Consider the following 139,860-nt stretch of genomic DNA (forward strand, 5'->3'; position numbering starts at 1 on the left):
GGTGTGGGGAACCTCTCCTCCTCCTTTGGAGTCAGAAACACTGTTGAAAGTAAAGTGGCTCAGGACTGATCACACACACACCTGGGGCAAAAAGCGGGTTCCTTGTCAGGAGCCTGACACCCCCCCCCCCCCCGTTACCTTTTATGGGCTAGAATCATGGCCTCAGTAGAGGCGGGTTTAATCTTGGGGACTGGCATAGCAAGCGTCCCCTGATCTTGTGGAAGGCAAGATTGTTTCTTGGGAACAGAGACAGGCGGTTTCCCTATCTCTCAAGGAGGGAACAGGGAAACCGGCAGGTCCCCATCTCAGGGGCTGGTAAGCTGTCCCTTGTCTCAATGAGAGAACAGGCAGAGGCCAGCATGCCCCCAGGCTGGTAGGCTTTATCTGGGGCCAGTTTCCATTTCTTGGGGATAACAACAGTATTCATAAGGTGGGGTGGGGAAAGGAAGGTGGCTGTCATTAGGCCAACAATTGTGAGTGTAGGGCTGTTGATACGCTGGTTATTCTCAAATGAAGGAATCTAGAGAGCAGAAGATTCTGGAAGGATTCTGGAAAAGTCTTCCTTCTGATACCTCCCTTTCTGTTTAAAATCTGGACCCCAAAGAAGACAACATGGCCTCTCCCCTCAGCTTTCATTAACTAAAGTCACACCACAGGAAGAAGGATGAAGGTCTGTCAGCACACCTGTGCAGACTCTTGTCACTCACCTTTGTCCTCTGCTTCAGGCCTGTTATGGTTTGGATGTGAGGAGGCCCCCAGAGGCTCCAGTGTGAGATGATGAAGAAGGTTCAGAGGAGGAATGACTGGGTTGTGAATGGATCCCCGGATGGGATCAGCCGAGTGGTGGCTGAGTGGTGGGGGCGGGAATTGGGGGGCATGGCTTTGGGGAGGCCTCTCTCTCTGCTTGCTGATCACCATGTGAGCTCTTCCCTCTGCCGTACTCTTCTACCATGATGGAGCTGGCTGTGTAGGAACTGAGGTATCGGAAACTGAGAGCCCTTAAATAAACTTTCCCTCTCTACAGTTGTTCTGGTGGGTCCTTAAGTCACCGCAGTGGGACAGCTGACCAAAACAAGGCCCCGTGGTTTAAAGCATTGTCCACTCCGGGTGCCAGCAGACTGTGCCCCTGGCCTCTGTTTTCCAAGCCCACTAACATCTCCTTAAAGTCATTCCCTGTTCCCCCACATTCCCCATTCCCTCCCCTCCCTACAGGCAGCGGGTATATGAGCTTCTGAATAATTTGGGGCTAGTAAATAACCTCCCCGTGCTGCGACTTCCGTCCTGTAATACATTCTATGCCTTTTCTCCCACTTAATCTTTGTCAGTTTATTCCGGGAAACACTCAGAGGGCAGCAGGGTGAGCAGGGGGTGGGATTTCTCTTAGCTCTTACAGGAAAAGCGGCTCAGAAATCCAGTGTAATGTGCCTGGTTAGAAGGAGAGACACAAAGGATACTTAGGGTGGTGATGAAGTGCTTAAAAAATAGTCCTGATTGAAAAAGGTCATGGAAAAGCAGAGTACTGACCCAATCCTAACTGAAAAATCAGATTACAAGTTGGCTGTGGCCTACGAATGGAGGGGTGGTGGGGTGGGGAGGGGGCCTGTAGGGTGTGGCATGGTACGAGGAGGGACTTGAGGGCTCTGGTGGCAAGGCCCTGCAGACGAGGCCACAGCATTCTGTGCCGAGCTTGTTTTGAGTAATAAAGTCACATTAGACCTTGGAGGCATGGCAGAGGGGAGATACCACCACACGAGTGAGAAAAGAGTCGGTGGTAAACCTGACCTTCGTATTTATAGTTGGTGGATTTTCAGCAAGGATTTCAAGACAGTCATGTTGGAAGAATAGTGTTTTTAGTCAAGTAAGTTAGTGAGCCATGGACAGAAAGGTCAATGAAGGACAGACGTCAGGCCTGTGCACTGAGAACAACTCAGGAGTCCCCAAACTGAAACCTGGGAACCTACCAAAACAGGCAAGCCCCTGGGGAGCCCGAAGTGGAGAGGCCGACCTTCCCCTGGTCGTAGGCCATTGTTATCCTTTAAGGGAACCGTCACTTAGACTCATGGGGACCCTAACTGGAGCAGACAGACTTCAGAGAAGTGGGGTCGGGTGGGTCAAGACCTCGCCAGCTCCTGTTAATTATAACCCCTCATCTGTTTCCAGTGAAACAGTTGTCATCGTCTCCTGCGACCAAGTCACCAGATCCCTCCCTTATCACGAAACTGTGACCACCCAATCACTCTGGCCACCAGAACATCAGGACTGTCAAGAAGAGTTTGCTGGGGGCTATCCAAGGGGTAGTCGAGCAAATAAGTGGGTAGGAAAATTGAGGCGAGAACAGGGAACTCAATTTCCTCAGTAACTGCAGCTCTGGGAGCACCACGGCGCCCTCTCTTGGAGGTGGGTGGTCCATGCCAATGCTGTGCTGTGCCTCCTTCTCACTCTCTCTGTTAAAGATGGCCACTCTGTGCTGTGCTCAAATTCTTTCTGGAGGAATCACAAGAACTGGCACCTAAGGGCCTCTGTGGTTGCCCTGGTTGTGCAAGGGACCCTTGACCAGTAACATTCTCAACACAGGGTACTGGGACAAGCCAATAGTCACATGGAAAAGAAGAAGTTGGCCCCTTCCTTCCATCATATACAAAAATTAACTCAAAATGGGCCACACACCTAAATATAAGACCTGAAATCATAAAGCCCTTAGAAGAAAATATAGAAGTAAATCTGTAAGACGGAGGTCTTGAATATATTTTCTTAAGTTACAGAAGCTTTATTACTTTACCTTTTTACATTCGGACCCTGCAATTTACTTGGGATCAATTTACGTCTGCTCGCTGAGGTCCCGTTTCATTTCTGTTTCTGTGAATTAATCTCCACATGATCCAGTGAAAAGTAGGCAGTGCCATTTATTTCATAGAATAAATATAGCAGATGCTCATGTCTTTTTCTCGGCTTCCCACTAAGTTCCATGGGTCTCTGTGACCAGGTACTAGTCCCTCAGTACTCCAGTCACTGTAGCTGTTATCAGAGATCTCAGCACCCTACTGTCCACCCTCCGGTCTCTGGGTTTTCAAGACCGTCCTGGCTATCCCTGACTTTCGCATTCCCATATACTTTTAAAATTTGGCTTGTAAATTTCTACAAAGATCCCAGCTAGGATTTGGGGTTTGGAACAGCACTGAATCTGTGAGTACTTTGGGGAGAATTTGCTGTTCTACATTATTAGTGCCTTCTGGCCCACAAAATGGCATCTCTCTTATTGGAAATCCTTTAGTGACTTCCCATCCCCCAAATTTGATTCCAGATTTGCGGAGGGCTCCGGCCTCACCTCCTGACTCTCTGCTCCGTGTCCTCCCAGCCCTTCTCTCCTGATCTTTTGAGCACACAGGAGCGGCTCCAGCTGTGGCCTTCCCATGGGGAACCCCTCATGGTCCAGAGGCAACACAGAGTAGTGGTTAGGAACAGGGGCCTCTGCGTACACTAGCTGTGTCACTGAGCACGTTGCTTTACTTAGGAAACAAGTTGCCGTGCTGGTTCCTTGTCAGCAGCTGTTGGTTGGGAAGATGAAATGAGTGGGCAGATGTAGAGGCCACGACTGCGCTCGGCAGGCTGAGGGGGTAGCTCAGTGGTAGAGCGCTTGCCTGGTCTGTGTGGGGCCCTGGGCTCAATCCCCAGCACCAGACATGAAAAAAGAATCAAAAAGACAGCGGCAACAACAAAACAGTGCTCGGCACAGGAGAAGAACTCAGGGCTTTGCTGTGTCCTCCTTCCCCAGGAGCCTCCCGGAGTCTGTTATTCCAAACATTTCCCTTGAGGATTCTAAAGCAGCCAGTAGCCATCTGCCTTCTTCAAGCCTGATGCATCCCCCACCCAGTTAGATACTTTTTTTTTGGGTGGGAGGTACTGGGGATTGAACTCGGGGGCACTCGACCACTGAGCCACATCCCCAGCCCTATTGTGTATTTTATTTAGAGACAGGGTCTCACTGAGTTGCTTAGAGCCTCACTTTTGCTGAGGCTGGCTCTGAACTCCAGATCCTCCTGGCTCAGCCTCCCAAACCTCTGGGATTAAGGTGTGCACCACTGCGTCTGGCCAGTTTAGATACTGAGTAGGATGTCAGTTTGCTCTAACTCTACGTATAAACTAAGTCTATAAAATTACACTGATGAGATTTGGTAAAAATCCCAGATAAGCCTCAGTATGTCACAGTAGAACTTGACTCATCATCCTGGGTACAAAGATGACCCTGTTTTTTTAGTTTCCAAGGTAACTGCTTGGTCTCTTCCACCCTACACTACCCTCTTAGCCAAACTCTTATTATCTTCTTGAGGTCTTTACCTGTCCTGGAGTTGTCTGAAACCCTGGGGGCTTCATGACCATCTGGGGTGGACCTCTTTTCTCCAGCTAACCAGAAAGCCTGTCTCCTTTGCTGCAGGGGCTTCTGGACACCACCAAGTGCTGCTTCCAGTGACCGGCCTCCGTGATCAGAGAGATGGAAGACTGGGAGGCTCGTGTGTCACAAACTTACCCTGGCCTCAGGGTGGGTGTGGGGGGAGTTGGGGTGAGTATTAGGGAGGCACCAAGCTTGTGGCTGTTTGCCAAGCACACTCCCTTGGAGTGTCTGGATGTCTCACTCCACCTCCGACAGTGGACTTCTGGGAGGCGGAATGTCATTCAAATATCTTCTGACCCTCTTCTCCCCAGCACTCAGCCCAGGTACAACGAGAACCCTATGACATGGCAAAATTCTGCAGAAATATCAGTATGAAGCCAGAGTTGATATTAAAATATATCAACTAAAGGCTACCCAAGGGTCTCACCAATAATGGATCAATAAGACCTTTTGACACATGCCAATGATTATTATATGGCCATTGAAATTCAGGCTAGCCTTGGTTAAGCGAGTGAGAAGATGTCTAGAACACAACATGAAGGGGGTAGTTACAGCAGGGCTGTGAAGGAATTGTCCCTGTGTACTGGCATGCCACGTAGGGCAGGTGGAACTGTTGGTGAGACTGTACATAGTACAACTACTATGGTAATCAGCATGGAGGCTCTTCAAAAGACTAGGCGTGGAACCACCATGTGACCCAGGTCTACCACTCCTCAGTATTTATACAAAAGAATTAAAGTCATCATAATGTAGTGGGTCCATGCACACCCATGTTTATAGCAGCACAACTCACAATAGCCAAACCAGCCTAGGTGTCTGTCAGCAAGTGAGTAGATAAAGAAAATGTGGGGGGGCTGGGGATGTGGCTCAAGCGGTAGCGCACTCACCTGGCATGTGTGCGGCCCAGGTTCGATCCTCAGCACCACATACAAAGATGTTGTGTCTGCATTATTAAAAAAAATTAAAATTAAAAAAAAAAGAAAATGTGGGGTACACATACCATGGAGTTTTACTGAGCCATAAAAAAGAAGTTGTGTCATTTGCAGGAAAACGGATGGACCTTGATAACCTTACATTAAGTGACATAAGGCTGACTCCACAGGGTCATATGTTTCCTCTCCCATGTGTAAGGTAGAGAGACAAAGCGGGGACAGCCAGGGGGACCAGCAGAGGGAGGAAGGGAATGAGGGGAGGGAGAAGGGGAAGGAACTAGTGATGAAACTGACCAAATTTTGTTCATGTACGAATATGTCTCAATGAAGCCCACTACTGTATACAATTATAACACCAATAAGAAGAGGATGATCTATTGTTGTTGTTGTTGTTCAGTAAATGTTGGGCAGGGTGTTTATTTATACACGGTGCTGAGGATGGAACCCAGTGCCTCACACATGCCAGGCAAGCACTCTGCCACTGAGCCCCAGCCCCAGCCCCAGCCCCAGCCCCAGCCCCAGCCCCAAAAGAGGATTAAAAAAAAATCAGGCAGGAGGGGTAAGAGGAGTAGGGTCTGACTCCCTAGAAAGCCATGGGTTAAAAATGGGATTTGTTTTGCGAGACCAGTTATTATCCAGCAATTGTCCAAGGATGAGTCACACTGGTCTCCTAAAGCTGTTAATTACCTGACTGCCAGGTTTTAATTTTATTTTTGTTTCTTGATTGTACATACTTCAGTGGTGAATGTTTTCCTTGATTATTGCTTTCAAAACCTGGTTAATGAAGTGCTTGGGATAAATTCCCAGGGAAAGGAGGGCTGAGTTGAAGGTATTCAATAAAAAATTCTCTGGGCCTCTAGTTAGGTATGGCCAAATTGTTTTACTTTTTTAGAAATCTGAGTCACATTTTTAGTTCAGAAATTACAAAAGTGTAAGCCAGATATGCTGTCATATGCCTGGGATCTCAGCTACTTGAGAGGTTGAGGTAGGAAGATCACAAGTTTGAGATCTTGACTCAAATTTAAAAAAAAAGAAAAAGGAAAAAGAAAGGGCTGGGGATATCTCTCTGTGGCAGAGCACCTCTGGGTTCAATTTCTAGCAAGGGGAGAGAGAGAGAGAGAGAATGAACCACTTGTTTGTTGAGGAAATTGTTATAGGTCAAAGTGGAAAAGGTATTGGCTTAAGTATTGGCCTATAATCATGATGATTCTGGTGCTAGGGACGAACCCCAGACCTGGCGCATGCACCTCCAGCCTTGGTGGTCTCCCAGCCTTCAGGATGCCCGGGGGAACAGCCCCTGGTTCAGCTGCTTATACTTTGGCGCCCTCTTCTGGGGGATTCACGCATCAGCCTGTGTGGGCCTCCCAGGGAGCTGTGTTTGGGGTTGGGGGTAGGTGGAGGGGGGGCGCTGAGAGAAGGCTTGGGCTCGGGTGAGATGGGGAGGGGAGCTCACCTGTCACTCAAAGGCCCCGGTGGCATCTGGGTGGAGGCCAAGCCTCTGGGCCTTGCCCCACTCAGAGTAGAGCCACTTCCACATTGCAGTCGGTTATCTCCTCAGGGACAAAGCTGGTCCACCCACCCACCACTCATCACCCACCACCCACAACTCATTAAACCCCTCTCTTCATAAAGAAAAATGAGATTATGGCATTTGCTGATAAATGGATGGAACCGGAGTCTATCATGCTAGTGAAATGGGCCAATCTCAATAAACCAAAGGCGGAATGTTCTCTGTAAGGCACAATAAGGGGGAGGGGAGGGAAGAATGGAAGTGCTTTGGATTAGACCAAGGGGAAGGCAGGGAAGGGAGGGGGGATGGGAATAGGAAAGACAGTAGGAAGAACTGGACATGAGTTTCTGTGTTCACCTATGAATAAGCGACCAGTGCACCTCCACATCATGTTCACCCACCGGAACGGGAAGTCACACTCGTCATGTGTAATATGTCACAATACCGTCCACTGTCGTTTGTACCTGGAGAGAACAAATGAAGGAAAAGCCCTCTTAGCCTCTCTCCACGCACAGCTCAGAGTTGCAGCTCTCTCTCGGAGTCTAGGGCCCTTCGCCTCTGGTTCATGTGCTGCTCCAGCCTCGTGTATTCTTACTGCTTGTGGGTGCCCGGCTCTGTCCCCTGAGCAGGCCTGGCTCTTTCAGACCTCCAAGCCTTAGCCCACACTGGTTTCTCTGCAGGAAGCCCCTGGGCCTCCACTTCTCATTGCAACCCACCACTTCTTCTCAAGTCCCGACTCAAATACCACCTCTCTAAGGAAGTCTTTCAACTCCGCAGGCAGAAGGCGCGCCTTGCCAGGCGGCTGGGTCTCCCTGCTCATGTCACTGAGTGCATCGTGACAGTGCATGATTGTCCCTTCACTCATCACCACCCTGTGGGCTGACCCGTGTCTGATTTATAATGCCTAGCAGAGGGACTGGCACACTGTAGGTACTCTGAAATATGTGTTGAATGAATGAATAAATGAGTGTGCCCTGGCTGTGGAGTTTGGAGGTCACTAATTGCAGGAGGACATCTGACAACAGTGTGTCTAAGTGTGTGCCCGACCCCACCTAAGCCCTGGCACCGGGAGGATGAGCTCTGAGGCAGGAGATAGATAATGAGACCTTGGTGATTCTTAGATACCACAGATCCTGCTTCAGGGGCAGGTGGGTCCCTGAAACTGGATGAGTTCATCTTAGCAATAAGGGTTGTGACGTCACGTCAGGAATGCTGCTGAGGCTCCATCCTGCTGTTGAGGACCGGGGAGAAGCACACACTGGCATAATAGGAGGCACCAGGGATGCGCGGGATGTGGGGCCTGGTGGGGGGTCCCCTGCTCACACAACTGCCTCCTGCCTGAGCTCGGGAATCTCCGGGATCAACACAGGCTGTTCTGGGAATCCAACGGCAACAGGTCAGCATCTCTTCCAAGAGAACCCCAGGGGCAGGCTGGGCTGGGCTGGTGTGAGCAGGTTCTGAGAGCACAGGAGGGCGGCCCACCTGTTTTGGAGAATATGCACGGTGTAGATGGGTGTCCTAACAGCATAACTGTGGGGCCCTAAGCCAAAAGCAGGTGTTTGGGCTTGTTCCCAAGGACATGGGTTTGAATCCGACTCCAGGTGGATCCGTTGTGTGATCTTGAGAAACTTCTTGACCTCTTTGGGTTTCATCTCCCTACCCCCGCCAGGAAAATAGGGGTCATGGTACCTACCTTCTAAGGTCACTGTGAGGATTAAATGGGGTAATGTGTAGACGGTGCTTTGTCGCCTGGCCGGCCCCATAAGGGTAGAAGCAGCGCCCGAGACAAGGTATAGGAATGTGGTCACGATTCCCACCTGCACAGGATTCAGGGAGGACAGCTGGCTCCCCCAAACTGGATCTCATCTCCATCTCTGTAGAAAGTGGGGTGCAGCAGGTGACAGCCTCAAAGTGCCAGGTGGGCACTGCACAGAGGTGGTGGGGGGCCATGGGATTGGAGAGCTGCTGGCATGGCAGGTCCTGGAGAGGTCCACACGGCAAGGGGATGGCAGGCAAAGGTGTCGGTTCCCGTGCTGTCTGTACACTTAAGTGAGAAAGAAAACAGCAGGAACAGGCTGGGTCCCCGAGCATCTGGGTATTCGAATTTTCTGCTTGTGGAACATAATTATTCTTGGCAGGGACACGGATACTGCCTTTTCAAGGATTTTAAATTTCCATCGTAAACAACATAAACGCTGTTTTGTTTCAGAGGGTCTTCAGTTCCCCCTCCTCCTTTGACGGCAGGTAACTCTTAAACCCAGGTGGTCTGGAGGGGAGGAGGACACAGTTCCTGCACCCAGGACGCCTGTCCTCCTCCGTCCAAGTGAAGGGACACAGTTATATCCTGAGACTTTGCTGGAAAGCTTCTTGCAGGTTAGTGACTTTGAGTCGGTTTGCGAGGGGCCAGGGGGACTGCAGGGAGGACACCTGAGACCAGGTGCTGGAACGTGGGCAGGAGGAGGAAGGCAGAAGGTTCTGGAAGAAGCATGCGTCCTGCTGTGGACTGCCCCAGACCAGATTCTCCGCTGTGCCCAGCTGCTCTCCCCTGCAGCCCCAGATCTGCCCCCTGTCCCAGGTTGGAGCCCAGCAGTCATGCCGGACACACCAGTGGAGGAATCCCTTTTCCAAATCATCCACTGCTACCACCAGTATGCAGCCCGCGAAGGGGACGTGGAGACCCTGACCCTGGAGGAGCTGAGGGCCCTGCTCACGGACAACGTGCCCCGCTTCATGGAGACCTTGGTGTGTGGGGTCTGGGATAAGGTGGGGATGAGGAGGGGATGGATATGGGGTTGGCTCTGGGGTTGGAGGGGAGTGTTGGAAGTGAGTGGTGAGGGCGTTGGGAAGGAGCTGACTTCCAGGAGAATCTCCAACTTGCGGAGGGAAGTGAAGGAGAGCAGGGTCTGCCCAGATTCACTTCCCACCCTTCCCTCCCCTGCCTGCCTCACTCCAGTCCAAGGCCCTCAGACCTCACCCCCAGACTGTTTGTCCCTCTGTCCATCTTGTCTGCTGAGCACAGGTCCTCAATTCTTCCCTCTGTTGGCAGGCCCATCTGTCAGCGACTGCCCCCAGCCCTGGACCCCTTCTCCAGCCCTTTGAGCTCAGCTCTTTCCCCTGCCACTCTGTCCCCTGGGCCTGGGGGAGCAGAGATCAGGCTGTGGGGGCCACCCTAGGACAGGCAGGGGTAGGAGAATTAACTTTCCCTCCCACCTCCTGCCCCCTGAGTGTCGCAGATGTGGACGAGCCCCGCCCACCCCAGGGGAACCTTGGGGACTGTAAGGCCCACAAGGATTTTTGTGGGTGCTACCCTCCGCCCTCTGCCCTATCCCCTAGGGTTTCTGAACAGTCATCTCCAGAGATGTGAGATTGAACCACTGACTCAAGGTCACTGTCATGTCCCATCCCTGCTCCTAACTGGGAAAGAGCAGAGGAGACAGTCTTGCCCTCTGTCACCTGGAGTGTACCCCTGAGCATGGGTAGGGGAGCTGGGGTGACTAGTCTTATTTCTAGGACACCTTTTCCTTTCCAGGGAAAACTCTTTGGGGCTGTGCCTGGACCCCCCAGGCCCTCCATGCATGGGGCTCACAGTCCCACTTAGGTACAGGGCCCTAGAGGACAGACACCTGTGGCACAGGTGAGGGAAGCGGGGAGAGCCTGCTCAGGGCAGGAAGCCTCCAGCCGTTCTCTGGCGCCCAGCTTAGTGGTGGTGATGGGGTTATAGGAGCGGAAGATGGTGGTGGGAGAGAGGCCATGGATCTGCCTGCAGGGATGAAGGCCTGCCCACAGCCCCACGGCTGCCCACAGGCCACAGCCCCCTCCCCTGAGTGCTTCCCAAACGCCCCCCAGGGTGTGGGGGTGCCACGCCCACCGGCCAAATCTTACTGAAATCTGCTTCCCCTGCCACTACCCACTGCCTCGCCGCGCCCACCCGGCCTGACCCGTCTCCTTGCTGGGCTGAGGCCACTGACTTTCCTCCCGTTGTCCCCTCCTCTATCAAACCTCAGTCCTCAGGTCAGGGATGCAGCATGCGATGTCCTAGTCAGCGTTTCCTGCAAGGCCCTTGTGGGCAGGGCGCTCTGCTGTTACCCTGCAGGTGGCTGAGGCCTGGTGAGAGGGCTGCATGCTTGGAGGGTGGTTGACCCTCTTGCCCCTCTTCAGGGTCGGAAGGAGCCGCGCTACATCGCGGAGTTGTTCCGGGCAGCAGACAAGAACAAGGACAACCAGGTCTGCTTTGAAGAGTTCCTGTACATCCTGGGCCAGCTGGCGAAGGATTACCACCTGCGGTACCACCGGCAGCTGTGTGCCCGCCACTGTGCCCAGCAGAGCCTCTACTAGGGCCGCTGGAGCCTGCTTCCAGGAGGAGCGTGACCTGGCTACGGGGCCCGGCAGAGAACTCTGCTGTGTGTGCAGCTCACTCTTGTGCAGCCTCACACTCATTTGGGGTATTAGTCTCTTCTTGGTTCTGGGTACCATTCATGGATGGGAGATTCAACTTCTGCCTTCAAGAGGCCCCTGTCTGATGGAGGAGGCACAGCCCCGGAGCCCACGTGTTCTTGTTTAAGTGGGGACACACCCGGCCCTCGGCTCTCAGACTGTGAGAAGGAGGCTCTTCCTTTGGGCAGTTGACCCTCTAATAGGAAGCCGTGCCTCCCCAGTCATGTTCCTGATGACTGTCTCCCTGGACAGAGGGGCAGAAGGAGAGCCACGTGGGCAGAAGTACACTGGACATTGTTTTTGAAGGTGTCCCTGCTCAGAATGAGAGCTTCAATGACCCTGTATATAAAGGGCTTGGGGAGGGACCAGGGTGGGGAGAGGAGCACATTTTAAGGGGAACGGCAGCGGAGACACCTGTGGTTGCCCAGGACAACAGAAAGTGGGCCTGGGAATGAATCTCCAAGGGGAATAAACCCAGTTGTGTTTGAATAGGTGGGTCTGAGAAGCCTCTCTCTCTCTCTCTCTCTCTCTCTCTCTCTCTCTCTCTCTCTCTCGTACTGGGGGACTGAATGCAGGGCCTGGCTGTGTGTGCTAGGCGAGAGTTCTGCGCTGAGCTGCACCCCAGGTCCAGCACAAGACCCCAGCAGTCCTGGAAGGCCCGTTTCTGGGGTGGGACTGTACCTGGGTAATGGACCCCCGAGGGGCTGTTTAAGGTGGAGGTGATCAACACTCCCCCAGAGGCTACCTGGGGACCCCGGGGGATAGGTCAGACAGGGGAGAGGCTGGGGAGCCATCGGGAGGCTCCTGCACAGCCTGGGCCCAGGCCAATGAGGAGGAGGTCAGTGGCTGTAGGCAGGGAAACAAGGGAGGGCGTAGACACAGGGGAAGTGGGGACATCGAAGCCTCACACCTGGGTGACAAACTGAGGAAGGGGGGTCCAGAACGAGGCTGATGTTTCAGGCGTGGGTGACAGAGGGGAACTCGTGCTGGAAGTGGCGCTGGCATTTGGTGTCGGGGTGGGGAGCCGTTGTTCCAGGGAGGATTGTGCCTTAGGCTTTGTTCCTGCTGAGTCAGAGGTGGAGACGGGTTAAAGAGGACAGTCAAGTCCGGCAGAAGGCAGACTCCTGTCATAGGAAGGGCAATGCGTGGACCTGAGACTGTCAAGCAGAGAAGACTTCCTGGAGGAGGAAAGGTCAGGTCTGGTTTTTACCAATATAACCTGATGACGGATGTGGTGTCCTGTCTCTGAGTTACTCGTGACTCGATGGTCCAAGCCCTCTTGTGGTCCCTGACCCCTCCCAACTGAGACCTGCCCCTGCCCCATCTGGGTTGTTTCTGTCTCGCTCTCCCCTGGAGCCCGGGAATTGGAGGCAGAATTCCTCGGGGAGGGTCTCATCTGCCTTCAGGCCCCGTCGGAGACCACCTTGGTGGGCTTCCTTTTCTGAGGATGGGTCTGGGAACTCATGGCCTGAGCTTATTGTGATCAAAAGGATGGATTTAGAAAGAATGACGGGCCACCATCGCATGCTCACCTCTGGGAAGCCTTTTGTACCCCATTTCCCTCTGGGTCTCTCCCTATCCAGGGGCACTTTTTCGGTACTGAGGATTGAGCTAGGGACAATCTACCTCGGAACCTCACCCCCAGCCCTTTTTATTTTGAGACCGGGTCTTGCTAAGTTGCCCAGGCTGGCTTTGAACTTGTGACCCTCCTGCTCAAGGGGCATGCTCTGTTCACTGTAGTTGTGTTTCACTCTCTGTATCCCCAGACCTGACCATGAACTTGACCCTGAGTCAGCGCAGGGCTGGCTCAGCATGTGTCAACAGGGAGGGGTCTGCTGGCTGGGGACCCACGATTCCCCCTCCCGCAGGCAGGCCCCTTGGTCAAGTCCTGGTCCTGTTATGGAGACAGAGTATTCAGACCCTCAACGTCCAGGGCAGAGGACGTTGCTGCCCGTCTCACCTGAGCTCTGTGGGGGCTCTCGGGGCTCTGAGGACTTAACAAGGGCACCGGGTTGGGTCCTTTGGGCCTCCCTTCACCCCCTTTCTGGGGATTTCTCCACCACTTCTGCCTGCTCTGTCCTCACTTCCTCAGCCTGGGGATGGGCTGAGTCAGTCTGTTGGGACACATACTGGGGACTGGGCCTTTCCTGTAAACATGGCCAGGTTCCGCTCCGCTAGGTTACCCCATGTCCCTCAGGCTGATTGCAGGTTCTGCCTTTCCCCCAACACGTTTGCCCAATTCTTGGCACCCATCTCCTGCCAGCTCAGCTCAGCCTCCTCCTCTCTCTGCAGCCCCCACGTCTACCTATCAGAGGGCTCTGTGGGTGACCGTTCATGGTGTCCCGGGCCAGCCTGCACAGGATGCCATAAGGCAGCCCCCACTCATGACTGCCTTTAGTCTCCTGAGCCAGACCTGGAGGAGGACCTCAAGCCACACCCCATGCCTCAGTTTCTCCATCTGTCACACAGGGATAATGATACCAGTGACACCCACTTTATAAGGTTGCTGGGGACATCAAGTGAGTCAGTGGATGTAAACACATTTTGAAAATATGTGACACTTTGGGATAAGGTAGTGTATGGCAGGTCATATAGGATTGTCCCTGACGAATACTATATACAATTTAAGGGCTGACCACTGGTTGAAAACTTGTCCTGGTATATGGCAGAAGGGGCACTGTAGTCTGACCTAGAGGCTGATTCACCTCTTGTCAGAAAGTCAGAGTGCATTTGGCTGATGGATTCATACGCTCTGCCTTCTTCCCCAAATGGCTAAGTGTAACGAAGGGAATTTTTGCATTGGGTAAAGAAAACACTAAAATTCAATTTTGTATTCATTTATTACCTAGAGGTGTGGAAATAAGTGTAGGTTCTCTTCTAGAGGGTTTCCCAGTGCCAAAGAAAAGGGAGACCACAAACAGGTGAATCCTAGAAAGTCAGGGCTGATGTCGTGACGGGGAGGGGCTTGGGCGGCACAGAGGAGAGAAGAACTAACCTGCGTATATGGGGGCTGTGCGCGGATCAGGTGGCCTCAGAGCTGGGCTGGGAAGGATGAGAAGGATGTCACGAGGATGAAGAAGACTTCCAGGCAGTGTCACATCGTATCCTGAATCTCATTGTTCTCTCCGTGGACCTCGGTTTCCTTGTGTGTACAATAGAAATTGCAAAGTATGTAACTCATAGGATTATTGTGAGAGTTAGATGAACTGATGCAAATGAAGCACTTATGATGATTCCCGACATAGGACACAGACTCAGCAAATGTCAGCTGTGATTTTGCGATTATTTGTTTGGGTGTGCTAGGCATTGTGCTGGGTCCTGGGGTCAAGGGCAAAGATGCACAGTCTGGCTCTGGAGGGCTCACAGCACCAAACATAGTGTGTGTGTGTGTGTGTGTGTGTGTGTGTGTGTTAAACCTTTTATTAAAATATGATGCATAGTAATAAGTCCCAAATTTTCAACTCTGCAAATATTTCAGGGAAATTGACACAGGTGCATTAAAAATAGGTTGTACACCATGAACTAGAGCTTATACATCTTTTATGATCATTAAGAACAAAAGTCTGGCCAGGCACAGTGGCACATGCCTGTAATCCCAGCGGCTCGGGAGGCTGAGGCAGAATTGCAGGTTCAAAGCCAGCCTTAGCAACTTAGTGAGATCCTAAGCAACTCAGTGAGACCCCGTTTCTAAATAAAATATAAAAAAGGGCTGGTGATGTGGCTCAGTGGCAAAGCCTCCTTGGGTTCAATCCCTGGTGCCACCCTCCTCCAAAAACAAAAACAAAAAAATCTGTCCGTGTATGGTGGCACATGTTTATAATCCCAGTGACACTGGAGGCTAAGGCAAGAGGATCACAAGTTTGAGGCCAGCTTGGGCAACTTAGTGAGACCTGTCTCAAAATAAAAAGGGCTGGGGATGTGGCTCAGTGGCTCAGAGCATCCATTACCAAATAAAGGGAGGAGGAGGAGGAGGAGGAGGAGGAGGAGGAGGAGGAGGAGGAGGAAATGAAAATATAGATTGGTTTATAAATCTATAAAAGGGACATTGGGACAACATAGTAATATACATATATATGTGGCCTTATAAATAGAAGATTGGGCAAATATGACATGTGGGATGATGGGTCAAAATGTGCCAAGAAAAGTGTATAAGTCATAAGTTTTTTGGATCTATTATTAATTCTCACAAGGTATAATTCTTTTTGTAGATGGAAGCATTTTAAAACAATTTAAAAAATTATTGTGGCACAATATATATAACATTACATTTATCATCTCCACCGTTTTTAAGTGTACCTTTCAGTGGTATTAAAAGTACACTCACATTGTTGAACAATGTATCTCCAAACTCTTTTCATCTTGCAAAATTGAAACTCTGGACCCATCGAGCAGCAACCCTCTATTTGCCCTCCTCCCAGTCTCTAGCATTGGCCCTTGTACTTTCTGTCTCTATGGATCCGACTCCTCTAATGATGTCATATAAGCGGAGTCATACGGCATTCGTCTTTTTGTGATAGGCTTATTTCACTTAGCATAATATCCTCAAGGTTCATCCATATGGTATCAAATGTCAAGATTTCTTTCCTTTTTAAAGTCTGAATAATATTCCATTGTATATATGTATTTGTTTATCCATTTACCTGTTAACGTCCTCTTGTGTTTCTCCCCTCTTGGCTCTTGTGAATTATGTTGTATGAGCGTGGGTGTACAAATACCTTTTCAAGACCTTACTTTTATTTTTTCTGGTATGTACCTGGAAGTGGAATTGCAGGATCATGTGATAATTATGTTTATTTATTTATTTTTTTTTTGAGAAGCCACCATACCATTTTCTTCAGAGCCGCCAAACCATTTTACATCCTCATCCACAGCACACAAGTCTTCCGATCTCTCTAGGTCTTTGCCAACCGTTGTTACTTTTTTTTTTTCTTTTCCTTTTTCTTTTGGTGGTACTGAGAATTGAACCCACTGAAATATACTTCCAAGTCCTTTTTATTTTTTATTTTTGAGACAGGATCTCTCTCACTAAGTTGCCCAGGCTGGTTTTGAACCTGTGATCCTCCTGCCACAAACCTTCTGAGTAGCTTGGAGTCATGGGCCACCTTCTCAGATGTTTTTTTCATGATAGTAGCCCTCTTAACAGGTATGAGGTAGTATCTCGTTCTGTTATTTTATTTTTTTAAGATGGACACAATATCTTTAATATTATTTTATTTATTTTTATGTGGTGCTGAGAATCAAACCCAGTGCCTCACGTGTGTGAGGCGAGCTCTCCTACCGCTGAGCTGTAACCCCAGCTCCTCCTTCTGTTCTGGTTTTGATTTGCATTTTCCTACTGATGAGTGATTCTGAGCATACTGTTCATGTGCTTGTCGGCCATGTGAACACTTTTTGTAGAAATATCTATTTAAACCCTTAGCCCATTTTTTTTTTTTTAAATGGGGTTGTTTTTTTCTGTTGTTGCTGAGTTGTCAAGAGTTTTATTATCTTCTGGATATTAACCTTTTACTGGATACATGTTTTACAAATATTTTCTCTCCTTCTGTGGGTGGAAGGCTTACTCCATTTTGCATCTCTATTCATGAATCGCTTTAACTGAGGCACAGAGCAGGTAAGTAAGCGGTCCAAGGTCACACTGTTACACAACAAGTGGCCTAATAAAGCCCAGAGGGCTGTGGAGATCCCAAGGAGAGACTAATACCGTCTCCCTCCCCTAGGTGGCGCTGACGGCCCGGGGCCCGGGGAAGCCTGGTCAATATTTGATGATTAAAGGAGGTGAGGAAAGAGGAATTTTCCCTGTCAGTCATGGTCCCATCAGAACAAGTTCTAGAACTGGATCCTCCGGGGTTCGGTGCGGAATTTGTCACACCTGTCCTGGGAAACTCAGGGAAAACCCCTTCACCTTTCTAAAGGTCCTCCTCTTCCTCACCTGTCCATCTTCCTAGTAGGCATGCTCTGAAGTTTTTAAAAATCTTCTTCTTTTTTTTAATCTATGGGTTTTCCTTAGTAATGCATGACAGTAGCATCCGTTTTGACATAATCACTCAAGCAGGGAATACACCTTATTCTGATTCTGACCCAGTACCTCTCCTCTCCCTTCCCTTTCCCCACACCTGCCCCCTTCCCTCTGTTGATCCATTTACCCGTGGTTGTTTTGTTTTTTTTAACTAATTTCTTGTGGATGGACATGATGGTGACATTCCCTGGGGGTGTTCCTATGTGTTCCTAGGAAAGTCACGTCAGGTTCATTCCACGGCCTCCTTTTCTCCGAGGTTCTTATGAGGCAAAATGGATGTGGCTTGCACTGTGACAGGAGAATCACGCCACAGATCCTCAGCCTTGGAAGCAGGGAATGGGACTGGCATTGTGGTAGTGGTGGGGAGGGGTTGACCCTCCTGAAATCCTGGACAATTGGCCACCTCCTCTTCTCCTCTTCAGCCTGGGGCGCACCCTGCTCCTCCAAAGAGGCGTCCCTCTCTCCAGCCCAGAGCTGCCTTCCTTCCTCTGGCCCAGAAAAATCACCCCAGAGAGGGAGGAAGGCCCTGCTGGGTTCAGGCCCTGGCTCAGCGCCTTGAGGTCCCAGTGCAGAGGACCCCAAGCCACCTCAGCCCCCGGGGCAAGGCACCTCAGCCCCCAGAGCAGGATGGTCACGAGGGGTGCCAGCAACAGGAGAGGAACTGACCCGGCTGATGACACCACATGTCCCCAGAGTCCCACCACCCACCCCAAACACAGCACCATAGAAATACCCCACCCTTCATTCCTGAAAACCAGCAGCAAGGCCCTAGGTTTTGCCTTTCTGGGGTCTTTGGGCCCTTTTGAGAGTCTGATGGAGCCACAGAGGAATGTCCTCCTGCACACACCCTCCAAGGCCCTTCCAGAGATGCGCAGACTGGCTGACAGGCGGCATCAGCAACAGCAGCAGTGGCGAGGGCTTAGGAGTGAGGCTGTGGCTGCAGCAAGGCAGGGGGCTCCTGGGACCCAGGAAAGGACCTTGCTATGGCCTCCCCCTGGTTTCTCACCCTGGGCCTGCTGCCCTGCAAGCCTTCCCTCCCCGCTTCCCCCACCTCCCCACCCCTCAGAAATTCTGGCTGTGCCCAGTGATTGCCACACCCACCTGGTTGGGAAACCGGAGGCTGGAGCAACTCTGCAGGAGAGCTGCCTCTCTGAATGGCCCAGCCTCCCCGCTATAAAAGGGAGTGGATACTCATCGCTGGAGATCCTTTGTCAAGCCAGCTTCAGGGACGTCTGGTGAGTGGTGCTGCCTGGGGTGGCCTGCACTGGAGGCCTCCCTTGAGGAAGGAGCTTTCTGTGAGACAGGAGGGGGAAGCTCAGGGAGATCTCAGCAAAGACCTGGTGCTCTTGGAGAAGAGCGCCAAGGATAAGTGGAGTCTGCTGCTCTGCCAGCGGGCGAGGGCACGTTCATTTCCTGAGCAAGGACTTCTTTGACAGAGGGTGGTGCCATAGGGAGGAAGGGAAGGGGGGGGGAGAGAGAGAGAGAGAGAGAGAGAGAGAGAATGAGTGTCCCTCCCATACCCACATCCCACCCTTTCCCATCAAAGCCACGGTCATCTCCTGGTTTAATAATTTGGATGGTGGAGACCAGGTCAAGCCATTACTTGGGGATGGAGCCCTTTGAGTGTCCCTCTGGTCTTCACTCTTCCATGGGCAAGTGCCCCATCTCCAGGTCAGGATTCCCCATGTGGCTCCTTCCTTCAGGTGAGCAGTTCCTTGGACATCATGCCAACTGATCTGGAGAAGGCCTTGGACTCCTTAATTGATGTCTTCCACAAGTACTCCCTGGAGAAGGGGAATTACCATGCCATCTACAGGGACGACCTGAGAAAACTGCTAACTAAAGAGTGTCCTCATTACACGAAGGTGAGGAGGGGCTGCATATGGTTGGGGGTCTCTGCCTGGCTCTGAGGAAGCCCCCGGGGGTCACTGGTCTTCCTCGCTGCCCTCTGTAGACAGCCATGCTTTAGCTTTCTCTGAGAAATTTATACTCTGGCTTCTCCCCCTTTGATCCTCACAGAATAAGGATGCAGATACCTGGTTCAAGGAGTTGGACGTCAATGCAGATAATGCTGTTAACTTTGAGGAGTATCTCGTATTGGTGATCAAGGTGGGCTTGGCAGCCCATAAAGAGTCACACAAGGAGTAGCAGAGCTGTCCCGCCCTGGGGATGAGCCCTTGTGTATGTACCTGCAGGATAATAAAGTCACCGTACCTCAGTCCTCTCTTGGTCTCTCGCTTTTCTCTCGTGGGATGAACTTCCTGGGGGTGAAGGAAGAAGACACCTGGTTGTTGCTACCCTCACCCCTCAAAGCCTCCAGTGCTCCCCTCTCCTCGGCTTCCTCCCTCTCTCTCCCCAAGTTACTCTAAGTCTCTTCTAGCTCCGTGGTCCCAAGTCATTGGTCCTGGGACTTAAGGATTTAAAAAGTCCATAACACAATAGATGATGATTTTATTAGTTCCCCTCAAATGAGTGATTGGGGAACAGGGTGGAGTTAGGAAAACTAATACTGTTCTCCCAGTTACGTTTTAGTTTCCAGCTAAATGTCTTAGATGTGGCTCTAGGGAAACCAGCGAGATAGCTGTGTAAGTGTGTGTGTGTGTGTGTGTGTGTGTGTGTGTGTGAGAGAGAGAGAGAGAGAGAGAGAGAGAGAGAGAGAGAGAGAGGCTGATTCTATGACCGCTGGTGGATACTGTTCAGATTCTTGCCTTAACAGCACGAGGAGAGACTCCTGGTCCCACATCTGTAGTTTGACTTTAGGGATTTTGGGAAGATTTTCCTCCCTTTTCACTTCCAACCTCCCAACTCAATTAAATGATACAGGAATGGGCAGATAGACTACTCCATTAATAAAATCCAACTCAAGAAATAGGTTATTCAAATGCTGCTCTGTGGGATTTTACTCTCTGGTGATCTGTGAATTATCTAAAATAATTTCCCAATCATTCATCTGTGATTTTTTCCAAGGTGGGTTAAAAGGGAAGGCCAGAGAGGAACGGGTACCTTTGAGCAGAGCTTAACTCTTGAGCTGGATTTCCAAGTTGTGGCTTGGGAAACTTGCTGAAGTCCCCACCTGGGGGCTGGGGCACTGACGTCAGTGATGGGGAAGAGGGTGGGGAGCTGTCACCCTATCACTAAACCAGGGTCCTTAACTTAGCCAGTCTGCGCATCTCTGGAAGGGCCTTGGAGGGTGTGTGCAGGAGGACATTCCTCTGTGGCTCCATCAGACTCTCAAAAGGACCCAAAGACCCCAGAAAGGCAAAACCTAGGGCCTTGCTGCTGGTTTTCAGGAATGAAGGGTGGGGTATTTCTATGGTGCTCTGTTTGGGGTGGGTGGTGGGACTCTGGGGACATGTGGTGTCATCAGCCGGGTCAGTTCCTCTCCTGTTGCTGGCACCCCTCGTGACCATCCTGCTCTGGGGGCTGAGGTGCCTTGCCCCGGGGGCTGAGGTGGCTTGGGGTCCTCTGCACTGGGACCTCAAGGCGCTGAGCCAGGGCCTGAACCCAGCAGGGCCTTCCTCCCTCTGGGGTGATTTTTCTGGGCCAGAGGAAGGAAGGCAGCTCTGGGCTGGAGAGAGGGAGGGCTCTTGGAGGAGCAGGGTGCGCCCCAGGCTGAAGAGGAGAAGAGGAGGTGGCCAATTGTCCAGGATTTCAGGAGGGTCAACCCCTCCCCACCACTACCACAATGCCAGTCCCATTCCCTGCTTCCAAGGCTGAGGATCTGTGGCGTGATTCTCCTGTCACAGTGCAAGCCACATCCATTTTGCCTCATAAGAACCTCGGAGAAAAGGAGGCGGTGGAATGAACCTGACGTGACTTTCCTAGGAACACATAGGAACACCCCCAGGGAATGTCACCATCATGTCCATCCACAAGAAATTAGTTAAAAAAAATAACTACGGGTAAATGAATCAATAGAGACAAGAGCGCAGGTGTCGGGAAAGGGAAGGGAGAGGAGGGATACTGGGTTAGAATCAGAATAAGGTGTATTCCCTGCTTGAGTAATTCTGTCAAAATGGATGCTACTGTCATGCATTACTAAGAAGAACCCATAAATTAAAAAAATAAATTTTAAAAAGTAACTTCAGAGCATGCCTACTGGGAAGATGGGAGTGGAACTGCCCCTGGACAGGTGAGGAAGCAGAGGCCCAGAAGGTGAAGAGATTTGCCCCGAGTTTCCCAGGGCAGGTGTGACAAATTCCGGACCGAACCCCAGAGGATCCAACTAGATGATTTAGGAACTTTGGCTTTTTGTTTGTAGTAAACTCAGTCATATTAAAATGCAGATGAGAGGGAAAGGTAGCAGGTTAACTCTATTCACTAAGACTTTCATTACCAGCCCATTTTATGATCCGTGGCATATTAGTGACAAGGGTTGGAAGGCAGCTGAGGTGAAGAAGGAGACCAGAGCTGGGTGGGAATCCAATCACAGAACGTGAAGATGGCTCCTGCCAGGTGAGTGGGAGCCCAGGGGATAAACGATTTTCTTCTTGGTTTTGTGGAAGAATATCTTTGCTCACTCTCAAGCTAGTGCTTCTACCTGTGCCAGGAGACTGGAACGCACTCGCAAGGTGGAAACACGGATTCTGCTGCTCTGAGAGGCACCACGGGGATCTTGCTATAATTTTCTCCAACTTGTAGTGCAAACGCGAGCAGCTGGCCCAAATGTGGCCCAGGCCAAGAAAGATGAGAAGGGTCCCAGGGTCACCAAACCACATCCCAGGCGTTGCTGGACACTGAGGGGGTGTAGTGGGTGGAGAGAGAATTCGGGAATACAGCAGGGGAGAGTACACCGATTCTGCCTCTTAGTTACCTACGCTGATGGCGGTGGTGATGGGCTGTGTGTGTGTCAGGGTTGAAGTGGGGGGTAACATCCTAGTGCCTTTGATTGCTCTTAAAAATGCACAGTTGGACTTGCCGTTAACCCATTTTGTCCCATTGTCCCAGATGTGGAACATCAAAACTACCTTAAATACAGTACATAAAATATTGTATAATTATATCATAATATCAACCAGGGGCTGGGGCTGTAGCTCAGTGGTAGAGTGCTTGCCTCGCATGCATGAGGCACTGGGTTTGATCCTCAGCACCACATAAAAATAAACAAATAAAATAAAGGCATTCTGTCCGTCTACAACTACAAAAAAATTTTTTTAAAATAATATCAATAAGAATATTATTACACTATAATATGGTGATATTAATACAGTAATATGTATATACTCTAGATTATTATTTCCAATTATTTTAATGCACCTGAGTAAATTTTATTGAAATATTCACAGAATTGAAGACGTGGGACTTAATGGTTTCACGGAGTCTTCGTTAGAATTTATATTATCGATAATGTTTGCCCTTGGTTGGAATGCCTGTGCGTCTGCTTTTTCTGAGCCCATCCAGGGGAACCATGGGGAGGTGGCCCAGTGCTCTGTGGAGTTTTACCCTAAGTGATGGGGCTCTGGTTGTAAAGAACACCAATCTACCAATAGTTGTTTCCTGAGCTTATGGTTGGGCAGAGAAGGTGGCCCAAGTGGCTCTGGGAGCTTGGAGAAAGAGGAGGTAAAGGGGGCAGTTTTTAGAAGCTTCATGGAGGAGGCAGGTTTGGAGATTATCACTGACAAACAAGATGGTGCCTATTACAGGAACCACTGGGCAGAGTCAGACAGGGTTTGTGGCCCAGAGCAAGGTGATTTGGTTTCCCATTCCCCCAGCTGACAAAGAAGAACAAGGCAGTGGGAAGTTGAGAAATAGTAGTTTGGCAGGAAACCTCGTGCAACGTTTGAGCCCACAAAAGAGACCTTGGCTCACCAATTGAGGCAGATCCGGCCATGGAGATTTCCGAAGATTTGAAAGGATGACATTGTCTGAAATCTTGCTTCTCCATCCGGGTTCTCCACCTAAGGCTCTAGTGTGTTTGTGCGCGCGCGTGTGCCAAGGATTGAACTCAGGGGCACTCAACCACCAAACCACGTCCCCAGGCCTATTTTGTATTTTATTTAGAGACAGGGTCTCACTGAGTTGCTTAGCACCTTGCTTTCTGCTGAGGCTGGCTTTGAACTCACGATTCTCCTGCCTCAGCCTCCTGGGCATGGAGAGGATCTGGGACTGGGCAGTTGGTCTCCAGTAGTGGAGCAAAAGAGCTTACCCCAATGGAAAAGAGTTCCCCATACATTCTCTACTTGGGGACCGAACCATTTTGGTTGGGGCCAGGTCCCAGCCCACTTTCTGGTGTCCTGACTTAGGGATTTCCGTTTAAATTGAAACAGGCTGAAGAGGGGAGAGGAAGCTCCCAATGCCGATCGGGCTCCAGCTGTATGTCCGTGTGACAACAAACAGAATTTCAAACCTGGAGAAAGACAACATGGTGATGGCTTGTGTTTTCAATCTCATGTCAGAGTTTGTCTGGATGAAAGTAGGTCTTGCTACTTATCATGACCTGACACTTGAGAATTGTGGTCAGCACAGTATGTTTGATCAGCAGTTCACCACAGAAAAAGAAGGAGATAGTTTTCATTTGCTAGACAGGATAATAGGGGTTTGCAGCCTGGTCAAGACGCTAAACCCCAAACTGTCATGGTTTCTATCACCCCATTAAAAGTTAAAAAGTCTTACATGTAACTTAAGAATCTTATTTAGGCGTTCCGTTTCTGACTGTCTTTGTATATTCCCAAATATTATTCAAACCAGCTTTTAAAAGAAAAATCTTCCTTGCCAAATTTGAACAAATCAAATTTTGGTGTAGGCTCAAAATTGTTGATAATTTTGCTTTTCAGCACGAAATGCCAAGGCAGTTGATTTCATCTATTTCCCATTACAAGCGTATGAGAAGTGATTACTGTTTCCATTTTTGCTATGGAAAGACTTGGGGAGGTTAAGAAACCTGACAGTTCCTAGTCTGGCAAGTGGTGGAGGTAGAATGAGGTTCCTTGGAGCTGTCACAAGCAAGAGAGCCTTCTTGCCACACAAATGTGCCCTTTCTAGTTGGTTTTCTGTCTTGTGTGTGGACAGGACCAGCCTTGGCCTCTGCCTGCCTCTCCAGCCTCTTTCTCTTTGCCCCCTGCCCCACCTCTGCTGTCCAGAGTGACAGGTAGGCAGAGCAGGTGCCGATGGACTTCTCTCTCTTGGGTCCCCTCTGCTGTCTCAGACACACCTTAGGGCCTGAAGTGCTGTGAGTCTTTCCTGGTGTGAGTAACATTTCAGACAAGGATAATCTTCCTGCACGTAGAGCAAGAGGATTGACCTTTTCATCTCGCTAAGCTCTGAGGGGCTGACCCAGCAGCAAGTTCCTCTCCCTTCTGGGGTGGAGGAGGCTTCCTTCCAGTATCCGGAGCTTTGGGAAGTTCCCAGGTGCTTTGAAGCATGACTGGATCGGCCACTCCCAGTTTTGGAGCCCTGCCCTCCAGACTTGAAGGGCCTATGTGTGGCCTATCGCCAGACCAATGGGGGTCCCAACGGCCCTTGACAATTCCGATTGGAGAGTGAGACCCTCAGTGTGGGTGGTATGCCTAGAACATAGATATAAAATCAGACAGATTCAACATTGCCAGTGGTGTGGGAGAGCATGTATGTCGTGCGAATTAATCCTGCCACCCGCTTCACGGCTAAACCAGGCACAGGCTTTGTACCATGGTGCTACGCTCTTACAGTGACCACTCTCTAACCAGGTTACTTGCACTCCCTCGTATATTCCTTTGTGGGGTGTCTTTCACCCTCAGATGGGGCCTGATGTTTGGCAATTTTGGATCCTTAGGTATTTGCGCAAAGTGACACTCAAAGCTGGAAAGGCTCACACTCAGACACACCCCGCCAGCCACACAGACTCCATTCCTCCGTCTGTGTCCTCGTACCTGGAGAGTGGTCCCCAGCCTGTCATGGACTCTGGTGGAGATGGCCAACACTGCCACCTAGGCTCTTTAGGACCAACAAGACTCGCTGAACTCATGCGCGAGGAGGATGGTGCGTAGCTGAACGGTTTCTGATTCTGTGCTGGAAGAACAGGGTGGTGTGTAGTCATTGCCAACACCTCCTGCTGTACTTACAGAGACACCGTGGGAGAGACCCAGAACCAGTCCCCCACCCCCAATTGGTTGCAAACAGTGGAGCCATTTGAAGGATCCTTCTGTGGCCTCTTCAGCACCTTCTTCTCTAGATGGCTGGCATCCTGGAAGAGGCCATCCAGGCAGTCCTGTTGTGGTAGGGTCCTCCTGGGTCTAGTGAGATGTCTTCTGCACTGAGACTGGTCACACTGTCACATGAATGTAGTAAGAGCTGGGGAGATGTTAGGCCTATGAGATGAATTATCTTTGCAAAGTGACACTGGCTTGCGGGGTGGACTGCAGAATAAGCTCCCATATGGCCTTGCTGACCCAGCTATTCCAGTTGCCCCTGGTGTATAAAACCCAGGGAAGAGCGCTCCAGCAACATGGGTATATGTAGGTGAGACTCCATCCTGCCTGGCTGGTTTTCCTGAACCTTGGGGGACCAGCTCGCCATGAATTCTAGGCGTCTGTGGTCCGTGGTTGCCAGTCTGTGAGCTGTAATGTTGCTTTGCAGCTGGGTACAGTGGTGCAGGCCTGTAATCCCAGGAACTCAGGAGGGTGGGGCAGGAGGGCCACATGTTCAAAATCAACCTGAGCGACTTAGTAAGACCTTGTTTCCAATATAAAAAATAAAAAAAGGACTGGGGGTGTAGCTCAGTGTAAAGAACCCCTGGGTTCAATCCTCAGTACCCCATCCCCAATACAGCTGCTTTGCTTAAACTGGTGGGATCGTTGTGTCTCATTGGACTTGTGCAAGAGGTAGAGTAGCCAGTGTGTGGTGCATGTACTTCACAGGGAGTGGTCACCCTAGTCCAAATTCCTGACTCTTTATAACTGCCAAGATCAGGCAGTGTGATAGGAAAGTGAGTGGACAGAAGACAGAGAGGTATTGTTCTCTCCCTTCCGGAAAAGCCCTGGGCCCTGCTTTAAAAATTGATCCTCTACTCCAGTGGCCAGCTTTGCGTCCCCCAATAACTCAGGGAGAGTTCTTCTGTCTTACCTCATTGGCTTCGTTCATTTCTTCCACAGACAAGACAAAAACCAAAACCAAAACCTGAAGGTGACATTCTGTTTGCCAGAACCCAGGGTTGGTACCTATTCTGTTAAAACAACAAGAAGCAATGCTTCCTCCGGCCCTCTTCACCTCCATCCCCACCTGCTAGAGTCTGGAATGTTCCCCCAAAGACCCATATGCTAGAGGCTTGGTCCTCCGGGCGAGAGGTGGGAACTGCTCAGAGGCTAGAACTGATCTGAGGTTGCCCATCTCTTTAGACCCAGAGTCCCAGACCCTTTAAAGTAACTCTGCCCTCTTTTTCTCTCTCGTTGAACACCTGGGAGTTTATTTCCTCTCTGGACATGGTAGCTTTAGAGAAATGTGTTGGTGATGGAAAAAATCACTTGTAGTTATGGAGTGACTCCCCAAAGCCAGGCTCTGGGTTAACTTGAAGACAGCTGAACTGGGTGGGGGAGGGCGGCGGCTGCCATCCTGCCCTACTGGAAGTTGCTGGCATATCCTTCCCTATTTCTTGGGTAACTAAAAGACTCCTTTGGTTGTCATAACTTTTTTTTTGTATTGCTGAGTTAATTTTTATATTATTTTAATTTGACATAATTTAGTTTGATACAAGTTAACACTTAGAGAAAAATCACAAGTGTAGTGTTGGAAATTCCCATATGCCCTTGACCCACAATTACCAATGTAAAGCTTTATTTCTGATTTTTCTAAAATTCGAAGCTGCCTTGATAACTCTTTTCAGATGCTTGCATGATGACATTCTCTTAAAATTCTCCCTTCTACTTTAGAGTACCTACTTATTTCTAGTTGAGATTGCAAAAATTAGAATTAATCATGCTTTTACCTGATGATTTTTTTCAAATGTTCTAAGTTTTTCAATCATTTTTTCACAGCAATTTGATTGATTTAAGAGAGGGAGTAGTGAAAGTGAGCTTGACTATTTAAAAAGTTTGGTTTTTGTGTTGTATTCCACTACTTTTTGTACACAGTAATTTTAGGTGTGGCGGTACTTTTTAAAATCAATGAACTATTTTGTGGTGGTGGGGTAAGTTTTGGGTTTGCAGAAAACCTGAACAGAGAGTGCAGAGGGTTTCCATATGCCCTGGGCTGTCTGTCTCTGAGTTTCCCTATTGACACCTTGGCATTAGGGTGTTCGCATGTTAATTGATGGGTTAATATTGATCCTTACTGCCATTAAAGCCCATGGCTTACCCTGGGGTTCAACCCAGGTGCTGTGCATTCTATGGGGTTTGGTACCGTCTAATGACTCATGTCCTGCCTTGTGGCATGGTACCCAGCAGTTTCACAAACTTTGATTCCCTTGGCTTCCCTGAGTGCCAGTCTTCCTGCACAGCCCAGACCCCAAGGATTTCCTGTTGGGTGGGGAAGACAGGGCCAGCCCCTGACAGCCAGGGACTTTGCGCGGTGCTTTTTCTGTGACAACACCCTTGATCCCCTACCGCTTCCTTGGCTGGGCACCAAACAATAGGCTGGTGCCCAGGTGGGGTGAGAGGAGCTTCCTGGAGGGGAAAGGGAGGCGGCCACACTGTCTGGTTGATTGCTGTTACTCCACTCCTGAGCCCGGCCCAGGGCCTTCCCACAGTGATTTTGGGAGCTTGGGCTGCCTTGAGGAAAGAATTTTTAAAAAGAAAATTGAGAACTGACTGTATTAGGGAAAAAAAATGGAAATAAAGACAAAGGTCTGATATGAGATTCTCTACATCTACCAAAAATCATATACGTATATGTTTAAAAGAATGAGCAGGTATTGTTTTTTTATAATAATAAAACTATTCTCATTTTAGGAAATTTCTTCATCTAAAAAATAGGGCTGCTTTGAAGGTGTGTTGAGTGCCCAATGCCTCTTCACTTCTTGGCAAACAGAGACTCGTTTGGAATAGTTTTAGGTTTATAGAAAAATTGGGAAGATAGTACAGACAGTTTCCACGTCCTGGCATACAGCTTCCTCTATTATTAATATTTTACATTGGTGTGTTACATTTGTTAATATGAATGCACCACTATGGATATTAGCAAAATTCCATTTATTCAGATTTCCTTAGCTTAAACTAATCTCTTTTTCACCTTCCAGGATTATGTGTTTACTTCAATTATTTTGATTGTCATTATTGTTTTTGTTTTAATAGATTGTCAACAAATACCTCTCCTTCTCCTTCCCTAGTTTGCTCTTAGCCTTTTTTAAAATTTTTTTTATTTTTAGGAAGTAGGGTGTGAAGCTGAACTTGAAGGCTGGGCAGTGGCCCAGGGCTGGGAAATGTGCAAGGCCCCTGGGTGTTGGTGGGTGGCCAGTGCTGGGGCTTTGCTTTGAGCTGAGGAGGAATGTGAAGTTCAGGGTGGGTGGGTGGAATCTGAGCTGCTCAGGTTGCACTCAAAACCACAAGCCCAAAGCTTCTGTTGAGCAACAGAGTATCTTCCAGCAATTGCTTCAAGATGAATCAGAGAGATTTCTTGACCCAAGGTTGAAGGTGAAGTTTAGACTGCATTATAAAAGCCTCCTGGGCTCATGCTCTTCACCAGTGCTGGCTTTCTGCTACTGCTCCACACTTTTGTGCATTGAAGGGGTAAGTGTCCTTTCCTTGGCTGGCTCCTTAGGTGTCCCACAGGATTGTGATTGCAGGTGGTCACTTTGCAATCACAGGTGTCAGAAGCCTCTGCTTGTCTGTGCACTTCTGGGCTGATCTTACATTTTTAATTCAAGCGCTTGCTGTGCTAGGTGGATCTAGCCTCAGGCATGGTTTACCAGGGCTGGGATGTCTGTAGATGTTGTCTGGCCAAAGTATTGTTATCTGGGGAAAGCGAAGAGCAATGTCAGCTACAGAACCCTTCGCAGTGAGCTTAAGTGAGCAATAACCTCTAAATGGTCTTGCCCGGTGGATGGAGTGGTGTGTGACACCACAGGCAACTGGGGTTGATTCTGTCAGACTATAGACTGTATTATGTCTCCTTCTCTCTTTCATCCTATCCACAAATCAAAAATTCACCGTGGTTCAAACTTGGAGCAGAGAGACCCCAAGTGGATCTGGAGGACGTCTGTCATGGTTTTTCTGCACCCTAGATACAGAAAGAGGGGAGAGTGGATGTTAAGGGTTGGGAGGAGGAAGTGAAGCGAGACCTCTTTTGTCTTCTAGAAGGTGAACCTGAGGTTGGGAAGATGCCCACTCTGGAAGAGCACTTGGAGGGGATCATCAACATCTTCCACCAGCACTCAGCTCATGTGGGGGATTTTGACACCCTCTCCAAGAGTGAGCTGAAGAAGCTGATAACCAGGGACCTTGCAAACACCATCAAGGTAGGTGCTGCCCATCTCGTCGTCACCACTTGTCCTCCCCCGGCACTGAGGGAGTGGCGAGTTCCGGGAGAGGATGGCGGGACAAGGACTGGGGTCGGGTCAGCCCCAGTTTGAGCTCCCGAGGACCTTCTCCCCCTGCTGTGGGGTAGGGCCTCTGCTGCCCTCTCTCACACTCTCTCTCTCGTTTTGGGCTTTACTCAGTTTCTCACTCTGGGATTTGTGTCCTCATAAATAAAGGGCAAAGACGGACGCAGGGGAGGGGAGGCCTGGGGTAGATGCACTGCAGAGTACCTTCCAGGTCAAGCCTTGCCTGAGTCTGGGGTGGCCCATCCTGGAATGTCAGTTACATCCTCTGTCTTGTCATGTTGGAGTCCCCAGTGCCGCCTCAATGACTTAATGTCCTAGACGTCACTAAACTGAGTCCCGAGGGCTGAGTGGTCCAAGAAGGGTCGGTGGGGGAGTTTGGTACCGAGGGTCTGCACTCACGGTCTCTGTTCTGTCTCCTAGAATACCCAAGATCAAGCTACCATTGACAGAATATTCCAGGATCTGGATGATAATCGAGACGGAGAGGTCGACTTTAGGGAATTCCTATTACTGGTGGCCTCTGTGCTGGAGACGACCCACAAGAACCTCCACCGAGAGTAGCAACCTCTTTGAGAGCCTTTTCCGCAGCCATGTCCTGAGGAGAGTGTTCTCCCCCTCACCACAGCCCTGCTTTGCCTGAGGGGAGTGAGAATTAATAAATGTACTCATGGAAAATTCTTAATGGCATCTGTCCACTTTTATTTCTCTCCATGCATGGTCCCTCAACTTAGTTATACGTCACCTTGCTATTCTGACAGCCTCATTTAGACCCTTTAAACCCCTGGCTCCATTTGTCTACCCAATATTTATTGAAAGTCCACTGTTCGTTTAAAAAAAAAATATTCATTGAATTTTTGTGACAGCCAGAGACCAAAATAACAAAAGTCCTTGTCCCCTCAGAGTTTATATTCCATTGGGAAGTAAATGAATAGTCAAACACATAATATAGATATTACATATATATATATATATATATATATTACGGTAACATTGGAGGGTGATAATAAATGATGTGAATAAAACTAAAGCAGGGAATTTGGGCTGGGGTAGAAGGAAAAAGAATGGGATGTTAGTTTAGATGGAATGTTTTGGGTGTGCATTGGAGTAGAAGTCAGAAAGAAATGAAGGAGAGTGGCTTGCAGATATCTGGCATCCGGGAGTTCCTGACAGGGAAAGATCAAGGTCCTGAGGTGGGCATAGGCTCAAAGAATAGCACAAAATCCAGTGTACCTGGCACACAATAACCGAGATGGGGAGTGGGGGTAGGTGGGATAGGGTCTGCAGGAGAGAGAACTACATCACATCAAGGATATAAACATTCCTATTTAGATATTTTACATTCTTATCTTTTGTTTAAAGCCTTTGAGGGCTGGGGATGTGGCTCAAGCGGTAGCACGCTCGCCTGGCATGTGTGCGGCCCGGGTTCGATCCTCAGCACCACATACAAACAAAGATGTTGTGTCCACTGAAAACTAAAAAAAAAAAAAATAAATAAAGCCTTTGAAATCCCATGTGTATTTTATACTTTCAGTATATCTCATAGCTACAGTTACATTTTTTTAAATTTATTTTTTAGTTGTAGTTGGACACCATACCTTTATTTTATTGATTTATTTTTATGTGGTGCTGAGGATCCAACCCAGGGCCTCGCACGTGCTAGGTGAACCTCTATTGCTGAGTCACAACCCCAGCCCCCCTACAGCTACATTTTAAGGGCTCAATAGCCGCATATAGTTCATGGCCACCATATCGGATATTGCAGCCCAAGGTCATTGGTCGGAAGCCAGACTGGGCTAGGAGGCTGGAGACAAGGAGTAATCAGATGCTGAAGACATTTGAAGGTGGAAAGTGAGAGGTCACAGTTTACTCCAAAGGTTTTTTTTTTTTTTTCTCTCTGACATTGAGCTGCGTGTTGGGGATATAGAAATGAAAGACTAAGCGTTGCCTTCAGGTGCTCAATTCTTGTGAGGAAAAGTGAGAGTCAGCAGAAGTTTCTATGTCATGTCATGTGTGTTTTAGCAGAAGTAAGCACGGGACATTGTGGGAGAACAGGAAGGTGGCCCGGCTCAGGGGATGAGGCTGTTGGGCTTCCTGAAAGAACGGACACTTGGTGATGATATTTGGGGTAGAACTTTGAAAACAGGGAAAATAATCCAGTACTTGCATGTTTCTGAGCACGGGGTTGTAAAGAACAATTTCTTTGGTTCTCTCAGAAGGGACAGGAATTGGGAAGAACAAAAGTAGGGACCAGGGAGTAGAATGCTATGCTCTGTCCGACCTAGAGTAACGGGCAGGAAGGCTTCTCTGTGTAGACCCTTGATGGTCCGGGCCAAGTTCTTGGCTCAACACCCACCCGAGAGGGAGGCAGTCTCCTTTGGTGTCTTTCTCTTCTCTGTGAGCCACAGAGAGGCACAGGCATTGATGTGATTTTGCTTAATGCCCACACCCCAGTGGACCGGGTTGTTTGAGAGCAGGTGCACAGAACCTGGCAGTGGGGGTGCTTGCTATGGTCTGAATGTTTGGGTCCTTCCAAAATTCATGTTGAAACCGAATCCCCAACGTAACAGTATGGAAAGGTGGTGGCTTTAGGAGGTCAAATACCATGAAAGCTCCACCCTCACAGAGAGGTACGGTGCCTTGTTGGAAAGGCTTACTGGGGTGTGTCCCTTTCTCCACCTGAGACTCAGCATTCATCCCCTATGGAGGATGCAGCTACAGGGCCTCATCTCGGAAGCAGAAAGCAGCCCTCGCCAGGCATGGAATCTATCAAAGTCCTGGTCTTGGGCTGTGAAGCATCCCCAAATGGGAGAAATAAAATTCTATTTTATAAGTTCCCCAACCTGTGGCATTTTGTTGTAGCGGTACAAATGGACTGACACAGTGTCTGATAAGTATTTCTTTAATGAATAAATGTGTGGACATCAATAAGGTATGGGTTTTGTTTTCTCTTTAAATTTTCTTTCTTTTTTTAAAAATATTTATTTTTTAGTTCTAGGTGGGCACAATATTTTATTATTTTATTTTTATGTGGTGCTGAGGATCGAACCCAGTGCCTCACGCATGGTAGGCGAGTGCTCTACCACTGAGCCCCAGCCCCAGCCCGAAATTTCGTTTATACCAGGGTTTGAACCCACTTAATCCCTGTGCCACATCCTTAGGCCTTTTATTTTTTATTTTGAGACAGAGTTTAGCTAAGTTGCTCAGGACCTCACTAAGTTTCTGAGGCTGGCTTTGAATCGTGATCCTCCTCCCTGGGCCTCCCCAGCTGCTGGGATTTCAGGAGTGCACCGCCACACCTGGTGGTCGGTTTCCCACAACTGGTTCCAGAGAACAGAGAGTGTGACCCCGGGCGGGGTGCAGGAATGATCTCTGAAAGGGCCAGGTGGGTCAGTGTTCCCTGGAGGGAAGGGGAATTCCGTCTGATCAGCAGGAGTCACTGGGGCCTCCCTGCCCTCCAATCCCGCCTCCCTCCCGCTAATGCTGATGCTCCCCTGGGATGGATGGGGAGCTTGGAATCAGGAGCAAGCCCTGCCCTTTGGAATCAGATGGACTTATCAGAATGTCAAGGTACCCGAGGAAGAAGCCTCCAGGGCAGAGCCCTGGGCTCTGGCAGACCCTTCAATGGCTGCCAGCCTCTCTTTCAGCAGCAGGCACAGCTCAGAAGGGCAGGATCTGAGGGAGATCTAAGGGAAGCTCTACCAGTGGGTAGATATGGGGAAGTCCAAGGAGGGCGCTGCCCATGGTGGGGACACGGCTTGGCCTCTGGCTTATTTGGTCAGAAGCCACATGGAAATGATGTGCAGGACGCTGGGTTCCAGCACTGGCCCCCCGGAGGAGCCCCCTGCCCCTGCGATTGTGTCTGAGCGGAGCAGAGAGGAAGCAGGGAGTGTTGAGAGTGTGTGAGGAGCTGAAGCCCGAGCACGGGGCAGGGCAGGAGGCCAAAGACGGTGAAGGAGGGTTGGCAGAGGAGGAAGGGTTGGAGCCCAGAGAGGAGGGTCCTGGGATTGTCAAAGCCAGGCGGCTTCCCTCGCCAAAGGTGGGCTCTGTTTCCCTCACTTTGAGGAATTCAAAGGAGTTTTAGAATTTCAGTTTTGAGGAGCTTCAGACTAGGTGAACACTGAGTTGTCATCTACTTCTAACGTCCTGAGAGATCACGACTGGATGGAGGGGGATTTTGAGTAGGTCCAGAAGGGGAGCGTCACTTCACGTGAGGGTACCAAGGATGACATCCCCAGGATGCACTCAAGGGGGGCGGTCCAGGGGATGAGGACTGAATGCTATTTCTTGGTTCTACTCCTCGTTTGGCCACTTACTAATTGTGAAACTTTGAACAAAGAACTTCAAATCTTTCGACTTTAGTTTCCTCCTCAATAACATGGGGCTAACAACGGGAGCTTTCTCCCGGAGTGGGTGTGAGGCTTAGCTAGTCTCGAAGCACCTGTCAGCCACTTGGCCCCTGACTCCGGGAAGTACTTAAGGGAAATTAGTAGGAAGGGAGTTAGGGTTTGCATATGAGGTGACTCCCCAAAGCTCCCGGGTTAATGCAGGAATGCTCGGAGGTGAGATGAGCGGACTGTGAGAGCCGTGACCGTCAGTCCATCCCAGGTTGAATGGCCTGGGTGGTGACTATAGGCAGGTGGGGCAAGGCTGGACGAGGTGAGTCACGGGGACACGCCCTGAGAGGCGCATCTTCCTGGTGGCCTTCCCTTCTGTCCCCCTTGTTTGCTTCCTTCTGCCGTGAGCTGAGCAGTGCTTCTCCACACCCCCCTCCCACAATGCTCAGCCTCACCTCGGGCCCAGAGCAATGCAGCCAGCTGACCAGGCACGGAACCCCTGAACCTGTGAGCCAAACTGAACCTTCCCTCCTCTAAACTGTTCTTTGTTCTTGTCAGACATTGTGATCACAGTGATGCGAGGGTGACTAACACAAACAATAAGACAGTTTATACAAGAGATGATTGCAGCTCACCTATTCTCTGCAATGTATCATTAGGTAGAGATTATTTTAAACTGAAGCAAAGATTAACGTTGAATTTAGGGGAAGCTTGGGTCGTCAAGTAACCAGGGGTGACTACACAATAGCTTTCTTTTTTTTTTTTCCCCAATACTTAGTTTTTAGTTGTAGTTGGACACAATACCTTTATTTTACTTATTTTTATGCGGTGCTGAGGATCGAACCCAGGGCCTCACATGTGCTAGGCGCGCGCTCTACCGCAGAGCCACGACCCCACCCTACAATCTCTTTCTTTAAAGGCCTTTGAACTAGATCAAGCTGCTGTGTCATTTAATGCACTCACACATATTTCTGATCATTTGGGATATAAATCATAGTAAAACCAACAACCATCAAGAAGAATAAAACCCAGTGTATTTGCTGTAGCGAGAACATTCACTATGATTCTTTCCCCCCTACAACAACCTGCTGAGCCACAAACTGAGCTGAAATCACAGGAAGAATTCATGAACTGTTAAATCAGAGGCATCCAAGGGTGAAAACAGCCTTCGAGTTGCAATCACACGAGATGGTTCGACTCCTGGCTCGACTGCTTCTTGGCCTTGTGGCTTGGGCTGGTGGCTGTGCAGTCTCCGAGCCGAGTTTTTCTATCTGTAAAGTGACTGAACTAGTGACCGCTAGTGCCTTCATGAAAACAAAGACTAGACTCCGTGACTTCAGCGGGTGTCATTAAACAAGCAAACACACACAAATGCTGTTAGGATCACGGAGCCACAGAGACCGGACCTGTCCTCCCGTGTCCACTATCAGCCTCTGTCCACCCGCTGAAGCTCTTTGTCCAGCCCCTCCAGAGCATGCTCCAGTTTTCCCATGAACTTTCGGACTTCCCGGGTTTTGCTCTCGCTGTCCTGTTTCAGTAAGCAAACATCTGACAAGAACAATTAAAGGAGGAAAAGTTTATTGAGGGCTTGTAGTTTCAGAGGTCTCTGTCCAGAGACGGCCAGCTCCATTCTTTGGGGCCTGAGGTGAGGCAAAGCATCATGGCTGAAGAACGTGGCAGGACATGGCACCAGGAAGCAGAGAGAGACCTCTGCTCACCAGGAACACGATACATACCCCAAAGGCATGCCCTCCCCAGGGACCCCCTTCTCCAGCCACACCCCACCTGCTTACAGTTTCCACCCAGTTAATCCCCATCGGGGGATTTGGGAGACGCATCTAAACCACACGGTGCCCTGTGATCTCTGTGTCTTCAGTGCCTTGGCTTCTCTCCATTCACAGCACTGCCCATGTCTCCTCTCCTGTGGGCACTAGGCTGTGTGGCTCTTCTCTGGTTCTGTCACTCCTATGGATACCCCAAGGTCCAAATCAAATCTCACCGTTCAGGGCGTTCTCCTGCCCATATCCCCGTGGCACCCTTCTCTGGAGAGGAGAGTTTCAGGTCCTTCCAACTTGAGGCTGACCTGCCTGTTCCACCCTCAGGGTCCTGCTGGGCTGTGGCATTATCGTGTGGTAAAGGACACTAAGGCTATTCTTATGGGTGCTGCATGTGCCACCCTTACCCTTGAGAAGACGTTTTGGAAGGCTGCTGGCATGCCAGAACCAAGCCCGCCTGTGTACCAGGGCCTTGGAGGTCAGCCAAAGGACCTGGGGTCCACAGAAAGAGCGCCAGCAGCCCCTGATGTGAGACTGGCGAGGACTCACATCACTTTGACTTGGCCGACCCAAGAAGCCTTCCACACTGAATGGAAGCAGTTAAACTGTAAAAATCTGGAGGGCACGGACCCTGACTTCCTGCACTTGTGACTTAGGCCTCACGTCCTGTTCCCTCCTTAGCAAGGCCTGGCCTGGTCACCTACTCTCCCAGCAGTCACTCCATCACATCTTCCTCGGGTTTTTCTGCGGAACCCACCACCTTCTGAAATGGCCCCGGGCGGTTTCTTGCTCCACTCTCCCCAGCTGCAGACCCCCAGAGAGCAGGCCTCACATGACGGTTGACCGGCACCTGGAAGGGAGCCCTGCGTTTGGTGGATACTTGCAGAATGAGGCAACACCCGGGGAGCGGTGGTTTCCCTGAGTGGAGTCACTGTGCTTGGCCAAGGGAAGGAATGGCTGGCATCGAATACCAGGAAGAGGCTTAAGGAGGTGCTGGGGGCATGGGAGGGGCTGGCTGCAACGAGCCACAGCATGAAGCGTTTCCAGGCCGTGTCACGGAGTGGGCATCTCTCCCAAGGACCTGGCAGTGTTTGAAGGCAGGGGTCATGACCTCCCTTCCCTTTGTCCCTAGACTCGATACCCCAAGTTCTTCAAGGAAGTTCATAATGATGTCTTGGTCAGTGGCAGACTGTATATGTGATAAGAGCCTCTTAGGATTACGATGGAGCTGAAAAATTTCTATCACCCGGTGGTGACATTGATGTACTATGCAGCGCAAGGCATTTCTCACATGTTTGTGGTGACACTGGTGTAAACTAACTTGGCCAGTTGTTTAAAAGAATGAATGGCACACACAGTTATGTGCAGTACATCAAAACTGACAGAGATGAGAAACGACTATGTGACTAGTTTATGTATTTACTATACTCTAATTTTTATTGTTATTTTGTGGTGTGATCCTCCTACTGAAATCTAAAAATGTTTACTGTACAACCACTAGTGTGAAGAGAAAGCCTACAGAATGGGATAAAATCTATACCACATGTACCTCAGATACAGTATTTAATCTCCAGAATATACAAAAAACTCAATACCAAAAAAAAAAAAAAACCCTCAAAAAACTCAATACCAAAAAAACAAACAAACAAACAAACAAAAAACAAACCCCAAGTAACCCAATCAATAAAAATGGACTAAGGAACTGAACAGACACTTCATAGAAGAAGAAATACAATCAATCAACAAATATATGAAAAAGTGTTCAACAGCTCTAGCAATTAGAGAAATGCAAATCAAAACCACCCTAAGATTTCACCTCACTCCAGTCAGAATGGCAATTACCAAGAATACAGGCAACAATAAGAGTTGGCGAGGATGTGGGGAAAAGGTTCATTCCTACATGGCTGGTGGGACTGCAAATTGGTGCAACCACTTGGGAAAGCAATATGGAAATTCCTTAGAAAACTTAGGATGAAACCACCATTTGACCTAGCTATCCCACTTGTCGGTTTATACCCAAAGGTCTTAAAATCAGTACACTGCAGTGACACATCACATCCATGTTTATAGCATCTCAGTTCCCAAATAGCTAAACTGTGGAACCAACTTAGGTACCCTACAACAGATGAATGAATAAAGAAAATGTGGTATATATACACAATGGAATATTACTCAGCCATAGAGAAGAATGAAATTATGGCATTTGCAGGTAAATGGATGAAGCTAGAGGCTATCATGCTAAGTGAAATAAGCCAATCCCAAAGAACCAGAGGCTGAATGTTTTCTCTGATTTGTAGATGCTAATCCACAATGGGGGTGGCTAGGAAAGAATAGAGTTACTTTGGATTAGTCAGAGGGGAGTGAAGGGAGGGAGGGGATATGGGAGTAGAAAGGATAATAGAATGATCTGGACATTATGACCTTATGTGCATATAGGATTACATGACCCGTGTAATCCTATATCATGTACAACCAGAAGAATGGGAAGTTATACTTCATTTATGTAGTCAAAATGCATTCTGTTGTCATGTATAACTAATTAGAACCGAGAAAAAAATGTTTGCTGTGAAAACAGAACGCTGCATCTGACGGCAACCGCCTTGTACACCTCGTGTTTACTGAGCCTCTGCACTGCATCAAGAGGCCACCCTGAGTGACGGACCTGTTCCCTCTAGCTTCGTGGAAGCACACTCTAGATGTTTGTACAACAGCAAGTTGCCTGGTCTGTGTTAAATGACACACATAAATGGGTCTCCTCTAGTGACTTTCTCCTTTGTTATTAAGAGGAGATTTGGAAACTGAACTCCGTGGGTTTTTTTAAGGAATCATCCTGTCACTGGACATGGGACTGAGGAGGTCCCTCCAAGGGGGCAGTGGGACCTCAATTTGGCCTAGGCAGGTTCTTGACTTATGCCACCAAAAAGAATTCCAAGATGCACTGAAAGCAAGGCACAAGCAAAGGCTTATTACAGGGCAGGTATACACTCCCCAAAGGCAAGATGTGGAAGACCCCCATGTTTCGGAGAACGGAAGCACCACGCGCTCAGGGCTGAGCTCTCTGACGGTATATATGATATCCCTGGGAAGAAATGTACAAGTTCCCAGGCAAGCGTTTTTTGAAAATCAAGTCTCATGTCAATCATTTGATATTTGGGGTTCAGAATGTTTCCTCTTGGTTAAGCAATTGAGCTGTAAATCAGATGAGAGCATATTGTGTAGGTCTTTGACTCTGGGGGCATTGAAATGAGTGATGCTTTTGTTCTGGTTGGTCTGGTATAAGCCAATGCCGAGGTTTTGTTTATGTGACAGACAAGCAGGCCTGGTCACACTCCTAGGTCCCGGGCTCCACCGAGTGAGGGTCTCTTTCTCTCTCTCTGAGAGTTCACCTGCCTCCATCCCTGTTAGATAGGACTCCTAGATCCTTCTCAAAGGCACTCCCTGAAGGGACCCCGGTGACACAGGGCTGCATTTCACCATGGAGAACTGGAGGTGGGGGATGCGGAAGGCAGCAGTCAGGAAGAGCTCTGAGGGAATATGGAGTAGGTAGAGGGAGAAGGAGAGGGGCGAGTCAGGAGGGAAGGGGCGAGAGTTGGGGGAGAGGAGGGAGCAAGGCGGGGACTCATGCTGGGCTGGATCCCCACCCCGGGATCCTGCACTCTTGCTGGGCCAGCTGGGTGCCACCCTCCTCTTGGCAATGATCCCCCTCCTCACTGTAAGGTCTGCCTGTGACAATTGTGGGCAAAAATGGGGGAAGTCATGGTGGACAGGGAAACCTGTAGGAGGCCAGCGACTCCCTACTGGGTGTCAAGTTCCCTGTCTCTTGGGACTGGGGGGGGATCTTAAAAGATGGGTGGGGGTCCAACCTGGCCAAGGAGCTGATCTTGGGATAGAGGAATTGGTTCAGGTCTGAGCCCCAAGATACAACAGGACTTGAGCAACCAGTTTCAGTCTTGTTGTCACCGTGGGGACTGGAATGTCAACACCCATGACCCAGGGCTTTCTAAACTAGAAATTTTAAGCAACTGCTGGGAGGGGGCAGGGCTCTGAGGTTGGATTCTGGAGTTTACTTCAGAGCGGGGCCTGCATCAGGGTTGTGTAAGATTGCTTCACGGGGCTGGTGAAAGCAGCGGCCTTTCTTCCCGGCAAGTTCTTGGCAAACAGCATCAAATTAGAGCATCTTATTTATCCAATAGGGGATGCAGGTTGGGCTCTTCCTGAGGGAGCCTGGGATGGTCTGAGATTCTGAACAAATCTGCGTTTTCTAAGAAGGGCCACTGGGGTCTCTGTTCAGTCCCCACCCAGAGTATTGCAGCAGGCCCCCAACAAGGGGGGAGTCCCTGGCCCATCGTGGGCGTCCCCTGTCCACTAGGATCTCCCCCCTGTGACCCTCTCCTCTCCCCTTCCACCCCTGCTGCTCCTCATTCCTGTTCAACCCCACACCTGTCACTTTCAGGCCTTTGCCCACCTGCTCTCCTCCTGCTGAAGCACCCTCCAGTCTGTTCTGGAACATTTGTAGCCCCCAGCCCAATGCGTCTCTCATTCCCTTCCCTCCAGGGAGACGGTCCCTGCTGATGGGCATGGTTCCCACTCCAGCTCCATGGAGCTTCCAACCTCCCCTGTCGTTTGTCTTCCTTGTTAGGATAAGGTGAGGACCTGTCCTGTTGCGCTGCAGGTCTGGGAGTTGCTGGACGGCAGAGCCAAGTCTTATTTATCGTGGTGCCCCCTCGTAGCTTTACGTGGTACCCGGCACACAGCAAGTGTCCAGTGGACACCTGCTGAGCGAATGAGCGGGGAGACAAGTGAATTCATGTATTCCCCCCAAATTCCAGAGCCATTCCATGCCGCCCAGACCCTGGAGGGCATTCAGAGCAGGCTACAAATCTGGGCAGAGTCCAGCAGCTCAGGTCACCACGGCGCCTTCCTCGTTCTTCCTAAAAAAGACATCCAGAAGTTCAGGTTCCACTGCTAGTCAGATCGGAGGCAACTCCCTCTTCTAGCAACTGGGGGACAGTCATCTCTGGTTCCTTAGACACTACGATCCTGGGGAAACCCCCAAGTTCATGTTTCTCCAAAGAACACACTCATCTGAGAGGCAGCCTCTAGCTCTCCCTGCAGTGGAAATCTTTACCGTGACCCTCTTGCTCTGTGTCTGAGGGAAGAGGACTTTGTTCCCCTTTGATCATCAGGACCATGTCATCTATTTAATGGAAGGGACTAGTGGGAAGGAAGGGGCTAAGCTACCTTAACCAGCTCTGTTCAAATCCCCTGGGCCTGAGAGAGTGGCTCGCTGTCAGACCTTCCCTGGGTTCTAAAACAGAACCCTACAGCGAGACAGAGTCTGTGGAGAGATGAGGGCAAGAGGACGCATGGCCAGCACCTAAACAGGTCCATTCTCTCTGCTGTGTCAGCCTCCAAACTGCCGGGCAGCTGGTGTCTGCAACCTCTGGGTCCTCCCTGTGAAGGACCCAGTTCTGTTCCAACATCTGCCTCCGACTCCCTAGGGCCCCAGACCCATCCATAACACTCAGTGTGAGTCTGCACTCTGCTGAGATCTGGGGACATGGAGCAGGAGAACCACATCCTGGTTTCGGGAGCTCACAGTCAACTTGCAGACGAGGAATTCCAAGTCCTAATTGGACATGCCATGGCAGAGCTGTCAAGCTGGGCTTGGTGGCGCATGCCTGTCATCCCAGAAACTCGGGAAGAAGAGACGGGAGGATGGCAAGTTTGAGGCCAGCCTCAGCAACTTAGCAAGAGGCCTTGTCTCAGAATAAAAAAGAAAAAGGGCTGGGGGTTAGCTCAGGGGTAGAGCACTCCTGAGTTCACTTTCTAGTACTGGTGTGGGAAAGGGGAGGGGGGAGGGGGAGGGAGAGGGAGAGAGAGAGAAAGGAGGGAAGAGAAACAAGGATCAGAGTTCTGGTCTTGAGAAGGGAGGGAGGTGGCAGGAGGCTTCGCGAAGTCAGATGCTGGCTGAGACCTGATGGATACCAAGGAACTTGCTAGAGACACCAGGAGGGGAAGAGTGTTCCTAGTCTGAAAGTGAAGAGGCTGGAGAAAGACTGGGCGTATTTATGGAGAGGGTTTTGGGGAACTGGATGGGCGGAAAGATGATAAGGGGTTAGCTTTATTCTGTGTCTCAAATAGTTCTTTTCCCTTGAAGGAGGGGAACTAGGATTCATGTGTACCAGGCACGAGGAGACGGGTCTTGGCTCAGTGTAATGAAGGATGTTCTGGGTGCCAGAGCCAAAGGAGGAAGCCCCACTTCCCTGGAGGAATTCAGGCAGTGTTGGTTCAACCTCTTGGTGGGGACGTTGGGGAGAACCACTCAGGGGTGGAGCTGGGACAGCTTGCATTCAAGCAATGGGTCTCCATTTTTTTTTCCCCCCACAGCAAATCTCTTTTTTTAAATCCAGAATTCCAGTGTGTGTGTGTGTGTGTGTGTGTGTGTGTGTGTGTGACATAAAAGCAGAACGGATTTGAGTCAACACAGTGGGGGGAGGGGCCTTTGGTTCCCATAAGCCTGCACCCCCAACCTTCAGGTTCCAGGGTCTAAGCTGATAACCCAGAAGCCTTCCATTTACTTGGCTTAATCACACTTTCCTCCTCCTCCTCTCCCCTCCACCTTCCTCTGAGAAGAGAGCACCTCAGAAATTTTAGGACATTTAAACAGTCAGTGTTTGTTGGGCTCCTACTCTGCTCCATCCATCCCTCTGGTGCTGGGGATAAAGTGAGAATAAGACAAGGGAATGGACTTTGCCACCCCAGAGTTCACAGTCTAGTGTTGCAGACAGAGTCACAGATATATTTCGGGGACATTGTGGTCAGTAATGGGCAGAGAGTGGTGGTGGGGGGAAGCACCTGCCTGCCTTCCCCTGAGCACGGAGTCCAGTGCTGGCACTCAGGCCTCATATCCCAGGTTGCTTCTTTCCCCTGTGCCTAACCGCATTCAGAAGAGGATAAAGAGGGCGAGGCCTCCCTGGATGTGTGGAGGGGTAGTAGCCGGTCAGAAGATGCACCAGGTCAGGCACTGAAGGCTGGTGAGGGCTTCCCAACTCTGTACCCAAACCCACAGCCTGGAGACATTAAGGGCTCTTAAGTCCTCACCCCCACAGTGGAGGCCTGGGGGCTTCAGAGTAGGAGCATGCTACCAGCAGCTGGGGACTCCGTGACAGTAGGTCGCAGCGGGAGGCTACTTTCTTCTTGCTCGGCTCTAGGGAAGGAAGGGGGAGACTCAGGCAGTGAAGTGGGTGGGCTTCTCCTGGCACTATTTTGATCCACTCTGCTCCTGTGTGACCTTGCACTAGTCTCTGCTGTATGTGTCTCTTCATTTATTAAAAAAAAAAAAAAAAAAAAAAAAAGGGAGTAGATGACTGCTAGTCCTTCTCCAACTCCCCCCACTCCCAATTCTGTGTCTTCTCCCTGCGGCAAGGCTGGGGCCTATGTCACAGGAGAAGACGTGCCTCTGAAGCAGTGTTCGAGGAGTTCCCAGAGAGACGGGGGAGCTTGACCCAGGACCAGCAGGGCTCCTGGCCTACGTGACGGAGAAGAATCTCAGCATGAGCCATCAAAGACGTAGAAGATGTTTATTTAGGAAAGAAAATACATAGTCAAGGGAGAAGGGGGCAATCTCAAGAAGAGCAAGGAATACGAATTCAGGGAAGATGTGGGTTCTCTCCAGAGGGAGAGACAGCAGCAAGCCCTCGTGTGGGGTGGAGCCAGGGTGGAGTCACCCCTCGTGTGGGGTGGAGCCAGGGTGGAGTCACATAATTTCTTGCCAGTTTTCCCTGAGCTTGTGCTTTTACAAGGGCCTGGGCTCAGGGCATGTCCCTCAGGATTTACAACTCTTCCTCCTGAGCATTTTCTGCATCTCCATGGCTTATGAGTGTTTTTTGAGATGCAGTATCTCTCTCTTGATCCTAAATCTCATGTAGAGAACCCTGAACTGGGCTGTGGTTTTTGCAAGGCCCACACCAGCTGGTTGTGACCTGGGAAGGGATTTTAGGAGCAGAGGTCAGGGAGATGAAAGAGGAGTCACTTGGACGTCTCTGAGGTGGGCACTTGGGTCTGGAGGATGCAGGTTTTGCAGAGAGGAGTAAATTCCACTGGCCCGAGCTCTCAGCCACCAACCAGGGGCTGGAGAAATCTCCACTGCAGCAGGGAGATCAGCTGGATCTTGAGGCTTAAAATCTGAATCTTCAGGCCCCAGATGATCTGTGGACTCAGAGTTCAAGCTCTCCCTGGCGCTTCTGAAGGTTTTATTGCAGAACCCAGCCTGGTGCTCATGTCTTCTGCTGGGCAGGTGGGGGCCTTGTCACTCCACTGTCCTGCTGGGGCTGGGGTAGGCATGGGCTAACTCTCACGCCCTCCCACTGAGCACCCCACCCGCTAACACCCACATTTAGGATACTAGGCCTATTAGGAGAAATCCAACTGCTGTCTTGGATCCAGAAACGAGTTGGTACATAATCATCCCCATTTGTCCTTGTTCCCACTGCCCAAGTGTTTTCTTTTCCCCAGATGTGGCATCGTCTAGGTCCATTTCTGGGAGACCTCAGAGGGACAGAGTTCTAATAGAGAGAGATGACCATATGGACAGTGATGGGCCAGGCGGGGCTGGGAGGGGGTAAGGAAGTGTGTGGCACATTGAGGGACAGGGATAGCCCGCTTTTGCTTTCTGAGGGGACCAGGCTGTGTTGACAGGCAGGACAGCATGATTGGACCTGAGCAGGAGGGTCTGATGTCAGGGAGGAGGACATGGTCAGGTAGGTGAACCCAAGAGGTTCAGAACAGAGCCACATGTTGCTGGTTCTCATTTTGTTCTGACCTGATGGAGGGCGGAGCTGCAGACACGGGTGGGCTGTCCACCCCTCCTGATCCCCTAATCCCTCAGACAACTTGGGAAGGTGGCAGAAGCAGCACGCGGAGTCCTTGCAGGGTGAAAGACTTTATTTCCCCTTGACCTCCACGGCCACAGCCAAGGCAGTGGGACACATCATTCCCTGTGGCCCTGGCTGGCCAGAAGCAGGGTGGAGTGGCCTCCCGATTAGCGGCACCCCCCAAGGCCTGGCCCGTGGCTGTGACCTTCCTTATTGGGGGCGTTCTTGTGCATCTCCTCGTGGGAGGCATGGGTCAGCTTTGCTATCAGCATGATGAACTCTTCAAAGCTCAGCTGCTTGTCCTGGTTGGTGTCCAGGTCCTCCAAGATGTGATTTATGACCTTCTCATCCTTATTCTCTTTCTGTGGGTGTGGGAGAGAGGGCTGTAAGGGCTGGGTATGGCCAGGGGTGGGGGGACCCTGGAGCACAGTGAATGGCCAGATAGCCGATGAATGGGGAAGGTTGGCCCCCATTAAAGACACTTCAAGATGACCATTGACTGGGTGCCCCCGGAGGGGCAGACACTAAGCGTGTGCTAAACTCTTTCTATTTGGTTCCCCAGACCTGCCCTCCAACTTGAGGACCCTGGCTCTCTATTTTACAGAAGAAGGTCCCACAATTTGCAAGTCTAGACATATCCCCTCATTTGATCTTTTTAACAACTTGAACAGGTGGAAATCACATCTTCCTAGGAAGACTCGAGTCTTAGAGAGGCTCAGCCGTTCCTGGGTTGAGCAGCCTGGAAGCCCAGAGGTGGAGAAGCAGATTCAGGTCCCGTTCTCTTTAATCTCCTCAGTCCCCCTCCCCTCCTTCCCTAGAGGTCTCCAGTTAGTGAAGCTCATCAGGCCTCAGATTCGGGGGAGGCACTTAGGAAAGCCAGCTGCTGTGAGGTCCTGGGCAGGGCAGAGCCGTGGAGGGGCTCTGCTGACCTCACAGGGTAAGACAGAGCATGCCAGGAGGATGGGGGCGAGGTGACGAGGTCCAGGTGAGCCAAAGAGAACCAGCTGCCCGCTCTGCCATTCTCTGGCTGGGACCCCTCTGCTCAGCCTTCTCCTGGACTCTTGATGGCCCACCTTGTAGGTCCCCTTCTTAGCCTACCACTTTGCTTCTGGCAGGGGACACTGGGGAGGGGGATGGAGAGCATGCGGGTGTCCCACAGAGGAGAAGGTCACCCACACAGCCTCTTGGTGCCCTGTCTACCTCATCCAGCCTGAGACCCTCACCTGCAGGGAGTTGTCACTGTCCCTCAGACATCCCATGGTGGCAATTCTCCATCTTACCAGGGAGGGACGAGCACCAGAGGGGGATGGGGACTTTCCCCAGGACGACTGGCCCTGGGAACAGGATTGGGCCTGGGACCCACGTGTTCTATGTCCTTCTTAGTCTAGGCCTCCGTTTCCCCAATTTCCCCAGATTTATAAAGAAAACCAAAAGAGTGTGGGAACGAATCCTTCTTTTTCCTGGAAATCGTTTTCAGAACAGGGAAACGCATTCCACGAGTGCTCTGTACGTGCCCGTGCTGCGCCGGGTTCTCCACGTGCTCCTTATTTCTCAATTTTCTTCCCTGGACCGGTGGGATTGGAAAAGCCCTCTAGGTCTACCCCACATTCCCAGTTTAGTCTTAGCTTCCTGCCGAGTGCTGAGTTTAGGTGCTTCCCTTCCCAACACCCGGGTCTCAGCTCGTGTGTCACCTAAAGAGGCTCTTCCTGTCCACCCCTCCTAATCCCCTCTGCCCTACCAACCCAGACCACCACCCTATTTGTTATCTCCCAGGCACTTAGAGGGGTTGGATTTATCTGTTCATTTGTTGTATGTCTCCCCGATGGGAGAGTGGGCTACCTGGTCACTGCCACTTCCCTGTGCCCAACACAAGGCTTCACACACAGCACATGTCCAACCACACAATTTCTTGACTCTATTAGTGCTGCCTAGCTTTGAGCACCTCTAGTGCCTCTGGGTAGAAGAAGCTAGTATTCTCCCTTTCTCTCTTTTGGTATGAGTTGAACCCAATGTGCTCTACCACTGTCTTATACCTCAGCCCTTTATATTTCTTATTTTGAGGCAGGGTCTTGCTGAATTGCCTAGGTTGGCCTCAAATTTGAGATCCTCCTGCCTCAGCCTCCTGAGTAGCTGGGATTCCAGACAAGTTCCCGGCTACAGCTTTCTCCTTGATTGCTGCAGACAGCACCTGCTCCTCTCTCTTTGACCAAGCCCTACCTTGAGGAAGTTTTGCAGCTCTTTCTTCGCCAGCTGTTTGAATTCCTTCTGGTTCAGGGTGTCTGGGTCCCCTGACCTTACTGCGTACTGGTGAAAGGTGTCGATCACGGTCTCTATGCTGCGTTCCATCTGTGACAATTCACGCGCCATCTTCTTGCACTCTGTCGGAATAACGGAGAAGCAAGGATTTGGGACATTTAGAAGAAAGAAGAGGCTGCCAGGCTGCCTTGATTGCCCTCTGGCCACGGGCAGGAAGGAAGGGAGGGGGAAAAGTACTTGGGCACAGAAGACCCAAGAAACGTGAAGGGTGCTAGAAAGTGTTCAGGGCCAGACCAAGGAGGGCTTCCAGTTTGGAAGAAGGTTGGGTGGGAGGAGAAGAGAAAGAACTGGAAGGCAGGCTTCTGCCAGTGCGCAGTGAGTAGCTCACTCACCAAAGCCCAGGATCCTACAGAGCCTCTGACAGGGAGGTGCTGGCCTGGCATTTATAGGCAGCTCCGGGCCAGCGCTCTCTGGGCAGGATTGCTTCACGGGCCATCAGTTTGGTAAGCCTCCAGGAAGGGGGCTGGGCAGGACAGGAAATGTTCACATAGTTCCTTTGCCTTTTTTTGTGAAATTGCCAGCCCTGCGCCTGGAACTGGTTTGGGAGGAGGCTGGTGAGTTCAGTCCCCTCAACCCCAACCCCCCTCTCTCCCTGAGCAAGCCACCGGCCTGCCACTCCGCTGGCCCCCTCACATCCCACCTCTGGGACAGCTAGAAGTCCTCTGAGGACCGTGGTGCCGACCCCCTCTGCCTCTCCTCTCCTTAGTCCTCTGTGCTTGCCTGGCTCTGTGGGGAGGAGGGTCTGGCATGAGTTCTTAGATTTGGAGAGTGGGGGTTAGGATTAGAAAGATTCTTAGAGGTGATTGACCCTGTTGCATCGCAGATGAAGGACCCCAGAGAGGGACCCCAGCAAGTTCACAGAGCTGGCTGGTGGCGTGGCAGGACTTGGCCTCAGACATCTTGATTCCTGGTTAAGGGCAATGGCAGGTATGCGTCCTTCTTACAGTCAGAGTGAGAGGTCTTCAGGGTCTGCCTCTTCTAAATCCCACTCCTCATTGGGGTCCACACCCTCCAGGAACTTACGACCTAGAAGAGGGCTATTGTATTTCGCTCCTGGTGGGCAAGACGGGCCCCTCTCCTGCTGCCACCTTCGTATGTATCTCCCCACCGCCCACAGAGCAAACTGATATGGCTTAGCCCTCTGCACAAGGCCCTGTGGGGCGTGGGCTCGGTCTCTCCTGGCCAGTTTCCCCTGCAGTCCCCCTCCACTGTGGCCAGGGGGGGCCCACCTCGCTCCTTGCCACAGCTGTGATGGTGAAATCCAAACCCCACCTCCCGGCTCAGCTCAAAGGCGCCTCATCCTGGAAACCTGTGCTATTCTTCCCATCAGGAACACCCCCTGGGCAGGGCGGTCTCCTCCAGGCCACTTCTGGCTCTAAGGCTGCTTCCCTGGAGTCAAGTGATTTGCATACTTCGCTGCTGTCTATTTAGTGCCTGTAGATCCTGAAAGAGAGGTTCTTTTTCATGTTTATCGCCTCCCATACACACAGTCTGGGGAGGGACACCCTTGCTTTTGCTGAATCATCACATTTCCTTATTGGCATCCTGACCCCTCGCCCCGGGAAGGGTGCATGGTGCGTGGAGGACGTACCTGAGGTATTGTCCTGCCTTCTTGCTCCTCCCAGCCTCTCTCCCTCCTTCGGGGAAGGTATTCCTCCTCGTCCACCTCACCTAGTCCTTTTCTCCAGTCTTCAAGAAGCCTTCCCTCATTGCCAAGGCCCCTCCTGCCCACTGCCCTCTGGAAGCCCCGGGCAGCCCCAGTGTGTGCTAAGCCCTGGTCCTGAGCACGTCCTGCCTACACTGCTGAGATGCACAGAGCTCAGACTCACTGAGTGTGACCTTAGGCAATTTATTGAACTTCGCTGTTTCACTTTCCTTAATTGGTAAAATAAGATACTAATAGCGCCTTCCTTGAGGATTGTACAATACATGCAGAACTGGGAAGAGTTCAGGAAATAAGAAGCACTATTATCAGTTACCTTTTCATTATTATTGGTACCAGCACAAGATGCTGGGGGATCTTGGTGAGCGAGTCACAAAACACAGGGGAGACATGATTTGACATCCTGTCTTCCTAATCACATTTTAAACCCTTGGTAGTTTGGGATAGGATCTGGCACTGTATTAAGCGCACAGCAATTATTTAATAAATGCATGTCGAATGCACACTTGAATGAATGAATGGTGTCGACATGGCTGTGAAATTATTATTTTTTGAGGAACTGGAGTGCCCAGGGTGCTCTATTACTGAGTTACACCACCTCCAGCACTTTCCTCTTTTCTTGTGTTTTTGAGACAGGGTATCACTAAGTTGTTCAGGCTGGTCTTGAACTTGTGTTCCTTCTGCACCAGACTCCAGAGTAGCTGGGATTACAGGTGTGCCACTGCGCCCCACCAGCCAAGAAATACTTAAATGGAAAGTTCAGGTGCATTTCCCAACGGAGGCTGCCCCTGACTGTTTAGAGGAATCACTGAATGAAGGTGGACCCTGTGTGCCCACCTGCTCGGGCAGGTGAGGAATCTACATCTAGTTTCAGGCTTCGTAAGCATCGGCTGGGTGCCTTTTCTTGTGCTCCCACAGCGCCCTCTGCTGCCTCAGTTGGAGCAATTTCACCTGCACCAAAGAGTCACACACCCCTGCACAAAGGTGAAGCCGGCCAGGTGTGAGAAATCAACAGAGCCAGTAGGGTGACTTTGGCAATGGATGTGGGAACTCTGGGTCAAGGACACTAGGTAGCGGGATGAATGACATTGAGAATAAACTCCCGGGCACTCCCCTAGCTGCAGCTGTTCCCCCACCCGCCTTCCTGCTAAGTGTGTGCTGGGAGACGTCCGAGGTCAATTGGAGCCTTAGTCATTTAGAAGCTCAGGCCTCAGCTGGAGGGGAGGCAGGAAGGGAAGCTGGGGAGAGCGCAGAGGAGCTCAGCCTGGCCCCCCACCTGACTGAACTGATGACCCAGCACAACAGGCCCCAGGGAACTTCCCTACCTGCCCTCCTGTCCCACCCTCCACGTGCCTGCCAAAAGTACTGACCCGCTCATCCCATGACCCGGCTCTGTTGAACCCTGTAAAACTCAGACCTCTGTTGTGGCCCGTTGACGTCGCTGATCCACTGAGGTCTGTCCCCATTTGGATATTTTTTGCCTTCAGTGGAGACCGGCTGGCAGGAGCATTCTTAACTTGAAGGACAGCCAGCCTTCAGCCTCAGGGGAGGGCTGCCCGGGACCGGTGTTGCTGGGTTTCCCCAAGGCCTGGGGAATCTGCATTCTTACTGCAAACTTCCACTTATAAAAGCTGTCAACTGATTTTAAAGAAAAGCACAAGCATTGACAATGAAGCAGGGTGTGTGCCCGTGGGTGGACGGGGGGTGCCCTGCTCTGCCATGGGGTTCTTGACTCTCTGGCTGTCTCCTTCACTGGCTGTGGCTCCTCAGGCAGGTATATGGCTCTGCTCACCTCTGGGACCCTGGCACCCAGCGAGGGCCTGACTTGCTGGGTGCTGGGTGCGCAGTTGCTGAGTGGGTAAACGCAGGCGTGCAGGAATTCATGAAGTGCGTGAATGTGGAATGCACACTGGTCTCTTGGCCTTTGCCCTGTGACTTTCTGCAGAGCTGCTGATTGTCATCCTATAATGTTGGTTCAGGATGAAGGTAAAATGGGGAGGGGGAGGGGAGATGAGGCTCAGCGGCTGTCAGGAGCCAGCCTAAACCCAGACATGGAATTTGCACTTGGGGAATCCCATGCCGTCAGTTGGTCCCATCTCAGGAGGCCATGGTGGGCCCCAGATCCCAGCTAGTTCAGGCCCAGGTGACGTCAGGGCTGAGCCACCAGGTAGTGACTTGAGCCACCTGTTCCTCACCCCCTCCGAGGCCCAGGTTGCACTGAGGGCTGGTGGGAGGTGGAGCTCCTCAGGGTACTGGTTTTCCGTGGGAAACTCAGAGCCTCCTACGAGGACATGAATTGGCCACTTTTTTTTTCTGGCTCTGAACAGTAACTCTGGATGTTGTTTTTGGGAGAAAAGGGTGTGGTTTCTGGATAAAAAAAAATGTGTAAGCAAACAACTAACGGGCAGAGAATCCTGTAGGGACAATGAAGTCACCAGCCCCTCTCCCGTGCTCAGGACCAACGGCAGGCCTGAGCCTTTCTGCTTCTCTCACGCTCAGGCTGAAGCCAGGTTGAAAGACAGGCAGTTAGAGTAGCTAGGTAAATTGGGTCTGATACGGAGCCTAGTAAAGAAAATCAAGTCCCTAAAGAAAATGGAGTCAACCTGAGCCCAGGAAATCAGAACCACACCTGGGAGATTGAAATGTTAATGTCCCCAAGGCCCAGGCCCATCCTAAAGAACTGTTAATGAAGCAGCTCCCAGCAAATAGGGAGGTGCTCATCAAATCACCCTAAGCCCCTTCTTCCTGGGGGGTGGGTGGGGAGGTCTTCTCTCCCTTCCTCTTTCCACTCCACACTTGCTGCGGCTGCTTCTCTGGTGGTATACTTCAGCACTCCCAGCAAGGAGTAGTCACGGTAACCCTGGGTATCACTGCTGTGGCCCTCAGGCCACTTGGTCCACCTGTGCTGCACTGGGTGTCCCAGGGGGTGCACGTGGGACTCTCCCCACCCCAAGCTCTCATCCTCCAGCCTGCGGGACCCTGGTGGAAAGTGTACAGAGGCTGGGGGCTGAGGCTGGGTTCCAGCCCTAGCTTTGCCAACTCACTGGGGCCATTACAAGTCTTTCCCTCCGTACGGCCTCCAGGTTTGTATCTGTGAAACTGAGAGGTTGGGTCAGCTCAGTCACTTCTTGGGCTGGCACCAGGTTCCGATGGCATCTTGGTGGGCTCCATGAACACGGCCCCGATGCTCCAGGGCTCTGTGTGATTCCTGGATCACATGCTGCTCCCCCAGAAGAGGAAGGCGGGTCCCCTCCTCAAAGCTGCCCCCTGGGGCCCAGACCCTCCCAGGCTAAGCCCAACCTGCTGCCTCTGAAAAACCAGCCTCTACCTCAGAGCAAAGCCTGTCCAAGGAAAGGACATGACCTTTGTCCTTGGAAAGACCCACAGAGCACTCCTAGGCACATTCCCACCCTGCTAAGTTGTTTATCTACAAATAACAGGAGAGATCTGCTGTGCCAGGTGTCCCTGACTCAGTCAGGCTAGGTGGGGGCCCATAGCAGCCCCCTAGCAGCCACCAATCAGAATGAGACAGGGAAATACCTGGGATGCCAGATGACCCCCCAGTAGTTTATGGTGGTTGATAACATGTTGGGAAACCATGTAGTTCAGCACGTACACCCCTCTTGGCTTAAACCAATCAGTTCAAATGAATCCCCCTCTTGTACTAAGCAATCACCCCTCCCCAACTTGTTCCCGCCAGTGAATGTGCTAATCATGTTTTAGAGTTGTTATTTGATTTTCCCACGGTGTGTGATGACTTGCTAAGAGATGCTATGATGTATGGGGGGGTCCCTGCCTTCTCCAAAGAATGTATAAAACTGCTGCAAACCCTGGGCTCGCGGCCTCTCAGCGTCACCTGTTGGTGTGTGTGCGCGGAGGAGCTAGCTCGCAATAAACACCTCTTTGCTGTTTACATTGATCTTGGACTCTGGTGGTCTTTTGGGGGTCCCGAATTCCAGCATAACACCTCTTTCTCCATTCTGTCCCTTCCCACTGGCTTGGAACTCTCTGGATCTGGACTTTCTGACTCCCCGTTCCCCTCTGTTCAGTTTGGGTGTCTGGTGCATTAGGATGGCTCGGAGGATTCATCCACAGGTGACATCAGATGGTTGTCCTGCCATCTTTGGCCTCCAATCTCACCAAGCCTCCACTGATGGCCATCCTAAGGTCAGCTGAAGGCCGACCTATCTCCTGCCCCACGCTAGGCTGCTCTGGTGTCCACAGTGAGGCCTCTCTGGTAACCGGGCTTCCTAGATCCTAGGTCTGAACACCTCCCCGCACTCCACCTCAGCTATCTGTGCACAGAATTTTCCTAATTTCCAGGAAGTGTTGCCTTCCAAACCAAGAAAGTGGATGTCCCCTTTTCTGTCCCCTGGATACCATTTTTCCAGTCCTTCCTCCTCTCCCATTTTCTAGCTGTTGTCCTTACTTTGCCCCACACTGAAGTTTCAGATCTCTCCAAGACTCCGGAGGGGTATCCCAGTATCTCTCCATTGGCTTCCTCTGCCTCTCAGAAATCCCCTTTGTAGAGAATAAGGGCTTTCACAAACATCACCGTGTGGGCATTGTAATTACCGGCCTTTTACTCCCGCACTAGACGATTAAATCCTGGAGAGCCAGCTTCTCCACTTACTCCTTCTTCAATGATCAGCTTTGCACGTGAGAGACATAAGCATTTGCAGGGTAGAATGAATGACTGACTTGGCTTTCACAGAACCTATGCTTAGAAGACCATTTCCGGTCATTAAGAAGTTGTGCAACACAGGAGAAGGGAGAGGAAGAGAAGGAGGTGGAGAGGAGTGAGGGGGGACATGGGGAGGCGGGGGAGACGACCGAGAGTCTGGGTGTGTGAAAGGATGCCAGGATTCAAGGAGCGGTGCTGCCACCTGGTGGCCAACCTGCACCAGCGCTAGCGGCATTGATTTGCCCTGGGACCTGTAGTTTTCAGGACCCCTTTGTACTTGTGAAAATTACTGACTATCCCAGAGATGATTGTGTTATGTTTAATCAATATTTGCCGTTTTTTTTAATTTGAAAAAGTTTGATATATTGATTAAATTATCATTAATAAACTCATTATATATTAAGCTCTAGTTCAAAAATTAAAAATAATTATACAGATGTTTTGCAAAGCTAGTGAGTGTCACTTTTTAAAACATTTTCTCCTACTACTTCACTGTGTAGATGAAAAGATGATAGACTGGGTTTCCATATCTGCCTCTGCATTCCACATGTGGCAAAATATTGTTTTGGTTGAAGATGGGAAGAAAAATCCAGCCTCTCACAGACAGGTACTTGGAATGGGGAGGAATATATTAGTGACCTTTAAAAATAATATACATTTTACATTTTTTGATATACATCCAAACTCAACAACTGGAAATTTGTTAAAAGTTATTTGTAATGTAGATTCTGAAGCCACATGAATGAATTCTTTGTATTTGTTTTCATTAGACTCAATCGGTCGATCTTAAAATTGGAGTGGATATCTTATTCAAGCGTTATTTTGTAACCTCATACATTAGTCATTCAGAAAATATTGGCTCCTTGAGGTATGCACATTTTCTAAATGCTGACACGTTTTATTACTTGATACACACACACACACACACATACATATATATTTATATGGTGTATGTTTGTTTGTAAATCACATTTGGTAACATCATCACTGATCTCATCCATCGGTAAAGTCTTTCAGTATTGGGAAGCTGTCAAATCATGGGGGCAGACAAAAATTTTTCAAAATTCTAATTTTTGTTTGAAAGTACTAATTTTACTAAGCTAACCAATTCCATCAGTTGTTTTCCTTGAAACAAAAGGCACATTTGTATACTTTCAAGAGGAAGTCTACGATGTACCCAAGTATAAATACGTAGTTTGACTGTTTCTGTGCTTTCTAGCAAAAATGGTGTTCCATGAAAAAGTGGTCTGGTTCACAGCTCAGTCACACAGATGCTTTTCCATGACAGAACCAGGATTGAGATTTAATAAAATGAACGATTTTCTCTGCTTCATTAAGAATGTTCTTAGGTAAGGCCCGGTGTGGTGGCAATGACTATAATCCCAGACACCTGGGAGGCTGAGGCAGGAGGATCACAATTTGGAGGCCAACCTGGGCAACTTACAGATATCCTGTTTGAAAATAAAAAATGAAAGGGCTGGGGATGAAACTCAGTGGGAACACCCCTTGGTTCAATCTCGTACTGAAAAAAACCCAAAAACAAAACCAACAACAAAACAAAAAATTTAAAAAAATTGAGACAGGGTCTCACTAAGTTGCTTAGGGCCTTTTAAATTGCTGAAGCTGGCCTTGAAATGGGCAGAGGCGGGGCTGCGGAGGAACAGCCCGTCCCCAAGGGTCAGGAAACCCCTAGGTGCCTACCGCAGTGATCTTGGGCTGCAGTTCTTGGTGGCCTTCATCTTGGTCCTGGCTCTGCCCACCTGCACCTTCCCCCGGGCAGCGCTCAGCAGCCCTGGCTCGGTCTCACGGCATTGGCTGAGCCTGGGCACATGACTGGCAAGAAAGTGGGTGAACCTGGGGTGCATTCAAGGGCTCCTGTGTAGGGAGCTTCTCTTGGGACCTTTGACTGAGAGTGAGACTGACTAAGGGCAGCCTTTCTAGATATGGGCATTCCTCAGTGTCTCTAGAGACTGCCCCACCCACTAGGAGCTGAGAGGTCCTCACGCAATGTGCACCTGGCTGTGTTCTTGGAAGGTGTCAGGTGGAGCTCCCTCTGCAAAGATCCACAGCCAAGGAGAGCAGCGTTGCAGAGCGTGCACCTGATGAGGAGATGACCCAGGAGATGACCGAGGAGTGGGCGAGGGACCAGAGATGCAAGGCTTGTGGGAGGCTTCCTGTGATGGGTGACAGCTTGATGCCAAGGATGTGGTGTGGCAGGAGGCAGTGTGACACACGTGTAGGCTACAGGGTCAGAATTAGGCATAGCGAGCTGGGCACAGTGTCTGCGCCTGTAATCCCAGTGGCTCGGGAGGCTGAGGCAGGAGGATCGCAAGTTCAAAACCAGCCTTGGCAACGGCGAGGTGCTAAGCAACTCAGTGAGACCCTGTCTCTAAATATAAATATAATACAAAATAGGGCTGGGGACGTTCCTCAGCGGTTGAGTGTCTCTGAATTCATCCCCCCCTCCCGCAAAGAATTGGGCATGGTGAGCTGTCCCCTGGGAATATAGATTAAGTTGGGGAACCCAGGGGAAGGGGAGGGTGGCATGTTGGTGAAATGACCTCAGTCCACAGCCTTCAGACACCTGGAGCAAATCTGTTTCCACGGGCAGGAAGTTTGCAGATGTCGGGGACACAGCCCCTGGGTCCCACAGGTTGGCTGGGCTTCTTGGGGACTGGGATGAGGAAAGAGCTCAGGAAGGTTGGGCCATCTTGCTTTTTCCCACGGAGGAGATTGCTGGACTTATTCACAGGGCGGGTCCCCAGGTGCTCTCAGCCCCGCCTGGTTTCACCACGGTTCCTTTCAGAGCTCCGTGGAAGGAGCCAGCTCTGAGTCTCAGAGCTCTGTCTTTCCTTAGGGATCCCAGGCTTTCCTGTCCTCTCCGGGAAGCCAGAGCTGGAGTGCGCCATTCCCAGGGAAGGAGCGCCCTCTAGTGCTGGGGAGAGGGAAGGCTGGAGGAAGGGACCGCGCCAGAGGCCAAGTCTGGAGGAGAAGGAGCTGCCAGCCAATGAGGAGCCAGCGGACTGCACCCTGACCTGCTGGGCGGGGACAGCGCAGGGTCCACAGGTATTGCTGAGTCTCTGAGTGTTTCTTCTTCAGAGTCCCCCTCCAGGAGAGGGGGCTGGACTCCACCAAATGGAGAGTTAAGGTCAGATTTCCTCTCCCTAGAACTGGGATCCTCCCTCCCCCAACTCCTGCATCTCCCTCCTTGGTTCTGTCCCCAGCTGGAAAGTCATCCTCACAGTGGACTCATCTAGGAGAGTTTGGATTTCTTGGTTGGACCGTTTTGGGGTCTTGTTGCCCTTGTCTGTAGAAATGGGGGTTAACCTTACAAAGATGGTGAGCATTAAATAAGACTGCGTGTGCAAGTGTCTGAACACGCCCTGCACTCAGTGGATATTCGATAAAATTGAGTCGCCATGACAACATCTTTGTCCCTTTCCTCTGGCAAGCAGGAAGGAGCCTCAGGAGGCCCACAGTGCGGCAGGGAGTCAGACGGGGTACGGGGTACGGTGTAGTCTGGGGGTGCTCCATCTGTAGAGTGAGCGTCATAGTCACGTTAACTGTCAGTGTGTCTCCCAGGACTGCCGCTTGCCTAAGGGCTGCTAAACATACGGTTCCCATCGGTGTGCTGGGCCCCTGTGAGGATGCTGCCCTGGCTTCTCGTCTTCTCTGTTCTGGGTCTCCAGTCCTGTGGTAAGTTTTCTTTCTCTGGACCAAATACTGACTGAGAGCATCTTTCCAAAATCCTGTATTAGGAATTCCCTGGGTTGAAAGAATAGCTTTATACTTAGAGCGTGGAACTTGGACTCTTTCAACCTAGGTTTGAGTCCCTGCTCTGCTTCCGATAATGATTTTAAATAAGTTATGCAGTAAACTCTTAATCTTCCAACCTGAAAATTGAGGTAAGGTCACCAACCTCGTCAACTTATTGGAGAGTCAAATGAGATGACACACACAGAAGGACTGAGCACCTGGAGATTAAAAGCAAATAAACTGGAACGATGTATTATTATGATGTTATTCAGAGTCCGACTTGAGTTAGGTTTTTAATGTTAAAAAAAAATGTTCCTTAGAAAGATCAAATTTTTTAAAAAACAGGGGTTAAAAAAAAACCCTAATCAACCACAAAAGAAGAAAAAGAAAAAAGTTCTTTGGGAATATCACTCGCTAGATGTAAGTTGATGCCCTGATGCTCTGTGCCCAAACCACTGCTGTCTGTCCTTCATGGACCATGGAACCTGGGTTAGCACATGCCCTCCAGTCACTCAGGCATTGGCCTGCCTCATGCAAGTAATTCTATATTGTTTCCCCGAAGACTCTTTCTCATGTTTCCATTAGCTAAAATTCACACACAAGAGGATTTTGTGGTTTGGAGGTGCCCAAATGCATTTCCAAGTTGTTTTTGTGAATTGTGTGTGTGTGTACATGCCACTCAGGAGGATAGGCTGATATTTCTGACTCCCTGCCCATAACCATTAAGTCTCATGCCGGGGTGCGGGGACACGCGACTCAATCAATCAGGGTCACTCTAAGTGAATTTGGGCTGACTAAATAAAGACACAGACACAGAAAGTTCCTATTGCTTTGGGTTCAGTGACCGCTCCTCAGCCACAGCTCCCACAACGGGGGGCAAGGCAGGCAAGAAAGAGAGGAGCACGCCTCGAACCCGGGTTTTATTAGTGGGGGGAGCTGATCCATGGAACACTCTATCCAAAAAAGGGCAAAGGGTAGGGTTACAACAAACAGTGGTGTAACTCAACCCCACTGGGTGACGCCCACGCCCGGAGCTGCACCTTTCTTATCTGAGGGAGTTGAGGTCCAATCGCATTGCAGTGGGTGCGGTACCAGCTCAGTACCTCTTTACTCAGGACTTAAAGGTGAGTACCCAGCTCCTGTCCAGAGCGGCTCCCGACACCAGGGCTTCACCTCGAGTGGGTGTTGGAGAAAGCCATGCCTCCTTCTGCTGTGGGAGGTGGTCCTCTGGTTAGTTGAGAGGGATTTCTTGGAGGTGGCTTGGGCATTTGGGGAGGCCAAGGGGCCGTGGAGAGGGGTTGGCTCCTTCTGGTTAGAGGCCTGGTATCTGTAGTTTGATGCACAAACGAAACTTTCTTTTGCAGGTGTTTCCTCCTGGGACAAAGCACACACAACACAGGTGTCGGAGGGTCTGCAGGCCTTGTTTGGCAACATCTCCCAGCTCATTGAAAAAGGCAAACTCGGTCTTGATGGTGAGGAATCTTGGGGACCGACTGGGGTTTCTCAGGTGGCTGGAAATGTTTCTCAGGTCTGCACAGCCACGTGACACCCCGTGACATGGGACGGGGCGAATGGAACCCCGTAGAGCGTAACACTGGCCGGCCACTTCACGGATTGCCCTAGGTCCTTGGGATACAGGGTCGGCGACAGGTGGTGGTAGAAACCCTGACCTCGGGGAGGAGACTGGGGTGGGAGACCCAGCCCCTGCCTAGAAGGAGCCTCAGGGCCAAGGAGGAGACGCAGCCCTCTCTGGTGCTGCTCAGGACTTCCTCCAGGGAAAGTGGGTGAGACAGAGCCGCTCCCTGCAGTAGGCGCCTGGGCAGAGCAGGGAAGGAGCTGGGAGACAGTGTCTTATTGCGGATGGGGATGTGCTGGGGTGAGGCAGCAAAGCATCCGGTCGCCCTGGCTGGATCAGACTCTGCCTAAGGGGTGGGATGCCGATGGCATGAGCTGGGGAGGGTGTACCTGCCTGCCGAGGGCTTCCTCCCAACGCTCTTCCCCCACCACGGGGCATCCCACGGTTCCTTCCACAGATGTCTTCACCATGGTCTCTCGCAAGGAATGGGGGGCAGAAGCTGTTGGCTGCAGCTCTCAACTGATCATGCCGGTGGATGTCCTCGTCACACATCATGTCCCTGGGCTGGAGTGCCACGACCAGGCGGTTTGCAGTCAGAGGCTGCGGGAACTGCAGGCCTATCATGTCCACAGCAACAGTTGGTGTGACGTGGCCTACAAGTAAGAGCCGGGGCCGGGTCTCGAGGCACAGGGCCAACCCTGCTCTGCGGGGCTGCTTCTCTGGATCCTTCTGCTTTAGTCAGCTCTTTGTTCCTGCCACCAAAATACCCCACAAGAACAACTTAGAGGAGGAAAAGTTTTGTCCAGGGCTTGTGGTTTCGGGGTCCGTGGGTGGCCGACTCCATTGTTCTGGGGCCAAGGTGCGGCAGTACCTCAGGGGGGAAGGGCCCAGCAGAGGGGAGGTGCAGGGTCAGAAGACAGAGAGAGGGAGAGGGCCACAGGGAGATGAACCTTCCAGGCACTCCCCCAGGGACCTACCCCTCGCGTCGTGCCCCTGGCCTACATTGATCACCCAGTCAGTCCTTTGAAACTAAGATGGCCACATTAGGTCACAGCACGCACAGTCCAATCACTTTCCCTCCGAACATTCCTGCGTTAACAGGAGATTTTGGGGGGAACCTTATGTCCGAACCATAACAAATTTGCATTCATTTCCCTCATTGTCTAGATTATAGTTACGTAGGTTTTATAGTGAATAAAATGTTTCAAACCCTCATGAGATCCCAAGTCCTTTAGAATTTTCCACCCAGTCCCTCCCCCTGGGAACCCCCCAAAGAAAATAAGGACAACCAATCTTCCTACCCAGGCCAAGCTTGGTTTCCCCGGCACATCGCAGGTTACAGACGACGTCCTTGTCCCTGAGTGCCTTTGCTCCCTATCAGCTCTGAGTTTGTCTCCACCTGCCCAGGGAGGAAGGAGGGAGTCTCTTGGGGGCACTCGTCCATCTGTTGCTCTAAGACCCATCTAGAAGACTCACATCTGACTTTGGCCACTTACGGACAGTTCCTGAGCATGGTGATGGCTCCTGCTCGGTGTCCAACATACTTCAGGCTTTCCCAAGGTCCTGGGCGGTGAGGGGAGAGAGGAGCTGATGAGATCTCCCTTGGCCCCCAGCCCTTCTGAAGGACGGTTATAAAATATGCGTACGCGGTTCCTCAGAAGGACATGGGTGAGGTGGGTGGTGGAAGCGGGGCGGCCCCTGCCAAGCCAGCTCAGGTGCACACTCTATTTGGTGTCTCCTTCCTGTCTCACTCTCCTTACTCCCTCCCTCTGGCTTCTGGGATCACTTCTGAACGCACTGTCTGCTTCCACGTTGCATGTCCTTGTTCAGGTACCAGGTACATGCAGGACAGTGACCCTGCGGGGAGAAATCAGGTGAATAGCTTGGGGACGATCACATGGGCACCGTGCATTTTGGAGGAGGGAGGAGAGCCATGTTTGAGCTAGCGTGGTGTGGTTGGGTCGATGCTAATTACTGTGAAGACCGGGGACCCCTCCTCCTCTGAGTGCACGGGATGATTTATGTTCAGCTCCAGGTCTGAGCAGGGGATGGGGCAGGGAGGGAGTGCTGCAGCAGGTCAGAATGTTAAGGACTAGGATGAGGGACCTGGTCTTCCACAGTTTGGGAAGAACCATGTGAGTTCCTTTTAGTGAACATGGCTCAAGCCCTCGTCCATCTGGAGCCTGGGTACGTGGTTCCTCTCTCGGGTGGGTCACCACGTCAGCCGCTCAACCTTGTTCCCTTGCTGACAGCTTCCTGGTCGGGGACGATGGCAGGGTGTATGAAGGTGTTGGTTGGAACGTCCAAGGCTCGCACACCCAAGGCTACGGCAACATTTCCCTGGGCGTCGCCTTCTTCGGCACCAAGGAAGGTAATGACAGCCCCCGACGAGCCCTCTCCAAAGAGTCCTTGGCACTCAACATGGCCTGTCTCAACACCATGCAGCCTTCCCAGACTTCTCCGAAGATCCACTCCCGGAATTCATTCTCCCTTGGCCTCCCTGTCATGGCTTTGTGAGGATGCTTCTCCAACTGCTCTGACTTCTCTCAGTCTCCATGGCAACCCCTCTTCTTCTAGCCATCTTGTAGGAAGAGCTGCTTATGAGTTTTTCCTCTGCAGTTCCCCTGCTCTTCTGGAAAGAGCCGGGCTTCCTCTGTCACCTCTGGGTGAATGACTGTCTCGTCTTCCTCTAATGTCAACTTTCTGTAGCCGCAGACTGTACCCCCAGATTCCTGCCTGACACCGCCTCCTTCCATCTCTCACTCCCGGATTGTCCATACATTGTTTACAAATGACTCAGAGGTCCCCGATCTCTGACTCCACTTTCTTCTGGTCTCTTGCTCTACATGTCATGCCGTTGGCCTTGACCTTGGAACATACATTGTCCGGGGCCATTTCCCTGAATTTGTGCACCCCTTCCTGTTAACCAAGATCTCGAATATCAATATTCTCTGAGGTTGTCCAGGTGGATTTCACAGTTTCTGTTACCACAGGGTGCAGCCTGAGTTTCAGAGAAGTAAATAACTCACAGCGACACAGCCGTGAGTAGAGGAATCAGTACGTGAGTCTGTATCCTCCACGGCCAGCCGGGGTTGGGGGGTTTCCAGCCTGCCAGAGACTCACCGGGTCAGCAGTTTTGTTTACTAATTGATTAGTTGATGTATTTCTTTATAAACTTTGATGACTACTTGTTGCCTCTTGTTGGCTTGGGATTTTGAAGGTGTTACTTTTTACAGCCTCAAGTTCCTCTACATGAATAATGGGCTTAATGATAGCTTCTGCCTCAGGGGTTTGTGGTGAGGATTAAATGGGCGAATGTGGGCAGAGTCTGGCTCGTGCCTGCCAGGGCCCTTCTGATGGGGGACCCTGGCCTGAGCAGGCCAGCGCTGTGAGTGGTCGCTGCCTCTGTGTTCTCTCATGAATAGAGGGAGTCGACAGAGGAGTCCTGGCAGGTCACTGGGAAAGGGCTTCATCCTGGGCCACAGAGAACTCTGTCCTGGCAGACCCTTGCCTCTCAGACCTGGGGGAGGAGCCTGCTGGGCAGGGCTTGGCCAGTGTTCCTTCTCTATTCAGTCCCCTGAAGCTCAGGTCAGACTGAGATTCCCCACAATTGCTCTCTTCCAGGCCTCAGCCCCAGCCCTGCCGCCCTGTCAGCCATGAAGGACCTGGTCTCTTATGCTGTGCAGAGGGGACACCTGTCACCTAGGTACACCCAGCCACTTGTTGTGAGAGGCGAGAACTGCCTGGCTCCTCCCCCAAAGGCAAGGCTGAGGCACGGTAAGACCTTGGGCCCTTCTGGGCTCCATCCAGGACGGCTCCTCACTAGACTCCAACGCCACCCGGGGGGTGGCTTCCCACCAGGCTCTCCTCAGATTCCTCTTGAAACTTTGGGGCCAGCAAACCTTGAAAGGGACCCTCCAGGGCACCTCTTTCCCCCTCAGATTCCTAGAATGGCAGAACCTTGGCGTTATGCCTGGTGTTATATCTGTTCACTTGTTTCTTCAAATTGATAGACATTTACTGAACACCTACTAGACTCTCAGGATATACGAGACATTAAAATCCCTGACCTCATGATGTTTCAATCTACAGGGTAGAGAAAGACGCAAATAAACCGGAAAAACACTTGGCATGTTATATGATAAAAAATGCTGGGGGTGGGGGAAGAACACAGAAAGGGACAGGATATTTCTACACCTATTTATATATTCATATGCTTATATGCAAACACATTTCTGAATATAGGTGGTGCATACCTATAATTCTAGCAATTTGAGAGGCTGAGGCAGGAGGATTGCAAGCGTGAGGCCAGCCTCAGCAACTTAGTGAAACCCTGTCTCCAGATAAAAACTAAAAAGGACTAGGATGTAGCTCAGTGGTGAATTGCACCTGGGTTCCACCCCAGCACTGGACCCCTCCCGGAAAAGTAGTGCTGAGGAAACTTAGGGTACCACTTATATGGATTTTAAAGGAAGAGTTTAATTATCATTATGTTTTTACCCTGCCATAGCTTGCCCTAGCATTGTCCCTCGGTCTGCTTGGGGGGCCAGGGAGACCTACTGTCCCAAGATGACCCTTCCTGCTAAGTACGTGGTCGTCCTCCACACTGCTGGGAGGACCTGCGGTGTGTCTGACGAGTGCCGCCTGCTGGTGCGAGACCTCCAGTCCCTCTTCATGGACAGACGCCATGCCTGCGACGTGGGGTATAAGTAAGTGGGCCCCAGAATGGGGGCTTCTTTTCTGGTTTCTGGGGGCAGAAACTGAGCCTCTGAAGGGAAGGAGAGGGCAGTAAGATCTCCTGAGTTCTCACCATGTGAAAGACCCTCAGGTCTGGCCTCATGGATTCCCATCCAGTCCTGGGAGGGTCTTATTCAGGAGTTATCTAAGGGGGTGGTCGTGGCCCTGGGCATGTTCTTAAGACACGTGCCTCTCTCAAAGGTAGCATATTGGCATGACGGATGCTGAGACTGTTGAAATACCACCGAGGAGGCACCTGTGTGCCAGGGAATCTTTAGACAAGACGATCTCAGGTGGTGACCTTTTCAAGGAAGTGCTTCCCTCTGCTCCGCCCCTCAGTGTGGCCACATCTAGAAGCTGTTCCCACTCAGGTCACAGTGCCATCCTCTGCAGCCAGCCTGTGGGCCTACTGCGAGAGAGTCTTCCCTGTATGAAGGAGAGGGAGGGGCTGCCAGGGTCTGGGAGTCTTCATTAAGGAACACACTGACCTAACGGGAGACCAAACCAACCCTCCCTCCCTCCCTTCTTTTTCTCTCCTCATTAAGTGTAGCCCAAATGGGGCTCAACGTTCCGGGCCGGTTTTGCTCAGGTTGTTTCCATTTAGAGTGCCAGTTTTAAAAACTTGTCCCTTAATACTGGCACATAGGAACCAAATGGTCCACAAAACAGGTAGAGGTGCCTCAAGGATGCATCCAGAGCTTGCAGATAAGACATTTGGGGGCTGCACACCATCTCACGTCCCATCAGAAACAACCCCATTAAGTATTAAGTCTCAGGACAGGCCACGGCTAGCCCAGTACATATTCGTACACGTTAATAAAGGGAACCCCCACTTCTGGGGACATTCACAGCTTAGCAAAGTGGAGCTGGATGTTAGTAGCCCAAGCTGGGCACTTTGCATAGGATGTGGCCTGCGGAGCCCTGGGCGGGGGCCTGTCTTAGATGAATTTCCATTGCTCCATGTGGGCTTCTGGGCTGCTGAACCTCTGTTCTGTTTCCATTTTAGTAATAACCCTTTATAAAGAGGATATAATGTTTTTCCCAACATCTATCATTTATCAGGACCTCCCAAGTGCTTTGTTAGGTCCTGCCATGGAGGATTGATGTTCTCCTTAGTGACACTTGGATGTCTGAACATTGACTATAAATTTGGAAATCCTGAACAGGGAAATGATGGAGGTTGAGGAGAGGTCTTTCCCTTTTCTACTCAGATTGCTCAACGCTGTTACCTGTCTTTTGATTTCTGACTTTTTATTGTGTCCCTTCTATTATACTATATGACTGTCATTTTGTCACCTTGGGAGGGCCTGGAGTCAGGATAAACACTTGCTTTTCACATGAGATAGCCGTAGGCTGTGCTCTGGGGACGCTGTTTGGACGGAACAGAGACATAGTCTTGCCTTTATGGGGCTAGTACTTTAGGGAGGGAGAAAAAGAGTTGAACAAGTTAAGCCTTAGTGAGGTGCAGTAGGTGCTTGAAGGAGGGCTCAGGTTGCTGGGGAGATGGCTGCGAAGGACATGTTACCTGAGGGAGTCACACATGAGCTGGGACCTAAAGACCCAGTGGGAACCAATCAGAGGAGGAAGAACATTTCAGATAGAGGAAGGGACTTCTATGGAAAGGCTTGGAGTCCAGCCCGAGAACAGTTCCTTTGAGAAGCGGAGAGGTGTTTCTCATGAGCACAGAGATGCTAAAGAGGGGTGTGGGGGGTAAAACAGGGGCCATGTCCTGAAGACCTTGTGATTCGAGCTGGGGAGCTTGGACTTGATGCCAAGGACCAAAAGCAGGATTTTAACATGACATGCAACGTATTTTCAAAAGGCCACTCTAGCTGTGGCTCCAGGAATGGATCTGAAGAGTGTAACACTGGAGGTAGCCAGGTCTGAGGACTGTGTAGCCATTCAGGCAAGATGATATGGCGGCACAGCTAGGGTGATGGCCTCTGTCATGGAGAGAAGTGGAAGAGGTGATGGTTAATGACTAGGTGCAGGGGCAGGGGAGTGGCGGGAGACACTGCAGACAAGCGTGGGTTGAGCGAGTGGGTGGGCTGAGGACTGTTTTTGTGCCCATGACCAGTGGGCAGTGGGTGGCAGCACCTTTCTCCAAGATGAGATCCCAGGAAGGAGCATAGACGGGAAGAAGTGGGTCTAGTCATGAACTTGTGGACTTTCATGGATGGTAAAGGAGCCAAGGAAGTGGGTGTGTTGAGGGAGAAGAGGCTTAAAGAGCAGGACCCTGAGGAGCCCCTCAGGAAGGCCACAGGAATCCGAGGGGCAGAGAGGAGGCAGCCAGAGGAGAAAGCTGGGAGAGTGTGGTGTGGGGGAAGCCACAGGAAGAGAATATTTGGAGAGGGTCGACAGAGTCCAGTGTGCGAAGAGGCCAAGGCAGGTAAGCCTAGAGATGGGCACTTGTCCTCCGTGGGGAGGAGGCTGTGGGCCAGCTTGGAGAAAGTCGTGCTTTGGTGAGGTGGGGGACAGGCAGGCACGGAAAGCTGTCTTTCCAATTTCCTCATTGACAGTGAGCTCCTCGTGTCAGGAGTGATGTGCTGGAGCCGGATGGGCACGGCAGCTCAGAGGACTGACGGTCAGAGATTCAGGAATTTTCTGAGCCAGCTGCTAAATAGCTGGTAGCCTAAAATCAGCCACGGTGGGAGTTTTCTTCCCCAGAAATCTACAAATGCTATAAATCAGGGTCCTCCCCCACCCCAAGCTGGTTTAAGGACTAGGTCTGACTTGTTTCTGTGACCCAGGGCTTAGAATTTAATGATATCTGGTGAGAAGAGACATGAGTGACTTAGGAATGACGACGAGAAGCGATCCCAGAGCGCCTCTCTCTCGTGCCCATCTCCACCCCCTTGTGTCCTGCAGCTTCCTCGTGGGCCAGGATGGTGCCGTTTATGAAGGGGTCGGCTGGAATGTTCAAGGCTCCCGAACCCCTGGCTACAATGACATTGCCTTGGCCATCTCGTTCATGGGCACCTTTACAGGTAAGTGTATGCTTTGGGCAGTGGTGGTCATCGTATGGTACCTTTGGGAGAAGGTGTGACGTGGGTGACAAAGACATCAGACTCAGGCACTGTCTAAATGACTGCACGTGTGGAGCTTCAAATCTGACATTTAACTAGGCTGAGTGTGGCCAGAGGTGACCCTCAGATGGAACTCACCTCCTGCTCATGCAGCCAGAACTCTCTCTTCCAACCCCTAAGGGACACATGGAGCCATCTTTGTGCCTACTGTTACTCATCTTAGCAGACACACCATTTCTTGGTTGCCATGGCAGCAAGTGGCACCCCTTCACCTTATATGTCACACCAACATGGATAAACCCTGACTCTGCATTGAGACTGCACACTCCATACAGTGAATATCGTCACAGACCAGAGCCCTTGACTAGAGTGTTTTTTTTTTTTTCCTTTTCAATATTCAGGTGCTTTTTGTTGAATCCTGGAGAGGGGCGGCTATGTCACTGGGGCTGGTTCAGGCTGACACAGAAATGGGAATTGGGTGGGGGCAGGAGTGGCCCAGGACTGTGCCTGGAAATGGGGCTGACCTGAGGTCAGAACAGGTGAAGAAGGAGCAAGCAAATCTCTGGGTAAAGCACAGGTTCCTGGCCTTGGTGATTCTGACGTCTCACATCAGATGATTTTCTGTTGTGGCGCTAACCTGGGCCCTACAGGTCCTGGGCCTTACGAGGCTTAGCAGTATTCTTGGCTTCTATCAAATGGAGATAACAGTATCTTCCCTTTCTTAATTTTGACAACCAAACTGTCTCCAGACCTTGCCATGTGTTCCCTGGGGGAGGTAAACTTTCCCCACTAAGATAAACTTTTGCAGTGGAAAAAGGCTTTGCATATTCTCAGAAGAATGAGTTTCTTTCCCCAGACTCAGACCTTTTGATTTGGGAAAACTTTGGCCCTGAGGCACTGAAGTCTAGAGTCTGTCCATTGAGTGGCTAACTATAAGGGTTCTGTGTTCAGGATTAGGGTCCCCTGACTGTGTCATGGTTGGTGGCTGAGGAAGTTTCTGTGCCAAGGCACAGAATGCCTGGACTAGGAAACCCTGGCTGCTGTGGCAATGCCCTGCATGAGGAGGCTCTGACTTAGAGTCTTATCAGCCTCGACCTTGGTCTCAGGCACTGAGCTCCTGGGAATAAAGGAACTCTCTTGTTAGACAAACCACAGTGTTTCACCAAGCTCCCCTGGGCCTGAACCTGTCCACAGAACAGTAACTTTAAACAATGGACTTTCTTGAGAGCTGCACAAAGCTCCTCACATTGCACATTGCAACGGTAGTATGTAAGTGAGGAAGAAGCTGCACGGTGTTGCTAACTCTGTAACCTGCCCAGTGACACAGTGAACAATGGGTACTTCTGATGCCAGTGATCTTGTGCAACCTATTGATACAAATAGAGCTGGCAGCTGGCGCAAGGGGCTTCTGCCCCTGCCCCTTGCTTCTGTCTCCTTTTGTTTCTGTGACAGTTGACAGCAGTGGCCTGTACTAGCTTGGTGGTGGTGGATGGTTCTAGGGGTGTGTCCTGCCCTGGGCAGGGCACCCTGGAATTCCTATGACCAACGGACCGCTGTGTTTTGCAGGTACTGCGCCCAATGCTTCTGCGCTGGAGGTGGCCAAGGACTTGATCCAGTGTGCTGTGGTCAAGGGGTACCTGGCCCCCAACTACCTGCTGGTAGGCCACAGTGATGTGGCCAATACTCTGTCCCCGGGACAGGCTTTGTACAACATAATCAAGACTTGGCCTCACTTCAAACAGTGAGGGAGGCCCCAGCTCCTGAGACTGCTCAACCTGCTGCTAGGTCTCTGTCCTCACTTCCCACCCATCTTGTCCCCCTCCTCTGCAAGTCCCACCTTGCCTCCCTTTCGCAGGTTGGGGTGATACAGTCCTTTCCTACTACCGTCCTGCAGCATCCTGTAGGTTGGGCCCTCACGGCGCTCCACGTCTGGGCCCCGTTCCCCTCTCTTCACCTTCTTCATCCCTGGGCACCTCCTGTTCAGCCGGGAGAGTCGATGGGCGATGGTCCTCTGCCTGGTGCGTCTTCCCCTGAGGTCTGCCTGGAAGCTGCCGACTCTCACCCATCGCCAGGCCTGTGTGCCCACTCCTTCCCTCTGCTCACACGTTGACTTGTACAGACTCGGGTGCAGCTGTTACTGAAGGGCTGTCATTATCAGAGTGGTTTCTGTCCTCTCTCCCAGACCATGAGCTCTCCAAGGGAAGGAGCTGAGATTTATTGTCCCTTTGTCTTGTGTCAGTTCTTTACCCATGTCTGGAATTCAGTAGGTGCCTTAGGTGTTTGTTGAAGAAATGGATGAAAGAGTGGATGGGTTCCTGGTCACCTGGCCATTTTGCTCCATCATCTCCTCTTTGGGAAGCCCTCGGGGATTGTGCCCTGGTCCACCACTATTCTCTCTTAGTCTGAGGCTCTGAGCTGGCTCTGGGGGCTTTTCTGAACTGAGTGCTATGTCTTTAGAGTCCCATGTCCCTGTCTCTCCAAAGCACCCTGAGGGAAGGGACTGTGTGCTCCTTCACAGGCAGAGAGGAGCTGTGACCACACACACTCCCCAGTGCCTGTGGCCTGCCTGTGCCTGGCTGGCCCCACTGGGTGCTGGGCAGAGTGAGGACCCAGAGCCCTGGCCCTCTCAGCCCTCCCTGGACTCTTCATCTTACTTATTGGAAGCACATGAAACATTTTCTGTAGACATGAATAAAAGGAATAAAATATGTGGTTTGTCTAAAATATTTTTAGGTCTTCATATTTTGTCTTGTTTTCTTGTGTTTCTGTCGCTCTTATAACAGAAATAAATGTCGGAGCTCTCATAATTTTAAAGCAAATATCTTGTGCTTTTCTAAGTGCTCAAAGGACCTCCCTGTCTGCCATTAGCCCTCAGGCTGTCTGTGTCATGAGTGTGAGAATTGTCTCCTGTTTCCCCAGGGCAGAGTAGCCACAGAGATGCTGTCTCTTCTCATCTCACAGTGGGATGAGGCTCCAGAGGGAACCTTCCCCAGGGTCCTGTGTCCCGACCGGCAGGACACATCAACGTGGGCAGCAAACCTAGATGGGGAGGAATGAAGGGACAAGAGACACAGAAGGATGACAGCAAGACAGGAGTTCTGATCAAGCTGCAAACTTTTATTGTTCACACAGGGGTATTTATATGCTGGGGATGGGGAAGCTCTCTTATCGGCAGTTGCTGGATGTCTGCACAAGGTGAGATAACCGCAGGATGTTTCAGGAAGATAGGTTTCAGGAAGATAGGTGGCCGCAGGATGTCTCAGGGAGATAGGTAGCTGCAGGATGCCTCCCAGGCAGGATGTCTCCCAGGGGGCTGTCAGGCTAATCTTTGAAGGAGAATTTCCTTCTAGTCCCTGACAGTCCTGCCCACTTCAGTCCTTCCCCTGAGGAGGTGAAGGGCAGGAGAAGGTATTTCTGTCCTTCCTTGCCCTTTGCTGAGGATGTGACTAGGAAGTGAACAAAAGGGGAGAGACAGGGTCTCAGAACTGGTGACCTGAAACAGGGCTGTCCAGACTTCCAGGTCTCCACTCTTCTGTTATCAGGAGTCAAGGATTTCTCAGTCTTTCCTTGCTTGTTTGGGAGGAAACTGAACCTCTCTTATGGTTTGGATCTGAATGTTCCCCCAAAGCTCATGTGTTGAAGGCTGGGTCCTCAAGACAGCAAGATCCCAGAAGTGGGACTTTTGGGAAGTGACTGATCAAGAGGACTCCAACTTCATCAGTGGATTAATCCATTTGATGGATTAGTAAAACCAGTGGACTACTGGAATGAGGTGGAAACTGTAGGCAGGTATAAGGTTGTTTGGAAGAAGTGGTCACTGGGCACATGCGCTTGGGGACTATCTGTTGTCTCTGCCCCCCGCCCCCCGCCCCCGCCTTTCTTGTTACCTGGTTGCCATGAGCTGAGCAGCTCTCCTCCACCATCCCCTTTCCCCGTGATGTTCAACTGTATGAAGGAGAGGTGAAGGGAGGGGACCTGACCCGGACAGAGGGCAGGCAAGGACACCCATGATAAAGGATGAATGGGTAGTTGAGTCTGGATCTCTATGGTCTTTGGGGTTGTCAGAGATTAATAAAGATTTGTACATCCTCTAGTCAGTGATTTTCGCAAGCATAATATTTTCTTCAAGTGAAGATTTTCATGGACTCAGGTTGAAAATGGCACATTTGGTTTAGATCCAAGCCAGAGCGGGGAAGCCAACAACTCAGATCACACAGCAGTGACACATACCTACAGTTTCAGCAACTCAGGAGGTAGAAGAATCACAAGTTTGAGGTCAGCTGGGAATTTAGCGAGACCCTGTCTCAAAAGAAAACCTTTCAAAAGAGCTTGGGGGCTGGGGTTGTGGCTCAGTGGTAGAGCACTTGCCTTGCATGAGTGAGGCACTGGGTTCAATCCTCAGCACCACATAAAAGTAAGTAAGTAAAAAAATAAATAAATCTGTTCTTTTTTAAAGAGAGAGAGAGAGAGAGAGAGAGAGAGAGAGAGAGAGAGAGAGAGAGAATTTTTTAATATTTATTTTTCAGTTTTCGGTGGACACAACATCTTTATTTTATTTTTATGTGGTGCTGAGGATCGAACATTGTACTCAGGTCCTAATGTACCCCTCTGAATTTGTTAGTACTTTGATAAAACACCTTCTGTGGCTATTCTTCTCTAATATAATAAAATAGAAATATCTCAGTGTGACCATAGAGATTTTCCACAATCTGGCCCAAATTTACTTCTCTTTATTCACCCAGATCAATGAGCATTTTTCTGTTCTCCAACCCCACTATGTGTCTCTGTACCTTCAGAGATCTGTTCCCACCATTCCCTTGAATACTGATTTCTTCCCCGTTTCTACCTGTCAAGTGCTTCCCTCATTTCTACTTGATAGCTGAAGAAATGGGCAAAGAGAGGTTAATGAATATGTGTGCTGTCATCTACTGTCACACAGCTTTTGAGGGTTAGTGCCAAGGTGGGGTTGTTATCTAGGTATATCTGACTTCAGATCTTTGGGGAATTATACTGTGGCATGCTCTCCCCAGATTTCAAATTCCTTCTTAAATGTGTGACCAGATGTGAATACAATACCCCAAGGGCCCCTGATTCAGACAGAACTCAGTGGAGACCTCATTTCTCTTACAGCAGTCTACACTAAGTATATACAGTGATGTATGTGAAAATGCTTTGTAAATGATGGATCTCTCAATTGATAATTATAATGATTACGAGGCTAAAGAGTGAATGATCTATTTTGATAGCTACTTTCTCCTAATTACTCTCATTAAGAAAAGAAAGTTAGGTCTTCTAATAATACCTTTTTTTTAGTTGTAGATGGACACAATAACTTTATTTTACTTATTTATTTTTATGTGGTGTTGAGGATCAAACCCAGTGCCTCACTCATTCTAGGCAAGCGCTCTACCATGTGAGCCACAACCCCAGCCCCTAAAAATAAGTTTCATAAATCCAGGGAACACAAAGGCTCCCTGCAGGACCCTGTTTGTCAAGGTGTGTGTCGGGGGCCACCCTGCTGGTACATGCATTGAGGCAGCTGTCTTGACTGTGTTTCTGGTGCTGTGCCGTGGTCACGGGTGGGAGCCATTGAAGTCTCCTCAGATGGGTTATTCAATCATAAAATGAAGCAAAGCAAAACAGAGGTTTATATGCATACAAGCTAATCATCACTTTGCTTCTTTCCCCAGGAGAGAAAGTGAATCTGTGTCTCTTTCCATCTCTCCATCCTGATGGGAACTTTTCTCTGTCTAGATAGCAATCAATGGCCTTTGAAACATGGTTTCACCCTCCCCTAAACACTAGGATGCAGGAGGGTGTTGTTACATCAGATACACAGATGATTGTCCCAGGGTCTTATCCTTTAGCTCTGTAGGATCAGAGACTTCTGGCTGAAATTGTTCACTAGACCCTGGGAATCAGAGCAGGGTTCTCGATTTGGATCGGGCTATTGCTAGAGCTGACTAGAGTTTTCAGAAACTGTATTATTATGAGCCTCCAGGGTCCAGGATGCTTCTGAATCCAGGGGTACCTGTTGCTCCACCAGCAAAAGAGCCCCTGCTCTGTTCATGTAAATTGATCCTTCACTGGAGGGGCCTGGTCTGCAGAGAGTCACAGACTTTAAACCGGACTCCTAATGCCTACCACTGCCTCCTTGTCTCCCTCCTCCCTCCTAGGTCACTTCCAAGGTGCTTTCTGCAGCCATGACATTATCTCGCATTATTGTCTGCAACTTCCTGATGCTTTCCAACACATTCTCTGCCCACCCACTCCCGCTATGCCTCTTGTGCATCAGAGGGTCTCAGAATAGCTAAAGGCATATTTGGAGCATGGTCCTGCCTTTAGTTCAGTCCACTCAAGGACCTGACCATCCGGCTGGCCTCTTCGCTGCTTCAGCCTCCACACTGAGAACACTCCCATTATTTTCCTTCCTTTAACCTTTTCAACTCCAAATGCCTTCCTGTGACTTCATCCAGTTGTCCCCAGGCCTGGAGCTCATCACTGACGGGAACTACATCAGCTCTCATAGTGAGAATGCTGTAAATCCCTTCTGAATCCCCTGTCTCTTTTGACATTTCCACATCTCCCAGGACTTCACTCCTTGCTGAGGCTAAGCTTGAAGCCATAGGGTGGTGGGCCCACTTAAGAGCCTCGATTCTGGCTTTAATAGTCCATTCCTGGCCCCTTCATGCCCCCTTAAAATTTCTCTTACTTATATAGTTCACTTTATCATTGTAACAATTATTTTTGAGCCTGTGTCCCACAAGCTACCATTAACTCCTTGAAAGTGAACTGGTTCTCATGGTGGTTGTTTTCGGATGATGAACTTCACTCAAAGTAAACCCTGGTAGTTGTGTGCACGATAATGGAAGGAATAATGGTTTTGATATGGAGATATGAGGAAGATCAAGGCAGCCGGGGAATCTGGGAATGTTAGTGATGGAAAAGTGGACTCAGTCCTCAAACGTCTATACTGCCACCTCCTGGGCTAATTAAAGACAGTTTTCAGCTTTTAGAATAATTCATCCCATTTATATATTCCTTCATTCTTTCAAAATATTTTTGTAGTGTGCTTTTCTGGACAGGGTGGTAATACTTGGGATAACAAAGTTAATAAAAAGGTCATGGCCCTGTTGGGGCCGAATGGTAATAAAAATACTCTACAAAAACATCTGTGAATACAGCTATGGGAATTATCTCATTAAATGTAAATATTGGGAAAAAAGGAATCAAAAACTAATGAGATAAGAAGATTTCATCACAAGAGACTGGAAAACAAGTAGCAGCATTAATCCAAAGAGAGTGAAAGGAAGGAAATAATAAAGGTTAATGAATTTAATGGAATAGACAAGAAAACCACACGTTATTCTCAGAAGAGAGTTACTTTGCATTCCCAATGGGTTTAACCGAGAAAGGACAGGGCCACCTGGAACTGATGGGGTGGGATCACTCTGGGCTCCTCTCAAGCCGTCCACCGTGGTGGTATACTGTGAAGGCCCCTGGACCCTCAGAGTGAGTGGTAGTGGAGGATGAGCGTACTGTTTAGTTGGCTTTCCATCTAAGAACAACTTAGAGGAGAAAAAGTTCACCTGCACCTCATGGTTTCAGAGATCCGGTCCTCAGATGGCAGACTCCACTGCTCTGGGCGTCAGATAAGGCGGTACGTTGTGGCCCAAGGGCCCCATGGGGGAAAGCTGCTCTCCTGGTGGGGTCAGGAAGCAGAGAGAGAAAGACAGAGGAAGGGGCCACAGGGAAGAGGCACCCTTCCAAGGTTCACCCCTCGTGCCCTCCTCCTACAGCCATGCCACCTGCCTGCAGTTACCACCCAGTCAGTTATTCAGACTAGGGTAGTCTGCTTAGTTAGAAGCTGTCACAACCGAATCATTTCACCTCTGAATAGTCCTCATTAACAGAAGCTTCAGGGGGACACCTCATGTCCAGACCAGAACACCTACGTAACTAATGTCGGGAATTGAAGAGGAGACCTTACTGAAGATCATTAAAGAGTTGGTTCGAGGGCAGCATGAACAGCTTTACCTGACAGAGTTGAAAACCTCTGATAAGTAGAAAAATTCCTTAAGAAGTGCTCCTCAACAAGTTTGACCCCAAAATGAATAAAAATATGAATTGTCTTATAACTATTGAAGAAATGGCATCTAGCATTAATACCCTCCTTTAATGAAACAAAAACATTAAAAATCTTCAGGCGAGATAGTTTCACTGGTGAATTCTATAAAACAACAAGTTGGAAATCATGTCAAACTGATTCATTTCAGTCCTGGGGATCGATTCCCAGGGCCTCACCCATGCTAGGTAAGGGCTCTAACAGTGAGCTACCTCCCCAGCCCAATAACATTAATTTTTAAATAACTATTTTCAGTATCAGAAGAGGAGAGACACTCTCCAACTTATTCTATGAGGTAGCACAATAAAAACACCCTTCTGTTAAGGAAAACTTCAAACTTATTATAAACACAGAGAGATTAATATAGTTAACACATATGTGCTAATTAGTTGGCTTCAATAATGAATAATTCATGACTATTTAGATTTCAAGTATATTCCCCAACTATTTCCTCAAAAGAAATCCCTGTGCATTATGTAATTTTACCTATAAATATTTCAACACGTATCTTTAAAAGATAACTCTGTTAAGAACATACCCAGTATTAATATGATGACTAAAAGAATCGACAATAATTTCTCAATAGCATAAAATATTGAGTCTGTGTTCAAATTTCTCTCACATTCTTTTCACAGTTTGTTAGAGTTAGCATTCAAATAAGCTGCACACATTGTGTCTGACATGTCCTTTAAGACCCTTTTAATCTATTGGCTCCTGGAGTCCCTCTTTTTTTCCCCCTTGCAATTTATTTGTTCAAGAAACTAGGTTGTTTTACTACGGTTTTCCACAGCATAGATTTTGCAAATTGTGCATACCCCTGGCAAAGTTGAACACATCTCTCTGTTCTGTAATTTCCTTTAAGGTGGTGAATTCAGAGACTTGAGTAGATCTAATTTAAAAAATTGGAGGTGTTAGAATACTTAACAGTAAATTGGTTTCTTTAATTGAGAGAAGCATAATGGCTGAATGCATGCTTGACTCTTCTTTTTGATGTTAGTAGCCACTAGTTATCATGTTCAATAATCCATGAGGCATAATTAAAGTGATGATATCGTAATCCAACCGTTCCAGCTCCTTTTATTAGCTGGAATACTTTTAGAAGGAGAAACTTCCCTTCATCAACCATTTGAATACCATAAGATAGAGCTGATACAGAAAAACACACATACACCAAAATCCAAAATAAAATACCCCCAACAGAATAAAGCTCGATTCATAGAATGATGAATTGGCTCCGAAGTGTAGCCCTGGCCACAGCAGTGCTGTCTAGCCAACTGCCTCGGAACTTAGCAGAGGACAACACGCATTTGTTCTTCACACAGGAGTCTGCAGAACAAGCCTGAATGGGCTGATTTAGGCTTGATTGGTAGGCTCTGTGGCTTCCAGCTGTGGCTCTGGGTGGGTTTAACTCCTGGCTCCAGACTAGACACAGATCAACCTTGTATACATTTATTCCAAGGCCCAACTACACCTGTAAAGTCAAAGTCTTGGCTTCTCATTTCCATACTCCATTGGCCAAAGCAAGGCACCTGGCCAAGTTCTCCCCTCCCGCAAACACCCCCAACTAAGACTGGATGATACACTTTACCTCCACTGGAACGAGGAGTGCTTATTGGTGGTTCTGTCTTTATAACAAATGGTGCTGGATAAATCGTATTTTTCTATAGCACAAAATAAAGTCTGCCTCTCTACTTCACTTCAGAAACAAACATCGATGCCAGGTGAGTTGTAGGTCTGGAAATACAAGTGTATTAGAGGATAATATATCATCTTTGTTTTTCATGGGGTAGGAAAAGACTTTTTAAGAATAATAGAAATAAACGTTAACCCTAAAAGAAAATGTTATAAATTGCATTGCATTAAAACTAAGAATTTTTATTAATCAAAGAACACTGTTAAGAGGGTGAAAAAGCAAGCCACAGAGTTAGACAAGATACTTGCAAAACACATTCATGACACAGAGATCATATACACAGGATTAAAAAGATCTACCACTTATCAGGAGGTGAGATTCCTAGAAGTAACATTACCAATTTGGATAGTTAGAAATGGTAAAATTACATGAAGTTTAAGTGTTCATTTTTCTTACAAGTAACCTTGAGTGTCTTTCATATGTTTAAGGGAGATTTGTATTTGTCTCTTTTTAAAAAATATGTTTAGTTGTAGATGGACACAATACCTTTACTTTATTTATTATTTTTATGTGGTGCTGAGGATGGAACCCAGGGCCTCACACGTGCTAGGCAAGCGCTCTACTGCTGAGCCACAACCCCAGCCCTGTATTTCTCTTTCCATTTTTTTTTTTAAATCTGCCCATTTTTCTGTTGGATTGGGGTCTAAGAGCTTTCATATAAGATATACACATTAGGAAAATCAGCTCGTTGAGAAACTAATTGCAAACAATTCCCCGCATTTTGTTATTTGCCTTTTGTCTTTGCTTATGATGCACTTTTAATTTCTGGAATATGCAGGCATTTTTTATTTTAAGTAGACAATTTATCATCTCTAATAAGATAGAATTCACTTATGCTTCCTCAAATACTTCAACATTTTTATTCTCATATCCACTTTTGATTCACTAAGAGTTCATTATGGCATATTGCATATGTATACATCCAAATATATCCTTTTCCACAGGACTCTCCAGTTGCTTCAATACTTTTTATTGAAAATGTAAACCTCTTTCTTTAATCTGCTTTGATGTCCTGCAGACATATTTAGTCAGAGTTGTTAAGTTAAACAGTCTTTACTGCAAGTTCTTTTCCAAAATTTCTCTAGTCACCTCTGGATTGGGTAAAGACAGCTCCCTAGTAAATTACTCAGTAAGAGGCTTGTCTTAATCTGTTTGGTGCTGCTTTAACAGAATATCTGAGACTGGGAAAATCAGACTGCATAGAGATTTATTGCTCACAGTCCTAGAGTCTGGGAGATCCAACATTGAGATCTTGGTCACTGGTGAGGGCTTTCTTGCTATGTCCTCACTTAGTGGAAGGAAGATGGGCATGATTGTAAGAAAGTTGACCCACTTCTGTGGGCCCTCTTCATAATGACATTCTTCTGTTCACGAGGGCAGAGGCCCAGGACCTAACTATCTCTCATTAGGCCCCACCTCCAAATAACACCCCATGAGAGATTAAGTTCCCAATTCATGAATTCTGGGGGACACATTCCAATGAGGCAGGGCTCATGGAGAAGCAATATTTATCTAGTTTCTGTACATTCAAAAATGTTTTTCTGCGGTTTTTATCCTTTGAGGGACAGGTTGGCTGGACACAAGATCCTTGGCTCATACTCTCTTTTCTAGGATGTGTGACTTGAAGATACTCCTCCAATTCAGTTTGGCTGAGGATGTTGTTGTTGAGAAGTGTAAGGCTGACCTGATCTTTCCTTTTAAATGACTTGGACTCTCTTCATATTGGCTGAAAAGATTTTTTTTCTACATATTTTAAACACCACCATACGTCTTGGTGCTTACTATTGGAGATCAGTTTTCCCAGGTGTTAAGGTGTGACCTTTCAATATGTAAAGTCATATTTTCTTGCATTTCAAAACATTTTCTTGAATTACTCTTTTACACTGTTTAGTTTTCTTCTCTTGGATATGAATAATGATATGTAGGTCTGATCTCCTTGGCCTGTATTCTAGATCTATCACTTTTGCTTTAATCCCCCTTTCCCCCCAATTTCAAGAAATCAAGGTAAAATACATGTAACAAAATTTACTGCCTTAACCATGTTAAGTGTACAACTTAAAAGACAATAAACATGTTCATATTATGTACAATGTGTCACAAATACTTTTTAATCTGTCTTTTTTTTCCCCCTAATTCAGTTTCCTTGGAATTTTTTGCTTCTTTTCTTTAGAACTCAACCATGTGTATTTTTGTGGCCTCTGTTCCCCTGCACTTCCCCTGATAAGAGAAGCGGCATAATAATTTCAGAAATTAAAGTTTAGAATTTATTATTTTCCCATTGTCTAGTGAAATTCTTCTTTGGGGTCGTGCTTTGTGATGTTCTTTTCATAGAGGATTCTGTTGGAGTTGTTTTTGCCATCTTCCTCTGCCTTTGATAACCATTTTTTTTCCCCAATAATTTTCTTTTTCTGTCAATCATGTTTGTTGTTTCATGTTTCACTTTTGAATGGAACCTTGGTTGGGATGTGGCCATTTTGCCATTTTGTCACTCACATTTGAAGACTGGGTTTTCCTGGCTCCGCTGTTAGAGGAGTTGCCCTGTGGTGTCAGAGTGGGGTGTGGGCCAGGGGAGGGCAGCTTCTGCTCCCAGTTCCTGGGCTGCTTTCCACTACGCTGTGTCAGGGGCAGTTCCCTGAATAGGCTGTAATACGCCTTTCTTCTCCTGCTCTTGCCAGTCCGCTTTTGTCCACCCCCAGTCCCCCCATGCTCTGTCCTGCTCACTCTCATGCAAGACAATTCCTACATGGGTGGTCCCCACGAGCTGACGAATGTCGCATCTGTGTCCAGGTCCTCTTCTCCCTGTGTCCCTGGAGGATGGAGCTCACTAAGCATGACTCCTTCAGAGGTCAACAGGCAGATGAGGCTCCGGCTTCTGGGAGAGGTCTTTCTAGCTTCTGTCCCTGAAGAGCATGGTTTGGCCAATCAGTGTGCAGGACGCGTGGCTATTCAAGGGCCCTCTCAGGTGGGCAGAGTAGTTTTTAGGACCTCTGGTCTGAGTAGTCCCACTTTGAAGGGCTGCAACTCAGGTGACTTTTGCAGAGTGTTACAGAGAGTCTCATGTGTAAGTCTTTTCAGAGATGGTTCAGGGGGACCGGGGCTGAAGAGTGAGGGCCACTGTCAGGCATGGATGAGGAGGCAGAAAGGTTTGGTTTGTGTCAGGGAACAGTTTGATTTGAGGCAGGGGTGGGTCATGAATGTCCATGATGACTGTACAGAGTTAGAAGTACTGACGATGGCACGTTGTGAGCCGCCTCCTGAGAAGGAATTTCTCTCTTCCCATCCTGATGCGCCTGGGGACCCTGGGTGAAGGGGGCTGGGTGAGTGTTGGTGAGGGATCTCAATCTGCAGTCTTGAGACTCCTGAAGCACGTTTGTCTCCGAGGATACCACATTTCCAGATGTCAGGGACACAGCCCACAGGTCCCCAGGGTCCCCAGGTTGGCTGGGGATGAGGAAGGAGCTCAGGGAAAGTTGGGCAATCTTGTCCTTTCCCAGGGAGGAGGTTCCTGGGCTTATTCTCAGGGCGGGTCCCCAGGTGCTCCCAGCCCAGTCTGGTTTCACCTGAGTTCCTCTGGGTGCTGCGGAAGGAGCCAGCTTTGGACCTCTGCCCTCTGTCTTCTGTCAGGGATCCCAGGTTTTCCTTTCCCTCGGAGAAGCCGGAGCCAGAGTGCGCCATTCCCAGGGAAGGAGCGCCCTCTAGTGCTGGGGAGAGGGAAGGCTGGAGGAGGAGACCGCACCAGAGGCCAAGTCTAGAGGTGACCTGCTGGGCGAGGACAGCGCAGGGTTCTGTAGGTATTGCTGAGTCTGAGTCTTTCTTCTTCAGAGTCCCCCTCCCCAAGAAGGCACTGGACTCGGTCAGGTTAAAATGTGGACATGGAGGAGAAAGTTCCCCTGGTCCCCGTCTTGGACTCTTCTTTTCTATTCTCCACGTTTCTAAGTGACTTTGGTACCAGCCCTCCTTGATCTTTCTCTCCAAGGCTGTGGGTCTTGGGGTTTCCTCCACACAATTCCTTCCCTTTCGGTCCAATCCCTGTTAGATTTCATTTGTCTCCTGCTCTGATATTTATTTATTTTAAGGGTAGAGATGTGTGGCCACGTGAGCCAGGGCGCCCACCTACCCTGCCAGCTCAGGGTCGGCAGCTCCAGGTGCCAGTGGGAGACACCACAGTCCTGTCCCTGGGGAGATGGAGGCTGGATTCAGGCCTCAAACTTCAGTTGTATGATGTGAGGGGTGTGGGGCAGGGTTTGTGACATTACCATTCATGGTTGGGGAAGCACCATTAAGTGACCGTCATCCAAACCTCTCGTTGATCAGGACTGGCCGTGGCTTCTAGGACTTCTACAAGGGGCCAACTCCTTTTCTTGAGGCCAGCTACAGGGTTTCCGCCTTGGGAAAGTTGATCCTTGTGTCTTGTTTGAATAAGGAGGAAGGCTGAACACTGTCCCAGACACTTTTTGGTGACTGCCTCTTTTGTGAGGGGGTCATTTTGTCTTTGGTGCAGGGTTTTCCTAAATGAATGAAATCCTGGTGTTATTTGCTATGAGCTTGCTTGTCCTGATCCAGGAAGTTCCTATATCTTCAACCCTTAAGCTGTGGTTCTAAGAATTTTCCATCAGGAGACTGTAGTACTAAATGAAGGTGATGATTTATCCCATCATCTGTCCCATCTAAACCTCCTTCTATAGTTTCTCAGTTGTTGGTGTTTTGGTTGATAGCTTGATATTTCATATTGACTGAACATGAGTACGCTATTCACTGCTGTCTGAAAGAGCAGAAAAAATTCCTGGAGCTGGTGGTGGTGGGGACCATAGTGATTCTGTAGTTTGTCTTCTGGGGCCACTTGAAGAATCTCCACCATCAGAAACTCAGGCAGGTTGTGGTTTCAGGCAGAGGTTCTGGGTCAGACAGACCTGAGTAGTAGAGGTTGGTTCTGGGTAGTTGGGTGTGTTAGTCAGCTCTTCAGCACCTGTGACAAAATACCTGAGAAAAATAACCTAAAGGAGGAAAGATTTATTTTGGCTCATGGTCTCAGTCCATGGTCAGCTGATTCCATTGCTATGGGCCTTTGGTGAGCATCATGATTAGATACTCCCATGATCATGAGATTAGAGCTCTCATGATCAAATACTTCTCTAAAGCCCCACTTTGAACATTGCTGCACTGAGGATTAAGTTTTCAACATTTGAGGCTTTGGGGGATCTTACAAATCCAAATCACAACATTGGGGAACTTCAAGCAAATGATTTAAACTGCTTGAGGCTGTTTCCTGATGGTAGGTGTGGACTTTAATGAAATGGTCCATGGAATCTTCAGAAAATACCTGGACCACAGAAGGAGATCAGTAACTGCCGACATTATTCTCATTTTCTAATGTTAAGATTTGGATCTCACTGTTCCCTAGAGGGTCCCATGTTGAAGGCTTAGTCCCCAATGTAGCAATGTTCTGTTGGGGCTTTGGGGTCGCTAGGTGATTGGGTCACGAGGGCTCTGATCTTATCAATAGATTAATTCACGGATGGGGTCATAGTTGAATGGACAATTGGGCAATGGCAGAAACTATAGGGGGGGGGACCTAGTGAAAGGGAGGGGTCCTGGGAGCAGGCCTTTGGAGACCGTATCCTGAGGTTAACTGAGCATCGGTCAGGGATCTTTGTAAATTGAAGAACAGAATCGAGACTTTACACCCCTCTGACTCTCCAACGGTGCACGGTCTGAAGACCAAACCTGCCTCGACTTGTCATTTGGTCCATCTGAACCTCAGTGTTCTTATCTGCAAAAATGGTGTTCAGGTTTATCTTGGAGGGATTTTGTAAGGGATAGATGTAAAATTAAAGCACTACATGTGAAGATAGCCTCGCAGGGTTGATTTATAATCAAGAAATGTGAGAACACTAATGCCTGTGTCTAGCCACGACTCTCCCCCACCCGTTAGTGTCCTCACCTTTACTGAGCACCTGGTGTATGCAGAGGACCTTGAGAAGCCTGAGCCAGGTGCTGGCCCTCAGGAAGCAGATACGGGCACCATAGGTGAGTGCTCTATCTAAGGAGGGAGCCTGTCATATTCACTGTCAGTGTCTCTCCAGGGTCACTGTCCTCCCAGGCCACCACCTGAGGTCACGTGAGGATGCTGCTCCTGCTTCTTGTCTTCTTTGCTCTGAGTCACCAGGCCTGGGGTAAGTTTTCTTCCCTTGTATCAGAAGTACTTTTGGTGAGTGACAAATGACATCTTTACATTGGATAACAGAAATGCTCCGAAAAGCTCCTCCTTTGCTAGAGGGTGGTGTAGCTTTTCAGTTTGGAGCACTGTTCTGGGATTGACAGATCTCTGTTCAAATACTTTTCCTGTCATTTTCTATAATTTTCAACAAGTTAACCAGTATCTTTGAATTTTATTTGCTTCCATGATGGAAGAATAATTTTGCTAATTTCTTAGAGTTGTTTGAGGATTAGATACAAAGTGTGAGACAGTTAGCATAATGCTCAAGTAATAAGGACTAGTTAATTTCTGGCTATGATTTAATTATGCTACCATAATTATTATACCAATCATAGTATATTATACCAAGCACTAGGGCTTATAATTGTGAATAAATGCAAGTTCCTTTAGAATAGCAATGCCCTTTACTACAACATCATATTTCTTATAATTTTGTACATAAGATTAGACATATGATAGCAAATGCTCAATACATAAATGCTATTGAATCAAAATGGAACTAGTTTTGGTGCTTCTTAAGTACTGGACATGTTTTCATGTTGTATTACATGCATAGTTACTTTTTAGAAATAATGATATAAAAGACCTCTCTCTCTGTGCCCTGTTACTTAGATAATTCAATGGGATTACTTAAGAGTTTGCTATGGTTTAGATATGAGGTGTTCTGCAAAAGCTTATGTGTGGGGCCAGTAGAGCACCTGCCTAGCATGCATGAGGCACTGGGTTTGATCTCCAGCACCACATAAAAATAAACAAATAAAATAAAAGTATTGTGTCCATCTACAACTAAGAAATATTTTTAAAAAAGCTCGTGTGTGAGATAATGAAGAAAGTTTAGGGGTGAAATGATTGGGTTGTGAGAGCCTTAATTCCTGATAGGGATTAACTGGGTGGTAACTAACTGTAGGTAGGTAGGGTGTGGCTGGAGGAGTGGGTCTTTGGGGGTGTGCCTTTGGGGTATATGGTTTGTCCCTGGAGAGTGGAGCTGTCTCTCTGCTTCCTGTGTGATGACTTGAATTGCTGTCCTCCCCCACACCCTTCCACCATGGTGTTCTTGCTCATCTGAGACCTCTGAAACTGTAAGCTTTTCCTCCTCTAAATTGTTCTTGTCAGGTCTTCTGATCTTGGCAGCTGAAGAGCTGACTAAAACGGGGTTCATGTTGGAGAAAGTCACAGATCAGGGGAAACATAGTTTCGTCTTCCACTTTAAGAAGGGGGGAACTGAGGCCCCCAGGGGGAAGGAACTTGCTTAAGTGAAGCAGTGGCCATCCTGGTCTCTTGGTTTGTGCTCTGTGCTTGTCCAGCCTCTGTGGTGTAGGCTCTGGCCTGACGGCTGTTCTTCCACCACGAGGGCCCTGTGGACGTCATTGGAAATCCTCGTCTCCAGGGCCACTACGCCTCCTCTCATGTCCTGTTTCCCTGGCAGCTTGGGGCTGCTTCCTTGAACAGACAGACTCCCTCCTCGGCTTTTGCCCAGCTGCTCAGTGCTCCTAGCCTGGGGTCATGCATTTGCCCTTGATTTCTGAGGACAGAATCCTAGAACCATGGTAGACACCCTCAGTGACTTTGCCGTATAGACAGAGAAACAGCCTCCCTGACCAGAGGCTCAGTTCATCTGCCATCTCTGGGGAGGCTGCAGAGGGTGTTGGTCATGAACTCCAGCTCTGGGGTCAGAATCGGGTGGGGATCTAAGTCCACTGCTCAAAACCTGGGCTGTGTGAGTCAACTCACTCAGCCCCACTGAGCCTCAGTTTCCCACCTGTGGAGGGAGTCGTTGTTTGCCTTGCTTATCGCATGAAGTTGTTCTAAGCCACGATTCTGATGGTGTATTTGAGGGGTCTTTGTCATCCCAGAGCTGGCCTGTGGGAGGTGGCCTTGGGGACAGTGCGGCTGCTGCTGTTGTTATTGCTCCCCTGGCTTCTGGTATTGACCAGTACCAGATGAGCGATGGGGGATGAGGACAAGTTGGCACTGACTAATCCTCAATAGGACTTGTGTTTTGAGACCAGACCCATGACCCATGTGTGTCTGTTTTAAGAAATCTGTATGGCACCAATAGGTGCCTAATGTAAGTATGAAGTGTTAACTCAAAATAATGCCCCCACTGGATGCATCAGCAGGTATGCAGGTGGTCCAGGAAGGCAGCCCTGCTCTGATAAGGCAGCAGGAAAGACTGCGGGATGGAGGGGGATTGGAGCAGGGACGGGTGGATAAAGTCCTCCTGGGAGCCGATGTGGGAGGCAGGGGCAGGCTGAGACCAGAGATGTCGGTGGTTCTCCTTCGTTGCTTCCTACAAGATGTTCTGGGCCTTGGGAGGCTGAAAGACCGTGGGCTGTGGGGTGGGGATGTCTGGAAGGTGCCCCTGGGCAAGCTGGTCAGGTGTTCTCTGAGGACCAACGCAGGCACCTTTGCAGGGAATGGCCCACAGTTCTCCTGGGATGAGACCCTAGACAGAAGAATCTCAGAGAAGCTTCTGGATCTGTATATCAGCATCTCACAGCTCATTGGCAGGAGTCACAACGGTGAGATTGTTTGGGGGTTGCCCGGGGTTTCTCAGGACTTGACAGACTGGGCTGGGAGTGGGTAAGGGGGGGCAGAGTTCCAAGGGGCTCACCTGTCAGTGACTTCCAGGGACTGTCCTGAGTTCGTAGGGAAAGGTGGGTTCCTTGGTCAAAGGACAGGAAAAGAAGAGAAAACCAGGAGAAGAAAGAGGAGAGAAAACCTGGGTAGAAAGGACGCATCCCTCACTCCCCAGCTCCCAGGGTGAGAGAATTGCTCCTCGAGAGCTCCTGGGGCTCTTACGATGAGGAGGAGAAAGGGAACCTTCCGGGAGCAGCCCCGTCCTGGGTGGGTGTCTTGCAGCCCTGCCCCTGGACAGTTTCCTTCTGGAAAAGAGTCTTCTTCCTATGTGCTTGGAGCCCCTAGTTGAGGAGGCTGTCAGAACTTCCCTCAGAGAGTCACTAATCTGGGTGAACACAGGCAGAGAACAGGGTTGAGGGAAACACATCCTACCAATCCATGCCAAGGCGCTTCAGGAGAAGGCGGCTCAGAGCCCCAGGGCTCTGTGTGGGGTGTTGGCTAGGGATGTTTTAAGGAGGGGGCGATCATACGGGCCAGGGAGGAGGTGAAGCTAGGCTTGTCCTCCAGGTACGTGTGAGGGGAGATTGTCTGGGGACTAACCTGCCTCCCCAGGCCCAGGGCGAGGCACCTCTGGGTGGTCGCTGAGCCCAGATGGGGCTGTGGAGATAGGGAGGGGCTTCAGGTGGTAAAGGTCCCCCCCAGGGCCCCTTTCCTTGCAGTCAGGCTGGGCTGGGTCTGCTGCACGCTATCTGGTGTCTCCCCTGCAGGCTTTCCCACCATAGTCTCCCGCCAGGAGTGGGGGGCTAGACCCCTGACCTGCAGGGCCCCCCTGAGCCCGCCCGTGGCCTTCCTCATCGCGGAGCAGCTCACCGGGATGCAGTGCCAGGAGCAGACCATCTGCAGCGAGATGCTGCGGGGCCTACAGTTCCATTCTGTCCACACCAGAGGCCGGTGCGACGTAGCGTTCAAGTAAGTGGCCAGTCGGGTCCCAAAGCCCCTATCCAAAGATGTGTCCCTTCTCCCCTCCTCTCCTTCTCCCGTATTCTGGGCTCCATTTATGTTACTTTCATAATGAATAAAAAAATGTTAAAAAGGAGATCAAACAGAATCCACAACCCTCCCGAGATCACTAGGAGGGACAACTCTGAGCCATTTCCTCATGTGGACTTTGACCCTGGGAAATCCTGAGAAGAGGTGAGAAGGTTATGTGATAGTTATAGATGCCCCCGGGGAGCTCACCAAACATCACAGTTGGCAAAGGTCTTCACAGGTATCCCCCAGTTAGGCCCGCCCAGCTACTTGAAAGAGTGGGTGCAGGAAACAGCACCTCCTTATTTCCAGGTGAGAATGCTGTGAATTTGTTCAGAGTGACACAGGAAGGGAGCATGCACCCAAGATAGCATCTAGACTGCCTGTCAGTCCAGCCCTGTCCCCTCCAATCCTCCCACAGAGAGTCCCTGTGTGGTGAATTCCTACTCATTACCTTGAAGGGCCACCCCAGGGTCACATAGGGAGGGGTGGGCATCAGGAATGGTGGGGAGGAGGGCCCCATGCTAAAGTGAGTACACACTTACACACCACTGGGTCTGTAGATAGTGCAACCTCTACAGGGATCAACACCGCAGGACCCAGCTACCACCCCTCAGTATTTACCCTAAAGAATTAAAGTCAGTATAATATAGCAATCCATGCACACCCATGTTTACAGCAGCACAATTCACCATCGCCAAACTGTGGGACCAGTCTAGGTGGCCATTAACAGGAAAATGTGGGACGTATACACACAACGGAGTTTTATTCAACCTAGAGGAAAGAAATTATATCATTTGCAGGAAAATGGATAGAACTTGAGAGCATTAAGTTAAGTGAAGTAAGCCAAACTCAGAAAGACTGTTTTCTCTTATATTGGGAGCTAAAGAGAAAAAAAGAAAACAAAAGTGGGGGGGATCTCATGAAATTAGAAGTGAGACCACAGAGGAAGGAAATGGGGTAGGGAGAGGAAGGACTGGGGAATGAAACTGACCCACAGTGTCTCATGTACATGTATGAATACGTCACAATGCATCTCGCTATCATGTATCATCATAATGCACCAACTTAACAAAAAAGAAAAACGTGAGGCTGAAAGATCTTTGCTCCGTGTATGGAGTTATCCACTCTAAGGATGATATTGAGGCCAGGCACCTTTTCTCACTTAGTTCAACCACTGTGGCCATCCGTGGAGATCAGAAGGCTAGGAATAGAATCACCATATGGTTCCACTTAGCTTTATTTATCTAGAAAGTGAGAGTTGGAATGGGGTTTTGTCTTACAGAATCCCAAAGACAAACAGAAATGATGTCTGAATTATCCATCTTGGAAAGGATAATCCACACCTGCTGATTTGTTTATTTTGAAACACTAATAAGTAAGAACAGTTGGAGATCTTGGTTGTAGCCACGGCCATCCCTAGGATGGTGGGGCATCTCAGCTCACCCTCTGGGGATGCTGTTTTGACTGTGTTAACCGCAGTGCCTCTCCTGTCTTGGCTTCTCGTACCTACACTGCCCTGCAATGGTCACTGCGGCATTGCCTACTTAAGCCACAGTATGTGTAAGCGATTTCAACCACTGCACCTGGAAGTCAGGTTTCTGCAGTGACCACTTAACAGTATCCACTTCTTACAGCTGACTGTAGCCCTGAGGGGCTGTTCACATTGGACTAACCTCAGGCTTCTGCAGGGGAAATGGTGGACGTGTTGGGCTCCCACCCTGATGCTCTTTGTGAGGTGGGAAGTCAGTTTGACTGAATGCAGGGTCTTTGCTTGACTTTGGGGAAGTACACGTCCCTTCAGTGTTCAGTTAGCTTTGGAAACTCGGGAGGTAGTAAAAGCTCAATATGGCAGGAGTTGCGAGAATATCGATTCTGAAGACTGGAACGTGGAGGATGAGTGTATGTAAAGAGGCAGAAATAAATGAACAGGGAGAGTAAAAATAAACACACATTGGATTTCAAAGTGAACTGAAAAAAAAAAAAGAGAACATTCTAAAAAAGTTTCTATGATAAAGAAGAGCTTGAAGGAATTCCTAAGGAGAAACCAAAGAAAAAGCCACTTTAAAGGAACTCCTGAGGGTCAGGTCATTGTTTTAAAGAATGTTCAAGTGCTTGGTCCCGTAATTTAAAAACATGATTAATGAATTCTCAAGCCCTTGAAAATATTGAACAAATGTCCCTGAAAGTCACACATTCAAATTCCACTTTGAAACAAATGAGTATTTTAAAGTGAGATCCCGGAAAGCACAAGTAAGCTAAGTAAAAAGTTGAAGTCTATTCCCATGTCTCTTAGAGGTCTAACATCTGTCATTCTGTCCCCCTGACTGTTATTGTGTTATTGAAGCACAGTACTTATTTATGAGCATCTAGAATCCCATTTGCCACTGAGGATTAGTGAGGGGTTTTCTGTTACAGAGATTTCCCCTTAAACTCACATTTCCTTGTTTGGCAGCTTCCTGGTTGGGGACGATGGCAGGGTGTACGAAGGTGTCGGCTGGAATGTCCAGGGTTCGCACACCCAAGGCTACAACAACGTCTCCCTGGGCGTTGCCTTCTTTGGCAATAAGATAGGTAATGGCTGATCCCCGTGGTCTCTTTGCCAGAGAGTGGTCTACAGCCTCCTTCATCTCCCAGTCTCAACGCTTTTACCTTTTCAGCCTAAATCATGCCCATCCTCTGATAATCACCTGTCTCCTGAGGTTCTTTTCTCCGCTGGATTCTATGACCGTCCCCGTCCTGATGAGGCCACCCTGGACATTGCTGGGGCTCACAGTGATTGCCGTCAGTTCTGGGGTCTGAAGTTATCTGACACTGACGCCCCGACACGGGGTATTTCTTCTTCCAGTCTCTTCCACCGTAGATACTGACCAGAGCTCACGGGAAAGGGAGCCAGAGAGGTGCAGTGTGTAGGACTGTAGCCAAGTACAATCCTGCACAAAACCAAAACCAAAACGGAGGAGAGCTCAGAGCAGGGATGGAGTGGAGAGCTAATAGATGATAACTGGCACCAGTTGATAACTGAGCTAGTAATTGCATTTTTCTCAGGGATTTCCAGTGAGAACTGTGAGGTGGATGTAGAGAGTTTGCCACATGCTTGGTCATGGCAACTACATAGGAAATACTTTTCCCCGTGCTGGGGCACAACTGTGGGTCAGTGGGCCTTTTGTGTATGCATCTTTGACCTCCTTCTGGCCCTCCCACCCACAGATGGAGTGGATAAATAAAGCCTCAGTTGGCATTTGGAAGCGGTGTGTCTGAATAGCTCTGACCCTCTGTGCCAGCTATTGGACCAGTTTCCTCTCTGTTCATCCACCTGTCACTCGGGCTCAGGTGGTCATCTTATCTTCCCCAGTCCAGGTTGGACTACTGACCATTCTGTGTCCAATGTCATCCGTTTCTAGGCAGCAGACCCAGCCCTGCTGCCTTATCAGCTGCAGAGGGCCTGATCTTCTATGCCATCCAGAAGGGTCACCTATCACCCAGGTACATTCAGCCACTTCTCTTGAAAGAAGAGACCTGCCTGGCCCCTCAGCACCCAGGGGTGTCCAGTAAAGGTAAGACCCTCACCCTGCCTCAGACTGCTCCTCTTCACCACCCATACACGCTTGGGAGGGCTCTTTCCTGCTGAGATCTCCTGGGCTTCCTAGATCCAGAACATCTCACACCTATCACAATGCCAATACCTGCAAAATTCTGAGAGGGCGCTGTTTGAGCCAGAGTTGTGTCACTGTGGCCAAAATACCCAGCAAACCCACTTAGGAGGGGAACGGTTTGTTTTGGGATCATGGTTTCAGAGCTTGGTCTGTGGTCAGCCAACTCCATTGCTCTGAGACTGAGGTGAGCATCATGGTGGAGCAGAGTGGAGCAAAGCTGCTCACTCATGGTAGCTGTGAAGCAGGGGATGGGGAGAAGGGGCCACAGCAAGAGACGACCCCTTCCAGGGCGTGTCCTCAGCGACCCACCTCCGCCAGGAACACCTCACCTGCCTACACTTATTGCCTGGTTCGTCCATTCCAACCAGGATAGACTGACAGGTTGGTTGATGCTCTCATAGTCTACCTGGAATACCTCCAATATTCCTGTATTAACACTGGAGTTTTTTGGGGACACCTCATATCCAAACCATAACAGGCACTTTCCTGGACTCTTCTCTATCCCATTAAAATAATATTGTCGTGACTTATTTATAACAGGTACCATCTTCAAAAATGACAACGCCTTAACATTAGTAGTTTTCAAATAGATTTTTGAATAATTTCCATATACATATGATCAGTTCAAAAATGAGCTGATTTCTGCTTATCAGTCTTGTTACATAATATACATTTGTAATGTGTACATAAACATGCAGGTATACTTTGTTATTTAAAGAAGATGGCCATCCCTCTGTTTGACTGACAGTGTTCCCTTTTGCTTATGCGGTTTTTCTGTAGTTATCAGAACCCTGTCCCTTGGCTTCAGCAACCTGACCCAGACAATCCATTCCTGACCTTTCCAAACTCCTAGAGTCAAGTTCATGTTAGGATGTGCCCATGGGTGCTGGAAACTGGGGTGAGACTGAGGTATAACTCACCCTGTGGTTGTGAGCTTGTTCACAAAGGAGCAAAGGAAAATCCTCATTTTCTTGATTTTCCGTCTCACTTCAGCTTGCCCCGACATCACCCCACGGTCTGCTTGGGAAGCCAGAGAGACACACTGCCCTCAAATGAGCCTCCCAGCCAAATACGTCATCATCATCCACACTGCTGGGACCAGCTGCAATGTGTCCATGGACTGCCTGATTAGCGTCAGAGACATACAGTCCTTCCACATGGACAAGCTAGAGTTTTGTGACATTGGATATCAGTAAGTGGGACCAACGGAAACATGACCCCTTGTTTCTTCAGGGCTGTGGGAAGGAGGGCTGGGAAGGAGCTGGCGATGCCTGAGCCCTGCCTTGGTGGCAGGACTTCACTTAAGGCATTCATTTTTGAGTTGCAAGACTCTAGACTGAGAATCATTCAGAGTAGGTAGGGCTACTTCTATCTCGTGCACACATTATCCAAGAGTGGTTGGGGAGACCCTGAAAGGAAGGCTCTGGAAGCAGTAGAGATAAAGCAAACTGTGAGGCCCCCAGGGAAGGCCATTGAGGGGGTGTGCACTTTCTCTGCAGCCCCTTCTGGTCAGTCAGAGGCAAAGGCCCTGCTCTCCCACCACCTTGGTCTGGCCCAAGCCCACACTGACTCTCTGCGGTATTAGAAGGCTGCTATGCTCTGCCGTTCTCTCTGTTTATAGACAGAAATTTTTAACCTCTGTGGGTCGTTTTTGTCTCATCTCTACGGTAAGGACAACAATACATTTTCTGTTTGAAGACAGGGAATGAGATTAAAACGTGCTCCTTTGATTCCCTTTATGCCAACTGTAAGATGAAGAAACATGTTAAACTAATGGAATAGCAGAAGCTACTTGGGAGGTGCCTTGGAATTTCATAGAGTGGATTAGGGTTAGCGTATGATAAATTTCATTTGTAACTTAATCTCAGCAATTTTTTTTTTTTATTACCGGGGATTGATCCCAGGGGTGCTTAACCACTGAGTTACATCCCCAACCCTCTTTATTTTTTTATTTTAAGACAGGGTCTCACTAAGTTGCTTAAGGGTCTTGCTAAATTACTGGGGCCGGCCTTGAACTTCTGACTCTCCTGCCTCAGCCTTCCTAGTTGCTGGTATTATAGGCGTGTGCCACCATACCCAAGACAGGTGGCTTTTATAGACAATGATTGAAACCATGGCAGCTGATGATTGTCCAGGGTGAATTCATTGAGTGGAAAGAGAGAAAGGGCTAGACCAGGGTCCCAAGGAAGGAGTCCAGGGTCCTAAAGATCATGAGTCTTGGTGAAGGGAAGGTGGGGTGGCAGAGACCCAGGGGAGCCGCGGAGTGGGGTGGGGGATCAGGATGGTGTGGGCTTGGGGAAGCCTGGGGAGGAGAATATTTCAAGATCATGATCAACGGGGTCAATGTGTCAAGGAGGTCACCAGTCATCTTAGGGGGTCAGACTCAGGAAGCGGTGAGGACAAAGGCACATTGAGGTGGACGGTGTCTTTGTTTGGGGCCTCTGTGCACATTGGCACTCGAGACATTCAGACAGTACGTGACAATGGATGAGAGAGTGAATGAATGGTGGAAGGAACGAGTGCATCAAACTCTGCTCCGGGGTGACTGTCTTCATTTCCTTTGCCCATTTCTAGCTTCCTGGTAGGCCAGGATGGTGCAGTATATGAAGGCGTTGGCTGGAATGTCCAAGGCTCCCACACCTATGGATACAACGACATTGCTCTAGGAATTGCCTTCATAGGCAACTTTGTAGGTAAGGGAGGAAGACGGGCAGAGGGGTTCTGGGAGATGAAGTCCCCTGCAGAATACTCAGGAATACCCTGGGGGCACAGGTGGCAGCGTGGCGCTTTCTAAAGTTGCAGAGCCAGTGGAATATTTTAAAGTGGACTTGGTCCAGAATGCATGCCACCAGGAGCCCCTCCCAGACAAAACATTATCCCCAATTCGCCCCTCCCCACCCCCAGCCCCATTTCACTTCATGCCCATGTTCAAGGTAGCGTGGGGCAAGGTAGGTAAAACATCTTTTGCAAACTTTGGGGCTCTTATGGCTCAGCTGGCAAATGTGTCCTCTTCCTTGGTAACCATGGCAACAGTGTTGACTATGGCACAGTCCCCGACGGTCCAGTGGTCCTGGATCTGCTCTGTTCTTATTAAGAAGTGGTGTGTCACGCTGGAGTTGTACTTCAGGGCGGCTTTCGACTTACTGGAAGAAACTTTTGCCATGAGGAGTGGGGAGCACAGAGCCTTGTCCTCTTTCTGTGTCTGATTTCCACAGTTCCTGTGAATCTGTCGATCAGGGTGATGGTGGGATTTAGCGGGGACTGAAGAGGGGGAGACTGGAATCTAGCTGCTTGTCCCTGCCCTAAACCAGCACCTTGAGACTCTAATGATTGACGGAGTAAATATGTTTTGCAGAAAAACCTCCGAATGCGGCGTCCCTGGACGCAGCCCAGGATCTGATCCAGTGTGCCGTGGTCAAGGGGTACCTGGACCCCAACTACCTGCTGGTGGGCCACAGTGATGTGGCTAACCTTCTGTCCCCTGGGCAGGCTTTGTACAACATCATCAAAACTTGGCCTCACTTCAAACACTGAGGGGGGCCCGCTCCTGAGGCTGCTCTCCCTGGCTGTACCCCACTGTTGGCACTTCTGCCCCAGGGTCACCATCTGTGTCCCCTCTCCTACAAGCCCCACCTTTCTCAGGCTGAGGTGACCATGTCCTCATGCCAGTGCTTCTCAGCATCCCCCAGGCTATAAGCTGGGTACCCACAGCCCTCTGAGTCTCAGCCCAGTCCTCTCCCCTGGGCACCACATGCTGGGCCTGGTGACATGGTTGCCTGGTTCCCATCAGACTTCTCTTTCTTTTGTATGAGTCCCTCTGCCTGGTGTGCCTTCCCCTGTGGCCTTCCTGGAAGCCCCTGGCCCTCATCCGTCACCCCGGGCCAGGCTGCCCACTTCTCCTCTCTGCTCACACATCAACTTGTGCAGATTTGGATGCAGTCTTTATTTCAGGGCTATAGTTTTTTTTTTTTTTAATAGTTATGTCTGATTCTTTTCTTCTGGGTCTGAGTTTCTCTAGGGGAGAAGCTGAGTTCTACTGACCCCTGTGTCCTCTGTTCCTGAGCAGTGTCTGAATTTAATAGGAGCTTTAGATGTTTGCTGAAGAGATGGTGAATAGGCCAATGACCCTAGCTCCTGCTCACCTGGCCAGCTCCCCCCTCAGCCCTCTCTGGGGAGCCCTCCTGGACGCGCCCCGTCCCATCAACACTCTCTCTCTGTCCTGTTCCCTCCCACTCTGGAGCTCAGAGCTGTTTCTGGTGGCTTGTCTGAAATGGGTGCTGTGTCTCTAGGGTCCTATGTCCCTGTCCCCCTAGAGAATCCTGAGGACGGACTGTGTGTTCCTCCAGGGTCAGTACAAGCTGTCCAGTGCCTGCCCATGCCTGGTTGGACCCTGCTAGGGGCCCGGCAGGCCAAGAACCAGGAGCCACTGCACCCCTCCCTGCCCGGGCTCCTCCTGCCTCAGGGAAGAGCCAGACAACCCACTGCTTCCGTGGAAGCACACAAGAGCTTGCTTCACTAGGCCTGATCCAAAAACTGGGGAAGAGGGGAGGAGGAAGAAGGGGTGGAGTAAGGGGAAGGAGCCAGACACGTGCCCCCCCATGCCTTCCTCTGGTATCTAAGTATAGATGTTTTGCTTTTAGAGTGTCTTCACATCTTTACCACAGGCATGTTTTAACAGCCTTCATTTCCACAGCTCTGTCTTCTCAAAGACTCCCCCAGTCTCACCGGATTATCTCTGTCCATTAGTTATTTCTCCTCAGGCACCGGGGCGGGTAAGCAGGGGAAGGAATGGTTTGTCTAGAGGGTCGCCAGGGACACTGTCACTCCTGATTTGCATGAGCAGAGAAGTCTCTTCCTCTGCCCAGGGCTTCCTGTGGGTGTGGAGCTGGGTGCAGACTTTCCCGGGGAGCCCTCCCCACAAGGGTGAGTTAACCCCTCCTCCTGCAGGAAGCAGCCCAGGGGTAGACTGAGCTCCTGAGAAATGGTCTCAGGAAAGAGCTGTTTGCTGTGGTTTGAAAGCGTTTCTCAAAGCTCATGTGCTGGAAATTAAGTCCCTCACTGGCGACAAGTGTTGAGAGATGGAACTTCAACAAGGTGATTAATGCATTGATCTTATTATGAGCTGGGTTTGTTATAAAAGTAGACTCAGCTCCCTCTCTCTCAGAGTGTGCACGTGCATGCTCCCTGGCTCTTCTACATTCTGCCACGGAATGACGCAGCAAAAAGGCCCTCCTCAAACGTGGGCCTCTGGACTCTGGACTTCCCAGCCTCCAGACTGTAAAAATAAATGTCTTTTTAAAAAATACAAGTGATGCAGTCTCAGTCATTCTCTTCTAGCAGTATAAAACAGACCAAGGCACCAACTTTCAATTTCTGGGCCTTCCTTACAATCCTCCAAAGTAGATTTAAACCCTATTTCCAGGCCTCTGGGGCTTGTTGGCCTATCCCCACAGACTCTGCCCAGGTGGGTCTGGAGAGGGATTTGTAGACTCCACGGAGGCCTCCTCCAAACTACAGTGTTAAATAAGATTGATCAAATCATGTTATGTGTGGGCACAAAGATGGCATAATGAATCCCACCATTAAGTATAATTGTAAGGCACCAATAAAAAAATTAGAAATACCCCACAGTATTGCATGGTCTGGATTATTCCTTTCTCCAATTATCTACTTTTATTGATCTTAAATATACAATCTAAGTAAAACCAGAGCCCTCAGCTGGCAGAAGTTCTCTCAAGGCAGATTCTGAGGTAGCCTGTTGTGTGCAGTTAGCGTCTTTGTGAGATCTATCTATCTATCTATCTATCTATCTATCTATCTATCTATCTATCTAGGGTTGAACCATATCCCTGATCCACATCCCCAGCCCTTTTAATATTTTAATTAGAGACAGGTTGCATAGGGCTTTGCTAAATTGCTAAGTTGCTGAGGCTGGCTTTGAATTTGTGATCCTCCTGCCTCAGCTTTCTGAGTTGCTGGGATGACAGGATGACAGGTGTCCTCTCTGTGCTCTTTTACAGAGAAATTCTTCCTCTCTCCCCTCTAATCACTTAAAGTGGGGATTATATTAACAGCCTCCTCAAATGATTGCTGTGATGTTTAAATCTTTGGGTTTTACAAATTATTTATCCAATGGAAGGATCTTAGAACCATACCCAGCATACAACCACTGTTCCATTAAAATTAGTTGAGGCATCATGATTATTGTCACCATTATAGTGATTGCTGATTAGACTGTGCTGTCTATTGGTCCTGCTTGACTCTGGCAGGAAGGATGTGCTTTTGTGAGCACTAACCTCAGCCACCTGGGGGAGTTTGTGCAGCCTGAGCCCAAACCTTGTGACAGCCGGGAGGGGCCTGGCACACCAGCAGGCCATCAGGGCTGCAGAAGCCAGGTGGGGAATGGGAGGTCATACCTCCTTCCCAGCCCCCTGGATGTCAAGTTGGGAGGGACTCCAGAGCTCACCCACTCAGCTGTTTTCCATAATTTTAAGTTGGGGGGAGGGAAACTCTCCAAAAATTTCTCGGGTTTCAGAATTGTGAATACTAGGTTGATCAAAGCCCCCTATTTAATTGAAGATTGAACCCAAAGCGGGAAGATGATCTGTTCAAGTTGGTAAAGGAAGGGGCACTCGGGTTCCGAGCTAAGACACGGTTCCTGCCACCCTCTGACAGACATCATGTTGAGCCTCCTCTTTCCAACAGAGTCAACGGGGCTTCTGCCATGGAGTTCCCGTCTACTCTTTCCCCTGAACCTGTGGATCACTCTGAGCCTCACCCTCTGGGCTTCCCATCCTGATGCTTTCTCTCGTGCCACCCCACCCCACATTTTGACGTCTCCAATTCCACCTGCTCTTTAAAGTGCTTTCTGAAGGCTAGCTCTTCCAGAAGGCTCCTGGCTTTGCCACATCAGGAATGACATCTCCTTCCCCGAGTGCCCATGGCTTCTCTAGGCTTACCCCTGACCCCTTACTTGCCCCTTTTTCCTGACCCTGGCCTCCCCGGGGCCTGTGCCTGGGCCTGCTCCTCCCTAGATCCATCTTCTGGGCCTCCTGCAGGGCCAGGCACATTACTGGGGCCACCTGAGTGTCTGGAATGAAAGGCAGGGTGAGGTCCCCAGGGGCGGGCGGCAGCTTTTCTTTCAACTGGTCTTGGATGCTTGCCGCAGAGTGGAAAATTCCTGTCTTCTTGCTGCACGGACCCAGCCCACTGCCCTGACTGGTTACATTTCTCACCAGCTAATTCCTTCTCAATTCCAGGCCGTGACTCATCCCCACCCTCGGGTGACTTCTCCTCCAGTGTGAGACATGAGGGAAGACATGTTCTCCAGCACCAATATGCCCCCCACCCGGGGCTTCTGTGACTTTCTCGCTGTGGTGACCACAGCCCCGCTGTCCTGTGCTGCCTCCCTCCCACTGGCCCACTCAGGAAAATTCTTCCTGGGGTGGGCTCTTCTTCTTTGTCTGTTTCTTTCTGTGTCCTTCTGTCCTGCTCTGTCTGTTCCCGCCTGTGTCCTTTCTCTAGAATATGCTAGTGTGAAAAAAATAGTGGGGGAGGGGGTGGCGGGGCTAACCAAGCCTCAGTCCTGTGGAAGCATCCTGCACCTCAAAATCACCTCTTCAAGAACTAAAGTCTCGTTCACACAAAAACTTATGTGTATCAGCTTCGGTCATGATGATAAAAGAGCAGAGCCAACTCGGGCGTCCATCCACCATGTGTGGATAAACTAGATGTGGCACATCTAGACAGTGGGCATCATTCAGCCACAGAAAGGAGCACCAGCTACACGCGGATGACCCTTGAAAACACTACGCGAAGTGAAAGCAGACAGTCGCAAAAGGCCACACATCCATGATCCCATTTGTACGGAATGCACAGAACAGAGAAAGTCACTGAGAGTTGATTCTTCCGGGGGCTGGGGGTGGGCAGGGGAGGGAGAAATGGGAGCGATTGCTAATGGGTTTGGATTTCTTTGGGGGATGAGGCAAACATTCTGAAATTAGGTAGTGGAGTTCAACACACAACGCGTGAGTATACAAAACCAGTGAATTACATACTGTATTAAAAAGGCAGGCTTTGTGATAGTCATTTCATCTCAATAAAGTTATTATTAAGAAAAACCACCTCTTCACCCTGCCCGAGGGCCACCGGTGTGCCAGGAGTGGGAGGAGATGGGCGAGAGGCCAGGAGCAGGGTGGTTCTGGGGAAGGTACACATTTTCCAAAAGTTTAGAGACAGAGCAGGATTACATACATGAGTTTCTGGCCCAGCAGGTTCTGCAGGCAAGGAGTGGAGGGAAGGGCCCTAATTAGAGGGAGCCCTGAGAGAGTGGAGGTGTTATTAGGTGGAAGGCGCGGTGGGCGGGGTGGGGCTCCTGGGAGGGCTGGCAGTGACCTCTTAGGAACTTTCCACAGTGGGCTGGGGTAAGAAGTGCCTCCCGTGGGCAGGGAGCTGGGGATTCTCCCCCAGGGAGACTGGTCCCCCTCTGGTGCTGTGGAACGGAGAGCTCCCTCTCAGTGGCTGGTAGTCACAAGAGTGATGCGGCTGTCCTCCCAGGAGGGGCGGAAGGAATTCCCCCCCACCCCACAGTGCTCAGATCACACACCACTGCTTCTAAAGGTCCGGCTCCTAAAGTCCTCAAATATAATTCTCCTATTTTGTTCTTCTTTGGCGCTCTGTTCATTTACGATACTTATTTATATATGTTTTCTCTCTGTCTCTCCCTGTGTGTGTGTGTGGGCACACACACACACACACACATTTTATTTGACTTTCCTTCTAGACTTTAGGCTCTGTGAGCCCTTGTTTGTCACTCCCATGCTCTCGTTTGATCCTGGTGCTCAGTAGAAGCTCAGCCAATATTTCAGACAGACCGAATCCCCAGGTCTGGGGAGCAGGTGCTGGAGCAGGTAGCAAGTGCAGTTGGTTTGCCCTCCCCTTGGGTGGTGCCGGGGGAAGGGTCCAGCTTATGAAGATGGAGGGATGAGCAGGGACTGAGCTGGGATCAGCAGGTGGCAGCAGACCCACAGAGCAGATTCCCTACTGGGGGACTGGAAGGGCTGAGTGCCTAATGACATCTGATTGTCCTTTCTGCCTGCAGATTCTGCTAGGCACATACCATACACGACATCATTTAATCCTCAAAATGGCTTTGCAGGAATTAGCATTTCTTTTTGAAAGCTGAGGAATCCTGTTGGAATCAGAGGGATTCAGTTAATTCGGCCACGCAGTAAGAGCAAGCCTTGTGCTGTCCACACCGGATGTCCTCCGGGGGCTCACACGCCTTTCACAGTTGATGGCCGGAAATGGACGCCTGGAGTTCACTAGAGGAACTGCTTCTCTTGGTCCAACAATATTCTTCAATTAATAGGGCAACGCACGTAAAAATCCCATGGAATTCCCCCACTTCATCACAACTGCCATTAACCCCCTCTTACCCATCAAGCCTTGCTGGGCCTGTTTTCAACCTAGCTGCAGGACTCCGGTTTGTCTTGATTTAGAATCACAGTAGTCTTTCCCCATAACTCAAATCTTTTGAAACCCTCTTAAATCTCAATTTTGTCATCCTCTGTGATTCATTGCTCACTTTTTTAAATCTTCAGCATTTATATTCAAATCCTGCATTATCACCTGGCATCCATCAGACATATGCATTGGGCAATGAGTGCAGGCACTTTGACACAGATCACCCCACTGCACCCTCACAAGAATGCTGCTGTGATCTGGAAGGGCACGTTGTCCCCATTTTACAGATGGTACCAGACTCAGCCCGAGGTTGAGCACTTGTTTTCCTGTACTATTGCGGCCTTGTGCTGTCTTTGCAGAGATCTCCCTCTAGGCTGACAATACAACCCATTAGCCATGAATCTCTGCTTTGGTTTGTGGCCAACCCCAAAGGTATCGACAGCACTGTGCATCTTAGGATCCCTGGAGCATGCTTGTGTTTGTGTGTTGTAGGGCACCAGACGTTACTATCAATTAGTCCATTTTTATTATTGAGCACCCACAGTCATCAATTTCATTTATCATTCTTCTTCTTCTAATGAGTCCCAAATCTGGAACTTTTATAGTAGTTTATCGCTAAAAGATGAGAGTATCTCTTAACTCCATTCTTACTTACCCTCCCTCCTCTCATAGTCTTTTTACACATGTGATGGATTTCCTGTTTCAAGTGGGCATCTTCTGGAATTGTGGCTGGTTGACCCAGAGAGGGTAGTTCACTTTGTGCAAACCACCTATTCCTGAGCCAGGCACGTAGGAGATAGTACTGTGTTTGTACAGTGGGAGAAGTATGATGTCTAAGACTTCTTCCCCTCTTCCTTCTTCTCCCCAGCCTCCTCCTCCTCCTCTTCCTCTTCCTCCTCCTCTTCTATAATGGGGATTAGACTTAGGGAGGCTCTATCACTGAGCCACCTTCCCAGCCCCTTTAATTCTTTATTGAGAAAGGGTCTCACTGAGTGACCGAGGCTGGCCTCAAGCTTGTGCTCCTCCTGCCTTGGTCTCCCAAATTGCTGAGATTACAGGTATGCACTACTGAGTCCACTGCATAAAGACTTTTCTGATTGATTTATGGCCTGTGGAAAGAGGACAGAGCTTCATGACCCACAGATTTCTGATGTTTGAGGAGGTTACAGTACATTCTAGTTCCAATGAAGCCCAGGGTACAAACTTAGGACATAATGAAGTTCTCTGGGTTGCTTTTTATTTTAATTTTTTTTTTTTGTATGAAGTTTGGGATTGTGCTCAGGGGCACTTAACCACTGAGCCACATCTCCAGCCCCTTATTTAGAAACAGGGCCTAGCTGAATTGCTGAGGGCCTTGCTAAACTCCTGAGGCTGGCTTTGAATTCGTGATCCTTCTACCTCAGCCTCCCGAGCTGCTGGGATTCTGAGCGTGAGCCACTGTGACTTGTTCTGGCTTGCTTTTTAAAGGAAAGACAAGAATTTATAATATTGCAAATATGTTAAAGGATAAAATACACATTCTCAAACTGAGTAAACTAAAGGCAAGCAATATGGCCACTTTGTATCACAGCATGATCTGGAACTGTATCTTTAGTTCTGTGGCTATTTATTTTATGTCAGGTTTTGCTGGATCCACTGTTAACTTCAGGAAGGCAAGGACCTCTGCAAAGAATCCCTAGCTCCTGAATGGTGTGGGGTAACTAGCACACAGCAGCAGCTCAATAAATACGTGGGATGAATGAATGCCCCCAGGATCCTCTTCGTAAAACAATGGGTTGGAACAGGTGACCTGGGCATTCTCCAGGTCTGAGGTGCCTTGGACCCCAACTTCCTCAGAATGGCCTGGAGTCCTGCCCCGGCGGCCGGTAGGTGGCGCGAGTGAGCCGGCTGGACCCGCCGGGTGAGGAGGCGCTGCCCCCGCGAAGCGGTGCAGGAAGGATCGAGGCCCGCGCAGGGGAAGACCCGTCGGGGCAGTTGCTGCAGGGTTTGGGTCGGGTGTTGGTGTCCGGAGACTCGGGTCCCCAAACCGTTCTTGACACTCAGGGTGCAGAGCCACAGGTGGCGGGTCAGAGAGCCCAAGGTCAGAGGAACCCAGCCCGGTCTCCGGGAGGTCCCCGGAGTTTCCTTAGGACAAATATGTCCCGGGTGGCCCTGCTTCCACGGCCTCACCCGTGTTCGTCTCTGCGCCAGCTCCCTCCCAGGCTTCCTTCCCACCTCTGGCTCTTGGCCACTGGCAGGGTCTCCCTTCCGGCTTGCAGAAGCCCATGCACCCCTCTCCCCCGCGTCCTTCACATGACCTTGGAGGGACGAAGCTCCCCTCTGCCAAGGTCTCTTCTCTGCTCAGGACCCTCCCATCGCTTCAGAATAAGAGCCAAAGCCCTCACCAAGGCCTCAAGGCCCTACACCATCCAGCTCCTGCTTGCCTTCGACTGCGTCTCCTACCGTTCCTTCCCCGTCTCTGCGCTCCAGCCTCACGGCCTCCTTGGTGGGCCTTGCCTGGTCAGGGATGCTTTTGCCTCAGAGCCTTTGCCCTGCTCTTCCCTCTGCCCGGGAGGCTGTTCCCTCATACATAGCTCCCCTCCCACACACTGTTCATGCTTCTATCAAAGGCCACTTTCTCAGTGAGATTTGCCTGCTCTCCTGCACTCTTTTTTTCCAACTTTTACTTATTTATTTTGTTTATTTTTTATCTCCTGCAACCAGGGTGTTCCTTTCCTGGAGGTGGGGATTTTCTGCTGTAGCATCAGCACCTCACAAAAGGGTCTGCTATGCCAGGTGCATTGGCACCCGAAAATCCGGTGAGTGGGGAGGCTGAGGCAGGAGGATTGCAAATTCAAGCCAGCCTCTGCAACCTGGGGATTCTCTCAGCAACTTAATGAGAGCTGGGAGTGTAGCTCAGAGTTAAAGTGCTCTGGGTTCCATCTCCAGTACTGTAAATAACAAACAAAACCCCCAGCCAAATAAACACCCCAAACAAACAAGCCAAACCAAAACAAAACACCCCAAGAGGGTCTGCTATACATAGTAAGTATTCTAAAAACTTTGTAGAATAAATTTGTTGAATTTCCCAATTCCTCTGTGCTCATACCCACAGTCTATAAATATACCCAGGAATCTTCCTTCCTGAGGAACTAAGTGAAAAAGCAAAACTGACTGTGTTTTAAGCCACCTGTCTGTAGTGACTGTCCAGCCTGTCTTGTCTCACTTCTCATCTACTCTTCAGGGTGACTCCCGCCCCTCCTGCAGCACTGGGACTGCTCTTGCTGAATCTCCTCCAGGCCTTGTAAAAATCGAGCCCAAGGGGCCCTTGCAGTCCTCGTCCTCCAGCCTTTACCTACTGTCTTGACACTTCTAGGTATTTATTCTCTTGGGTATTTTGAAGCCTTTCGTTACTGTGGCCCTGGTGACAATATGCCCTCCAGATTTTTTCTTGTCTTTTCAGTTTTTACTTTTGTGTTCCTTAGGGGGCTCTTTCCCCTCACCCCATCTTTATGCAGTCTCCCCACGTGCTTTCCCTGCCAAGGTCATCATTTTGTCATCCCCAGCTGGAGGATCACCCAGTGTCTTTCAGAGAACCTCATGCACACCCCAGCCTCACCCTTGGGCATCTCTGGGAGATTCACCTGTACTTCAAGCTCTGAATGTGCAAAGCGGAAACCCTGAAATCTTTGAGCCACCACGGACATTTTCCTCTCTTTTAAAAAACTCAAATGATTTTTACTTTGCCTCATGTAAATACTACCCATACTATAATTAACTCACTGTGCTTTTATTGTGGTAAAATATACATAAGGTTTACCGTGCGAACTTTTTTGGTGATACTGGGGATTAAACCCAGGGGCACTCTACCACTGAGCTATTTCCCCAGGCCTTTTTGTTGCTGAGGCTGGCCTCAAACTTGCCATCCTCCTGCCTCAGTATCCCAGGTAGTAACTGGGATTATAGCCTTGAGTCATTATGAACAGCAGTTTCAATTTTTTTGATGAAATAGGATACAAATTATAGTTTTCTTAGGTGAGAAGGATAGGCTATGCAATTGTGAATGCATGATATTCTGCATTTATCAAAATCCATTGACTTGTACAAAGCTCTAACTGATTTTTAAATGTATGTGAATTTTAAAAGACTATTTAGGAGGTATGAAGAATTTCAGGATAGAATGCAGAATGTGATTTATTTATTTTCTTTTTAGCTAACCATGTTACAAATGTATGAAACAGTCTCTCTGACAGGAGTAGGGGCAAGGGGCTGGCCTAAATGACTTTGGAAATGAGCAGTCTGTAAAATTAAGGGCAAAAGAAGCCATACGTAAGGAACTGCCATTTCCTGAGCTGAGGAAGTCCACGGCAGAGCAGAATCTGATGGAAATGATCAGATCTCGTCTCTGGATCATGTGTGTTTTATACATACACACACACACACACACACACAACCCACATGTTTGTGGGCGTCATGTGGGGTGTGAGTGTGTGTGTGTGTGTGAGAGAGAGAGAAAGAAAGAGAGAGAGAGAGAGATATGGGGGTGGGGACAGGTATGTCTCTTGAGATATTTTGCCCAGTTTGTAATTGGGTTGTTTCCTTTTCACTGAGTTCTTAGAGTTCTCTGCACATTGTGACACAGGTCCTTCATTAGATGTGTGTTGTACAGATATTTCATCCCAGTCTGTTGCTTGTCTTTCCGTTCTCTTGGCATTGTTGTTATAGAGCAAAAGTGTTTAATTTCAAAGGAGTCCAACTTGTCAATGTTTCTTCCATGGATTATGCTTTTGGTGTCATCTCAGAATTCATTACCATGTCCAAGGTTACCTAGATTTTCTCCTAATTTTTCTTAAGGAAAATTAGTCGTTTTTATATATTGCACTTTTGGCCGTGATCCATTTTGAATTAACTTTTGTGAAAGGTGTCTGTGTCTCGATTTGCTTTTATTCCCATATAGACCATCCAGAGTTACCAACACGATTTCTTACAGTAACTATCTTATCTCTGTTGAATTCTTTTGTTCTTTTGTTAAAGCTGATTATTTTGTGTGTGGAGGGGCTCCTTCTTACATTTCCTTGATCTATTTATGTCTGTTCTTTCACCAACAATATGCCAACTTGATTACTGTAGCTTCATAACACATCTCAAAATCAAATTTTCCAACTTTGTTTTTTTTAATCCAACAAGTTAGGTCTTCTAGGTGTGTTTTTGTCTTTCCAAATATTTTTAGGATCAGTTAGTGGACATATACAAAACAGCTATCTGGGATTTTTTTTTTAAATCTATAGATCAATTAGGCAATAACTGATAATACTATTGAGTTTTTTAATATATGAATACAGACCAAATCTCCATTTAGTTTTAAAACTTTCATCAGTTTTGTCATTTTCTGCATATAAATCATATATATTTTTATTAGATTTATACTCAAGTATTTTATTGTTTTGGATATATTGTAGGCAATTATTATTATTATTATTATTATTATTGACTGGGGACTAAAACCAGGGTTGCTTTACCACTCACCTACATCTTCAGTACTCTTTTGTTTTTATTTTGAGACAGGGTCTTTCTAAGTCTCCCAGGCTGGCCTTGAATTTGCTATCTTCCTGCCTCAGCCTCCCGGGTTGTTGGAATCACAGGCAAGTACCACTGTGCCTGTCTTATATGGCATTATTTTAATTTTCCAATTTTCGTGTTTGTTGTTGGTAATAGGAAAGCAATCGACTTTTTAAGTTAACTCTGTGTCATGTGATCTTCCTCTATTTACTGTGTCCAGGAGTCTTCCGTAGAGTCTCTGTGATTGTCTTCGTAGACAGTCTCCCCCTTGGTGACAATGCATAGCTCTGTTGCTTCCGTCTCAGTCTGTACACCTGTGTGTCTGTGACTCTGTTTTGGGGTAGACATTATATTTCTACGGACACGGCTGATCCAGACCCCCCATAGCTATGACGTGCGATTGGTGACTGGCACAAGAAGGAGAATCAAGACGCTTCCCCTGAGCGGAAGCCAGCCTGCTCTCTCTCAGAGCACGCCATGGAGTCCATACGAATATGTTACCTGTCTGGACTTTGAAAGCATATGACAGACAGCATTCTAATAACTTCATGTGGCACCAGTGGAAACTATTTTAATTGCCAAGTTCTCTGTCCTTGCAGACTTAAGAGCTCTCCTACAAGGGAAGATGTGAAAAGTGAAATTTCGGAGGCCTATACTGGTGCAATTTCAATGTTTTTATTGAAATTTTATCCTGTGGGTAATAGAGACCCTTTGGGGGCTGACAGATCTGCTGTATTTTTTTGTTTTTCTGATTGATCTCTGGGCTGGTATTCTGAAATCCAGGTTTGCAGATGATACTGTTTTCCTTGGCAGAGAAAACCCACACTCACAGGAACGACTGCAGGGAGGGCACGCGGCTCCGGGTCACCTCTGGCTCCTGGGGCTGCCTCTTCTCAGACTTGTCTACCAGTTCTTTTCCTCTATCTGCTGGGGATATTGGGGTCCCCAACTCTGACCTCTTCTCTACCCTTTCACAGGTAACCTCACTTGTGGTCCCCTCTAGTAATAATGCTTAATTCTAAGGGTGTAGCCAAGCTCGTCTCTGAGCATCGGATCTCCGTGTGCAGTGGGCTATAGAATGGACATACTGGTTTCCCACATGCTCAGCAGTGACGGTACCGCCTTTCCCTAAAAGCCTTTTTTCAAATTGCAAATCTCCATGTCACCCTTTCCCCATCTTCGTCATCCATATCCAATGTGGGAGGCCATATGGTTCAGCATCTATAATTTGGATCCAGATAGAACTGGGACCAAACTAAGCCTCTGATTCCAGATCTGCAAGATGGGATACACAAGTACAGGAATGATCAGGCTATTGTGAAGACTAATTGAAATCACTCAGGGTGAAGTGCTTCATGGCAACCAAGAGGATAATAGGCATCAATATTTATGAACTATTATTCACAGCCAATTAGTCGCAAACCTTATGATTTTGAGCTCAGAAATGTTTCCTGACTGTAATCTCTGCCTCCCTTTCCCATGTCACCACCCAAGTCATATTCTCGTCGTTCTTACCCAAGTGCTTCATTAGTGACGTTACTGGCTTTTCATTCTTCATTCTGCTTGTGTGGCAATCTTCTTTTAAAAACAAAAGACAACAATCAATCAAACAAACAACAACAAAAAAACCCACATCTGGCTTGTCAGGCCCCGTGTCCCCATGAGCCACTGGATGGTTTCGGCACACTGTCACCCACTCCCTTTTTTGTCTTCTTTGTCCTCTCCCGACTCAGCCACAGACCGATTCCCTGAGTACCCCAGACCTCGTGGGTCGGTGCCTTTGACGTGCCTCTGAGTTGGGTAACTTAGTGCTTCTCGAAACCCCCAGCCCACCCACCACACGTCTGTTTCCCCTTCTTAGTCTTTCAGGGCAGAGCTCCCTAGTTAGACATCCCGAGAACTCTTGACTTGCATCCTGTGCTGGGCTTGGGGCTTATTTTTCTGGTGTGGTCAAGAGCTTTGTGGAGGCTGAGACTCTTATTCTGAGACGTGCTCCAGGCTCCTAGGTGACCCATAAGCGTTGGTGGGATGGCTAATGAACCAATGGTGTCAGGAATTTATCTACTTGTTTCCCACCAGGGCTTGAGCTCCAGAAGGACGGGGACGTGTGTGCTGCCCATCTTTGTGTCTTCAGGGTCCAAGCCAGTTACTGAATTTGGTGGTTGCTTAAAAGCTTGTGTGAGTTGCTTTATAACTTGGGAAGATCAGATATAAATTTCACTGTGGATGTGGGCAAGGGAAAGCTCTCGGGTGAAAATTGCCTTAGGGGGTGAGGGCTTAGGCTGTCAGACTCCACCCAGTTTGGGAGCTGGGAATCTGCTGGTGGTTCCTTGAAGCAGAATTATCTTCTTCTGTGGAAAATGACTTCCTGGGTTTGTCCTCCATCGCATCCTCAGCCTAGTTGTAGCAGGGCAGCGCGGTAGGTTGCAGACAAGCCAAATAAAGTACCCGGAGATAGCATGGGAGATCTATGATTTACTCCATGTTTCATCTGATGCTTCTCCAACCCCAAAGGGTTTCCTTTGAGGTTAGCAATGATTTCAGTCAGTGCAGCGCTGTGCAGGTAAACTTGTACGAATCGAGCAGCTGTTCCAAAAAGAGTTTAGTGGTGATAAGGCTTTAAGATGATTGCCAAGCAGTGCCTCTCTCTCTCAGGGTGTCTTGTGCAGTCGTGGCCATCTGGACAAGTGACACATCTTCTTTCCATAGTCCCTCAGTTCCTCACTTGTCCTCACTAGGAGGTGGATTTCACATCTCAGGCTGCAGGAGCAGAGACATCATTAGTACTACCTTGCTTGTTTGCTTGTCTGACCAGCACCCCAGGGAGCAACTGAACCAGCAAACATGCAAGAAGCCAGCTCTTTGCAGATAACACTAACTTGCCTTAGCTCCTAGTACTCGTAAGGGAAAGCCAGTGTCTTTCAAGACAATATGTATGTGGGTCTTCCTGCCTAGGGTTGCTCTTGTTGTTCCCTTGACTTGGCTGGGTTTCGGGAACAGAAAGGGGAAGTTCATTTTCTTTAGTGATAATGCACCCCCCAGTCCTTATCCCGAACCTCCCCACTGCGTTCTACCATAATAGGTTTCCCTTGAGTTTAAGGTGGTGATACAGGTAAAATAAACAACAATACAAATAGAAACAAACATACATTTGGTGTCTTTGGGTGGATTAACTAACACCGCTGAACCTGAATTTCTTCATCTGAGTCTCTAAGATGGGAAATCTGCTCTGTTTTCCACAATGAGGGAATGATGATCTTTTTAGTAATAAGATGTGTTTGTTTGTATCTCTTAATATTTTAATTTTTCTTTAAAATACCAAATGGCTTAAGAAAGGTGATAACCGAGTGCCTCTCAATAAATGCCAGTGAGGAGCCGAGGTGGCCAGCTGCTCAGGTAACAGAGTAAGATCTGCAATGTCCAGCCTAAGTTCAAAGCCCGTGCACTTTCCTTTGTCTAGGCTATTTATCTATGCTAACGTCCATAAAGGATCCAGGGACACGCCATCCTTTTGTGGAAGTCATGACTGATTCCAGTGATACTGTGTCAGAGAGCGTTGATTGCTCACAAGCTTACCTGCACAGCGCTGCACCGGCTGAAATCATTGCTAACCTCAAAGGAAACCCTGTGGGATTGGAGAAGCCTCAGATGAAACATGAAGTGTAATGCCACTGTTCACCAGTAGGGGGCAGGCGAGGCCACTTGTGGGATGCAGGTGTCTGGATCAGAGACTCTTAGGTTGGGATCACAGGGCAAGGACGAGTTTCTTTCCTCTAGGCAAGGATCTTAGCTGTGAGCTCCACAGTGGCTGTGTGAGGTGGGCTTTGTGGCCCCCATTTTACAGAGCTCCCGAAGGTTGGGTGATCTGCCCTAGATCAAGCTCTGGAATCCCTGGTCCCAAATCTAATTATTTCACTTCACAGTTTGGACTCTTTCTGGCACATTACACTGGCTCTTTGGTAGACCTGACACTTTCAAAATGTCTATTTTAATAAAGACATTTCCCCATACTGAATTCTTCCCCCTCTTTAACCAGAGGATTATCCAAGCCTGTTGGAAATTCCCAGCAGCAATGAGCTCACCACCTCCAGATGCTTTCCTTAGGCACAGAAGGGGAGCCTTGAAGGGAACTTCCAGGGAGCGCTGTTTTTCCTAGACCAGCTGAGAATTTAGGGAGTCTTATTTATTCATTCATCAAGTATGAGCTAGTGATTTACCAAGTAATCACACTTTGCTCAGGCTGCCCCAGCAAAAGGCCACAGACTGGTGGCTTAAACCACAGAAATGTGTTTTCTGTCCTATCTGGAGCTGGAAGGCCAAGGTCAGGATGCCTCCGTATGGCTGTGTTCTGGTGAGAGCTCTTTCTCTCTTGCAAATGACAGAGGGATGGAGTGGGAGAGGGACAGGGTGGGGGTGGGGGGGAGGCAAAGACAAAAAAAAGAGAGAGAGAAAAAAAGAAGGAGGAGGAGGAAGAACAGGAGGAGGAATTGTTAGAGGAGGAGAAGAAGGAGAATGAATGAATTCTCAAGTTCTCTGCGTCTCTTTAGAAGGGACCCACCCCCATGATCTCATCTAACGCTAATTACCTTCCAGAGGCCCCTTCTCCAAATACCATCATCGCATTGGGGGTCACTATTGAAAAGTTGCTCTAGAGCTACTAATAGCTTCTCCTCCTAATGGTGAGGGGTTGGTCAAGGCTGGAGGCATCCTTAGACAAAATCTAACTCTGGGGTTTTTGAAGAATGGACCTTGGATTACCTGTGCCAGAAATATTGTGGGTAATCATTAAAATGTAAAATGCTAGATTTCACTTCAGACCTCTTAGGTCAGGTAAGATATTAGGTAAAGCTTGGGAACTGCATTTAATCCTGAAAGTCCAGGAAATTTTTATGTGCACATAAATGTTTAGAGACACTGATCTAATTCATCTCTCTCTCTCTCTCTCACTCTCTCTCTCTCTCTCTCTCTCTCTCTCTCTCTCTCTCTCTTTTTTTTTTTACAATTTCAGAGATAATGCCAAGCAATTTGTCTTACAAGTTGTTTGACAGATAGCTGATTTTTTTTTTTTTTTTTTTTTTTTTTTGGTACCAGGGACTGAACTCAGGGGCACTTGACCACTGAGCCACATGCCCAGCCCTATTTTGTATTTTATTTAGAGACAGGGTCTCACTGAGTTGCTTAGCATCTTGCTATTGCTGAGGCTGGCTTTGAACTCGTGATCCTCCAACTTCAGCCTCCCAAGCAGCTGGGATTAATAGAATTTTGTTTTTTCCTTAATAGAATTTAGAAACTTTTAAATTTATTAGCAGACTTTAGAGTGGTTTTAGATTTACAAAAAAAAAAAAAATTACACAGGCAATACAGAAAGTTCCCATATACTCGCCCTTTCCTCTATTAACCTATTACATTAATATATTTGTTACAGTTAATGGATCAATATTAGCTAAAGATTTCCTTTATTTTTGTATAAGGCTCATTTTATGTTCCAGGATCCCATTTCACTGAAAAATTATATTCATGTTTAGTAGGAAGGATTGAACCCCGGGGCAGTTAACCACCGAGCCATACCCCAGCCCTTTTTATTTTTTATTTTGAGACAGGGTCTCTCTAAGTTGCTTAGGGCCTTGTTACTGGCCTTAAACTTGCAGTCCTCCTGCCTGAGCCTCCCTAGAGTCTAGGATTACAGCATTTGCCACCACTCCTTACTGAAAAATCATATTTAATTGTTCTGTCAGTTGTCCTGTTAGAATCATGTTAGTGTGTCATGTTAGTTGTTCACATCACACTTAATTGTCATGTCTCTTTAGGTTCCTCTTGGTTGGGCCATTCACCTTCAGTTTTTTGGATTATGAATCAGATTGAAAATCTGATAAAAGCTATGGATCCTCTCCACATAAAAATTCACGTGCTTCAGATAGCTGACTTAAGGGAGGTCCACCCACAGCAGATTCAGAAGCACTCCTGTAGGAGGAAAGGATGATTTTTAAAATATTCCCTCACCCAGATTTGGGTTCTAGTTCAGGCTTCCCCTCGGATTTGTTCTGTGACCTGTAGCTCGTGGCATGAGCCTGTTTCGTCAGCTGTGATCCCATGTCTGAACCCACTCCTGGCAAGGTAGAAGATGGGCATCACCTGGAGTCATCAGCCTCTAGGAACAAGGGTGTGCAACAGAAGCCCAGGACAGGTTCGGCTGGGGAAGTGACGGGTTCCTCAATAAGGTGGCTGCCGTCAGGAGAGAAAACCTAGTTCCATTTAGTAGCTTTGTGGGTTTTGCAAGTCGTTTCTGCCCTCTGGGCTTCAGGTTTCTCATCTCCAAAATGAGCAGGCCCTGCTTCTGGTAGTTACGAAACTCCTTAAGGTCACCCAACTCCACCTGTGTTCCTTCTTGTAAGAAGTTTCTGTTTAGATCTTTTGCCCATTTTTTTTGGTGTAAAGTGTTTTGAGTTCTTTATATATTCTGGATGTTAATCCACTATCAGAAGAGTAGCTGGCAAGGATTTTCTTCCACTCTGTAGGCCTCTCTCTTCATGCTCTTAATCATAACTTTTGCTGCGCAGAAGTTTTTTTAGTTTGATAGCATCCCACTTCGGATTCTTGGTTTATTTCTTGCACTTCGGGGGTCTTGTTAAGAAAGTTGGTGTCTGCACCAATACGATGCAGTATTTTCTTGTAGTTGCAAGGTTTCTGATCTAATTTCTAAGACTTTGATCCATTTTGATTAGACTTTTGTGCAGGTGAGAGGTAAGGATCTAGTGTCACTTTTCTACATATAGATATCCAGTTTTCCCAGCACCATTTGTTCAAAAGGCTGTATTTCTCCAAAATATATTTTTGATACCTTTGTCAAGTATCAGCTGACTATAAGTAGGTTTGTCTCTGCGTCTTCTATCCCAATGGTCTTCGTGTCTGCTTTGATGCCAATACCATGCTGTTTTTGTTACTACAGCTCTGGTTTCATTTGAAGTCTGGTATTTTGATGCCTCCTGGTTTGATTTTCTTGCTCAGTATCGCTTTGGCTATCCCGGGTCTCAAATTCTTTCAAATGAATTTAATAATTTTTTTTTCTAATTCTGTGAAGAATGTCATTGGTATTTTTATGGGAATTGCATTGAATCTGTATACTGCTTTTGACCACTTTGACAATATTAATTCTGCATATCTAGGAACGTAGGATGTCTTTCTATCTTCTAAGGCCTTATTCAATTCTTTATCTGCACTGTTTCTAATTTTACCTCCTTGGTTTGATTAATCCCCAAGTATTTTATTTTATTTTTTGAGGTTATTGTGAATGGGATAGTTTTCCTGTTTTCTTCCTCAGTTGAATTACTTTTGGAGTATAGGAAAGCTCTTATTTTTTATGGTTGTTGATCATATCCTGTTACTTTGCTGAATTCATTTATAAGTTCTAGAAGTCTTCTGTTGGAATTTTTTAAAAAATATTTATTTTTCAGTTTTTGGTGGACACAACATCTTCATTTTATTTTTATGTGGTGCTGAGGATTGAACCCAGTGCCCCACGCATGCCTGGCAAGCGCGTTACCGCTTGAGCCACATCCCCAGCCCAAAGTTTTAAAATTTTTTTTATATGGTGCTAGGGATTGAACTCAGGGCCTTGTACATGCAAAGCAAGCGCTCTGCCAACGGAGCTATATGCCCTGGAATTTTTTTTGGGGGGGGTCTTCTAGATATAGGGCCATGTCATTGGAAAACAGAGATAATTTGACTTCTTCTTTTTCTATTTGTATCTTTTGATTTTTCTTCTCTTGCCTGATCACTCTGGTGGATGTTTAGAGTAGTAGTGGTTCAGATGTATTGGATAGGAGTGGTTAGAATGGACAGCCTTGTCTTGTTTCTGATTTTAGAGAAATGTTTTTAGTTTTTATCCGTTTAGTATGCTGTGGATTGTCATAAATGGCTTTTACAATGTTTTATGGTGTTGAGGTAAGTTCCTTCCGTTGCTAGCCTCTTCAGCCTTTGTAACATGCATGGGTGTTGGATTTTATCAAAAGCCTTTTCTGCATCTCTTGAGATGATCATGTGACTCTTTGGCTTAATTCTGTTTCAGTGGTGAATTACATTTATTGATTTGCACATGTTGAACCAACCTTGCATCCCTGGACTGAAACCCACTTGATGTGTTTTGAATGTGGTTTGCTAATATATTATTTAGGATTTTTGCATCTATGTTCATCAGGGATATTGGTCTGCAGTTTTCTTTCCTTGATGCATGTTGTCTGGTTTTGGTATCAGGGTTATACTTGCTTCATAGAATGTATTTGGTAGTATTCCCTTTCTTCATGGAATAATTTTGAGAAATATTGTGTTAATTCTTCTTTAGAGGTCTGGTAGAACTTAACTGAAAGTCCATCTGGTCTGGGGCTTTTCTTTGTTGGAAGGCTTTTAATTGCTATTTCAATTTCATTACTTGCTATTGGTCTGTTTAGGTTTTCTGTATTTTTGTGGCTCAATTTTGGGCAGGTCATGTGGGTTCAGAAATTTGTCATTGACTTCTAGATTTTCCAGTTTATTGAAGTATAAATTCTCAAAATAGATTCTGATGATCTCCTGATTTTGGAATTAGTTTGTTCTTCTTTTCCTAATACTTTAAGATAGAACATAAAGTGATTTATTTGGGATCTCTATTTTTTTTAATTTAGGTACTCAGTACTATAATTTTTTTCTCCTAGAACTGCTTTCATACTTTCCCAGAGATTTTGATGCAATGTTATTGCTCATTTCTAAGCATTTCTTGATTTCTATTCTCATTTCTTCTCAATCCATTCTTCATTTGAGAGAGGATTGCTCAATCTCCATGTGTTTATGTGGTTTCTATTATTTTTCTTGCTGCTGTTTTCTAGTTTCATTCCATCATGGTCTGATAGGATGCAGGGGTTTTATAGATTTTTTTTTGTATTTGTAAGATTTACTATATGACCTAGAATATGGTATATTTTGGAAAAAGTTCCACAAGCTCCTGAGAAAAAGGTAAATTAGCTGTTTTGGGGTGAAATATTCTACAGATGTCTATTTGGTTCATTTGATTTATAGTATTATTAGGTTGGAGATACCTTTATTGATTTTATGTTGTAGTAACCTGTCTATTGGTGATAAGGGTGTCTTGAAACGACTCAGTATTATTGTGTTGGGGCCTACCTGGGAATTAATGTCATTTTAAAAAATGTAATTGGGTGCGCTGATATTTGGGGCATAAAAATCTACTTCTTGTTGGGTTGTTCCCTATACCGGAATATAGTGAGCTTCTTTGCCTGTTCTGATTAATTTATGCTTAAAATCTTCCTTTGTTAGATATGAGAATAGCTACTCCTTCTTGTATTCGAAGTTTATATGTATGGAGTATTTTTTTTCCAATTTTTTGACCTTCAGCCTGTGAGACACTTTGCCTGTAAGATGAATTTCTTGTAAATAGCAGATAGTTGGATCTTGTTTTTTGATCCATCCTTCTGATCTGTGTCTTTTAGTTGGGGAGTTGAGACTGTTAACATTCAGGGTTAGTAAGGATATGTTGGTGGTTTCCTGCCATTTTGATTTTTTTGTACTATATTTTATACTGTCTTGATTTTCATTACTTTTCTATTGATCTTCCTTTACTTGGGGGCTTTCAGATTTGTTTTTGAGTCCCTCTGTGTGCAGTTTATATTTGAGTATTCTTTTTAAAAAAATATTTTGTTTTAGTTGTAGATGGACACAATACCTTCATTTTATTTATTTATTTTTATGTGGTGCCGAGGATCAAACCCAGGGCCTCACACGTGTTAGGCAAGTGCTCTACCCCTGAGCCACAGCCCCAACCCAAGTATTCTTTATAGTATGGCCTTGGTGGTCATGAATTCTTACAGTTTATTCTCAACATGGAAAATTTCATTTCCCCATCGAGTTTGAAAATGAACTTTGCTGAGTATAGTAATCTTGGATGGCGGTTATTTTCTTTTAGATCTTGAAATAACTTGTTCCAGGACCTCCTTGACTTTGGGGTCTGAATTGAGAAATCAGAAGTGACCTTTAAGGGTTTACCGCAATATGATCTGATGTTTCTCTCTTGCAGCTTTTAATATTCTTTCATTCATATTTTGTATGGTGGGCATTTTGATCATTACGTCTTGGAGAGCTTCTCATGTGGAGAGGTCTGTTTGCTCTCCTGTAAGCTCCTGTATGCGGATGTCTCTCATTTCTGACATGAACAAAGTTTTCTGTAACTATCTCATTGAAAATGTCCTGAAGGCCTCTAGCTTGTATTTCCATGTTCTTTTCTATCCCAGTGGTTTTTGGGTTTGGTCTTTAGATGGTGTCCCAGAGTTCTTACGTATTCTGATTGTATTCTTTATTTTTCCCCTTTATTGGATTCTGTGTACTCAAGTTTATATGCCCCGTGTTCAAGGCCTAAAGTTCTGTCTTCAAGAGCTGACATTCTATTTTATATGCAATCTAATTTTTAGTGATGCTTTCAAGGGAATTTTTAATTTGCTTAATTGTGTCTTTTATTTTTAGGAGTTCTGCTTGATTTCCTTTCACGGTTTCTATTTCTTTATTGAAGTGGACTTTATCTCCTGTATTTGCCCTCTTAATTCATTCCTTAGATCTTCTTTCAGTTCACTGAACATTTTAATAATCAGTTTTTTACAATCTTTCTCTAGGCTTTTGTCCACATCAGTATCACAGGGACCCTTTGTTGGGGGATTGTGGATTTTGGGAGATTTGTTTGCCTTTTCCCTCACGTTTTCAGATGTCTTGGACTTGCATCAATCAAGATGGATTTCCCTTCCTCTTTTTTAAACATGTCTCTCTGTGTGTAATTCTATTATTTGTTCTGGGACTTCTATTTTTGATACATGAATAGATGTCAAGGGGTGGAACTGAGGTCCCTCTCTGAATGCTCCTACTTGGATCTTTGTTTAGGTTTGGTTTTTTTTCTCCTCAGTTCTGTGAGTTGGAGTAATGTCAAGGCTCAGGTGGGCTTAGAGGGTGTGTGGGGTGAGATTCACTGTTGCTTGGTTGAGATGTGACTATTTCTCGGTGGGAGGATCTTGACATGTCCCAATCTCTTTTCAGTCCCTATTAGGAGAGGGGAGTCAGGAATGGCACTAATGTTAGCAACAAAAGTACAGCCTTAAGATAAATGTCTGGTGTTCACTTTGACATCTACAATACTAATTGCCACCTATGTAGGAATGGCGGGGTCAGCGCTTAACAACAGTACCAACAACATCAATAAAAAACATGAAGTAGGTCAGGTATTCAACAGCAGGTGTCCACTATGTTGTCCACGATATTAATAATCACGGCAACTTGAATGGGGAAGGAATTACACTGTCTATAGAATTTCTAGTACTTAGTGGGGTTATAGTTCCTTAAACAAGAGAATACAGGGTAGGAAGGCAAAAGAAAGTTTGAAATAGTGATCAGAGGAGAGGGAGGAGATAGGTCAGCTGTAAAACAGAAGGAAGAATAAGTTAACAAAAGTTATGGTAAAAAGGTATAAGGAGAGGACAGGAAAATTTGACTGTTATTGGGGGAAGAGAGTGAAGTAGGGGAGAAGGGAAGGCCCAGAACCTAAGTATAAAAGAACCAGGAAATGTAAGATCAAGGCAGCTGGAACCCTCATCTAAGTGTACCCCATCTAAGTGTAATACAGGCCAAATAATGAACCCATGCAGGAGAGAGCTACTAATGTATAAATAAAATTATATGAATGTGTGTGTGTATTTATATATCTATATACTCAAAACTGCCGTGAGAGCATACACAACCACACCTGCATACTCACACACCCACAGAACCATGTATAATAAAAAATTGAGAATAATGCAGTATTATAAAGTGATGTTTGAAAAAATGGAAAAAAAGTGTTAAAATTTGAAAGGAGTGGAAGAAAAGGAATATGGAGGAAAAAAAGTAAAAAAAAAAAGTAAAAAAAATCTTAGTGAGAGATAAAGGGCTTATTTCTACTGTGGTGGACAGATCTGTTGGCAGGGATGGATTTTCAGTCTGTATACTTATTTTTGGCTTTGTCTTTTTCAATTAATTAATTTATTTTAATTAGGTATATACGGCAGCAGAATGCATTTTGATTCATTGTGCACAACTCCAGCACAAGTTTACATTTCTCTGGTTGTATATGATATAGCATCATACCACATGTGCAGTCCTGCGTGTACCTGGGGTAATGATGTCCATCTCATTCCACCATCTTTCCTGCCCCAAGCATCCTCCCTCCCCTCCCTCCCCTTTGCCCAATTAAAGTTCCTCCATTTTTCCCATGCCTTCCCCCTCCCTGTTATGGATCAGCATCCACTTATCAGAGAGAACTTTGGCCTTTGGTTTTTTGGGATTGGCCTACTTTGCTTAGTAGTGATATTCTCCAACTCCATCCATTTATCTGCAAATGGCATGATTTTTTAAAAATATTTATTTTTTTAGTTGTAGTTGGCAGAATATCTTTATTTATTTTTATGTGGTGCGAGCACTCTACCACTGAGCCACAACCTCAGCCCCTAAATGCCATGATTTTATTCTCTTTTAATGCTGAGTAATATTCCATTGTGCATATACACCACATTTTCTTTATCCATTCATCTATTGAAGGGCATCTAGGTTGGCTCCACAATTCAGCTATTGTGAATTGTGCTGCTATAAACATTGATATGGCTGTGTCACTATAGTGTGCTGATTTTAAGTCCTTTGGGTATAAACCAAGGAGTGGGATAACTGGGTCAAATGGTGGTTCCATTCCCAGTTTTCTAAGGAATCCCCATACTGCTATCCAGATTGGTGGCACCAGTCTTCAGTCCCCCCAGCAATGTGTGAGTGTTTGTCTTTGGGCCCTTGAAGTGCAGATGGGCTTGCCTGGCCGCAGCCAGCATCCTATGGGGTGTCCGCTGTTACAGGATTTTTCTCCTTGGGGTCCAGAGGCTCTGGTTCAGGCACCTTCGGGAGTAATTTGCCCAGGGCTGGTGACTTCACGGGTTTCTAGTCTCCGTCTGCTCACAGCTGTGCCGGTTGCCTGGGGACAGCTTTCAGCTCCTAGACGCACTTTCCTTCCCTGTGGGCGAGTTCTGGGAGGCTGGAGGGTGGATGTGTGGGAGGGTTTCCACACCTCACTTGCAGAGGTTGTGAAATGCTCTCCCCCAGGGGACAGCTTTGAATCTGTTTTCACTGAGGTGCTGCCCCTACCAACACGTGTCCACTAAAATCAGCCTTCCTCTGGGAGCCACAGCTTCCCCAGGCTGGCTTTTCTTTTTTAAAAAAATTCTTCATCCGCCACCTGCATCTCTCTTCTGTGCTTCCTGCTCCAGGCTGGTGCCTGGAGCTGGTGCCTCTCTAAGGTATTTCTTATGCTTGGGTACCAAATTTCTGTATCTCTCTCTCTCTCTCTCTCTCTCTCTCTCTCTATATATATATATATATATATATATATATATATATATTTTTTTTTTTTTTTTTTTTTTTTTTTTTTTTTTTAATTACAGTCCAGTGGGCTGGGGTTGTGGCTCAGCCTAGCACATGTGAGGCTCTGGGTTCGATCCTCAGCACCACATAAGAGTAAATAAATAAAGCTATTGTGTCCATCTGCAACTAAAAAAAATTTTTTTAAAATGACAGCTCAGCATTATGTTTCAATGAGGTTCCTTTGTTACTCACCTGGTTGAGGAGACGTCTTCCCGTTTTATGAGTCTGATGCTGAAGAACTGCTGAGCACAGCTTCCTTTCTCTACTCCGCCATCCTGACCTCCAGAGGGTAGATTTTTTTTTGGTAATCCATTGTTGTGTACTATAGGAAATCACGGAAGTTCTATCCATTTCGGATTCCCTGTCAGTCAGTCTCGTTTTGAACGCCTTCACAGAGTCCAACTTCAGAAAGGCAAACAGGTTCTGAATCAATTCATCTGTGGCTTTGCGCCCGTGGCCTGATGGCCACACAGAGTGCTCTTAAAGTGATGCCAAGGGTTCCCTTGAAAATGTTTTTCACCGGGCCAGTGGAGGAACCTCGGGGTGTGAAGGCACCTCTGAGGTTTACAAGGTATGCAATGCCTACTTGCTTTGTGTCTTGTGTGTCCCGGCAGCCAGCGTGGGCTTCCCTCCTGTTGGAACCCTGAGCTGCATTCCAGGAGGCAGAGTGGTTCTGCTGGGAACAGAGGCCACGTGGAGGAGCACGAGGCACCTCAGATATTAGCTCAATTGAGCTTTCAAATGACTTGACCTCAGCCTCTCTCTGACTGAATGCATGGGAGACCCCAGTTGAGAGCCAACCAGTGAGTCAGTCAGTCCAAAAATGGTTTCAGAGGTCTCAGTTCATAGACGGCGGACCCCGAGGGGATGCAGGACAACGTGGAGGACAGGCCTGGCAGAGGGAGGCGGAGAGCTGTATTAGTCTTTACCAAGAGGGGTATCTGGAGGAGGTGGCATAGCTGGGTTTGGAATCCGTGTCCTGTGACCGCATATCTAGTCCACCTCCCTTCCTGCCTTCTACTCCTCCCCATAGAAACCATCGGATATATACATTTTTGTATTGTTAATTATTCTACCAGAGGGAATATGCTTAGCAGTAAGTATGCAGGCTCTATGTAGGAATTTAAGCAAGTTAGTCTTTTAAGTCTCAGATTCTCTGTAAAAAGGAGACATTGACAGCATCTCAATAGACTTCTCTGTACCTGCCAGTATGTCAGATTGTATGGTTTGAATGATCCTTTTAATCGGACCAACTAAGATGCTTGATATGATTAATAATGAGATTCATCACTGATGAAAAATGAGATTTACGACTCAACTGGAATAAAACAAGAAACCTGCTTTTTTAAAAAGTTAAAGAAAGTCAGAACTGGGAGTAAGTTGACCGCCAAAGCAAATTCTTAGCTTAAGGGTTTCTGCCAAACCCCGAGGCCTTGAGCCTCTGCTGTGACAACAGCAGGGGTGCAGCTGTCAGGTATCTCAAGAGAAAGAGAACCAGTAGGAGAGAGGGGAGAGTCGGGGCAAGAAAGCAAGTCGGGGTGTTTATTTTAAGAAATTGGCTCTTGTGATTGTCAGGATTGACAAGTCCGAAATCTGCAGGGCAGGCTGGCTGGCAACTCCGGCAAGGGTCGAAGCCACAGTTCTGATCTGCAGGGTGGGCCTCCAGCCTGAGACTCAGGTAGGGTTTCTTTGTTAAAGCCTCGTGGTAGAATTCTTTCTTCTTTAGGAAAGCTCAGTTTTAGCTCTTAAGAACTTCAACAGAGAGGATGAGGCCCACTCATACTATGGGGTCATATAACTCCTTACTTAAAGTCGGTTGATTGTAGATGTTGACCACATGCACAAAATACCTCTAGAAAAATCAGTGCAATGAAAAAGATATGCAAGGAGATTCAAAAACAACAACAAAAAACCAAAAACAACAACAAAAAAAACAACCCACCCAAAACCAAAACAACAATAAAAAAACTCATAAAAAACCAACCAAACAAACAAACAAAAAACTACCCTAAAGTGAGTTCTTTGAAATGACTAATAAAATAGAATAATATCTGGTAAGATAAATCAAAAAGAGAAAAAAAGGGGTAAATAAAACCATTAGGAATGAAAAGGAGACATATCTAGGGATTCAGCAAAAATTTAAAAAGTAAGTAGATGTTATGAATGGCTTTGTGTCAATAAATATAAAAGCAAATAAAATGGGGACATGTTCAGAAAAATGTAAATATTGAAAACAGCATTAAGAAGAAATATAAAATGTGAATGGTTATGTAACTATAAAGCATTTAAAATCTGCCCATGAAACAAAACATCAAACACAGACAGTTTTGTCTACAAATGCTACCTAGTGTTCCAGAAACAGTTTTTTCTAGATACATAAAAATTCTTAGAGTATAAAGAATTTTGATATTTAGAAAGCCAGATTAACTTGACACAAAACCCAGAAATGGACAGTAAAATAAAACCAATTTCTCCTGTGTATACAGATGCAAAATCCTAAAAAAATTATTAGTGACACAAATCTGGAATTGCATAAAAATGGTATGCAATAAATTGATTTTCACTCTAGGAATGAAAAGTTGATTCAAAATGAAAAATATACTTTAATGTTATTTATTAATAGATTAAAGAAGAAAATTCATGGAATCACCCCAATTTTTGGCAATTATATAAAATCCTTAGCAATCTAGTAAAATAAGCAAAAATTGAAAATCTAAATTGGTATGTATAAAAAAATCCAGTGTGACCTTTATGCTGAATGATATAATGTTAAATATATTCTTTAAATAATGAGAAATTGCCGGGTTTCTGTTCTTGCGACTAAAAGGCTCAGGGGTCACTCCAGTTGAACTGGGCTAACTGGGCTGCACAAAATAACCACACAAGAGACACAAATACCTTTCTCTTTGGGGTCGCTGTGACGGCTCCTCTGACCTTAAGGGTCCGCAGAAAGAGAGAGAGAGAGAGCACGGGCTGACCCCTTTTATTGAGGAGAAGCTATTCAAATGAGGCAAGGGGCCAGGTTTCAGGGGGCTGAGTCTATCTTCATGATGTCCACTGTCAGCAGGTTGACTGACACCTGGGTAGGCCACACCCAAGGGCACAGTAAGAGAAGGGGACACACACAAAGCACTTCCTGGAAGATTCTATCCTAAACAGGGCAAGGGGTTAGATTACAAAGGAACAGGTGAGCATAGCTTCACCCATGGGGCTGTAGCAAGACACACCCGTGCACGGGACACCAACCCTTGCACCCAAGAAGGGTGGGGAAAGATCTGCCACATTTCTGCAACTGAGCGCCTCAGCACCCAGCCGGGGAGTGTAACCCAGTCACGTGCAAGGTTGGCCTCCCACAAGAAATGAGTCAGAGATTTCACTATTACTATACCTCCAACCAGTACAGTAATATAAGAAAGTTAGAAGCATAGTGATTGGAAAGAAATTAATTAAACCGACAAAATCACAAAAATATAACTATCTACACTGAAAACCCAAAGCAGTCTTACAAAATTTTAGAATTTGGGCGAGGTATTAATTTGTTAAATCTAAAATTGGAGTCATATGAATGGGCTCCAGACAGGGTACTTACCTATTCTTCATCCCAACCTGAGGAATCAGAATGTTTAAAAAGATTTTTTTTTTTTTTTTTTTTTTTAGTTTGAAAGTGAATGATGGTCTCTTTAAACAAACAGCATGTCTGCTGTTAATTGAAAAAATTACAAATATCATAATGCCAGTGAAAAGATAAGCCAGAAACAAGGTGAAATACTTGTAATAATTGTAATTTTCAAAGTTGTTAAACTGAGAACTTTTATGATTCAGTTAGAAACACAGTCAACCCAATTAAAAAAAAACAGATAAAATGCTTGAATAGACATTTTACAATAGAAAACATATGACTGTCTAATATTCATATAAATCTTCTTAGTCTCATTAGTGATTGTGATAACAATTGAGCTAAATATATGATTTTAGAGGTATAAAAGAACAGAATCAACATAAAGTTCAAGTTTAGAGTGATATCATTTTATGTTCACAATAGTAAAAAGTTGATATATCTGACAATACCACATGTTGGTCAGGCTGCGGAGGAACAGAAACACTTATGAACTGCTGGTGAGGATTTAAATTGTGCTGGCAATTTACTAAATTGAAGATAGGCATATCCTAGATCTTGACAATTCTGCTAAATCCAGAGATGCTTTTGCATATGTGGGAAGAAATATGTTTAAAAATGCTCACAGGAAAAAAAATACTCATAGTAACATTGTAAAACTGAAAACAGTTTACATATCATAAAGAATACAATAAAGAAGTACACAGTACTAAAATTATAAGTTGACCAAGTCTACTTATAATGCAACATGGTAGTGAAAATTAATGAATGATGGTTTATGCTTCAATGTTGATAAATCTCAGAAAAATAATGTTGGGTGAAATAAGCATATCTCAGAAGTGAACATAAAGTATGAATTAATTTATATAAATTAAAATGTCAAAATTAAACATTTTACCACTTAGATTAGTGTACATATATAGTAAAACTTATGAAGTAAATTCTAGGTAAAGTGAACTTGGGACTTGTTATAGGGAGAAGGCATTCAGCAGGCTTCTAAACTACTAGCGATTATCTGTTTCTTAAGATGGGTATTGGATGCCCAAGGTGTTTATTTTATTATTATTTTTAGACCATAGCTGTATAATACATACTTTTTGACCATATAGGATATTTGAAAATTTTAAAAGGAAAACCAAAATTATGGCAATATTTTCCCCATAAAGAAGGAACAGACAAAAGGCATAGACTGCCTCTTCAGACCAGCAGACTATGGCAGGAGCTCAGGCCCGGCCCAGATCCGCCCACACTGGCACACCTGAGACCCAGGCCCAGGGTAGGTATGAGTTTGCCATTCCTGCCCCCAACCTGGGAGCTCAAGCCTAACCCACTTCCATCCTGGGACACTGCAGACATCGCTATAGCCTTCCCCATGCAGTAGCCCCTACCTTTTTGACAACAGATAGGGCCTAGAAGCAGCTGCATCTCAGAGCAGGCATCCCAAAGACAGTGTAAGGCCTACTCTTTCAGCCCCATCTCTGCAAGACATTGTATCCACCTTATCTATGCTAAGCCCCAGGCCAATACCATTCTTTTAAAAAAAATTTTAATTATTTTTTAAAATTTATATATGACAGCGGAATGCATTACAATTCTTATTTTTGTGCTCTTATAGAGCACAGTTTTTCATATCACTGGTTGTATACAAAGTATATTCACACCAATTCATGTCTTCATACATGTACTTTGGATAATAATGATCCTCACATTCCACCATCATTTATAACCCCATGCCCTTCCCTTCCCCTCCACCAGGCCAACATCATTCTAAATGGAGAAAAATTGAAAGCATTCCCTCTAAAAACTGGAACAAGACAGGGATGCCCTCTTTTACCACTTTTATTTAACATAGTTCTTGAAACACTGGCCAGAGCAATTAGACGAAAGAAATTAAAGGGATACAGATAGGAAAAGAAGAACTCAAATTAGCACTATTTGTTGATGATATGATTCTATACCTAGAAGACCCAAAAAATTCCACCAAAAAACTTCTAGAACTGGTAAATGAATTCATCAAAGTAGCAGAATACAAAATCAACACCCATAAATCAAAGGCATTTCTGTATATCAGTGACAAATCCTCTGAAAGGGAAACAAGGAAAACTACCCCTTTTACAATAGCATCAAAAACAAAAAAACTTGGGAATCAACTTAACAAAAGAGGTGAAAGACCTCTACAATGAAAACTACAGAATGCTAAAAAAAAAAAAAAGAAAGAAATTAAAGAAGATCTTAAAAAATGGAAAGATCTCCTGTGTTCTTGGAGTGGCAGAATTAATATTGTCACATGACCATACTACCAAAAGCACTATACAGATTTAATGCAATTCTGATCAAAATCCCAATGACATTCCTCTTAGAGATAGAAAAAGCAGTCATGAAATTCATCTGGAAAAATAAGAGACCCAGAATAGCTAAAGTAATCCTTAGCAGGAAGAGTGAAGCAGGGGGCATCAATCCATCCTAGGTCCTTGATCGACTTTGAGATGAGTTTTGTGCATGGTGAGAGATAGGGGCTTAATTTCATTTTGTCACATATGGATTTCCAATATTCTCAGCACCATTTGTTGAAGAGGCTATCTTTTCTCCAATGTATGTTTTTGGTGCTTTTGTCAAATATAAAATAACTGTAATTATGTGGGTTAGTCTCTGTGTCCTCTATTCTGTACCATTGGTCTACCAATCTGTTTTGGTGCCAAATAGAAGAAAAAGTAGGCCCAAATATTCATTATGTTGGATTAGGCCCCAAATTCCTTAATAAGACTCCTATAGTGCAAGAATTAATATCAAGAATCAATAAATGGATGGGTTCAAACTAAAAAGCTTCCTCAGAAAAAGAAACAATCAGTGAGGTGAATAGAGAGCCTACTAATTGAGAACAAATTCTTACCACAAGCATGTCAGATAGAGCACTATTCTCTAGGATATAAAAAGAACTCAAAAATCAACACCCCCCCCCCACACACAAAACAACAACAACAACAACAAACAATCAATAAATGGGCCAAAGAACTGAGCAGACACTTCTCAGAAGGAGATATACAATCAATCAACAAATATATGAAAAAATGTTGAACATCTCCAGCATTTAGAGAAATGCAAATCAAAACTAAGATTTTATCTCATTTCAGTCAGAATAGCAGCTATTAAGAATACAAACAACAATAAGTGTTGGTGAGGATGTGGAGGAAAAGACACACTCATACATTGCTGGTGGGCCTGCAAATTGGTGCAGTCAATATGGAAAGAGGTATGGAAATTCCTTGGAAAACTGGGAATGAAACCAGCATTTGACCCAGCTATCTCACTCCACAGTTTATACCCAAAGGACTTAAAAAGAGCATACTACAGGGACACAGCCACATCAATGTTTATAGCAGCACAATTCACAATAGCTAAACTGTGAAACCAACCTAGATGCTCTTCAGTAGATGAATGGATAAAGAAAATGTGATATATATACATAGTGGAATATTATTCAGCATCAAAAGAGAATAAAATCATGGCACTTGCAGGTAAATGGATGGAGTTGGAGAATATAATGCTAAGTGAAGTCAGACAATCCCCCAATAACAAATGCTAAATGATTTCTGATTTTAAGGATGCTGATGCATAATATGCTGTGGGGATTAGAGGGGGGATGGGAGGATTAAATGAACTCTAGATAGGGCAAAGGGGAAAGGGGGAGGGAAGGGAAGGGAGAAGGCAAAGGGGAAGGGTAGAAAAGATGGTGGAATGAGATGGTCATCATCATCCTCAGTACATGTATGAAGACACAAAGTATGAGACTCTACTTTGTGTACAACCAGAGATATGAAAAATTGTGCTCTGGATGTGTGATATGAATTGTGATGCATCCTGCTGTCATATAAAAAGTTAAAATTTAAAAAAATATTAAAGATGAGGCTGCCACCATCATCTTCTTTTTAGAACCCACTAAATAAATCTGAAATGTTCTTGAAAAACAAATAGATGATATTAAAATTCACTTTTGTCATTGTCATCATGGAAGAATCAAGTAACATTCATGATTTTTCTTTCTTCTTTGTTGTGATAGTCCATAGTGAAAAGTTAGTTAGCCTTCCACTTTGAACATTTATGCTTTTATCTTGAGCAGCAGCCATTTTTATCTTTGGTGTCACTAGAGTCAGACATTTCTTGGTGATGCCTAAGAATATGTGGCCATGCCTTTTTCAGGCAACCAGGGACTCTAAAAAATGGATATAATCACAATAATAGAAATATTGTTTGGCTACCATCATACTGAGCATATTTTATTCTCATATTAGCACACTAGTTGACATGGTATGTATCAGTTTGGTTATTTCTGCTTATTGTACTTGTATTTACATAAATAGTATTACTTAATTTACTTTTATAGATAATAAATATCCTTCATCTTGTGAATTAATGTTTTCTGAAATAATATTATTTCGAGTTTGCTACATGGAATCCTGTGAAAATTATAATAATTTACATCTTTTCTGCCAAATGTAAGAACACTTTATTCAACTAAACTATTTGTTTCAAAATTTTAATTCAAAACACTTAAGGTAAATTCTGTAATAACAACTGTCAGATTACATTCTGATATTTTCTATTCTACTCCATTTTAATTAAATGTTTACACTTTTTAAATTCTAATTGGTAGCTATTTAATTTTCTATCATGACACTAGTGGGTTCTTTTTATTCTCCCCTATTCCAATAGATACAGAATCATCTCTTCTTGGTAACAAAGAATGTTTAATTATTTGAATTAATATTTTTCTTTTGTATGTTAGATTCATATTTTTTACATTGCTTTAAACCTTAAATGTAAATTTCATACATGTTCTTTTTTTAATATAGTATCCTTGTAACTTGGACATCAAACACATATGGTATAGAACTTTGGGGAAATAAATGTCTTTATATTGATGTTTTCCTCTAGAATTATTTATCTTATATGATTGTTATAAGGATTAATACTTGCTTTATATAAATATCAGTTTTACTGTGATTATACATAGCATTATATATTGCAAAGTGCTAACTTGAAGGCGAACGAGACATTTTGTCATGTCTCAATATCTTTAAATACTATATTTTAATTTTTTAAGAATTTTTACATTTTGAGGAATGCAAAATCACCATTACTGATTTATGAAATAAAATATTTTTGAAAAATCAAAAAGAAGGAACAGCAATACAGGGCAAAGAGCTCAACTTCTGTAATTAGTCTGACTTGGGTTGAAATTATGGCTCTATCACTTACCATTTTAATAATTCTCATAACAGAACTTAGGCTGTGACTGAGAGTCTACACCTAACAGAAGCCAAACAGTGTTGCCTCTTGGGTTGAAGTCAAACCCAATAGGAAACTAAAAAAGTTGTTTCTGGGATTTTGTTCTCACAGAGAAGCAGATTTGTGTGAAGTGATTTGCTGAGAAAGTGCTCCCAGGAGAGATCCACCAGAGCTAGGAAGGAAGTAGAAAAGGAAAAGGAAGGAGGTCATAAAGGTGAGCCCCAGCAGAGCTCCCCGTTCCACCTGATCCCAAGGAGCCTCGGAGTAGGAACTGCTTCTCAGAGTCCGTTACACCTTGAGGCAAATGAGCTGAACTTCTAACTCCCAGACCTTTCATTGGCTATGGGAAGTTGGAGCATAGAACTCTTCCCCGTTTCTGTCTCTCCATATGAGCGAAAAGGTCAAGTCAAGGACAACCTTCTGACAATTTCATATACAAATTGTGTGTGGCAAAGCGTGCAGAAACTGATAGTGATCCAAATTGTTAGAGTGATTCAGGGTATCTGAGCCGGGCACCAATAGATCTATTATAAAGAATGATATTAGACTACTATATGTGGCTGGTGTACAGATTATGGAAGTACATTTGCAAAAAAAAAACAAAACCAAAAACAACCACAACCCTTTGTTTTTTAGTGAATGGGTGTGTGTATAGAGGAGGGGCTTACATTTCCAGATGCCCCTGAAAAATTGAACAATAATTATGCTTATTAAGGCTACAATAGTGGGTGTAGTGGCGCACACCTGTAATCCTAGTGGCTCAGGATGCTGAGACAGGAGGATTGCAAGTTTGAGAGCAGCTTCAGCAACTTGGTGAGACCCTGTCTCAAAAAATACAAAGGTTTGGGGGATGTGGCTTAGCAGTTAATTGCCCCTGGGTTCATTTCCAAGTATCAAACAAACAAACAAACAAACAAAAACATAATAAACATACCGTACAGAGCTAACTATGGAGAGGTTTCAGTTCTGATGATGTCAAAGTTAAAATGATTTAACAGTCTTCTAATAACAATGATAAATATTGGGGAAAATATGAAAAATAATTTCTTTTGAAGTCTTTTGAATCTTTGAGAGCAATAAAAATAAAAAATTGAAGCAGGTAGGATGCTAGAAAAAGCTGTGTGCAAGAGGACAATTAAGAGTTGGAGAGCTAGAGCTGAGTGTGACTTCACTGGCTTCTGGTACCCGAGGGACAGAGTCTGAGTTCCGACAAGCTAGATGGTCTTGGTAAAAATCTTGTTTTTTTTTTTTTTTTTGGTCCCACTTTCAGAGAAGTTACACTTTAGGAATTAATACGGTAATGAAGGACCAAGGGTAACATCCTAGAAATAAGGTCTAAACAGATACAGATTCACTGTAACCAAGTCTAAAGGGAATTCTTTAGATACGGATTAGGGGGTCTGCTATTAATGTACCTCTCTACCAGACAGATTACAGGTTTTCTCAGAGGAAAAAATAGAACCAGAAAACGCAACATTACTAAATGTGAAAACAACATCAACAAACAACAATGAAATCCTATGACCCATAATCAGGAGAATAAATAATCTAGAGAAGGAGAACAAAAGAAGGATGAGCAGATGGTAGAGTTAACAGATTTAAAAAGCTAATGTTAAAGAATTTATAGAAAAATGCTCAGATAAATAATCTTTAAAAGGGGACTCTCCATAATAAAATGGGCACCTTACAAAAGTCACAAATGGAAATTCTGGAAATAAACAAGCAGTATTTTAAATTAAAATATTCATTTGATTCAATATTTTAATTTAAAGAATATTCTTCTTCTCAGAAGACTGAAAGGTGTACTTTTGGAAGATTGTTTATCCCTTCTGAAGGTCATGTTGAAATATGATTCCCAGGGTAATGTTGAAATGAGTGATAATAGAAACAGAACACATGAATATTTTATTTGTAGAAAGCTAAGTATTTTTTTTTAAAGAGAGAGAGAGAGAGAGAGAGAGAGAAGAGAGAAAGAGAGAATTTTTTAATATTTATTTTTCAGTTTTCGGTGGACACAAAACTTTATTTCATTTTTATGTGGTGCTGAGGATTGAACCCAGCGCCCCGCGCATGCCAGGCAAGCGCATTACTGCTTGAGACACATCCCCAGCCCAGAAAGTTAGGTATTGATCAATACTACAGCAAAAACAAAACCAAGTGTGTGTTGGTGAACTGCAAACCATCACTATCAGGAACTCTGAGGCACCACTTGGGAAAACTGACTATTATTCATCAAAGCTTAACATGTACAAATCTCGTGATAGCAAAAAGTTGAAAATAGCAACCCAAATGTCAATCAACAGTAGAAAAACTATGGCACATTCATATACTGCTAAACCATATAAAAGTGAAAAATAAAATATTACTGCTCAAAGAAAATACCCGAATGAATTTTATGAATTTAATACAAAGCAAAAGAAGTCATAGACAAAACACATACAAGATAGTTTTGGATGGATATTAGCAAGAAACCAGGAGAGAGATTATGACACTTGGGACTAGCACAGAAATAATAAAAGATGTATCAAGGAGTGTAGGAAGGACAGCTTTACATTATGCATGTCATTTATCCCTCAACTCCAAACAGCTTTAAATTATTGCATTTTGATTTATCTCTAGTGTTTTTGAGTGGATCTCCTTGCACATATTGATATTTTTAGCAGCTGCTGTAGGTATTACACTATAGATAACTTACCATGGTGTTTTGGGTAGGGAAACCATCTTACCTCCATTTAGGCTCCTTTACTCCTCTATTTATAATACAGTTGTTTTAACATTTCCTCTACATCCATGAAAAGCACATTGATGATACAGTTCCTAACTATGAAACATAATTTTAAAAAACTCAGAAGGAAAAGGATACTGTCCTATATTTACCCATACTTTGACCCTTTTTATCTCTCTTTCTTTCTTCCTGATATTGCAAATTCACTTCTTTATCATTTCCTTTTTGTTTTAAGACCTTCCATTAGCCATTCTTCTAGGATGGGTCCCCTGGCAACAAATGTTCATAGTTCTCTTTCATACGGACTGATAATTTCTAAAGGATATTTTCACTGGACACAGAATTTGGAGTTAATAGTTCTCTTTTAGTTCTTGAAAAATGTGGTACTACTTCTTTGTGGACTTCATGGTTTATGACAAGAAATCTCTGTTACCCAAGGCATACTTCCTTTATGTTATTTTCTTTACTGTATTTCAAGATTTTTTTCTGTGCCATCATTTTTCAAAAACTGAATATGATGTTTGTTGATGTGACTATTTTTGGGTTTGTCCTGTTTGATGTCTGCTCATCTTGAATCCAAAGATTGATTCACTGACCACATTTGGGTGATTTTGAGATCATTTCTTCTAATATTTTTCAGTCCCAAACCCTTTCTCCTCTCCTTCTGAGTCTCTAGGGACACAAATGCTAGCAGGTTTTGTTGTCTCACGGATTCATTCTCTCTCTCTCTCTCTCTCTCCAGTCTACTGATCTATTTTTTAGCTAATTAGTTCTTTACTCTGTCATCCCCATCTAATTATAGAGACTATCCAGTGAGATTAAAAAAATTTTCAGTTCTAAAATTCAGTTCTATAAAAGGTTACATTTCTTTTGTTCTAAAATTTCAACTTGGTTCTTCTCAATGTCTTTGCTGAGACTTTTCTAATTTTTAAAATTTGTTTCAATTGTTTATAGTTTCTTATTGAAGCATTTTATAATGAGTTTTTATTAAAATCTTGACTGATAATCCTCAAATCTCTGTCATTTCAGTGATGGCATCAATTTATTGGGTCTTTCCTCATTCCAATTAAGAATTTTCCTGGTTGTTGATATGATGAGTGACTTTTTTTTTATAGTGTGCTGAACATTTTGGGAATTATGAGACTTGTATCTTTGCTATACCATAGCAGTGTTTGTGTGTGTTGGGGGAGGGAGAGTGGTAGGGCTTCTTAGCTCCCAGGAACTCCTTCCAGGGTGGAAGTCTATACATTTTTTCCAGTGGTATTGGTTGAAGTAGGGTGGGTGTTGTCAAAAAGAGATGACTTGATTTGCTAAGTCATTCCTTTCCTGATTCTTTGGATAAATAAAGGTTTTTTTTTTTTTTGAGGGATTATTTTTGTTTACATCTGTCAACATTTTTTGGTTGTAGAATTCTAGTATACCTAGTGGGGAAAAAGAAAACTCAGGGAATTACGAACTTATCTGGGTCAGTTCCTTAGTTCTGAGGACTTTAGTTACTCTGCCTTCTTCTTTCCTTCTTTCTAGGCTTTTAAATTTTTGTTTTATATGCTATGTCCAGAGATTTTTATCTCTAATTAACAGAAACAGTAGGGAGAAATATGTCTACCCCACCGTGTCTATTTCATTTGTTTAAAAATAACATAAAATAATACACAAGGTGGACTACTATATTGTTAAGGCTGCTACCTGTTCTGATTTGTGTTACTGATGTAAAAATGATGAAGGTGATGATGACTCTATATGAAGAATTGGAGGAGAATTTCTTTTTTTTTTTCTAGTAGTGACTAGATGGGAAAGTGATCTTGATTTTTTGATGAAGTAGTTTTGCTCTGAGTACATTTTGCTTTAAGTAAATGAGTAAAATCAGAATATAAAACAGAAGCTGGCTAGGTGGATGATCTGCCCCTTGACTGAAGACTAGGCAATTGACACATCCCTTGGAACCATTGTAGCTTCCTCCTAGTTAACTGGGAAGTTTCATGAGTTTTCCCACGACCTCCTGGTACTGATGTTTAACATCTCACGCATTTATGCTGTGTCTTCCCAAGCTGGGTGAAAACCCTTCAAGAGGGCAGACAATAGCTTCCCTACTTCCTTCTGTTCCCACAGGTGCCTAGGAGAGTGCCTTTCCCACTGCAGAGGCTCTTGAATATCTCATAGGCTGTCCTTTCTCCTGTGAGTCTGGGCAGCTGGGTGCCTAGGTGCAGTCACCCTATTATCAGACTTTGCTGAGTAAGATGCAGATCATGAGAGAGGGGTCTTTTCAGGGCAGCTTGTCTACAAAAACAAAACAAATCAAAAAACAAAACAAAACCATCCAATCAACGGAACAAAACAAAAATCTAGATGAGGAGACTCATGGTGGCTACCCAACTCACTGTGTGTGTGTGTGTGTGTGTGTGTTGGTGGTGGTTAGTGAAAGTCACTTTCCAGGAGTTTTGAGTTTTGGGAGCACTTCATGATGGTAAGCCACAAACCAGATTTTCACATTTTTGGTCATTGTTTACTAGCCATTCCTCCCCTTCGGACTCCCTCTATCCTCCCCCCCCCCCACTCTCTCCACAATAGAATATTCGTTGAATGAATGTAAGTGTGGATGGATGAATGGAAGAATGAAGAACAGGACAAAAAGGGTGAATTTGGAAGCTACAAAAACTGCTGGAGACCCAGAGATTCTCATGAATTGCAACTTTATTGATGAAGGAGGCACTGGAGTTGGGAGGTAGTCATACAGAAACCAAGAAAAAAAAGCTGCAGAATGATTCGAGGCAGCCTGAGGACTGCTTGGCTTCTTCCGTGGTGGGGTGGTGAAGACGGGAAGATTCGGGAAGGCGGCAACATCATGAGATCGCTAAGCCCGCTGGCGCCCGGGAGAACACCTCCAGCTCCTTCTCCGCGGCAGCCTGGGGGCCTTATTTGCACGGCCAGGAAGGCGCCTGCTTCTGCTGGGTCTGGTGGCAGATAGGGACGCCCTTGCCGCCCCCAGAGCCACCCCCGGAGGAGCCACCGCCGCAGCTGGAGCCGCCGCCGCCTCCGGAGGAACCACCGCCGCAGCCGCCGCCGCCCCCGCCGCTGGAGAAGCAGCCGCCGCCGCCCCCGGAGGAGCCGCAGCCGCCGCCCCCGGAGGAGCCGCAGCCGCCGCCGCCCCCGGAGGAGCCGCCGCAGCCGCCGCCGCCGCCGCCGTGGCTGTGCTGCGGGGCGCACGAGACCTGGGTGGTCTGCTGCGAGTAGTAGCCGCCGCCGCCGCCGCCGGAGGAGCCCCCGCCGCAGCTGGAGCCGCCGCCGCCGCCGGAGGAGCCCCCGCCGCACCCGGAGCCGCCGCTGGAGCCGCCGCCGCACCCGGAGCCGCCGCTGGAGCCGCCGCCGTAGCTCTGGCACTGGTAGTACTGGCTGGAGCCGCTGCCGCCCCCGGAGGAGCCGCCGCCGCAGCCGGAGCCGCCGCCGGAAGAGCCGCCGCCGCAGCCGGAGCCGCCGCCGGAAGAGCCGCCGCCGCCGCAGCCGGAGCCGCCGCCGCCGCCGGAGTAGCCGCCGCCGCAACCCGAGCCGCCGCTGGAGCCGCCGCCGTAGCTCTGGCACTGGTAGTACTGGCTGGAGCCGCCGCCGCCCCCGGAGGAGCCGCCGCCGCAGCCGGAGCCGCCGCCGCCGCCGCCGGAGGAGCAGCCGCCGCCGGAGGAGCCGCCGCCGCAGCTAGAGCCGCCGCCGCCGCCGGAGTAGCAGCCGCCGCCGCCCCCGGAGGAGCCACCGCCCCCGGAGTACTTGAGGCCTCCTCCCGAGCCGCCGCCGCAGCCTCCAGAGCTACCCCCGCCGCCGCAGCTGGAGCCGCCGCCGCCCCCGGAGTACTTGATCCCTCCTCCGGAGCCTCCGCTGCCGCCGCCGCCGCAGCTGGAGCCGCCCCCAGAGCCACCGCCACCGCAGCTGGAGCCGCCGCCGCCCCCGGAGTAGCCGCCGCCGCAGCTGGAGCCGCCGCCGCCCCCGTAGTACTTGATCCCTCCTCCAGAGCCTCCGCTGCCGCCGCCTCCGCAACTGGAGCCGCCCCCAGAGCCACCGCCACCGCAGCCTCCGCCGCCTCCTCCGCCGCCTCCGCCGCAGCTGGAGCCGCCGCCGCCGCTATAGAAACCGCAGCCACCGCTGCCACCGCCGCCGCCGCCACCGCCGCCGCCAGAGGTCTTCCCGCAACCCGCTGGGGGAAAGGGGGTGGGTTGCTTTTTCTGGTGGGACATCTTGTCTAAGGAGGAAGGGGACCCTGGAAAGAGAAAAGAGCATCACTGGACCAGCGACAGTAGGAGGCAGCACAGAAGACAGCTGCACGGCGACAACACCCCGGAGGCTCCTGGCGCCTCCCTTGGGCCGCTCTGTTCAGGTGCCAGGACTTGAGGATCGCTACTTTTGCAGAAGGTTCCATCCAGCAGAAGGCCCTTTTGCCCAGTTTTGAAGCCCAGCTAGTGTGCCTGCCCTCTCTCCCAGCTCTTCTGATCTCTGTTGTGAATTGGGGCAGATCACCCCCTCGGGCTCCTGCTTCTCATCTTCTGTAAAATGAGGTGTTGGAACACTTTGACACCTAGGTCGCTTCCCATCCAACACAGGTTTTCTGAGTTAAAGTAGAAAACTACCCCAGATCTCTACCTAGGATGGGGGAGGTGTGTCGGGGTGTCACAGGCCCGGTTTGCATTCCATTCTCTGCAGAAGCCCATAGTTCAAACTCTTGCTCTGTCCCAGTGAAGGAGGCTGTGATTGCAGGACTAGTTACTAGAAAAGGCTCTGCTGTGAATGGAAACAGGGGAAAGGACCCTGAAGGTCCTAGGGACCAGCGTCTTGGATATATTGGACATATCTTTTAAGAGATGCTAAGTCCAAATTTGGTAGAAGGAACTGTAAATAGTAGGAATTTGTGTCCACAACATCTCATAAGCCATTACCCTCTCAGTCATCTGAGAATGATGATCTGAGAGGGTAATGCCTTATCCATCCAAATCCTCTTTGAAACAGGATTTGGATTTTTGTGGCTCCTAAAACCCCTCTTCTCTGCAGCATTCCTTGAACCATTCTGTTCTATGAGAGTGGGCTCAGCCTCTCTTCCCAACAGGTTCATGAAGTTCATCCAACCCCTGCACAGGCTGCCTTGCTCAGCCACTGCAGAGTACGTCCCCCAGTGTGTCTGGTACTGCCCCAGAGAGGGCCAAGATAGACGCATCTTGGTGGAGGTTACAGTCTGGCCAGAGGACCGGAAACACTATCTGCACCTGGGTCCTCCATCCCTTCCCTGAATCCCTTCTCCTTATGAATGCAGCAGTGAAGGACCTGTAGCTCCCAGAGAGAGAGGCCTGTTCACCCACACATGCAGGCCTGAGCAGGAAGCCAGGAGAACCCACACTTACCTGAAGCACCAGGAAGGGTGAGTGAGGAGAGGAGATGCTGATGTGGGGAGCACCGGAGCTCCCGGGGTTTTATACTCTGCCTCCTCTGACTCACTTATTGATTGGCTCAACTTCTTGTGTTTGTCCTCACTTACCTGACCGGTAGCTGTGGGCCCCACCTCCCTGCGATTGCAGGCGCAGGGTGACCCATTCATGAAGATTTTTGGCATTCTTGAGATAGTCAGCTTAGTGTATGACTGGCCCCTTCTCTGATGCAACTGTCAGGACAGGCTGCTCAGTGGGGATGGCCAGCCAGAGTGGATGGCAGACATTGTTTCCAAAACCCCTGGCCTGGAGCGCGTGCCATAACCAGAGGGTTGTGCTTGAGGAATAGGTCCAAGGCACAGGTCTTGAGGTGGCCTAAGAGAGGCAAACTGGAGGTCTCAGTCCTTGGTTCAAGGGGTAGGACTTCAAATTCCCGTTTGGTTTTAAAATATATTATTCTTCAATTCTAGGTGGGTACAATATCTTTATTTGTATGTGGTGCTGAGGATCGAACCCAGTGCCTCACACACGCTAGGCGAGTGCTCTACCTCTGAGCCACAACCCCAGCCCTTGCCAAAATTTCTATCCTGGGGTCTCATGAGTGCTTTGCTGGTGGGGGGGGTGTTTCTGTCTTGCCTACTGGACTGTGAGGGTGCATGGGCTCCCAGCTCCCAGGTCTGGATGGCTCACCAGGGACAGTGCTGTAACTAATGTGATATTGGGGGCTACTTTGAATTGTCTGTTGAGACAGCTGGTGTTTGAGAGGGTTGATCATCAATACCGACTTTCCTTGCAGAGGCACAGACTAAAGAGATGGACCATGTAGTTCTTTCTACCATGGCCCTTTGTCTCTGGTGTTCTGTCATAGGGTATGTGACATTGACCTCAGTCAGAGGGGCAGCTGTGGAATGGAATGAACTTGAGATTAGGTGACCTGGTTTGGGTGCTCCTTTTGCTGCCTGCCACCTGTGTCACCTTGAGCAAAGTCATAGCACTTTATGCAGTTCCTGCATAGAGGAGACACTCAGCAGATATTTGTTGAATGATCATTGTCTCCCAAGTAGGAATAGGAATATCTATTTTGCAGTCATATGAAAGAGGGAATAGTAGTGCACAGTGTAGAAGGAGATGCTCTCTTTTTGTTGTTTTCTGATATAACAGCACATCCTGACTTTCAACTTGGCCTGCCCTTGGACTCTGGCCTGGAAAGAGTCCCTGGGTGGCTTGAGGCAAGCTCAAGTCTTCTACTCCTAGGAGGTTGACTCAAAAGTTTCCTATTGACCCTGGACCGGCAGCATCCGCTCTGTGTACGAGGAAAAGCAGGCCCCCTTTCTTTCATCACAGGAACTCAGTTGCTGTTGTTGAGGATACCACACTTGAACTTTGTTCTGCCTAGCAGTGTGTTGAAATAGTAGCTTCAATCAGAATTGGTTGTTAATTATGGTGGAGTTTTAATGATCCAAATGATCCTGATTAGACTGTGGCCTTCAGAAACTTGTGGCACTAGTTTCAGTTTGGACAGCATGAACCCAGGTGACCCAAGAGAACCTGGGTGTTTCTCTCCTTAGAGAATAACCAGGAGGGAGAAGCCAGGCTCTGTGGGAGATGGCACACTTCTCCCCTGGAAGCTGAGGTGCCATGGAGATTTTTCAGGGAAACGGTACCTAACTTGTGATTACCATAGGTATAAAAAGGAACCGTTTTGCTTAGTGGGGCTGCGAGGGAGAGGAGGAGCACGTTTGGACCACAGCTCCCAGCGCTGATGTTGTGTGGCCCGGGTTTTCCTGTTGTGAGGGTTCACCAGTCCTTATAAAGTCTAAGCAAAAGAATGTCCACAGCCAGGTGAGGTGGCACATGCCTGTAATCCCAGGGGCTTGGGAGGCTGAGGCAGGAGGATAGTTTCAGTTCAAGGCTAGATAGACTCAGCAATTCAGTGAGCAATTCAGCGACTTAGGGAGACTCTGTCTCAAAATTAAAAAAAAAATTGTAAAGGACTGGGGATGTAGCTCAGTGGTCAGGTGGCCCTGGGTTCAGTCCCCAGTATCAGGAAAAACGAAACAAAGGAGGCAGATATGGCATGACACTGACGGTGGTCCCAGGTCTGGTGGGTCCAGCCCTGAGCTAGCTTTGCATGAGGTGTGAACGGACAAGTCTATTTTCCATTTTATCCCTCAAGACCAGAAGTAGTCCTGATGGCATATCTGTGTGGACAGCAACTGATTATCAGCTTTAATCATATCAGAGAGGAAATGATAGGTGTTCATAGGATTATGACACATAGGTATTTAGGATTTTGTAAAACTTGGTATGCCAGATTTTAAAGATTTATAGCCCTTAGACACTTAACCCTGAAATGCATACTTGCTAGCACGTCTGACTTGTGCAGCAGCGTGACAGTTTAGGACCCAGTTCCTGCTTATACCTGTATGTGCAGAGGAGATAGGTCCTTAAAGCAAATGTTTCAAAGTGCCAGCGTGGTGACAGGCATTTCAGTAGTGCTCAGTAAGTTCCACCGGAGCTGAAGCGAGCTCTGGAGGCCTATTGACTGACAGTGGTTGAAAGGTTTCAGTTTGAAATGGCAGGTAAACCCAGCCCTTGTGCAGAGACTCCAGGGTCAGCCTCAGAAGTGACATTTGCTAGTGGGGTTTCATCTTTCTTCTGATGCTGCTTTCAGTGTCTGTCTGATGGGCAGGCCCCACAGAGGAGGTGTGGGCATGCTTGCTTGTGTGTGTGTGAGTGGTGGCAATTCCTCAGAAACATGTGGCAGTTGGGAGTGTTAAGGAGACATCAGGGCTTATCTGTGATCACAGATACGTCCTTTGGAGAAGACTCAGCTTCTGATGCATAAACCTCAACAAAGCTGGAGAGGCCTTCTTCTCGCTTCTCACCTTCCTCTGTAGGCACCTTCCTGAGAGCAGGAGAGGAGGAGGCAGTGGAGACAGCGTGAGGAGCACCGGTGTCTTCACAGGCTCTGTTGGAGGGGACGTAGGAAGGGAGGAATCAGAAGGCTGCTTCTTTGATGGGAGGCACACAGCTCTTGTCCTCCGGGGCCCCAGACTGAGGCAAGATAGGAGCTCTTGATTTGGGGAGCTGCCTTCTGATACAAGATTGTCCACCATCATATTCAAGTAGCCAAAGCTACACACATGCATTCTCGTGACCAGTGCTGACCATTTAGGTAGTTAAAGTTAACTGGGTCACAGGTGGTTTGGAAAGAATAGAATGCACACAGGAAAGGGCTTGGTAGCTTAGCAGGACTTGAGTACAACTCTGGATGCCCCGTATGTTTATGTGGAGTGGAACATTTTCTCCTGCAGTCTTGGCCCAGGAAGTCTCTGGGAGGCCCAGGCAACCTTCCCCGCTCTCTCAGACCTCCTGGCCTGCAGTTTGAAGGGGTGGTTGCTGTTGGGTGTTAAGTGGGAGGACCCTTGGAGGTCGGGGAGAGAGCAGCTATGCTGTGGAATTCTCTCTCCAGGAAACTGCCCTAGATTCATCCCAGTTGCTGATTCCATCTCCCAAGTCTCTTTCCCTTATCCAAGGTAACGACTGGCACCTCCACTGAATCTGTCTCTCACAAGTTATAGCTGTGCTTGGGGCAGGCTCCTTTTAGTCATTTACTCTGCATCCTAAAATCCCCGTACCCTGGGATCTCATCAGGACGTATGGCCTCAAACGGGCCCTCTTTTGGCCAGGCACAGCTTAGTGCCCTCTGACAGGCAGGGAGTGGAGGGTGTTTTTGTGAATGCCCCCAACTCCTCTGGGACAGTTTTATGCACTGATGAACTACAGGTTTTGGGAGGGCATGTAGCCATCTTCCAACCAACCCTCTCTCACTTGTGAAAGCAGATGAGGAACCCAAGGTCCAGAGAGGATTAACTATTTCCCAAGGCCACACAGCAGGGTCAAAACTACAAGCCGGCTTCCTGGACACCCAACTCAGAACTTCTTCCACCACCGTAGGTTTGGGTCGTGGTATTCATCTTTCTCCTTATAAGAGCGCCTCTCAGAGTAGTGTGAGGCGGGAACGGTGAGAATGATGGTAAGGATCTCACAGCTGAGCCCCATCAGCCAAGGGAAGCTGTGAGCTGGGCGAGCTGGCTCTGGGCCTGGAAGTCAACTGCTGAGGGGTGAGGCCCAGCTTTCACAGGTGGACACTGCTGCGCAGCCGAGGGCTCAGGGCCGGCATCCTCAGGTTTAAATGTTAGGAGCAGGGGGGTGTGTGGTGTGTGTGTCCAGTCTCAGTCTTGACCAGTAAACCTTGGTCCTCAGACTTGTTGATTCTTTTTTTAATTTTTGCTCATTCTCCCTACTTCTGATTTCAGTCACTGGGCCTGTTGAAGTCAGGTGGATGACTTGGGGACAAACCTTCCCACTGCTTAGAAAAGTGAGAATCACCCCATTTTGGTTGGTGGGTCTCTAGTGACTTCTTTCTTTTGTCCCGTTCATGTGCTCAGAGATGCCAGTTCACATCTGGTTCCTAGCCCCTTCCTTTCTGTTTCAGGAAGCTCGGGTAACCCAGGATCCCCTCGAATCCCCATCTCCCCATCTAACTCGGGGCTAGACCCAAGAGTAAATATTTGACAAATATTTG

The 139,860-nt window shown here is 47.7% G+C and overlaps 7 protein-coding genes across 11 annotated transcripts; 5 read left to right on the forward strand and 2 right to left on the reverse strand.

The window, feature by feature from the left end:
- Positions 1-8,004: 8,004 nt before the first annotated feature.
- LOC124077358 (protein S100-A15A-like) lies at positions 8,005-11,677 on the forward strand. Of its 2 annotated transcripts, XM_058571855.1 has the most exons (4): positions 8,005-8,228; positions 9,042-9,205; positions 9,408-9,574; positions 10,991-11,677. In XM_058571855.1, exons 3-4 carry the CDS (start codon positions 9,425-9,427, stop codon positions 11,165-11,167), a joined length of 327 nt encoding a protein of 108 aa, XP_058427838.1. In that variant the 5' UTR covers positions 8,005-8,228; positions 9,042-9,205; positions 9,408-9,424; the 3' UTR covers positions 11,168-11,677. The 2 variants fall into 2 exon arrangements, with proteins under 2 accessions (XP_058427838.1, XP_046277645.1); XM_046421689.2 differs by lacking the exons at positions 8,005-8,228; positions 9,042-9,205 and having other exon boundaries at positions 9,217-9,574.
- A 6,746-nt stretch (positions 11,678-18,423) lies between these two features.
- S100a8 (S100 calcium binding protein A8) lies at positions 18,424-19,500 on the forward strand. Its single transcript, XM_046421926.1, has 3 exons — positions 18,424-18,517; positions 18,986-19,147; positions 19,302-19,500. The coding sequence occupies exons 1-3, from the start codon at positions 18,437-18,439 to the stop codon at positions 19,428-19,430; spliced, it is 372 nt and encodes a 123-aa protein (XP_046277882.1). The 5' UTR covers positions 18,424-18,436; the 3' UTR covers positions 19,431-19,500.
- Positions 19,501-28,785: 9,285 nt separating this feature from the next.
- On the forward strand, positions 28,786-30,415 carry LOC124077474 (protein S100-A12). Its single transcript, XM_046421906.1, has 3 exons — positions 28,786-28,918; positions 29,486-29,646; positions 30,154-30,415. The coding sequence occupies exons 2-3, from the start codon at positions 29,509-29,511 to the stop codon at positions 30,292-30,294; spliced, it is 279 nt and encodes a 92-aa protein (XP_046277862.1). The 5' UTR covers positions 28,786-28,918; positions 29,486-29,508; the 3' UTR covers positions 30,295-30,415.
- Positions 30,416-44,770: 14,355 nt separating this feature from the next.
- On the reverse strand, positions 44,771-47,478 carry S100a9 (S100 calcium binding protein A9). Its single transcript, XM_046421968.2, has 3 exons — positions 47,367-47,478; positions 46,936-47,096; positions 44,771-45,080 (listed from the first exon to the last, which is right to left on the reverse strand). The coding sequence occupies exons 2-3, from the start codon at positions 47,083-47,085 to the stop codon at positions 44,886-44,888; spliced, it is 345 nt and encodes a 114-aa protein (XP_046277924.1). The 5' UTR covers positions 47,086-47,096; positions 47,367-47,478; the 3' UTR covers positions 44,771-44,885.
- Positions 47,479-47,491: 13 nt separating this feature from the next.
- On the forward strand, positions 47,492-69,202 carry Pglyrp4 (peptidoglycan recognition protein 4). 4 transcript variants are annotated; one of them, XM_058571962.1, is made up of 10 exons: positions 47,492-47,588; positions 56,239-56,529; positions 56,964-57,077; positions 58,502-58,609; positions 59,171-59,372; positions 60,966-61,084; positions 62,338-62,490; positions 63,224-63,422; positions 66,319-66,437; positions 68,043-69,202. In XM_058571962.1, the coding sequence occupies exons 3-10, from the start codon at positions 57,029-57,031 to the stop codon at positions 68,219-68,221; spliced, it is 1,128 nt and encodes a 375-aa protein (XP_058427945.1). In that variant the 5' UTR covers positions 47,492-47,588; positions 56,239-56,529; positions 56,964-57,028; the 3' UTR covers positions 68,222-69,202. The 4 variants fall into 4 exon arrangements, with proteins under 4 accessions (XP_058427945.1, XP_046277922.1, XP_046277921.1 ...); XM_046421966.2 differs by having other exon boundaries at positions 56,239-56,447; positions 56,952-57,077; XM_046421965.2 differs by having other exon boundaries at positions 56,239-56,447.
- A 15,572-nt stretch (positions 69,203-84,774) lies between these two features.
- On the forward strand, positions 84,775-93,611 carry LOC124077251 (peptidoglycan recognition protein 3-like). The gene is made up of 7 exons (XM_046421466.2): positions 84,775-85,033; positions 85,859-86,060; positions 88,576-88,694; positions 89,525-89,677; positions 90,770-90,968; positions 92,351-92,469; positions 93,132-93,611. The coding sequence occupies exons 1-7, from the start codon at positions 84,775-84,777 to the stop codon at positions 93,308-93,310; spliced, it is 1,230 nt and encodes a 409-aa protein (XP_046277422.1). The 3' UTR covers positions 93,311-93,611.
- A 38,913-nt stretch (positions 93,612-132,524) lies between these two features.
- Loricrin (loricrin cornified envelope precursor protein) lies at positions 132,525-135,366 on the reverse strand. The gene is made up of 2 exons (XM_046421934.2): positions 135,246-135,366; positions 132,525-134,113 (listed from the first exon to the last, which is right to left on the reverse strand). The coding sequence occupies exon 2, from the start codon at positions 134,088-134,090 to the stop codon at positions 132,783-132,785; it is 1,308 nt and encodes a 435-aa protein (XP_046277890.1). The 5' UTR covers positions 134,091-134,113; positions 135,246-135,366; the 3' UTR covers positions 132,525-132,782.
- Between the last annotated feature and the right edge of the window lie 4,494 nt (positions 135,367-139,860).

The sequence above is a fragment of the Marmota monax genome, unplaced genomic scaffold (assembly GCF_021218885.2).
Source record: "Marmota monax isolate L192 unplaced genomic scaffold, Marmota_monax_Labrador192_F-V1.1 WCK01_AAM20220418_F8-fsc00108, whole genome shotgun sequence".
Classification (NCBI taxonomy): Eukaryota; Metazoa; Chordata; class Mammalia; order Rodentia; family Sciuridae; genus Marmota; species Marmota monax.

Excerpts from the sequence above, each read along its gene's own strand:
- Loricrin (XM_046421934.2), bottom strand. The coding sequence starts at position 134,090 with ATGTCCCACCAGAAAAAGCAACCCACCCCCTTTCCCCCAGCGGGTTGC.
- LOC124077251 (XM_046421466.2), top strand. The coding sequence starts at position 84,775 with ATGTCGGTGGTTCTCCTTCGTTGCTTCCTACAAGATGTTCTGGGCCTT. Across the intron at positions 86,061-88,575 it reads CGGTGCGACGTAGCGTTCAA|CTTCCTGGTTGGGGACGATG; the intron begins GTAAGTGGCCAG and ends CTTGTTTGGCAG. Across the intron at positions 89,678-90,769 it reads CCCAGGGGTGTCCAGTAAAG|CTTGCCCCGACATCACCCCA; the intron begins GTAAGACCCTCA and ends GTCTCACTTCAG.
- S100a8 (XM_046421926.1), top strand. The coding sequence starts at position 18,437 with ATGGCCCAGCCTCCCCGCTATAAAAGGGAGTGGATACTCATCGCTGGA. Across the intron at positions 18,518-18,985 it reads GCCAGCTTCAGGGACGTCTG|GTGAGCAGTTCCTTGGACAT; the intron begins GTGAGTGGTGCT and ends TCCTTCCTTCAG. Across the intron at positions 19,148-19,301 it reads AGTGTCCTCATTACACGAAG|AATAAGGATGCAGATACCTG; the intron begins GTGAGGAGGGGC and ends TGATCCTCACAG.
- S100a9 (XM_046421968.2), bottom strand. The coding sequence starts at position 47,085 with ATGGCGCGTGAATTGTCACAGATGGAACGCAGCATAGAGACCGTGATC. Across the intron at positions 45,081-46,935 it reads AGCTGCAAAACTTCCTCAAG|AAAGAGAATAAGGATGAGAA; the intron begins GTAGGGCTTGGT and ends CCACACCCACAG.
- Pglyrp4 (XM_058571962.1), top strand. The coding sequence starts at position 57,029 with ATGCTGCCCTGGCTTCTCGTCTTCTCTGTTCTGGGTCTCCAGTCCTGT. Across the intron at positions 57,078-58,501 it reads TCTGGGTCTCCAGTCCTGTG|GTGTTTCCTCCTGGGACAAA; the intron begins GTAAGTTTTCTT and ends TTTCTTTTGCAG. Across the intron at positions 66,438-68,042 it reads GTTCATGGGCACCTTTACAG|GTACTGCGCCCAATGCTTCT; the intron begins GTAAGTGTATGC and ends TGTGTTTTGCAG.
- LOC124077358 (XM_058571855.1), top strand. The coding sequence starts at position 9,425 with ATGCCGGACACACCAGTGGAGGAATCCCTTTTCCAAATCATCCACTGC. Across the intron at positions 9,575-10,990 it reads CCCGCTTCATGGAGACCTTG|GGTCGGAAGGAGCCGCGCTA; the intron begins GTGTGTGGGGTC and ends GCCCCTCTTCAG.
- LOC124077474 (XM_046421906.1), top strand. The coding sequence starts at position 29,509 with ATGCCCACTCTGGAAGAGCACTTGGAGGGGATCATCAACATCTTCCAC. Across the intron at positions 29,647-30,153 it reads ACCTTGCAAACACCATCAAG|AATACCCAAGATCAAGCTAC; the intron begins GTAGGTGCTGCC and ends TCTGTCTCCTAG.